The sequence below is a fragment of the Delphinapterus leucas genome, chromosome 12, assembly GCF_059928025.1.
Source record: "Delphinapterus leucas isolate spDelLeu-1000000601 "Yukka" chromosome 12, BTC_Dleu_Yukka2, whole genome shotgun sequence".
NCBI classification, from domain to species: Eukaryota; Metazoa; Chordata; class Mammalia; order Artiodactyla; family Monodontidae; genus Delphinapterus; species Delphinapterus leucas.
The window spans coordinates 54,026,923-54,171,101 of NC_143140.1; the positions used below are offsets into that span (position 1 = coordinate 54,026,923).

Sequence of the window (144,179 nt, forward strand, 5' to 3'; positions counted from 1 at the left end):
CGCCAGGCGATGTAGCCTCTCTTTTATGAACTAAGCAATGAACAGCCCGTAAGGATACCGACTTAGAGAGGAATGACGAATGACGTGGGCAGAAAGCATTGTGTTTCAGGAATATTACTAAATATCCTCATTGCCACTCTTGGAAGAATTAGCCTCGGCTAGAAGATTTCACCGAAGTACAGACCTCTCTACGGGGCACACTTCCGCCTCTGAAGGCACTTCCTTCTGGCGACCCTTGGTTGACCTCCAGCATCAACACATGCTGAGGGCTACTCTCTACCCCTAGGTTCCTTCTGGCATTTGTAATTTCCAATCCACTTGGGCCATTTTTGCTCTTTGGAAGCCGTTTCTGGGGGGGCTGTGAGAAGAGACAGACCGTTTAAGATGCCCAGGATCCGAGGGACGCGGGTTCCCCGGAATCGCCCATTCTAACCAAGAAGACGCGCGCCTGACTGACGTCCTGCTCCGGGTGTTGCCGGCGTCTGCTCCTCGCCCTCCACGCGACCAGGGGGCGCGCTCGGTCTCCGGCCCAACTAGTTCGCAGCCGCACGCCGTCCCTCCCCGCGCCGGGCTAGGCCACATCCTCGGACCCAGAGGCCGCGTCAGAGTTCCACGTCGACCAATTAGAACTGTCCATGTACTAGCGGGGACGGGGCTGCCGAGGCAAGAGGAAGATGGCGGCGGGGGCGCGGTGAGGTGTTGGCAGTAGAAAGGGGATCGGGTGCGGGGGGCGGGAGAACGCGGAGAGATGGCCCGCGCCGGCTGCAGGGCCGGATGAGAAGCGGTCGCGCCGCGGGTGTAGGAGAGAGGAGGGCGCCCGGGCGCCACGAGAGTATGACGGGGCTGTACGAGCTGGTGTGGCGGGTGCTGCACGCTCTGCTCTGCCTGCACCGCACGCTCACCTCCTGGCTCCGTGTTCGGTTCGGCACCTGGAACTGGATCTGGCGGCGCTGCTGTCGGGCCGCCTCCGCCGCGGTCCTAGCGCCGCTCGGTTTCACGCTCCCCAAGCTCCTGGCTGTCGGCAGGAATGGCAGGAACCGCCGTCACCACCGGCATCCGCGCGGGGGGCCGACCCCGGTCGCCGCCCACCCGCGGCTACGCTGGCGCGCAGACGGCCGTTCTCTGGAGAAGCTGCCTGTGCACATGGGCCTGGTGATCACCGAGGAGGAGCAGGAGCCCAGCTTCTCGGACATCGCAAGCCTCGTGGTGTGGTGTATGGCCGTGGGCATTTCTTACATTAGCGTCTACGACCACCAAGGTGAGACCGGGAGAGGGTAGGGGGCCCGGGGCGTCTCCGACCGCGGCTACCGCGCATCGGGCAGGTGGACCCGGGGCGCGTCGCTCGGTACAGCCATCCCGGCTCCGCGAGTTACCTCGTCCGGAGGTCCTTAAGTGCAAATTATGGTGCTGGCGCTTTCGAGAAAGGGAGATAGGCTTAATTGGACACTTACTAAGTTCCTGAATTCGGTTCAGTCGCCTTCTACATATTTAAAAATATTTCTTATTCATTATAATGTCCCACTAAGGTGGATGATGTTTCTGTACCCTTGTTTCACAAATGAGGGAGCTGAGATAACAACATTCATTGATTTGTCCGAAGTTAGAGAGGTAGTAATAGGAGGATTGAAATTTTAGCCAGTCTGTGCTTTTCCACAGATTTACCTTTTTGTTACACCGCAGTGGTTCTTCAGAGAGGCTCAAGGCACTGTTCTTAAGTCACAGCAGGCTGTGGAGGATTTATGCATAAGCTAAGTGGTTGGGGACAGGTGGCATTTGAAGTGGGTTTATGAAGAGTACGTGAGAGACTGGATAGACAGAAAGGAAAGTGGTCACCGTCTGTCTTCGGAGGTCTGGGATGTTGTGCGATCCTTGATCCTCAGGGGCCAACACAGTACTTGTCCTCCCATAAGTTTTGATTGAGGAAATTTTCACTGTAGGAAATTTTTGTAGGTACAAGACTTCAACATTGTTCACGTAGCTACAAACCTAAAGCACAGTGCTAGGCATATTCCTTGGATTTTTACATTGAATTTCATTGATTCTAAGGCTTGTGGGGTGGAGGGTAGACACACTCATATGAGTGGCATGGGTAGCAACAAATGTTGGGAGTTAATAACTGCTGTGAGAAGGGGGAAGAGAAATTCTCATTGGAGAAACTTGAGAAGTTCCTCCAAAGGAAATGGCGTTTAAGCCGGATGTTGAAGAATGAATAGGAGATCACGTTGGGGAAGGCTCTAAATGTCATGTTTGGGTTTCAGTCAAATCCTGAAAGCAATGGTATTTCCTTAAAGGTAAGAATGATTTAGGAGTATTGGTATGAAGGAAAGAAAACTAGTGTTTTAGGCTCTGTTCAGTACCTTAAATTACTGGTACGCTCACAGAAGCTACAACTTGATTTTTAATCTTTAAGTCTTTGTTAGGCAGGTTTAAGTGTGACATTTTGTCAGAAAGGTTAGGTTGAGGTCAGACAGCAACCCTCTTGCAAGCTATTAGAGTAATCTTTGGTTGACTGATTGCCTTCCTTGCAGCCAGCAAGGAGTATGGTGACTTATAGCCTGTCATCATCAAATGAAAATTTACCCTGAAAGGTAAAGTTTAATATACTCAGGGGCTGACATGTTACGGAGCTTGCCAGAACAATAGAAGTCACAAGACTGTTATAAGGCGATGCACTCTTTGCTTAAGCAATGCAACAGAAACGTTGGGGGAAAAAAGTAAGTGAAGCAGAAATGGAAATTAATTAAAGCTGTTGAGCAATGTGGTGAATTCACTTTAAGTAAGTCACTTATATCCAGGGGATTCTTTTAAAGCAAGTACCTTTACCTTCTAGTAGAGAAAGAAAATGAATAGCTGAATAGTTTAAATTGGTGGCTGCGTACGAACGCAGATTATAATATTGCCACACTTCCTTGTTCTGGCAATTCCTGTTCTTAAGTTGCTGATGTGATTCAGAAATAGCCTGTGTCATATTCGCTAAAAGAAAAATGATTGGTAGTGAAAAGGAAGAAATCAAGCTAAGCAAAAAGAGTTTTACGGAGCATTTTCAGTGCATGGACTCGAGCATTTTATGTCTACTGTAAAAGCAATTTCAATAAGGGATAAAGGTTAATTTCATTGTTTGAAGTAAGAGGCTTTCAATTTACTCATCCTTGGTTTTGACTGATTGATTCATTCATTTAACAGGTGACAGATTGGGTGTGTGTTAAGTACCAGATACTGTTCTAGGCATGAGAGTGCCCCAGTGAAAAAAACAGACAAAAATTCCTACTCTCATAGAACTTACATTTTAGTGGAAGTCTGACAAATATTATAAATGAGTAAAATGTATTAGATCATAAAAGCAAAGAGGAAAAATAAAGCAGGGGACATGGAGAGGAATGTTGAAAGTCAGTGGTGGAGTAGGGGGTGCAGTTTTAAATAGAGTGGCCAAAGAAAGCCCCCGTGACTTTTGAGTAGACCTGAAAGAGGTGAGCGATCAAGCCATGTGGATATGTGAGAAAAATTATTCCTTTTTCAGGGGAACTGTAAATACTTAAGCTATATTCAGTTTTCCCAAACTTTCACTTAAACTTATTTCTATGTAAATATTTAACTGATTTTAAAAATCCTATTGACATACTCTTAAACGTCTATTTATTGAGTACCTACTGGGATACAAAGAAGTACAAGAAATTGTCTCAAAGAGTTTATACTCAAGTTAGGAATAGTTACTAAAAATTAATGCAAGCTAATATATAAATGCTAGTGAATGGAAGAGACTTTAAGGAGAAAAAAAGAGAAAAATCCCTGAGGAGCAAGGTAACCTCCATATGTCCATAGGAGGTGACATCTGAGATGGGCCTTGCAAAAATAGGTAGAATTTAGATTAGCATAATCAGTACAGTGTTCTTTGTATGTGCCTGTGTGTGACAGAGAGAAAGAGAGAGAGAATGGGGAATTCCCCATTGGCAGCATTCCCATTAGAGTAGATTGAACAACAGCATCGAGCAGTGTGTTGGGATCAGTAAATATAATAGGTAAGTTTATGTAATGAAAGGTTGAGAAATGAGGTAGGATGAAGGCTTGGCCACCTGTTCTGGTTATCTGTAGCTTTGTAGTCTACTCCAAAGCATAGTGTTTTAAAACAATTTATGAGTTGACTCAGTTCATTCAGGTGGACAGTTCTTCCTTGGGGTTAGTTCTACTCATAAGGCTACAGTCAGGTAGTAGCTGGGACATAAAGGTTTCTTATCATACATTTAGTGCCTGGTTTGTGATGGCTGGAATAGATGAGGACAGGTTGGTCATCTGTCTTCACATGGCTAGCTTAAGTTTCCTCATTTAATAGTGGCCTTGGGGTAGTCATACTTCTTTTATAGACGTTCCCAAAGAATTAGCCAAAGGCCAAAGCTGCAAGACTTATTATGACCTAGCTTAGGAGATCATACAGTGTTACTTCTGGTGTATTCTCTTGGTCTGAGAAGTCACAGGTCTGTCCCAAATCACGAAAATCGAGAGGTAGACTTTACCTCTCGATGAGAAGATGGCTTGTGCAGCAGGAGTCGGGGCTGGGGCTGGTGGCAGCCATCTTGGAGACGAGCCACTGTACCACGTTCCATTTTCCCCTGTCTTGTACCCCTTAACATCCCAAATTTGTATTTAAATCAGTGTTCATTCTAATTATAGTTGGATTTAGATTATATTTAATTCTTAGACTAAAAAAAATCCACTGATATTTACCTTGGTTTGACTCTGCCAACAGACTGATCTTTTCATTTTCATCTACCTGCACTCTTTCCTGATTATCATCAAGAATTTCTGCAAGTAATAATTTCATCTGTCAGAAATTGGAGTTGTTTTCTCAGGTATTTCTTGAGCTCAGAATTCTAGAAGGGAGATTTGGCTATTTTGTCTACATTATTATAATTTAAGACCATAATGGGGCTGGTACAAAAATTGGAGTTTGGGGCTTTTGGTACTGTAGCCTTAGGGGTGTTATGCTTGCTTGGGTTCACTTGAAGTACGCCTAGATCCAAGTTACCTACAGATACATTATTATCTTCAGTGATGGAACCTGTTCATGTTGCTCAGCTGTATTGGTGCCATGCTGAGAACCTTGCTGTAGGGCAGTAGTTTTCAAAACGTAGTCTGTGGACCATCCGTGAATGAGTCATTGGGGGTGTTTATAAAAAATACAGATTCAGCACAGTTATTGATCAGACCAAATTAGGGGAGTGGGACCTGAGCATCTCTATTTTTATTAAGCTACTTATATGATACATTTGCACATTGAAGTTTGACCCTAACACAAATGAAAGGATGCCCTACTACTTGTATTACATCAAATTATTCATTCATCCTTCATGTTCCTTTTCATAAGTGAAGATAATCTTGGGTGGGTCTCAATATTAATTATTACTTAATATTACTTTTTTATTTTTATTTTATTTTTTAGTTAATTTTTATTGGAGTATAGTTGATTTATAATGTGTTAGTTTCTTCTCTACAGCAAAGGGAATCTGTTATACATATATCCACTCTTTTTCAGATTCTTTTCTCATATAAGTCATTACAGAGTACTGAGTAGAGTTCCCTGTGCTATACAATATGTCCTTATTATTTATTTTATATGTAGTAGTGTGTATATGTCAATCCCAATCTCCTAATTTATCCCTCCCCCACCCTTCCCCCCACCGGTAACCATAAGTTTGTTTTCTACATCTGTGACTTTATTTCTGTTTTGTAAATAAGTTCATTTGTACCATTTTTGTAGATTCCACATATAAGCAATCATATGATATTTGTTTTTCTCTGACTGACTTCACTCAGTTTGACAATCTCTAGGTCCATCCATGTTGCTGCAAATGGCATTATTTCATTCTTTTTAAATAGCTGAGCAATATTCCATTGTATATATGTACTATATCTTCTTTATCCATTCCTCTGTCCATGGACATTTAGGTTGCTTCCATGTCTTGGCTGTTGTAAATAGTGCTCAGTTAATTATTACTTAATATTACTGTAAATTGGAGTGATCCAGAATAAGGCGTTGCCTTCTATGTGAGAATTCAGCAACAAAACAAATCTTTTGTGTTGCTCTTTTTAGTGTTATTTCCATAGTTGTAAATCTATACTAGGTATCGTAGGAAATGGTTTTTGGATTCAGATTTCTTACACAAGAATTAAAAAGATCTGCCCTGTGTACTCCCAGCCTTCTCAACATATTTCTCACTATTTTATATGCCTTTTGCTGCATCCATAATTAGGTTACTTGATGTTCCCTCCTTCTGGAGTGTCCTCTTCTCCTTTTCTTGGCAAATGGCTATCTAGCTGTCAAAAGGCTATCATTGATCCTTTTAAGTCTATCCAAACTATCACCTCTTAGGTAGTCTCTCTTGGCTATTCCATTCCTAATCTTGCTCTGTCCTTGAATCTCCTTAAATATCGTACATCTTTAAAGGTACTTCCATTCTCCGTTTTGTGAAGTAGTAGTCGTATGTATATGTGCCCGAACTTTCTTACTAGATTGTAAGCTTTGCAGATGCTAGCTGTGCTTCTCATTGTTGCTTCACCTACAGATTGTAGCTTGGTGTTTGCATGTAATGAGTAGGTCAGTATATATTCCTTCAATTGGAAGAAGGGGCTGCATTTCTTGTAGATAAGAATGATGAACTGAGTTGTAATTTGTTTCCCAACACCAGTACCCAGAAGCCTTAATTAAAGTAGTGGGGGGAAATGAACATAGTTTGCCCTAGTTTACTTATTTGGCACACTGACACAGATGCTGTTGGGAAATATAATTTTATCAAGTATTGTTCTCCTTACGCTGAAATACAGAGTTGCCAGAAGTGTTGAAAGTCTAAATATAAATGTGATTAGATTTGATATACAGACAATACAAACTAGAGTACTTGTCTTCCTTCATGTGGAAACTCATGTAAGGGAACATTCTATTTCTAATCTTCACCTTTGTATAGTACATTTCAAAAAATATACAGAATTTCACATTTATCTTAACATCCTGGGATGTCCTCTTCCCTTTTTCTACCAAAGGGCTAGCTACCTGTCAAAATCTATCAATAGATCCTTGTACATCATTCTCACTATTACCTGCTAAGTAGCCTCTCTTGACTGTTCCATCCCCAGTTTTGCTTTGTCTTTGAAAAGCTCTGTCCTGCTTTTGAACTGACCTCATTCTCTGAGTACCTTTCTATTTAACCATACTGGATTTATGTATGAAAATAAACCTTTCCTTAATAGTAATAATTACTTTTTGTTGCACTTTTACTATGCACTAGATGCTATGCAAAGAAGTGAATTAAATCCTTAGCACTTTTAGCAGTCAAGACACTGAGACTTAGAAAACCAAGAACCCATATATAGGAAGGGGCAGATCTAGAATTTGAATCAGATTTTATTCCAAAGCTTTGGTACTTAAGCATTATGCTGTACTGACTTCCACTGAGAAGAGAATGTAATCACAGTACAGTCATGTTAGTACTCTCCTGATTATGTTGTGTCATCTTAAAGTCTTGGTAAAGTGGGTGCTTATCTAGAGGTAGTAGAAATTGTTAAAGATATTTAAAGGTAAATAGAATTTTCTTCATACTACTAATATAAACATTCATCCTTTGAGTCGTAGGACACACTTGACTAATAAACTAAATTTAATTTTATGGAGCTCCTGCTCTGTATTGAACTGTTTCCTTGTCAGGTGAGCAGAGTCTGGGAAAACATTCTCATTTTAAAAATGTGCAGTCAGAGGCTGAGAAAGACCACTTGGCTAGTTTATTTTAAACACCTCTCCTGCTAAAGAACTGGGACTTAAAATTTAGCCAGTGCTTGTTCCCGTATGCTGTGCCACCATCACACATATCTTTCTTGGTACAACATGCTCATTCCAGTATAATTGTTGTTCTATGAGGTATCCTGGGGCTCTTTCTCTCTCTCTCTCTTTTTAAATTTATGTATTTTTTAAATTTATTTTTGGCTGCATTGGGTCTTCGTTGTTGTACGCGGTCTTTCTCTAGTTGCGGTGAGCGGGGGCGGGGCTACTCTTCCGTTGCGGTGCGCGGGCTTCTCATTGCGGTGGCTTCTCTTGTTACGGAGCACAGGCTCTAGGAAGGCGGGCTTCAGTAGCTGTGGCTCATGGGCTCTAGAGCGCAGGCTTAGTAGTTGTGGTGCATGGGCTTAGTTGCTCCGTGGCATGTGGGATCTTCCCGGACCAGGGCTCAAACCCATGTCCCTTCCATTGGCAGGTGGATTTTTAATCACTGCATCACCAGGGAAACCCTCCTGGGGCTCTCTCTTGAAATAAAATTGTTTAATGTCTTGTAAGATTTATTTTGTTATGACTACTTCAGTCATGTAAAATTTTATTGGTAGATTTTTTAAAAAATTATTGTTCCATAAGTATATGTTTTTTTCTCTGAAGGTTGACTCTAATAGTGTTATAATTGGATTAAATGAGAATTAAATGAGGGTAACTACCAGATAACTTACTTAGGTGTCTTGTTTAAAAGAAGAAAGGTAGACTATTTCGAAGGATGGGCGTTTATTTGCAAAAAAGTATTACTTTAGTTCCTTAGCTGGTGAGATGCTTTGTAACCAGAGAGATTGCTTCAATGTTTATCTCGCTTTTCTTCCCTTCCTTTCCCTTGTTCTTATAAACACTTGCTAGATATTTCTTTAAAAATCTGTTTCTATAGAAGGGAAGAAATAATCACATAAAAGTTCAAATTTCAGATCTAAAAGAAATACTAAACGTGTATTTTGAAAGTCTCATTTTCTATAATTGATTATTCAGTTCATGTAAATTTTAGAAGAAGCAGTATTTAAGGGATACAGGTAAGATTTGCTGATTGAATACTTGTTTAATTAAACTCTTACTTGGTTCCCTTAATTTGAAAAAACTATTACATCATGGCGTTATTACCCAGTTAATGTGTACATAGTTGATTGTTAGGGTAGACTGAATGTTGAAACTTATAAGTAATTCTAAAATGTAATTTTAACTATTAAAGACCCCAATAAGGTCTTTATATCCTGAACAGTATATAACCTGATTGGTGGATAGGACATACTTAATTCCACTCTCTTTGAAATATTTCCTCTCCTGGCTTCCATGACATCATGTGTGGTTGGATTTCTTCCTATCTTGCTGACTGTTCCTTCTGAGCCTTATGTCTGGCTTGTTTTCTCCACTTCTAAAAGTTGAGATGTCCTAGAATTTTGTGCTGTATGTGTGCCCTTGTCTTTCTGATGTTGACCCTATCTCCTAGATCAGGGGTCAGAAAACTTTTTCTTAAAGGGCCAGCTAGTAAATATTTTAGACTTAGTGGGCTGTATGGTCCCTGTCACAAATACTCAACTTTGCCAGTATAGTCAGAAAGTGGCCATAAACGAATGGTGTGACTCTGTTCCAATGCTCACACTCAGGTTTGAATCTCCAGTCCTTATCTCCTATAATTCCAGGCTCCTTTATCTCACCCTACCTAACATCTCCACTTTGATTTCTTTAGGCATCTCAAATGCTTAACATGTCCAAAACAGTACTCTTGAATTTCCCCCCTAAACCTGCCTTGCTCAGCTTTTTTCCAGTCTCAGAAAATACTACTACCTTCCAACCAACTGCTCAAGCTAAAAATTTAGATGTGAGTCTTCTACATCATATTCTACCTCTAATCTTGATCTTCTAGAATATACCCCAAATTTGCCACTTGTTTTGGTTCTTCATTGTAGTCGTCCAAGTTTGAGTTTTCATTATTTTTCACCTGGATTAATGCTGTAGTAGCCTCTTAATTTATCTTCAGTTCTGTTCTGACCCCTGTATAATCCATTCTTCACCCACCAGCAAAGTGATCTTTTTTGGTAATACTATTCAAACTCTGAATAAAACCTTCCAACGGCCTCCCATTGTACTTGGAATGTTTTCTGAATTCAGACCTTTATTGTTAAATAATGCAATTGTTAAAACAATCATGAGACTACCACCAAAGAAGGATACATGTTATACAAGTGAAAAAAACAGGATACAAAATTGCATGGTCATATATGCCAAGATTACACATGCATGTGGACAAAGGCTAGGAAATGTTAAAAACCAGAAATAATTGTATTATGATGGTAAGATTAAGGGACATTCAGTTTATTAGGAAGGATGGTTAGGGGACATATCCTTATTGTCTAAACTTTGAACATCATACTAGAATTAGAAAAGGATATTTCTTAGGATATAAAAAGAAATCTACATTTGGTATAGTTAGTGTTTATCAGAAACACCAAAAACATTGTTGTCTTTCTTAGGTCCACCTTTCCTAACATAATATTTTATGCTTTCATGGATATTGTAGGTTTTTCTGGGTGTGTGCATGTGTGTGTTTTAAAAAATTTCGGCTCTTTCATGTAGCTTTTCTATATATGTTTCCAGTTAGCTTACATGTGGGAAATTGAGAGTGCATGAGATATAGTTGTAGAGCAACAAGCATAATGTAAAATTCTTTAAGTCATTATTGCAAAAACTTATTTTATATTCCCAAGTCATTCTTAAAGAATTCAAATATCTGTTACCTTGTGACTTCTTAAAAGCCTTTTTAAAAAGAGCTCTAGTCTTAGTTTTTTTCAAAACATTCTGCTCATTTGTAAAGGGGTCAGCTTTATTTATTTTATGAAGTTTAACTTTTGGGGGAGGGAAATTCAAAATTTAATAGTAAGATGGATTTAGCATTGGTTATCAGCATTAGAAATAGTTACTGAACTGAATAATTAGAAGCCAGGAGACCTGGATTTCAGTCCAAAGTCTTAGACTCTTGACCAAGGACAATTGCTTGACCTTTCTGGGTCTATTTCCTCATCTGTAAAAGGATGGGATAAAATAATTCTTGCAGTTCATTATTATATAACTCTGTAAAATACAGGTTTCTGAAAAATTTGAGTATTTGCTAATGTTTTTCCCTTAGATTAGTTATTTCTAAATGAATACAGTCTCAACTTCCTTTTGCGTAAAATGACTTTTGTTATAGTTTCTTTACTTTTATTGATATTACATCATTTTGGCTTTAGTTTAGATTCTGTGAAGGCAAACAAGATGAATTATGATATGAGAAAAAGACTCTTCCACATATCAATTTATTATGATATCGCCAGAGGAGTTGCCTGTCTCAGTCAAAGGCATTCTTATAACTTGTTGCATTTCTTGTGATGTGAAGTGTGTATGTGTAGACTTTGAATCCTGAAGAAAATTATAAGCTGAGAATATTGCTTATGGGAAATAAGATAAGTACCATAGAGTATAATCAGATTTCTGGATGGGGGTCAAGCTGTGAGGTATCAGGAATTATTTTGCTGGCAATCTATGTTACTTATGCATTTAGCACTTCTCAGAAGCTATACTTTTTAATTTCATGTCTTCATCCAAAGCAGCCAAGACAAAGGTTCAGTTTAAAATAACTTCATGGAGGTCTTCTTTATAGAAGGTACTTTGTGCCTCTAATATTTTTTCTTTTTAACAGAATTTCTGCCTGTATGCAATAAGGAAGTGTCTCCTTTTATTGTGAGAGTTTCCTGGAAATTTCTTAAAAATTCCATTCAGTGACATGTCCTTTTAGGTTTTGTTGTTGTTAGGTGGCACTCTGTGCACTGATAATTCAGTTTATTAAGTAAACGTTGAACTCCTGCTATGTGGAAGGTGCCTTAGGGGGAAAGAAATGGGTAAGACCCAAGTGCACAAGTAAGACTACAGTACAGTGGGGTGGGGGAGAGTTAAGCTGTAACTAATAAAAAGTAGAATATTGGTTTGTTAAGGAGTTTGAGCAAAATGTGGGTATTTGGAGGGAGTGAGGTAAGTCAGAAGAGAAATTGAGCCTGGCTCAATTGGCTGGGGGACTCAAAGTTTTCTTGAGGGTAAATGACATTTCAGCTGGCCTGTGAAGAATTAGAATTTTATAGGTGTGGGGCTGGGGAGGTAACAAAGGATGAAGGTTGGAGTCACTCCAGGTGTTTGGGGGGGGCAGTATAAGGCAATCTAATTGCCTTATACTGGGGATAGAGTACTGTAGAGAAATTGGAAGCTTCAATTATTTTATAAACATACATTATTTCTACCTACCGAGTATGGAAGCGTAGGATGGAATGTTAATGCTGATCTGAGCAGTTTGTTCTTGATACATTAAGCATTTTGGGAGCCATTGAAGATAATAAAGTTGGAATGTGCGAGGATTACAGATGTAGCCTAGGAAGATCAATCTGGTACTTAGTCTAGTGATCCATGCTAGAAGGGGCAGGAAGGCCCATTAGAAGGTGGTTCAAATATTACAAAGAAGACTATTGCTTGAAACAGTGGGGACAATGGACAAAAGGAAATGGGTACAGGGAAACATTGCTGTAGAAGAGTAAAGGGCTTAGCATCTTAATAGGGCATTGGGGGTGGTGGTGATAATGCTAGAGAGTAAGGAGGATGCCTGGTTGACTGAGCAGGTAGTGATGTCTTTATTATAAATAGAACAACAAGAATAAGGGCTAAGTTTTTTGTTTTGTTTTGTTTTGTTTTGTTTTTTTGCGGTACGCGGGCCTCTCACTGTTGTGGCCTCTCCCGTTGCGGAGCACAGGCTCCGGACGCACAGGCTCAGCGGCCATGGCTCACGGGCCCAGCCGCTTTGCGGCATATGGGATCTTTCCAGACCTGGGCACGAACCCGTGTCCCCTGCATCGGCAGGCGGACTCTCAACCACTGCGCCACCAGGGAAGCCCAAGTTTTTTGTTTTTAAACAAAAATATAAACAGCTTTACAGCAGTTATGATTTTAAATCACCTATTATCCCATCAACCTTACATATTTACTGTTCTCATATTGCCTGTTCTCTTTTAGGCCTTATCCCTAAGTGCATATAAGTTTCACACTTACAGTACTGTTTCTTTTTTCTTTTTTTTTTTAACCTGATGTAATATAAGTGTTTGAGAGCTAGCTTTAAAAGATAAGCTGCCAAGATTTGTTCATTTTCAGATGCTTACAGAACTTCAAGGTAAGATTAGATGTTTGAATGAACTGAAAATGTTAGGAACAAAATGCTGATCCTATTTTTACTTAAAATTTTAATATTTTGTTCATCATGGATGTTTTGCATTAATTTTAATTTTTAAAGACAGTTATGTAAATAACTTTACACCAAGTTATTATTAATCTTAATTACTGGGTTTTTTTGTAAACTACCCTCCACCCCGTCCCCCCAGTTTTGTCTTATTCTTATTACCCTGGTCCTGACACTGAGTGGTATTAAAGTCCCGTGAGTGACTAGAACCAGAGAGGGAGGAGCACATGGACACGAAGAGGGCTGAAGTAGGAACTCTGAGGAGTAATCTCCATTTAGAGGGAAAGAGGAAAAGGATTCAGGGCAGAGTGAGAAGCGGCCATTCAAGGAGCAGATTGGGAGTTGATCCAAGGGAAGATACTCACACGAGCTGGGATGAGGATAGGATTTTGAGAAGGAAACAGGTCTCTGACCTGTCATGGTCTTGCTACCAACATTTATTTGTTGAGTGTCTGTTCTGTGCTTGGCCCTGTGCTAGCCTCAGGGCCCTGTGTTTGTAAGCAAAACAGTAAGAGCCCTACCCACGTGGTGCTTATATGACCTCTTTTGAACACCCTTTCCTCATGTCTCTTAATCACTTTTACAATAACCCCACTTAAATATTCTGTCATCACCTGTCTAAAACTAAACTTGTCTTTTCCTTCAAACCAGTTCTCTTTGTAGAATTTCCCTTCTTTTTAAAAATGTTATCATTTTCTGTTATCCAGGATTAAAGTCACAGAATTTTCTCTGTGCACCTCTAATCAAGTCATATTCTTTATTCTCTCAACTCATCTTTTGTAGTGAATCCTTTTCCACAGCTTTATCAAATTATGTGTGGAATATTGCAGTAGTCTGCTGCCAGGCTTTCTCTATCACCAAAAACCAAACTGTCACCAGGTTGGTTTTCCTAAAGATAAAGATTTCCACACATTTCCACAGGAAATGAGTGGTTACCCATTGGGTAGGCAAAATGAATAAAAATTAGGCCTATTCCCTTGCCCCTTTTCTCAAATCATTTGTACCAGCAGCATTTGTCTGCCTTTTGAGCATTCAGTGCTTTTTTTCTTAAGCATCTTCCCCATCTAACTATCCTCTCCATTTTCTTCACTTTAACTTTCTGAGGTCAGCTCAGCTTAAGTCTTGCTTGTTTGTTTACAAAGTGTTTCCCTACCGAAGGAGACTGCTTTCATCCTTGAACTGCTATTACACATATTCAACCAAGTTGCCACTATACAGCGTATTCAGCAGATTCTGTGCTATTTTATATATATACTTATTATGTTCTCTCTCACAGTTAATCTTTGAACTGTTTTAAAGACAGGACTGAGAATACAGAGAAGGAACACTTTTAAAGATCAAAAAGGCAATGGCCACTAGAAAGCTGGCCTCTCTGAAAATAGCCAAATTGTTTTTAATTAGAGCTCTCTGTATTAGTTTTATACTAAATATATGTCACATAGTTCCTTCATCTTTCTCAATGATATGATAGTAATTATAGTTTTAATTTTTCTGTGCATGGTTGGAGGATCAGAAACAATTTTATGTAATATATTTTCATGCTTTGTTTGAATTTACTAAATTTTGCTTTCTGTACTTTTGTCTATTCTCTACTTTTTACATAATTCATATTATTTCTTCTTACCATAAAAACAAATGAATCAAATTGAGGTGATAGTATTGTGTGCACAGATCTGTAGGGGAATTACATTAGGCTGGGAGAGAGGAAGATAGAAGCTTTGGATCACTGCTGCAGTTGATAAGTTCTCTGACAAGTCTCTTAATGGTCTTACTGAGACCTGGGCATCAGTTTCTTAATCTGTAAATAAAGGTGTCAAGTAAATGGTCTCTTAAAATTTCTTTCTAGGTCTAAATTTCTCTCATATTCATATTGACACAGAGTTGTTACCCCTGTCCTTTTTTTGACTTTTGCCCAAAGCCAGACTCTTGTAATAACAGAGTTTTGTTGTCATGTTTTCCTTTTAGATTCTAGTTTAGGATTAGTCATCAGTGATTCACTTGGAAATTGTTCAGTTCTGGATCCAGTGTTGTTTTCACAACAAGCATCCGTTAATCACTGAAGAGGATAAATTAACCTAGTTGGGATTCCCTTTTTTTTCTTTTTAAGGTATTTTCAAAAGAAATAATTCCAGATTGATGGATGAAATTTTAAAACAACAGCAGGAACTCCTGGGCTTAGATTGTTCCAAATACTCACCAGAGTTTGCAAATAGTAATGACAAAGATGATCAAGGTAAGTGTGAGTGTAAAATTGAATATCTAACATATGCAGATATGTTTTGTGTTTCAAGGCAGATTCTGTTACTCATTCATTTACTTATTAATTTTGCCCTGTTAGTCTTTATTATCACCATCTTTAATCATCAGAGTTAGATTTTTCATTCTTCATCTTGTGAAAAGATAATATTCAGAAAAAGATAAAATCATGACTCATGGATATTAAAAAATAAACACATGTTAAAGATTTTATTTAACTCAAACAACCAGGAACCAGGTAGAGTTTACAGCCAATTCAAAGAGAATCCAAAGAATGGCGATATTTATAGATCAGAAATATTGAAATAAATATGTGAATAGAGGCAAAACTTGTTTTTCAATGGGATTAGAATGAACATAATTGAACCTCTACCAGGCAAAGAATTGCATAAACAAGAATTGGGCATTGGGACTTCACTGGTGGTGCAGTGGTTAAGAATCTGCCTGCCAACGCAGGGGGACACGGGTTCGAGCCCTGGTCCGGGAAGATCGCATGTGCTGCGGAGCAGCTAAGCCCATGCGCTACAGCTACTGAGGCCCCTGTGGCTAGAGCCCGTGCTCCACAACAAGAGAAGCCACCACGATGAGAAGCCCACCTAGTGCAATGAAGAGTAGCCCCCGCTCGCCGCAACTGGAGAAAGCCCACGCACAGCAACGAAGACCCAACACAGCCAAAAATAAATAAATAAATTAATTAATTAAAAAAAGAAAAAAAGAATTGGGCATTGCTGTCAGTTACCTAGAATCCTATCAATTGTAAAACAGCTCCACAGAATCAGAATTTGATAAGGTGGATGTGTGTGCTACAGACAATTCATATTCTATTGAAGCACATTTTTTTCCTATAGTCTTCATTTTTGTCTTCTGTGTTATTGCTGACTGTACTAGAATTGTAGATGGCATTTTGAGTAGGAAATTGTAAGTTACCCTATAATTAAAATTTCTGTTTTCTAGAGGGTTTATTCACAGATACAAGGGTATTCTGAGCACTTTGAAAAGAAGGCTGTATGTAAATATATACACAAATGTTATATATTGGTTCTTTCAGAGGAGAGTAGCCAGGTATGTTTTAATATTGAAATTGAAGGGCTTAAAAGATTCTTGTTTACTATAAGAACTGTACTTTTATTTTAGTCTGAACTTAATATTTCTTAATATCATAGGTTGTAGACCCATGATAAACGAAAATGTACATAGTCCTTAAGTTATTTTGAAATATATCTGGAAGAGAGTATTTTTTAAAATATCTTGTTTTTTTCCTCCAGTTTTAAATTGCCAATCGGCAGTGAAGGTGCTGTCCCCAGAAGATGGAAAAGCAGATATTGTGAGAGCTGCTCAAGACTTCTGCCAGTTAGTAGCTCAGCAGCAAAAGAAATGCACAGATTTGGATGTAGATATGTTAGACAGTTTACTTAGTAAGTCATATATGTTTGTTCTTAGTTTTGTCCCACAAGGATACAGTATGAAGGAGACTATCTAAGTTCCATTTTATTGTTGTTGTCATTATACTTGTTATGTTTCTGAAGTTTAGAGACACACATGTGAAAATAGTTTTGAGATAATGAAATTGTATTCCCCTGACTTGCATGAGGAATTATTGGTAAAGGAGAGGATCGATCTAAAAGGATTTGGGGGGAAGTGATGAATATTCTTAAAAATAGGTCTTCTGCTTCTGCCTCCCTCTTTTAAAATTTATTTTGATTTATTTTTTTCCAATTTTATTGAGATATAATTGACATACAGTGTTCCTCATTCTTTTTAGTTTGAACTCTCTTGAATATTAAGTTTGAACTTAATAGCTATTTAGGAAACGATCCCAAGAATATTATAGTGCTATCATCTGTGACTCCTTTTATAGTATTCCTTCTCTTATGTTATACCAACTTTACCACTATATTTGTCACGTTATACCAAGTGTAACATATTTTATCTGTTTTTCTTCAATTGTTTATAAAAGCCTTTAGTTTGCTTATTCTCTCTAAAGTTCCCTAGGAACTTTTTGCCTTAACTTTATGGTCTTTTTTGCTTATTAGCATTATCCTTGATCCTTTTGAAGAAAGGCAATATTTCTAACAAATTCATGTCTGTTGATAGCTTCTATAGCCATACAATTTCAGACATATTTTTTATTCATTCACATAGATTCTCCATTTACCTTACTTATTAATCATCCATTTTCTAATTCTCAGTCATTTATTTAACCCTCAGTTCTTTGTTTCTTCTGCTTTGACATGTCCATTACAGAGCACAGTCCCTCTCTGGCCTCTTGGTCTCACTAACTCCCTACTTTCATTGACTATTCACTTCTTACCCTGCTTTCCTATTCTCTGCTCTGTCATTGCCTAACTATTGAGCCTGAATGAATAGGCTTCAAGTAAACCATTGTAGGAGTTCTCGAGGCAGAGGTTACTGGGGTGTTGACTGTTTCCTGGATCCTATAAGTCCCCAACCAGAGAATAGTTTTGAGGATGTCCTAAAAGTGATGCAGGGACCAAAGGTAATCCTTCAGATAGCCTTTGGAGACCATGTATTGACTGCAGGGGTTTTAGACCCATGATAAACGAAAATGTACATAATCCTTAAGTTAACTCATTAATCTGACAGAAGCAAACCCTCTGAATATTGTCGCCCCCAAGAGTTCCCTTGTGACTGCAGTTAATCTCCACTCTTATTGCCAATATGAAGCAACTGCTTTGTTTTCTTCTAGAATTTTTATAGCTTTAGCTATTATATTTAAGTCTAATCCATTTTAACTTAATTTTTGTGAATGATGTGAGGTAAGGGATACCAGTTATTTATCCACCACCACTTGTTGAAAAGACTGTGTTTTCCCCCTTTAATTACTGTGGCTCCTTCATTGAAAATCAGTTTTTCATGAATCTGTGAGTTTTTTCCTGGACTTTCTATTCTATTCCATTGGTCTATATGTCTGTCCTTAAAATGCTGCAGTGTCTTGATTACTATAGCCTACCGTAATAAACTTTGAAATTCAAGTAGTGTAAATCTTTCAACTTTGATTTTCTTTTTCAAAGTTTTAGGTATTCAGGATCCTTTACATCTTCATATACGTTTTAAGATGAGTTTGTCAATTTAAAAAAACAAACTCTGTTTTAATAGGGATTGAGTTGAAACTGTAGCTCAATTTGGGGAGAATTGCCATCTTCACAGTCTTCACTATGTTCATCTTCCGATCCATGAACATAGTATATCTCTCCATTTATTTGGGTCCTAATTTTCCTCATAACAATGTTTTATAATTTCAGGGTATAGAGTTCTACTTTTTTCAGTTTATTCCTAAGACTTTTATTCTTTTCGATGCTACTGTTAATGAGATTTTTTCTTAACTTTATTTTCAGATTGTTTGTTGATAATATATGGAAATACAGGTTGGTTTTTTTTAATACTGATTTTGTATCCTGCTTTGCTGAAATTTCACTTAGTAGTTCTAGTAGTTGTTTTTGTAGAGTCTTAGAATTTTCTAAATACAGGATCATATTGTCTATAAATACAGATGACTACTGCTGTCTCTGCTCAGTTTTTCTATTTTTAATTTTATTCTTTAGTCTGGCATTCTGTGTCTGCATAGTTTAATGTGTCAGACAGTGGTTTGCACACTGGTTGTGCTCAAACACCTTAAATTTGTAAGGCTTCCAAGATCTTTGTGTGATGTTGGAGGGTGCATTCAAGTCAGTTCTCAGGTCTCCTTGGCTGTTACCTTTCACTGGACTTTCTTGCCACCCTGTCCTGCTTGCCCTCCTTCTTCCCTTGCATGTGGTATTTTCCTAGTCAGCCTGGATATATGGAGAGCTTAAATAAACCAGTGTTTCCAGCATCTCCCTGTTAAATTTCTGCCCATTATTCTGCTTGCCCTAATGGGGGCTGCAACCTCGGGGTAACAAAGCTGTGGGTTTTCCTTTTGAGTCCATAGGTTTTCACCATTGCTCCCTCCCTCCTGCCCACAACCTCCAAATTGAGTCCATATATTTTGGCTACAAGCAGCAAATCTGCTAGCTTTTGCTGTCAGTCCCCTGCTGGTAAAACTACTGTTTCCTTCAGTTGATGGAGATAGAGACATGGGGGTTGGGGGCGTTCCCAGGCAGGAAGACCAAAAGACCTACAGTTCTTACCTGAAGCTCTAGCTGGTGTTTTGTTTTTTTAAAGAATAGTCATCTGCTCTGGTTAATATCCAGTGCTCTTAAGTGACTGGTTTTGTCCAGTTTAATACATGTTATTTTTGGAGAGGATTCGTCACCCTCTTCACACCACTATTAGCCAGAAGTACCTTCTTGCCTTTTCTTTTTGTGTGTGTGTACTAAAGAGGATTTGCTTTTTTAGCAGGAAGAAGAATATGTGTTCTACTTAGTCTATTCACTCTGCCAACATAGACTTTTAAGAGACTTTGTTATGGAAATAATTCTTTATTACTGCTGAAGGGACCTGTCTAATCCAGTCTCCTTATTTAACAAATGAGGAACTAAGCCCTGGAGAGACTGTGTGACCAGAAAGTTAGTGGCTGAACTGAGGTTATTAGAAGCTGTTAAAACCTGGGTCTCTTGGATTAAAGCATCTTTTCTGTTATACCAGTGATTCTTTATTTTAAGATTTATTTTACTTTATTTTTAAGCAGTTGAAATATTTCTATCCCATTTTTCTCTCAAGCCAGATCTCATATGGAAACCAGTCTGTGAAGCAAAAAATGGCCAGAACTTGGTTGATGCAGGTGTACAGTCTCCTTTTCCCCTCCCAGGGAGCTTGGGCTCTGGGGAATACTGAGAACATTTGTACTATATAGCTAGAAGTTGGTCTTTCTGGAGTTGGTCTTGCTCTGTAAAATCAGAGCATGGGGAAGGAAGGAGAGTAGATAACTTTTTAAGTTGCTTTTCATCTCTGAAGTTATTTAGTTCTGTGGCCAGAGTAAGTATTAAGTCCTTAAAGCAGTGAGGGTCCCAGGATGCGAAGAGAACACTTAAGTTGAGTCTTGAAAGATAGATGGGATTTGGGGGCTACTTGTAGGGTTTAGGATGGGAGTTGTGTTACCTCTCCTTATCAGGTAATCAATCCAGTTAAATGGCCCTTAGAGAAAACTTCCACATTTGGAAATAACATAGATATAAAAGTAGATGTTGGGCCATGGAATGGGGTATGGAAACATACAAATAAAGCTTCTGAAGAGAACAGATACGTAAAGCATAAGAAACCAATTTGATGAACAGATTTTGCCATTGGTCGTTTTTTGGTAAGCAATGTGTATTAAGTTCATGTGTCTTTTTATCTTTCCAAGGTTCAAATGGTTTCCCTGATCCTGATTTAGTATTGAAGTTTGGTCCTGTGGACAGCACACTAGGTTTTCTTCCCTGGCACATCAGGTTGACTGAGATTGTGTAAGTAATTAAAAGTGTACTGACTTTGGTTCAATCCAGCAAGAGTTTCTTGAACCCAGCCCCGTGCTAGATGTGGTGGGAATTCCCAAAGAATTATAATACTGGATCCTTTCCCTCAGGTATTTGACAGTATCAGTGGTGAGATAAAAACCTGTATCAATGACTCAGACACAAGAGAGCATGTGGTTGTGCAAATGTTTGGTATTGAAACTAATCATCGTAGGAGATCAGGAGTGAGAGAGAAAGCTGTGGGCCGGAGTTGTTGATTCCACAGAAAAGATGTGACTTGATCCAGGGTATATAAAATGGGTAGAATTTTTGTAATTAAAGAAAAGGTGGGACGTGTAGTGGGTGAGCAAGGAAAAAAAAAAAGAAAAGCTGCGGGGGAGGGGCAGGGCGTGAACATCGCCTTTGAAAGAAATAGGGAACTGGCCACACCAGCACAGAGAGTTAGTGTTAGATAGCAGTATAAGGTGAAATCAAATTGTTTGGGGGTGTTGACATTGGGAATGCTTTAAATATCAGCATAAGGAATGTGTATAATTGTTTAGAGAGGCAGTAGGAAATTGATGAGCCTGTGGGTAATGTGGGAATGGTGATTCTGGAAGATTTGTTGGGCAACTATGTACTAGAGTAGATTGGGTTTGGGCAAGGGTGAGGTAAAAAGACAAGTGATGAGGCCATGCCTATAATTTATGGGAGAATACACTGATGAGAATGTAACTGCTTATTTGGCAAACTTTTTGTATGAAGGGCCAGAGGGTAAATATTTTAGGCCTTGTGGGCTATATAGTCTCTTGGAACTGCTCTTCTCTGTTGCCACTAAACACTTGCTAGTATAGCTAAACAAGCATGGACAGTATGTCAACAAATGTGTGTGACTGTGTTCTAATAAAACCTTGTTTACAAAAAACAGGTGGCAGGCTCCTGGGCTGTAATTGCAGACCCCTGATTTAAAATAAAGGAGAGACTTAGGAGCCTTAGAATATATTTAAATTCTGGGTCTTAGGAGGAATATACTACAAATTTTCTTTCTCGTGAGAACTAATTACCAAGTATACTTGCAGGCCTAGCACTTTACTATCAATAATTGCAGTAAAAACTGGAGTAGAAATGAAATGATTCCTAAGTTCTCAAGCCTAAGTGACTGGGTGAATTATGGTGTTATTGAGACAAATGGGAAAGTCAAGGGACCATTGATTTTGAAGGGAAGATGGTGAATTCAGGAATAAGAAAATTTTGAGGCCAGAGTCTGTTTAGATGGAAATACTTAAGAGAGCAGATGAAGATGTCGAATTGATGCTTGGATGAGAAGTCAAGGCTAAGGATGGATCTTTGGGAGTTGTCAGTACCTAGGAAGTAGAAGTAGTTGAACCTGTGAGAACAGAGGACTTCGCTAATGTGTTCATAGAAGAGAACAGTACCAAGGGGTCCTGTATGGAATGCTTCAAGCTGGGGGCAGGAGGGAGATGAAAAGAACACGTAGCATGTTAGGGTCAGAAAGGGCTGTAGGTCATCCGGTACTGCCTCCTCATTTCATAGGCCAGGAAAATGGGGAAGAGACATTACTCAAGCTTGTAATAAAGTGGAATTAGAACCCAAATCTCCAAACTCTGGGTTTCTTTATGGTGATATGTGTTTCTCTTATCTCTTCCTCCCCCCACCCCAGGGGGTTTTCCAGGTCATTTCAGGTGCCTTTCAGGTGGGCTTTAAGAAAGGTAGCAGTGATATTTTGTGAGGTTGGGAGTGGTTTGGTAGGAAGAGTATGTCTTAGAACATAGATCTTGGTTTGAATCTTGGCTATGCAGCTTGGTAACATGACTTTGGAAAGCTATTGAAACTTCTCTATATTTGTAAAGTGGGCATTTTAATCCAGAGTTGAGGATTTAAATCTGATCATGGGCATCAGATCCTGGCACCTAACAGGCTTTCCCACAGATCTTTGTACGTATGTCTCTTATAGCTGTATAATGTTACTTTGAGGTTTGCTCTATATTTGTCTACCGTCCACCAGACTGTAAGCACCGTGATGACAGGAAAAGTGTCTTGATCACAATGTAGAGAAAAAGACTGGAGCCCTGATGGGACAGACCAGGAAATAACAAGACTGCTTCTGAGTCACTGAGGAGTAGTGACACTAAGTGCTTCTTGAGGAGTGATAGGAGATGAGGCTGTTGATAAAGGGCGTAAAATGAAGACAACCTAGGAAAGTGGGTAGTTTGAAGACATTGGAAGCAAGCTTTTAGCAAAAAGAAAGTCGTTACATTTGTCCTTGAGAATATCATTTCAGTAGAGTGAATAAGGTAAAAGATTGATAGCAGAGATTAAGAGATAAGGAAATGGAGGGAAACAGGAGGCTTATTTCAGAATTCTTAGCAGTAAGAGGAAGGATAAAGATTATGTCAGTTATATCTCAATAAACCTGGCAAGGGAAGAAAAGGAAGGATAATGAAAACATAGCTGAAGAGAACCACAGGGTCAGGCAGGAGTTCAGTCCTTTGTTTGTTTAGTACTTTTCTTATGTTCATGTGACTGTAGAATTCTTAATGTGAGTCTTGTAATCTGACTAGATTTTGGCTCTGATACTGTTTGAAATGTCCAAAACATCAAAGTAAAGCTGTATAAATTCGAGGTTTTTTTTAATGTTAATTATTGAAAATTATTTTAAGTCTTTTTTTTATGTTAATTATTGAAAATTATTTTAAGTCTTTAAAACACTTAATATTCACTGTATATTCACTTTGTCTTAAAAGTGCTTGTCTTCACATTGTAGTTGCCCCCTTGAGCAATCGAAAATTGTGGAGATAAATATTGTTCATTTATTGGTTGCTCACCACATGGCTTCAGTAATCATCATGTGGGGATGCTGTGTTGCTCTGCCAGCATTCAGCCTGACTTTTGTAAACTGTTCAAGTAACACTGGCTTTACTCTGACAAAGCCAAGTTCTTGAAGTAAATTTGAGTGAGATCTTTTATAAATAGCTCTCCAGTTTTGCATTAATCTGGACTTATGCTTTAATAGGTTCTGAATCTCTCTAGCACTACACTGTGCCTTCATCTTGGAGGATAAAAGAATATTCCAAAGTATAAAAGTGTCAGAATTGAAAATGGGCTAACATTCCAATGAATTCATTGTAAGTTATGTCTCTTAGTAATTTTCACTTTATCCTTAGAATTAGAAATATAATGTAAACCAACAAGGACCTACTGTATATATAGCACAGGGGACTCTACCTGATATTCTGTGATAACCTATATGAGAAAAGTATCTAAAAAAGAATGACTGGGCTTCCCTGGTGGCGCAGTGGTTGAGAGTCCGCCTGCCGATGCAGGGGACACGGGTTCGTGCCTGGTCCGGGAAGATCCCACATGCTGCGGAGCGGCTGGGCCCGTGAGCCATGGCCGCTGAGCCTGCGCGTCCGGAGCCTGTGCTCCGCAACGGGAGAGGCCACAACAGTGAGAGGCCCGCATAACACACACACACACACACACAAAAAAGATTATATGTATATGTTTAACTGAATCACTTGCTATATACCTGAAACTAACACAACACTGTAAATGAACTATACTCCAATAAAATTAAAATACTTTTTTAAAATCCCTTTAAAATCTCAAAAAAAAATAAAAGAAACATAATGTATAAATTTTTTGTTCAAATGGTCCATAGATCTGTGTGAGCAAAGGGTAAGTCTTATCATCCTAAGTAGATTGCCTTCAGAAAGGCTGAAGTCCAGTGCAGCTTTTATGGTACTTTGCCACTTTCGTTCTTGCTTTAATCTTTTGTAGACTCACCTACCAGTTTTAATAAATTTAAATAAATTTTATCAGCAGAATCTTGCCTTGTGTTCTTTAAAAGTAGTATAGAAATTCATGGTTTAGACACAAGGTTTTTCAAAGGAGGGAGATGAGATCTATCAGATGACATTTATGTCTTAGATGCCTGGTGGTGCAAGATTGTTAGGGAGCCTCAAAAATAAAAATTAGAAACTTGGAAATAAAAAAACGTTCTGAATCTCCATCTCTCTACAATTTGCTTTTCTCTTCTTGTGGAAGGAGGGATTATATTTTATTTGAACTGTTTCACAGTGAGTTTAACAATCATTTAGTAGAAATAGTTTGACGTACTCTAGGCTTATAATTTACTTTCTTCTGTCCTTAATCTTTTTGGTCATTACCCGTCTGGTTCCCCCTCCAAATTACAGCATATCATCTAATTGCTTTTTTTCTCCTTTTATTTTTTTTTCAGCTCTTTGCCTTCCCACCTGAACATCAGTTATGAGGACTTTTTCTCTGCCCTTTGTCAATATGCAGCCTGTGAACAGCGTCTGGGAAAATAGTGATCCCTGGTTGTGTAATTTGATTTCAGGCTTTTGGAGAAAAGGACTCAAGTGACTCTGATGTTTACAAAGCACCTATGAAACCCTGTACACACCTAGTTCATAATCCTCATAATTTATCAACAAACACAAAAAAGTGTCTTACTTGAGAGTAAGAGTACATGTGAGTGAGTGAGTGTGTGTGTGAGTGTGTGTGTGTGTGCGTGTGTGGAAATAAACATAAATGGGGGAAGTATTGGAGGAGGAAATATGTGGACTTGCACCTTTGAGCAAATAGCAGCGATGTTTTAGGAGCTGAAATTTCAGATTTACAGGCTTCAGCCCCAACTACTTCCCTTTTTTGTGGGGAGAGAAAGGGGTGGTTAAAGCTGTTTTGTTGTTGTTTTGGGGGGGGAGGGGAATAACTTTTGTTCATTCTTTCCAAGTGACCAAACTTTAATTTTTAAGAATAGTATATTGACGTATTAAATGGAAGCATTCTGAGTTTGAGGGATCTCCAGAGGAATGGAGTTCTGTGTTGTTCACATGTTAAAAGTTTGCTCACCTTTGGAGCAGAGGGAATACCTATTTTCAGACATCCGTCCATTTTCATCTCTTCGTTATTGTCAGTGTGACTTGAAAATGTTGCTCTGTTGTCTGTGTTCTGGGTTGTGAAGATCACTTGAAAAAAAACTCTTACAACATTGAAATGCAGAATTAAAAAAATTTTAAATATTGTATGAGGCAGTCATAAAAGGTGAAAAGGTTGTAATCTTAAAAGTAAAGGTGAAACTTTCCTGAATAAGGAAAGAAAGTTTTGATCTCCTTTTCTGTTTGGTGGGCAGTGGGCTAGATAGTACCCAAAGCTGGTTTAAAAAATTTCCATTAACTGTGTTTATTTAAATAAGCATTTGAGGGAAATTACCGAGGCAGCTCTTTTCCTCAAAAGTAACCTGTTCCTCTTTGGAATAGCACATTTAGGACCATGTCAGTACCCAGGATTTTTACTTAATAAGTCCTGACGGTGACTGTGCGTAAAAATATGATCTTTAAGTAAGATTGAGGCCTGTGTAGGTAATAAAACATTACCAAAGTCTACAAAAGTAATTTAATTTTGCATGTTCTCTATCATGGCAGAGAACAGCACTGGTTCTGTTCCTTTTTAAATGAAGAAATGATTTTTTGATAGGTGTTTCGTTTTTCTTCCCTCACTGCTGATACTCGGACAGAAACCATTATTCTTTATATTTGATGGGCTGTTTTCAGAAGAATCTTATTAACAAGTGCACAATAGTTATCCAAAATTGTATGTTTAGAATGGAGTAATATAAAAACTAGGTCTCAGAGTCTGAAAAATAGCAAAGAAGACTGGATTTGGAAAGCAAGGTCTGGAATTGCTTGCCAAATTCTGAGGCTACGAAGAATAAATGTTTTGACTTTGGATTCCAAAACCCCATTTATGATTTTAAAAAACACTTGAAATAAAATGATTATAAACTAAATTTTGGTTCAGTGACATTACTTTGCACATTGTAGTTCTTTTGTACATTGTGAGACTTTTTTTTTTAAGTCTTAATTTATTGCTAAAAGCTTTGTGTGATGCTACAGCATATCTCTAAATTTTACCAGAGAATTTTTTATTTCTGTTCCCCTGTACTGTCATGCATGTTCTATTGAGGCTTTTTGGCCTTAGTTGAAGACTGAATTTATGCCTTTTATAAACATGTGTCTTTTTTAAACATTTTGGAATATATATGGTTTTAATGAATTAAATTTAACGGGCCCGGTTGAAGTGAAGGGATTTAATAATATTTGTTAAAATGAAGTTAGTCAAATAAATTATCCACTGCGATATAGCCAAAGCCACTAAAGGTTTAATAGTTGAGTCTTTGTATTTTTATTTCTCCTTACATTTCACAGCAGTGTAGTGTTACACATTACAGTAAATCTGTAACCTGTGACCTGAGTCTGTTATAGTCCTAAGTAGGAAGAGACCCTTAAAACAAGTTGCTGAGGATTCTGATTTCAGATATAGGCATTCCAGATCCTTCCCATGAGTTTAACTGTCAGTACAGTCGCCACACTTTGAATGACATCAGTCATTCTGTAATTCCTGCCCAAATCATCTACTAGTTATGCATTATCAGCGGTCCCTTTGCACTCCCAAGAAGAACTGATAAAAACTGTAAAGAAACGTGTTGTTTGTCTTGATGTGTTTTGAAGAATATTGTCTTTAAATTGTTTCTTCTTGACACTGCCCACAATGGAAAAATTATCAAATTAAACCTACCTTATGGATGGCAGCTTGGAGCTTAGCAGGAGGTTGGAGGGTTTGAATTCCATTCCCAAATTCTGGTTGTGTTTTGTTTCTTAACACTGATTACTGTTAGAAAGTTTGAAAGCTGGTTTTGATGTGAATAGCAAATTCTGGTATATTGTGACTAAGGCTTAATAATGCCTGTCTTAAGAGAAGAATGTGTTATAATGTTAATGAACAGTGCCAAATACACTGTACACATCTACAATTTAATCTTTGAATGTATGTTACTTGATTAGTTCCCTCTTTCTGTGTGATGGTACCATGCATAGAGTCAAATCCTTGTGATGTTTTGTATGGCTGTAGACTTTGGCAACATGTAAATAATGTGTAAAGCAAGTTTTTATGATTAAGGAATCAAACTTATTGAATTTTACTATTGAAAGTTGAAGCGACATGTATGAACAAAAACAATAAAAGAATATATACTTTTCATGGACTATAGTATTATGTGAATGCTACATTCTAAACATGTAGGGACTGCAAAAATGTAATGAGAAACTCATATGACAAGATAACAATACTGTTTTTTTGGATGGTAAGTTCTTGATTGAAGTATATTCTCATTTTTACCAGATTAAACATTCGGAATCGTAAAATGTTATTTGCTTTTTGCCAGGTAACAGTGAGGTAAAATTCAGCTTCGCCATTGGTAAAATTGTCAAAATTCCACAGTAATTAAAATCTGAACAGTTTTTTACTGAATATGGAATGCCAAGTTGAAAATGTATATGTGTACTCTTTTAAAAAGGAATTTGACGTTCTCGTTAAACCAGGAAATAGAAGGGTAAGAGCTGTGGTTTGTCTTACGTTGCATAGAGTATTCACTTTCTAACTCGATCTAATTATAAGATAGCTGGCTTTTTATGCATAATTTCTATCTGAAATTGTTTCTCAAAGGTCACCTTTTAACTTTAGTTAATAGGAAATGCCTTTAACAAAAGTTAGTGTAGGAAAAGTTCAAGACAGTTTGAAATAAAACCCAGGAAACAAGAATATGGGCAGAATCCTAGTCGATAGGACATAAACTGTGATAAAATTGTTGGAAAAGGGAAGTGCAAAAAATATGCTTGCGACTTGAATAAAAAATACACATTCATTCTAAAAAAAAAAATTAGAGAATTCAGAGAAGCAGATGTAAAGGAAAATAATTTCTAATACCATCGCTCATTGATTACATTTTTGGTGACAATCCTAGAACTTTTTTGTATTTATATTTTAAAACGTGGATCCTACTGTAACAGGTTTAATAAAGAGATTCTTTTTAAACTACAAACCATAAATTGAGTCTTGCATTCTATTTTGTATTTGGTTATTGTGTCTGGATATAAACAATTACATCACATGAAAATGTTTGGAAAAAATTATAGTCCACATTCAGTTGTCCTTAATGAGTATTTAACCTTGGCCCAAATTCTTCAAGTAATTTTATACTCGTCTCTCTTACCTCCATCTTCTAGAAATTCAGGTACTTTAAATTAATTTTAGCATCTGGATTCATATCCAGATGATTACAAAAAGAATAAAAACTATATGTCCTCCCAGATCAAACTATTTGGATTATCTGCTATTGACCATGTTTACACTTTCCTTCATTAGCATTAATAATTTAACTTGCTTTTATGAGGACAAGAAAAAAAAATCTGTCTCAGGGAAGGAAAGCCTGATCAAAATGATAAAGTCAGAATTAGGTGAGTGCTAACAGCATAGTTTTACTTGCACAAAGTATTTAATATTTCCTTTCTGATGATTGATTTCAACTGCTAAATCTTTTATGCATTTGGTTCTGTGAACTATTCCTTTATTTTGTTAAGTGTGTTTTGCCATGTTATTCCACAGTAGTAGATGTACATAACAACTAAGTTTCTTATTTGTACAAAATTTAGTGAAGTAGATGGGTAATGGTAATAGTAACCAACTGTTTTCCCCAGAGAGGAACCTATATTTTAATTAGGTTTCAGATAATTAGAAAATGGAACATAAAAATGTGGAAGTTACTTAACTGGAGATGTTTGGCTGCATTTATCCAATGTAGTTGTACTCAACTGGAGTGATTATGCCTGACTGTGAACATTTGCTAATGTCTGGAGACATTTTTATTTGTCACAAGTGGGGAAGGAGAGGCCAAGGATGCTGCTAAAAGTGCTGCAGTTCATCCGACAGCCTTCAAAACAATTATCCGGCCTCAACTGTCAGTCAGTGGTGCTGAGGCTCAGAATCTTTGGTCTAGTGTAGTTTATTTGAAGAGAGATGGTGAGGATGTTGCCTAAAATATGCTATATGGTAATTGTAAAAAAAAAAAAAAAAAAGTTTGTTTAGATTTAACTATAGATCATAGTTTAGAGGTGAAATGTTATATATGCATATTTTAATTATATGAAATGATATGTTAAGTTTTTTCCACTCATGAGTTCTGTTTATTATTTTTACATTTATCTTTGGCATTTTGAGATACCTACCAATTTTCCAAAGCTTGTCAGCTTGTTGCCTGAATTTATTTGAGAGAAAGTAATGTTTTTTGAAAGACAGTAATGTTTTACACAGGTATGATATTATAAGAAATCTCATGCTTCAAATTACTCATTGTATAAACAAACATCAAGTTAGCAATTTCTTTTATGCATCCTGTAGGTAGTTGATTTCCACATTATATAACCATTTATATTGTTCTTAAAAATTATCTTTAAAATGCTTGTTGTATATATGTCCCGTGCTTATTTTTGAGAACTATCTCCAAGAATAATAACTAAATCATTGTTATATTTCTTTACCTCTTCCTTTTTTAGCCCTCTGAAAGTGACATTGATAGAAGTGGCTTCAGTCTAATGTGATTTTCCCAAATATTACCTGCAATTCAAATAAGTAATTGAGAGCGCTTCTTGTAAAGAGATTTTGCCTGGCCTGGACCTCAAAGAGGACTTTTCTGAGGGATAATTATAGAGGTATAAACCTGCTTATGTTCAGGTGTACGTGGGATATATGTATATGTGAAAATAGTCCTGGTAAGTCTGTCATTAATTTTGGAGTGTGAGGTACAACAATATAGAGTCTTCAGGAGATTAATAGGAATGCATAAGAAGTATCCAGGCAAATGATTTCATTACATATTAATTTATGAATTACTTGGAAGCTGAAGTTCATCTGTATGTAAATATGCAGAATATCAAGTTTGCAAAATCAAACTTTATCAGTTATACTCTGAGATCCTCAACTTATCAGATGGAATATAAGACCAGCCACGATGCTCAGCATATCAGTTGATTATGCTTTTAATTATTTTAAAAGAAAGAAAAACATAGCTTCCCTACTGCTTACTCCTCTGCGCCCAGGGAAAGAAAAGCGAAGTTAACACAACCAGCATGTGTACACATTCTATTCGTGCAGTTAGAAGTAGGATTGTGATTGATTGCTGTGTCCAAGGGTAATCATTGCCAAATTCCCCTTTGTAGGTCCTATACCATATTCTATTATACTTCCACTTGCTGTGTATGAGATTGCCTATTTCTTTAGAGTCTGCCGCCATCAACTTTTGGATTTTTGCAATTTGATGGGTGAGAAATGTTTTTTGTAGTTTTAATTTGAATTTTATGGTAGATTATGTTTGCAAAGATGGTGTAACAGTAGTTCCCATTCCACATGTTTTTTTTTTTTTTCACATGCTTTTTTACTGTGTTACTTTGCCAGTTTTTCATAATGCAATAGAGTCTATTTCCCTGTTCCTTGAATCTGGGCTGGCCCTGTGACTGACTGATTAATAGTATGTGTCAGAAGTGACACTCAGCTTGCAAGGCTGCATCTTAAAGATCTTGCTTCTTCCTCCTTGTTCTTGGAGCACTGAGCCATCACATAATGAGGTATGTCTTGCTGGAGAGACCACATGGTGGGGGGAGGGGGGGAGGAGGAGGAGGAGGGAGAGAGACTTAAGAGGGGCTATAAATGGAAAGAGATTTAGAAGACATCAATCAGTTACCTTGCGTAGACCTTATTTTAATCCAAACTTCTGTTTGTTATTTGTTTCAGGTTAAATTTATATGATAACTTGGAGAGAACTGACATTTTTATGATGTTGAATTGACCAAGAACAAGGAATATCATGCCATTTGTTCAAGTTTACTCTTGAACTTTTCAGTCTTTCAAGAGGGTTTTAAAATTTTATTCATGTAAGTGTTGCAAATTTCTAAGTTTACACTCAAGTATTTAATCTTGGTTTCTTTTTCTTTTGTATTGATTTTTGTATGTTGATTTTATATTCCAGTACCTCATTGAATTCTCATATTGTTTATATTAGTTTTTTGTTTTTCTTAGGTTTTCTAGGTATTCTATCAGCAAATAGAGATAATTTTACCTCTTCCTTTCCAATTCTTATGTATTTAACTGTTTTTTCTTTTCTAATTATGTTTACTAATACCTCCAATGTAATAAGTGGTGGAGATAATGGGTAACCAAGCCTTAAACTTGACTTCAGTGAGAATGCCTGTACTGTTTCCCCTCTTATCAGATGCTGATTTGGAAGCTAAGCATATGTGTGTATTTATATTTATACATATAAATTGTGATAAGGAAGTATTCATCATTTCCTATTTAAATACTTGATTAAATATTAAATCAAGAATTGATGCTAAATTTTGTTGAAGACTTTTTAGAATATATGGAGATGATTGTATGATTTTACTTCTTAGATCTTCTAATATGGTAAATTATGCTAATGGTTTCCTAATACTAAATCTTCATTGTATTCCTGGAATAAACCACACGGAGATGTATTGTTCTTTTTTAAAAACTGAGCTTTTGGATTCTATTTGCTGAATTTTAATTATAATTTTGCATTGATGTTCATAAGTGAGATATGTCTGAAGTTTTCTTTCCTTTGCAGTGTAATTCAGGTTTTGGAATCAATGTTATATTTTACAAGAATACATTGGAAGTTTCTCTTCTTTTAGAACAGTTTAATAGGGTTGGGATTATTTGATCTTTGAAGATTTGATAGAATTCCCCTCTGAAACTACCTAGACCTGGTGCTTGTTTTGGGGTTAGTTCTTTGATAAGCTTTTAATTTCAGTTTATATTTTCTATCTCAGTAGAGGCCAAATTTGGTAAAATATATTTTCCTAGGGTACTATTCCAGTTTTCAAATTTATTTGTAAAGACATGTACTAAGTAATCTTTCAGTGTTTTCTTTTTTTTTAATATAGCCTTTGTTTCCAAGTTATTTTTCCCTTTTCATTTCTATGTTGTGTATTTTCTTTTTCTTTTTTTGATTAGTTATCTAGTGGCCTCATTTATTTTGTTGATTAATTTTTAAGAACCAGCTTTTTAATTTGTTAGCTCTATTATTTCATTTTGTTTCTAAACCATTATTTGTGCCTTATCTGTATTATTGCATTTCCTCTTTCAGTTTTCTCTGTTGCTATTTTTAAGCTTTTGAAGTGCATATTTAATGCAGTATATTTATTCTTTACTTTTCTTAGTATAAGTATATATATAAGCTCTAAATTTTCCACCAATCACTGATTTAGTTGTATCCTATACATCCTGTTTTTATTATAATTTTTAAAGAAATTTGGCAATTTTGGCTTGTCTTTTTTTTTTTTTTTTTTTCGGTACGTGGGCCTCTCACTGTTGTGGCCTCTTCCGTTGCGGAGCACAGGCTCCGGACACGCAGGCTTAGCGGCCATGGCTCACGGGCCCAGCCGCTCCGCGGCACGTGGGATTCCCCCCGGACCGGGACACGAACCCACGTCCCCTGCATCGGCAGGCGGACTCTCAACCACTGTGCCACCAGGGAAGCCGTTGGCTTGTCTTTTTATTCTTACCTAAGTTGTGTGTTTAATAAGTGGTTTTAAAATTTTTCCTGTTAAAATGACATTTTTGGCTTTAAAAACTTGTTTATTGGCTTCTAATTTTACCATATTGTGATCAAAGAAATATTGTTTGTATTTTCCTACTTTATACAACTTTTTGAGGTATTCTTTTTGACATAATAGTTTCCTCAACTGTTTCATGTTTCTTGAAAAGAAGATAGATTCTTTGATATCAGGGTACAGATTTTGATATATATGAGTATATATAAGTATCTACCTTACTGAGTATGTTATTTAGGACTTTTATATACTTACGTATATTTATTTTTCTTTTGTCTTGGACTAATAATGATGTATTATTAATATGTGTGTCAATTTGTCCCTGCATCTTCTCACGTTTCTGCTTTATGAAGGTGGCCACTATGTTATTTGGTATAGAGATATTCAAAACTGCTATATTTTCATTATGAATTGTGAACTTAGTGTTACAAAGTGTCCTTCTTTGTCTTTGTTCAGTGCTTTGGGGCCTGAATTCATCTTGTTAGATATTATGCTCACAGCCCTGCTTTACTTTTGTTTGCAATTGCCTAGTCTATTTTGCCTATTTCTCTATTTTTAGCCTTGTTTTAGAGGTGTCTCTTGAATACAGCATAAGCTTGGATTTTGCTTTATTAAACTATGTGGGGAAAGATAAATGGTTATGTTAAGCCTATTTATATTTATTGGTATAACTTACTTGGTGAGTCCATGCATTGCTGTGGAGACAGTCTGGCTAAGACTTCCAAATTCATGCTTCCTAAGTTTTCAGTAATGTGTATTATTTTTATAAATGAACACCTACATAGAGTAAACTTTTATATTAAAAAAGCCAGGGTTTTATATTTTATGTGTATGGTATATATTTTGTTTTACTTACATAGAATTTTTGTATAATGTTTTTTATTTCAGAATATTCTACGTGACTTTATTTTTCTTTGATTGACAGTGTTGACCTGAAATAAATAGACTCACAGATATTTCTCCAGGAAAGGTAGGTTTATTTGGGATCAGCAGAGAATTGCAATTCTGGGTCTGCACCCACAGCAAGTTTTGTTCAAGTTCCCGCCACAGCAAAGGAAGGAGGATGCTTTTACAGAGAGGAAAAGGAAGTTGGTAGGGCTGTAGTAAACAAAGAGTCCGTGGCTTTTCATTGGCTGAGTCCTTGTCAGGAAAGGAGTCTTCTTCCTGTTGGCTCTGCTGTCGTTTCAGAGCATGAGAGCTCCCCCTTCTGGTTGCCCAACTCTATTCAATCGAGGTTTCTGTGTATTAATTTTTTTTTTACAACAGTTTAAAAAATCAAATGCGCTTGGTATTTTCATTGACATTTTCTTTTGTTCTTTTTTGTTGTACCGTCTCTCCCACCCCATAATAGTAATCTGCTCATAGTGGGTACTTGGTGAATACTAGGTACACAAATGACTGTCCCTAGGCAACTTTAATCCGTATTTGAATGTGTCTACTGGAACCAAATCTGTGATCTAGAGACCATCAACACTGTGCGGCTCAACATGATCTAGCTATTCTGTTTTCAAGCAGAATTTAAAACACTACTGTTCATCATTTCCTTGAACCCAATTTCCCCTTAAGCCAAATGTGTCATTCTTATTTTACTGGGCACTTTTGTCTTTGGTATTCATATAAAATGTTGAGTAAATGGAAGTTTAAACAATACTATTTAGCGACAGATTATGATGGTGTTCTAAGTTGAATAATGACCACCCGAAGATAGCAAGTCCTAAACGCTAGAATTTATAAACGTTACCTTAAAATTTGGAAAGAGGGTTTTGCAGATGTAATCAAATTAAGAATTTTGGGAAGAGGGGATTGCCCTGGATTATCTGGGTGGGCCCTAAATGCCATCAAAGTAGCTTTAAAGGAGTGAGGCAAAGGGAGATAACACAGACACAGAGGAAAGGACATGCGGATCAAGGAAGCAGTGTGATCATGGAGGCAGAGATTGGAGTGATGCTCTCCCAAGCCACGGAATGCCTAGAACCACCAGAGCCTGGAAGAGGCAAGGCATGCATTCTCCCCTAGATTCTTCAGAGGGAATGTGGCCCTGTGGACACCTTGATTCAGACTTCAGTCCTCCAGAACTGTGAGAGAAAAAATTTCTGTTGTTTTAAGTCACCAATTCTATAATATGTCACAACAGCCACAGAAAACTAATATAGATGGAAAAGTTACTAAAGCCGTATGAAAATGGCTATTGTAGGAGATAGCCTGGCTGTTGCTATGTGTCTATATAATCTCTGAATTGACTCAAACTATTGTGCTAGGAAGACAGTTTTTAAGGCTAACTGCTTAAAAGGCAGAGTGCATTTAAGGCTGAAGGAATGTGAATTTGGCTAAGTAAGGTATGTTTTGCCCTCAAAGATAATTGAGCTGACAACCACCTGGTAAAACCAAAATTTTTGAACAACTGGTTATCAGTGACCAGTTTCATGTTGCTGTGTCTGACAGTTCAAAGGTGTAGTGGACTGTCAGCATGTCTACGGCTGTCCACCTTCCAAACTTTCCCTCCTTTCTGGGATAATCCACCATGAGTCTCAGTGGAACACAGGATGCTGCCTCCAATGATAGTTAATGGTTAATTTGTGCCTCTCCTCTTCTTCTTGGAGCCAGGACTTGGTCATATGACCAGGGCTTAGTTGATTAAACATTCCAACTCAGGACCCTGAATCTTCAGTGACTGCCGTATGCATAGGGACAGTTAGGCAGGATTCACAGCAGCAGGGGCAGCTGTTTCTGCTAAAAGTGCCCTGTTTCCTCACTTCAGCGCTGTGTTGGTGTTGACTCCTAGTCCAAGTTTAGCCCCGCCGCAGCATCCTACCAATAATGTGAATTCCCAATATCCTTCCAGTAATTTCCTTTTTTTTTTTTTTTTTTGTGGTACGCGGGCCTCTCACTGTTGTGGCCTCTCCCGTTGCGGAGCACAGGCTCCGGACGCGCAGACTCAGCGGCCATGGCTCACGGGCCCAGCCACTCGGCGGCATGTGGGATCCTTCCGGACCGGGGCACGAAGCCGTGTCCCCTGCATCGGCAGGTGGACTCTCAACCACTGCGTCACCAGGGAAGCCCTAATTTCCCTTTTTACTTGAGAGACTGGTGTCAGCTTCTGCTACTTTTACTTTGAAGATTTCTAACAGATGTATTGGCTCTTCTTAATGTCTTAGTATCTATGTTACTATCTTACTATTTTCTTAAGAATTCAGGCTTCATTAATCCAATAGGATTTCTGACTCAAGAGAGAGTGAAAGTGAGCCTTGGGCAGCCTTAAAATACTAGTGTTGATTATCTTTTCAAGACACACCAAATTGTATAAAGTAATCAAAACATCTAAGGAGGTCTTTGTGACAAGTTAGCTAGTGTTTTAGCATCCTTATTATCCCCAGGATAATTAGAATTCTGCTCGATACTTTAAGATAAAACTGGTAAGTTCTTTTGTTAATTAATTAATTATATGACACGTACAGAAAAATAAAATTTATTATTGATTGCTTCATGCCAATCATTGTTTTATGCGTTTTATACGTTATCTTATTTAATCCTCATTAAAATATTTTGAGTCAGGTACCATTAAAATTCCTAGATAAGGAAATGGAGACATTGGCAAAAGAAAAAAGAGGGGGCAGCTGATAGTTTTGTTACCCTCTAAACAGCTTCAACCGTCACTAGTAAGTCAAGTACAGTGAAGTCCAGACAATCCAGTCACTGCAAGACTTAATGCATCCTTTATTTGTGACTTAAGTGTGGCTCTCAAAACAGCACCACAGCAGCTGGCGTAGCAGATGTAGATTGAAGCCAGCTGCAGAATTGCACAAATGAATCTATAGTTTAATTTGATATATATGTATATATAAAATTGTATAATTGTATAACATATAAATATAATTTTTTTAAGGAACACCTTCCTCATCTAGAAAATCATTTGCGATTACTTAAGGCAATCTCAACTTCATAACTTAGCTGAAAACCATATGGAGAATCTTGATATAGAGGTAGAGACTAAAAATAACTTTTAAAGAAGTTAGTATGGCTTACATTTCATGATCAAGCTGGCAGAAATAGCTAACTTTTTAGGCTGTTCTCTTCTTGTTCCATACTTTGTCCCAGTGATATTTTACCTCTTTATCGTGGCACATCTCATGCCTCCAAGTGGAAGTCTCCAATGGTGAGGGCCTGAATGACTCTGCTGGGGTTATATGTTTATTGCCTGTTTTTCCTGTTGGCTAGGTTCCTCACCTCTTCTCCGTGTAATCTCATGACCTCTCCCTCTCCATGTGGTGTCTTCAAATTGCCTCTATATATGGTGTTTCCAGTAGAGTAGCCAGACTTCTGACATGGCAGCTCAGGGCTCCCAAGAGTGCAAAAGCAAAAGCTGCCAGGGCTTCTGCCTTATTGTATTGGTTAAAGCAGGTCACTGGGCCAGCTCAGATTCAGGGGGAGGAGATTACAGAAGGACTACTTTGGGAGTCACCAAAGAAAGGGTGGAGCACATGGTGTAAAGGCAGCATTCCAGCCATGTTTGTGTCTAGCCATTATGTGCATGCACGTGCTGGACGTTTGATGAAAGATTTTTCTCCCTTCTCCTTGCATCACGTCAGATCCTTATTTCAACTACCTGTGCACAGATGCAAAAATAAGTACCTCACATCCCATATTTATCATGCTATTAGTATTTCTTTGTGTTAGGTCAGATTTGTAATAATTTTCGTCAGAGGTTAATGCAGAATTTAGAAAGCAATGAATTGTGCCTTATTGTCAAAATAAAGATCAGATCAGAACAGAGTGAGAATAATTTTCTGAGAAAAAGAATAGGTACATCCTATTGGCTGATTTTTTTTTTAAACCAGCATTCTTAAGGTGTTTTTTTGTTTTTTTTTTTTTTTTTTGCGGTACGCAGGCCTCTCACTGTTGTGGCCTCTCCCGTTGCGGAGCACAGGCTCCGGACACGCAGGCTCAGCGGCCATGGTTCACAGGCCCAGCCGCTCCACGGCATGTGGGATCTTCCCGGACCGGGGCACGAACCCGTGTCCCCTGCATCGGCAGGCGGACTCTCAACCACTGCGCCACCAGGGAAGCCCTTAAGGTATAATTTATTTAATACAATTTAAGGTATAATTAACATAAATAAAATGCATAGATCTTAAGTGTTGTTTTACTGAGTTTTGACAATTTTATACACCTACCCAAAACGACATAAATCATTTCTGTCACCAGAGAAAGTGTTCTTATGCCCCTTTCCAGTCAGTTCTCTCTCACCTCCAGGAGCAGCTATTGTTATGATGTCTATTACCATAGATTCATTTTGCTGGTTCTTAAATTTCTTGTAATTTGTATAGATTATACAACCTGTTGTATCTAGATTTATTTACTTACCATGATGTTTTTGAAGTGCTTCCGTTTAGTTGAGTATATCAGTAGTTCCCTTTATTAAATAATCAGTAGTGTTCCATTGTGTGGATGTACCACATTTTGTTTATCCATGTTCCTGTTGATTGATTGACACTTTGATTACTTCCAGTTTTTGGCTACTATAAATAAGGTTGCTATAAACACTCTTGTATCTCTCTCTCTCTCCCCCTCTCTTTCCCTCCCCCCATACATACTTGCTGAATCAAAGAGTAAATATATATTTAAGTTGTAATAAATTGCCAAACGGTTCTCTAAAGTGGCAGTAGGGACTTCCCTGGTGGCGCAGTGGTTAAGAATCCGCCTGCCAATGCAAGGGACACGGGTTCAAGCCCTGGTCTGGGAAGATCCCACATGCCGCCGAGCAACTAAGCCCGTGTGCCACAACTACTGACCCTGTGCCGTAGAGCCCGCGAGCCATAACTACTGAAGCCCGTGCGCCTAGAGCTCGTGCTCTGCAACAAGAGAAGCCACCGCAATGAGAAGCCCGTGCGCTGCAGCAAAGAGTAGCCCCCACTCACTGCACCTAGAGAAAGCCCATGCAGCAATGAAGACCCAATGTGGCCATAAATAAATAAATAAAAAGTGGTAGTAATGAAGAGAGTTTTAGTCACTTCCTATCATCACTAATGTTTGGTGTTGCCAGTCTTTTTAGCATTCTAATGGATGTGAAATGGTGTCCCGTAGTTTTATTTTGCATTTCTCTTATGACTAAAGATGTTGGACACATTTTCATGCACTCATTGGCCATTCGTATACCTTCTCCTGTCAAGTGGCTTTAAGACGTTTTCCCACTTGTATAATTCTTTATATATTCTGATACCAGTACTTTGTCAGATCAATGTGTTAAGATTATTTTTATCCTCAGTCTATGGCTTGTGTATTCATTTTCCTAATGATATCTTTTGATGAGCAAAACTGTTTACTTGTGATTAAATTCAAGTTATCAATTTTGAAAATTTTACGGTTAGTCCTTTTTGTCTTGTCTAAAAATATTTTAATGGTCCAAGGTCACAACAGGTATTTTCCTATGTTTTTTAGTAGATACTCTACGGTTTTAGCTTTTATATTTAGGTCAACTTCCATTTGAAGTGTAGTCAGAAAAGATACTTTTTATGATTTCAATCTTAAATTTTTAAGACTTGTCTTGTAGCCTAACATATGATCTCTCCTGGAGAATGTTTCATGCAGACTTGAAAAAAATTTGTTTTCTGTTGCCGTTGGATAGAATGTTCTGTGTGTGTATGTTAGACCTACTTGGTTTATATTATTGTTCAAGTCCACTGTTTCCTTACTGATTTTCTGACTAGATCATCTATCTTTTATTGAAAGTAGGGGTACAATTATTGTATTGCTGTCTATTTATTCCTTCAGTCCTATTAATATTTACTTTATATATTTTTGTTCTCCTATATTGGGGTGCACATATATTTACAATTGTTATATCCCCTTGATGAATTTACCCCGTTGTTGTTATATAGTGCCGTTATTTGTCTTTTTTGAGAGTTTATGACTTAAAGTCTATTTCGTCCGACATAAGTATAGTCATTTCTCTCTCTTTTGGTTATCATTTACATGGAATATCTTTTTCCATCCCTTCACTTTCAGCCTATGTGTGTCATTAAAGCTAACATGACTCTTGTAGGCGCCAAATTGTTGGTCACTAGGGCAGGCCAGGTACTGGGGTCCACCATGACATTCACTTCATTCTGTCACTCTGCCATGCTGCCTGGGCTTCGGGTGCGGTGAAGGGTGTAATGTGAAACTGTCCTTCCTACTCTCTTCATTGCATCTTTTCTTATTTCCATGCTCCATCCAGGTGCTGTAATCTCTCACCTGGAATCCTTCGCTCTTGTGAAGGTATTTTTGTGAGTGGTTAGTTCAAATTGATGTTTCTGTGAGGGGACCAGTGGTGGAAACTCCTATCTCACCATCTTGCTGACTTCACTTCAAACTATTTTAAAACTAGATGAAATAAGGGCCACTTTTTGATGCAGTAATCTTGTTGCTATCCATGGCTTGTTGTTATAAGTCCCATTTCTCAAAAAGAGTTACAGCATCAGCAGATTTCAACGAAGTGGTTGTTAAGCACATTTGGCTCATGAAGGCTGATTCTCTTCCTAGTGATCTTTATCAAATTGAGAATAGCAGTCTTTGAATATGCTAGTCTTTGTGCAGTGAATATTCATGTTTTCTTTATTTCTCCCAGTGATATTGTGTCAAAACGGCGCTTGACAAATCAGTCAACCGAAACAAAATTCTGGGGTCACCTGAATGCCTATTTATTTCATTAGGGGTGGAGTCACATCCATTTTGTTCACTTTTTTTGTTTTCATAGCTAGATACATGATTTAAGGGCAATTTACGTGGAGAAATCACATTTCTCTTACATAGGTTACGTGAAATAGGAAAAACCTAATTCTTGCATCAGAATATAGGAATCTATTAGACACATACACCCCTACTTCATAGGAGTGAAAAGCTTCCTTTTGTGTCTCCTGAAAATATTCAGGTACAGGGCTTCTGGAATGAAGAATTTGTTGTACTTCTGAGTTACTAGTTGACATTTCTCCTATCGGCTCTGTACATCTTCATGCAACACATCCTGTTTCTCCCTTTCTGTTGTTTACTAGGGTGCTCAGAACCAAATGGGTATTCTACTGAATATGAGTATCAATTCTGCTTTCACGTTATAATTTTTAGACTTATTTTTCACTAAGTCCAATTTCCTCATTTACTTAGTTTTTAAAAAGCTTAACTGGCCATTTTTAGGTTGTCCTAAAAAAGTGGATCTCACCTTTGCCTATATTAAATCACAAAGTTTTGAGGATGGGGTGAGGGTGTTACCCAGGCTCCATCAGGAAGGATAACCCAGGTCTTGCTGGCTCTTGCCCTTGCACTTCTTCTGTCCTCTGGGCTCTGACCTCTGTCCACCTGGTGACAGATACATGCTCTCTCTCCTTCCCCATGCACCTGGGCACAAGCTTCTCTGGCAGATGTTCTCCACCCCACCCCCTCCCCTATTCAGATCATCTCATGCAAATAAAAATCACAGGCTTGCAAATGCACTACTTCATAAAAATTCCTGAAATCCTTTTAGCTCAACCCAGATCCACACTACAGATTTATTCAACCTAGGAAGCCAGGAAATGTACAGAGCACAGGGGAGTGACCAGACTTTCTCTATTATTTCCACCTCTGTTTTGTTTCTCTGCAGCCCCAGGGCTGCGTTCCCATTCCAGGTACTCCAAACATTTTTACTGCTCTCTTTTCTACAGTCAGTCAGGTCACAGCCAGGGTGCACCCGTGCTTGTGATACCCTCTCATGAAGGCTTCCTATCCATGATTTTCTTGCCTCTGATGCACATGCTATTCATGGGATGTAGATGGAAATTGCTCCATTAATTTCCTGACACTTGGTTGAATATGTGCTTCTTGAGAAAAACAGTGTGCACAAATAATTGGGAAACGTACAGGGGTCCTATGCCCTTTACGGCTTCAAAGAAAAGAACATTAATTAAGGAAATTATTCTCCTTTTTTTAAATTTTTTAATACCACAGGTTCTTATTAGTCATCCATTTTATACACATCAGTGTATACATGTCAATCCCAATCGCCAAATTCATCGCACCCCCACCTCCACCCCTGCTGCTTTCCTCCCTTGGTGTCCATTCGTTTCTTCTCTACATCTGTGTCTCAATTTCTGCCCCGCAAACCGGTTCATCTGTACCATTTTTCTAGGTTCCATATATATGCATTAATATACGATATTTGTTTTTCTCTTTCTGACTTACTTCACTCTGTATGACAGTCTCTAGATCCATCCACGTCTCTACAAATGACCCAATTTCGTTCCTTTTAATGGCTGAGTAATATTCCATTGTATATATGTATAACATCTTCTTTATCCATTCGTCTGTCGATGGGCACTTAGGTTGCTTCCATGACCTGGCTACTGTAAATAGTGCTGCAGTGAACATTGGGGTGCATGTGTCTTTTTGAATTATGGTTTTCTCTGGGTATATGCCCAGTAGTGGGATTTCTGGATCATATGGTAATTCTATTTTTAGTTTTTTAAGGAAACTGCATACTGTTCTCCATAGTGGCTGTATCAATTTACATTCCCACCAACAGTGCAAGAGGGTTCCCTTTTCTCCACACCCTCTCCAGCATTTGTTGTTTGTAGATTTTCTGTTGATGCCCATTCTAACTGGTATGAGGTGATACCTTACTGTAGTTTTGATTTGCATTTCTCTAATAATTAATGATGTTGAGCAGCCTTTCATGTGCTTCTTGGCCATCTGTATGTCTTCTTTGGAGAAATGTCTATTCAGGTCTTCTGCCCATTTTTGGATTGGGTTGTTTGTTTTTTTAATATTGAGCTGCATGAGCTGTTTATATATTTTGGAGATTAATCCTTTGCCCGTTGATTCGTTTGCAAATATTTTCTCCCATTCTGAGGGTTGTCTTTTGGTCTTGTTTATGGTTTCCTTTGCTGTGCAAAAGCTTTGAAGTTTCATTAGGTCCCATTTGTTTATTTTTGTTTTTATTTCCATTTCTCTAGGAGGTGGATCAAAAAAGATCTTGCTGGGCTTCCCTGGTGGCTCAGTGGTTGAGAGTCCGCCTGCCAATGCAGGGGACACGGGTTCGTGCCCCGGTCCGGGAAGATCCCATGTGCCATGCCGCGGAGTGGCTGGGCCTGTGAGCCATGGCCGCTGAGCCTGGACGTCCAGAGCCTGTGCTCCGCAAACGGGAGAGGCCACAACAGTGAGAGGCCCACATACCACAAAAAAAAAAAAAAAAAAGATCTTGCTGTGATTTATGTCAAAGAGTGTTCTTCCTATGTTCTCCTCTAAGAGTTTTACAGTGTCCAGTCTTACATTTAGGTCTCGAATCCTTTTTGAGTATGGTGTTAGGGAGTGTTCTCATTTCATTCTTTTACATGTAGCTGTCCAGTTTTCCCAGCAGCACTTATTGAAGAGACTGTCTTTTCTCCATTGTATATCCTCGCCTCCTTTGTCATAGATTAGTTGACCCTAGGTGCGTGGGTTTATCTCTGGGCTTTCTATCTTGTTCCATTGATCTATATTTCTGTTTTTGTGCCAGTACCATACTGTCTTGATTACTGTAGCTTTGTAGTATAGTCGGAAGTCAGGGAGTTTGATTCCTCCAGCTCTGCTTTTTTCCCTCAAGACTGCTTTGGCTATTCAGGGTCTTTTGTGTCTCCATACAAATTTTAAGATTTTTTGTTCTAGTTCTGTAAAAAAAATGCCATTGGTAATTTGATAGGAATTGCATTGAATCTGTGGATTGCTTTGGGTAGTATAGTCATTTTCACAATGTTGATTCTTCCAATCCAAGAACATGGTAGATCTCTCCACGGGTCTTTTGTCTCCCTAGGTAGGTTTATTCTTAGGTATTTTATTCTTTTTGTTGCAGTGGTAAATGGGAGTGTTTCCTTAATTTCTCTTTCAGATTTTTCATCATTAGTATATAAGAATGCAGGAGATTTCTGTGCGTTAATTTTATATCCTGCAACTTTACCAAATTCATTGATTAGCTCTAGTAGTTTTCTGGTGGCATCTTTAGAATTCTCCATGTATAGTATCATGTCATCTGCAAACAGTGACAGTTTTATTTATTCTTTTCCAATTTATATTTCTTTTTCTTCCCTGATTGCCATGGCTAGGACTTCCAAAACTATATTGAATAATAGTGGTGAGAGTGGACATCCTTGTCTTGTTGCTGATCTCATAGGAAATGCTTTCAGTTTTTCACCATTGAGAATGATGTTTGCTGTGGGTTTGTCATATATGGCCTTTATTATGTTGAGGTAGGTTCCCTCTATGCCCACTTTCTGGAGAGTTTTTATCATAATGGGTGTTGATTTTTGTCAAAAGCTTTTTCTGCATCTATTGAGATGATCATATGATTTTTCTTCTTCAATTTGTTAATATGGTGTATCACGTTGATTGACTTGCGTATATTGAAGAATCCTTGCATCCCTGGGATAAATCCCACTTGATCATGGTGTATGATCCTTTCAATGTGTTATTGGATTCTGTTTGCTAGTATTTTGTTGAGGATTTTTGCATCTATATTCATCAGTGATATTGGTCTGTAATTTTCTTTTTTTGTAGTATCTTTGTCTGGTTTTGGTATCAGGGTGATGGTGGCCTCATAGAATGAGTTTGGGAGTGTTCCTTCCCTTGCGGTTTTTTGGAAGAGTTGGAGAAGGATGGGTGTTAGCTCTTCTCTAACTGTTTGATAGAATTCACCTGTGAAGCCATCTGGTCCTGGACTTTTGTTTGTTGGAAGATTTTTAATCACAGTTTCAATTTCATTACTTGTGATTGGTCTGTTCATATTTTCTATTTCTTCCTGGTTCAGTCTTGGGAGGTTATACCTTTCTAAGAATTTGTCCATTTCTTCCAGGTTGTCCATTTTATTGGCATAGAGTTGCTTGTAGTAGTCTCTTAGGATGCTTTGTATTTCTGCGGTGTCTGTTGTAACTTCTCCTCTTTCATTTCTAATTTTATTGATTTGAGTCCTCTCCTTTTCTTAATGAGCCTGACTAATAGTTTATCAATTTTGTTTTCTCAAAGAATCAGCTTTTAGTTTTATTGATCTTTGCTATTGTTTTCTTTGTTTCTAATTCATGTACTTCTGCTCTGATCTTTATGATTTCTTTCCTTCTGCTAACTTTGGGTCTTTTTTGTTCTTCTTTCTCTAACTCCTTTAGGTGTAAGGTTAGATTGTTTATTTGAGATTTTTCTTGTTTCTTGAGGTAGGCTTGTATAGCTGTAAACTTCCGTCTTAGAACTGCTTTTGCTGCATCCCAAAGGTTTTGGATCATTGTCATTTATCTCTAGGTATTTTTTTATTTCCTCTTTGATTTCTTCAGTGATCTCTTGGTTATTTAGTAACGTATTGTTTAGCCTCCACGTATTTGTGTTTTTTACCCTTTTTTTCCCTGTAATTCATTTCTAATCTCATAGCCTTGTGGTCAGAAAAGATGCTTGATGTGATTTCAATTTTCTTAAATATACTGAGGCTTGATTTGTGACCCAAGATGTGGTCTCTCCTGGAGAATGTTCCATGTGCACTTGAGAAGAAAGCGTAATCTGCTGTTTTTGGATGGAATATCCTATAAATATCAATTAAATCTATCTGGTCTATTGTGTCATTTAAAACTTCTGTTTCCTTATTAATTTTCTGTTTGGATGATCTGTCCATTGGTGTAAGTGAGGTGTTACAGTCCCCCACTATTATTGAGTTACTGTCAATTTCCTCTTTGATAGCTGTTAGCATTTGCATTTGCCTTATGTATTGAGGTGCTCCTATGTTGGGAGCATATATATTTATAATTGTTATATCATCTTCTTGGATTGATCCCTTGATCATTATGTAATTTCCTTCCTTGTCTCTTGTAACATTCTTTATTTTAAAGTCTATTTTATCTGATATGAGTATTGCTACTCCAGCTTTCTTTTGATTTCCATTTGCATGGAATATCTTTTTCCATCCCCTCACTTACAGTCTGTATGTGTCCCTAGGTCTGAAGTGGGTCTCTTGTAGACAGCATATATATGGGTCATGTTTTTGTATCCATTCAGCAAGCCTGTATCTTTTGGTTGGAGCGTTTAATCCATTCACGTTTAAGGTAATTATCGATATGTATGCTCCTATGACCATTTTCTTAATTGTTTTGGGTTTGCTTTTGTAGGTCCTTTTCTTCTCTTGTGTTTCCGACTTTGAGAAGTTCCTTTAGCATTTGTTGTAAAGCTGGTTTGGTGGTGCTGAATTCTCTTAGCTTTTGCTTGTCTGTAAAGCTTTTGATTTCTCCATTGAGTCTGAATGAGATCCTTGCCGGGTAGAGTAATCTTGGTGGTAGGTTCTTCCCTTTCATCCCTTTAAGTATATCATGCCTCTCCCTTATGGCTTATAGAGTTTCTGCTGAGAAATCAGCTGTTAACCTTATGGGAGTTCCCTTGTATGTTATTTGTCGTTTTTCCCTTGCTGCTTTCAATAATTTTTCTTTGTCTTTGATTTTTGCCAATTTGATTACTATGTGTCTTGGCGTGTTTCTCCTTGGGTTTATCCTGTACGGGACTCTCTGCGCTTCCTGGACTTGGGTGGCTCTTTCCTTTCCCATGTTAGGGAAGATTTGGACTATAATCTCTTCCAATATTTTCTCAGGTCCTTTCTCTCTCTCTTCTCCTTCTGGGACCCCTATAATGCGAATGTTGTTGCGTGTAATGTTGTCCCAGAGGTCTCTTAAGCTGTCTTCATTTCTTTTCTCTTTACTCTGTTCTGCAGCAGTGAATTCCACCATTCTGTCTTCCGGGTCACTTATCCGTTCTTCTGCCTCAGTTATTCTTCCATTCATCCCTTCTGGTGTAGTTTTCATTTCAGTTATTGTTCATCTCTCTTGATTTGTTCTTTAATTCTTCTAGGTCTTTGTTAAACATTTCTTGCATCTTCTCCATCTTTGCCTGTATTGTTTTCCCGAGGTCCTGGATCATCTTCACTGTCATTATTCTGAATTGTTTTTCTGGAAGGTTGCCCATTTCCACTTCATTTAGTTGTTTTTCTGGGGCTTTATCTTGTTCCTTCATTTGGTAAATAACCCTCTGCCTTTTCATCTTGTCTATCTTTCTGTGAATGTGGTTTTTGTTCCACAGGCTGCAGGATTGTAGTTCTTCTTGCTTCTGCTGTCTGCCCTCTGGTGGATGAGGCTATCTTAAGAGGCTTGTACAGTTTTCCTGATGGGAGGGACTGGTTGTGGGTAGAGCTGGCTGTTGCTCTGGTGGGCAGAGCTCAGTTAAACTTTAATCTGCTTGTCTGCTGATGGGTGGGGCTAGGTTCCCTCCCTATTGGTTGTTTGGCCTGAGGTGACCCAACACTGGAGCCTACCTGGGCTCTTTCGTGGGGCTAATGGCACACTCTGGGAGGGCTCACACCAAGGAGCACTTCCCAGAACTTCTGTTGCCAGTGTCCTTGTCCTCACAGTGAGACACAGCCACCCCCCGCCTCTGCAGGAGACCCTTCAACACTAGCAGGTAGGTCTGGTTCAGTCTCCCCTGGAGTCACTGCTCCTTCCCCTGGGTCCTGATGTGCACACTACTTTGTGTGTGACCTCCAAGAGTGGGGTCTCTGTTTCCCCCAGTCCTGTTGAAGTCCTGCAATCAAATCCCGCTAGCCTTCAAAGTCTGATTCTCTAGGAATTCCTCCTCCTCTTGCCGGACCTGCGGGTTGGGAAGCCTGACATGGGGCTCAGAACCTTCACTCCAGTGGGTGGACTTCTGTGGTATCTATTCTCCTTTTTTTTCATTTAAATCCTTCCAAGTTATGTAATCAAAATATGGTTTTATAATTTTCCCCATTCATTCATTATCCCCTTTAGCTATTTGATTCAGGTTAGGTCAATTAAATATTGAACTATATGTAAGGCAGATTTATAAACTATAAAATAAATAAGAGATTTCTCCTACTCATAAGAAGTTTCAGAGTAATATGTTTTTCCTCACCTCTGGCTGCAGGCAAGAATCCCTTGGGCAGGACTTAAAAACACTGATGTCAGCACTCTAGTCCCAGGAACTCTGATTTAAGTGGTTTGGGGTGGGGTCTATGCCATTTTTTAAAAATTGAAGTAGATGTACAATATTATCTTAGGACATTGCTTTAATGTGATACTAATGTGCAGCAAGGGCTGAGGACCACTAAGGTAGGCACATGGGTTATGCATGAAACAGCTGTACTGCAAAGCAGAATATAATTTAACTGTTAGAAGAAAGATACCATCACTAAGATAAGGTCTCCATTCCCCACAGCTTCCTTCTAACCGCCTGCCACTGTCCCCACTGTGTTCTTGGTACGTTGCCTCACCTCTCTTCTCTCATAACTCCCTACAGTTACTCCAGACACAGCATTTATCAGTAACTTTTTTTTTTTTTCCATTTATCCATAACCAGTGATTTTGCTTCTGGACTAGATTCCCTGAGTCCAGGGACCAAGGTCTGCGGTCAGATTAATGTAATTTCACATCTGGGCAGCTCATGATACAGACAAGTTTCTTAACCTCTATGACTCCCAGTTATTTTTCTATAAGGTGTCAAAAATAAGAGTGCCTAACTCATAGGGCTGGCATGAGGATGAATGAAGTAATGCCTGTACAGCACTTAGTTCAGTGCCTGGAACATAGTGAGTGGACCATGAATGTTAGTTATTGTCATTACTAGTTTCTCTTGCCCCATACTGATTTGTACTTGTTAAGTACTTAATAAGTAAAAATACCACTTTACTTGACTTCACAGGCCAGATTTATTGAACTCCTACGAGTGTTAAAGCACATCTTTAACAAGAGGCAGGCTGCTGGTAGTCCAAACAATGCCTCTGTGCATCTTAGAAAAAGGATCCTGTGCTGGTTTTGCTGTTCTCCACATTTCCCTGCCTGGTCCCTGCCAAGTCCCTGCCTTGGGCGGCTGACCTCTCTTCATTGCCTCACTTGGGCTCCCTTGCCAACAGACTGGAGTTCTGCCCATGGGAGACCCCAGAAGGAGAGTAGAAGGGCAGAAGGAGAGATAGGACATTTATCTCTGCTCCTTCCCTGCTTGGGGCTGCATTTCTGGTAGGGGCTGCATCTGTCCACACCTGCACCTCCTGTCAGGAGTGGGGCCCATCCACCATCACTCCAACTTCCACTGGCTTCTGAGAGCACCATTTCCTTCCCTTGCTGCTGCAGGTCCAGGAGTGGTGATGGCTTCCTGCTCTTGCTAGTTTCCAAGTGCAATATCCCTTCTTGGTTTCCTTAGCCCTGTCCACACATGGGGAGGGAGGGGAGGTATTCCTTCATTAAAGTCTTTTGAGCTATCTGAATTGAACTATTTACGATTAGGTGCCTGGCTGATACCTGCTCCTTCCTCAAGGACGTTTTACTGCCCTCTGCTGGAAAATTGTGGTGAGCAATTTACATTTACATTTATTAGGTCTCCAGTGAGAAATGGTGCCGCTTAGATGTGGGTTGAAGTAAACAACTCAAAGCACAGCAAAGTCAGAGGTCAAACATTTATAACTTAATATAACTCACCACCTCGTGCCTCATAAAGGAACACCAAAGCCTCCCCACTTAGTTATTCAGAATGTCCTCTATGGATACTTCCTCATCCTGTTTCTCTCTCCTGTCCTGTCACTCAGCAGCCCTCCTCCAGGTCTCCTCGTTGACTAGTCTGCCCTCCTTCCCCACCAAGGAAATAATAATAATTTGGGGGAACATATTTATATTAAAAATTATTTGTGTTTATCTGAAGTTTAAAATTTAATGGGGCATTCTGTATTTTTATTTGCTTAATTTGACAACTACTCCCTGGGCCATTAGCTGTCATTGGCAGCTCAGACCTTGTTCTAGGTTCAAACCCATAAGAGGAATGTGGTTGATTCCAGAGTCACATTTCTACAGGGCAGGTCTGATTTGGCCTAAAAAATATATTCCCTTCCCATTGCTTGTCTGTCACTTAGAGAAACTTCTCTTTATCAGCACTGGTGTGTTTCTTCCAAGTGCAGCCATGCCCTTTCCAGGATGTCAAAAGAACTAATAGTACCATTTACAGTTGAAATGTTAATTATATTTGTTTCCATAGGACCCAGATAATGAACTCTGTGAAGTAAAGGAAAATTTTTATGATTTGTGTAATTTTTAGTCTCAACTTTAATATCTTAATATTATTTATTGATAAATTGATAATAAATGGTCATTTAATTACTCCATTTTTAATATGGCATTTTGCTTATATGCTGGTATACATTGCCACATATCATCATTTATCCCAAAGGCATTATTAAAACACTGCCAGTTATTCAATTTTCTACCAGTTCAAAAAATTACAAAAACACCAAAAATAAAAAAACAAAACAATTAAGGATCTTTCTGTGTGATGTGTCTGTCTCTTTGTTTTGTTTGTATTTACCTGATCGTTCGTCAATAAATATTTTAGATACATATAGTGAACAGGACATTTGATAGGTACAGTGTGCAAGCAGTGTAAGAACCTCTCACTGGCTCTCCGAACTTCATACTTTGACAAGGGCACCACAGATGCTTGGCAATTTGTATTAGTTATTGATATATAACAAATTAATCCACCAAGTCTTCATGGATTAAAACAACAGCATTTATGTCTCATGGTTTCTGCAAGTCAAGATGTGGGTGCAGCTTATCTGGGTCCTTTGCTCCAGAGTCTCTCACAGATTGTGTGAGGTTTGCCAGGGCTCTGGTCTCGTCTGCAGGCGTGAGTGGGGAAGTTGCTGCTCCAAGCGTCCATTTGGTTGTAAGCAGGATTCACTTCCTTCGCGGTTGTTGGGCTGAGGGCCTTAGTTCCTCGCAGGCTGTTGGCTGGAGGCTGATCTCAGTTTCTTTCTACACAGGACTCTCTCTACAGTAGCTCAGAACACGGCAGCTAGTTCCTATCAGAGCAAACCAGCAAGAGGGCCAAAGAGTGCCGGCAAGGAGGAAGTCACATTCTTTTGTAACTGAATCAAGACAGAAGTCACAGCCTTTTGTAACTTAACATCCTAATACTTTTATGACATTCTCTTTGTTAAAAGGAAGTCTCTAAGTCTAGCCCTTAGGAGAAATTAATGTTGGGATGAAAACTGAGTCACCTTTATTAACTTTACTCTCTAGCTTTTGTTTTCCCAAAACTGACCTTATTGAACTGTTTACTTTGAGGGACAGAGAAGAGAAGGGAGTGCTTTATAAGTGATGAAGAGGGGGCAGGAGAGATTTCCTCAGGAATAGAGAAAAATTGGAAGTCAAGGAACCTATTGAGAGCTACAGGCCTAGGTTTGAGTGGAGTGGGGGATCAGAGTTGATTTTAAGTGGATTTAAAGATAATAAATGGATATTTCTTATATACACATGTAAATATATGGACTGAGAGGCATAGTCACTTGTGATATTTGTTTTTTCATTTTAAGAGTAGGTGTGGGATTGAGAGGGGAATAACACGAATGTTTTAAACTAACTGCATTTATGGATTTAAATCTTGGTGTGTCTAATTTAAATTGGTTGTTTGTAGAATTCTGTAAAGCCTATTAAATCATGTTAGGTAGAATTAGTTCCAGAAAATTATCGATGCTTCCACCAGACTTTGTATTCCTTTTCATAATTATTTTCCAATACATGAAATGCCGTGAAAAGACCAGAACAAATGAGTGTTTGCTCCTTTAACTTGTTTTTGAGTTATAGAATACGGTGTTTATTGGATTTAGGAGATAAAAATATTACAAACATTTTCATGTTTGAGATAAAATCTCAGTAAAATGAACAAAACCGATGCGCCCCATGCCTCATTCTTAATTCTGTTGCTCCTTTCATTTGAAAAAAACTTCAGACATTTAGTATGAGCTCTCATTTCCTCTGCCTTGGGCCCCCTAACCAGCCTGCATTCCGATGCTGCCATCCTGGTCTCCGCTGGACTCCTGCCAGAGCCTCCCAGCAGCTCCCCGCCACTGCCACTGCTGGCCCTCAGACAGCTCCTCTACACTGCAGGAGAGCGATTTTAAAACAAACAAACACATACACAAATGATGTCAGACCACCCCACTCCCTCCTCAAGACCCACCCAAAACATCTCATCCAACTTTGAGTAAAGCAGAGACTCCTTAGCTCTCCTGAGCCAGCCTTTCCAGTGTCAGCTCCGCTCGCCCCTCACTCTGTCCACCCTTTGTTCTGGTCCTTCCTCAGGCTTACTAAACTCTAGAGCCTAGTTCAGATGAGTCAAGCACACTGGAAAATGAACCAATGAGTTCTAAAAAAAAAAAGAAATCTCCCCGAGGTGGTCTAAGTATACATACTGATTATTTTTAATAGATACATTTCCCATTAGCTTTTGCCTGCATCCATTCAGGTTCTGTCTCATGTATTAGCTTCTAGTTCATTCTGTCAAATGACTGAATATAATCGAGACCCTCGTGTGGGAAGCAGATGAATGCAGCCTTCTCTGCTATTACTCTCCGAGGTGAGTGAAGATGACCTGTTTGGCTGTTCAGCTAATTTTTGCTGAGAGTTAAAGGATGGATAATGTATCTGTGTGATGAAATTTAGCAGTAATACCTGTGGGCTAGATATGTCATGGTATTTGGGCTCTGGGTAGTGGATTGTGAGTCCAAGGCAAATTTATTTGCTATTAAATCCTCTCTCCTTCAATTCACCAGTCCTCATGAGTAGACATCTTCTAGTTTTCAAAAATATCCTATCTGTCAGCAACTTTGGAAGCTCCCCCTGCCCCCCCCACCACCAGTGGCCATGCCCTTAGAAAGGAGATACATTTTCTTGATTAAGAAATGTACTATCAAGGTGGGCAGGCTTGAATGGGATGGAGAAAATGGAGGTATTAATCATTCCCAGTGCTCTTGGAAAAAGGAATTTCTATTTTAGCAAAGCAAACCATTTCTCTTTGGTTAAATAACAGAAGTGGACTCTAAACTCTCCTTACCTTTGGGTCCTGTCTGAGAGCCTAAATCTGTGCAGATTCCATAGGGCCCAGTTCCTTCTCTATGGTATTCTTTCTCCCAGCTGTCTCTGTGTGGTGGACAGAATTGAGGCCAAGTTTAGGTCACTTTTCCTGGAGATTTTATATTGACTCATATAGTTCTCCCAGAGCACATCCTGCCTAAAAGGCTTCACGTTCTCAAGCGAAAAATATGACTATTTATAAGCCATAGAAATACATATTAAGAGATGATAAAAACACAAAATGGTACCTTAAAAGCTTTCATCACTTTCTCTAGAGAGTCAGTGATATGCCTGTCAGGCACCTACAGTGTGCTTAGTACTTCTCTAGGATGAATAAGCCATTTATTGGGGCATGCTGTAATGACAAATGTACAACAATGAGTAATACACAGCATGATAGAAGACAAAACCGGGGACTGCAGGAACCAAAAGGATGGAGATCAAGAGGACTGAGGTAATCAGCAAAGCCTTCAAAAGTCTTCACTGGTGAGAATGATTTGCCTTGGAGTCAAAGACTTTTCCTTATGGAACCTGCACAGTAGCTTCCCTAGTTTTTTGTGTTTGTGTTTGTTTTTTATTTTTATTTTTCAAGCTCTTGTTCCGTTCCCTCAGAAATGTGATCATTTAGGCTACAGCTGGCCGCTTCTAAAGAGACCTAAGTCCTCCTCTATCCTCCTACTTACTGGGGACTCCAGATGTTTGCAATGTACAGTTCGGCTTATAGAACCATCCAATCCCATTTCCGCCTTCAAATCTGGACTCAGGTTTCTTTGGAGGCAGCACAATAACTTCTTACCAACACTAGAACCTGATCACCACAGATGATTTATCCTCTGTCCAAGAGCCTCAGGATGGGGGCCGAAGGGCACTCTCCTGACCCCCAGCACCACTAGTAAAGCATTACTCCTGCATGCTCACATGCAAGGCTTTCTCTTTGAAGGTTCAGGCCTTCCACCTTTCTGCTCTTCACGGCTGTCTTAGCTGGTCAGTCTTCCACACTCACTAATGACTGTGGGCTGTGACTTATATCTTCCTTTTCATCCCAAGCTCCACTGTCATTCTTGAAAGAAGCACAAGCGTTGGAATCAGAGAACTGGCTTTGAAACACAGCTCTGCCCTCTACCAATTGTGTGACCATAGGTACATTGCATAATATCTCTGACCCTTAGTTTCTCATGTAAAACACGATAATGGTGCTTACTTTAAAAAAAAAAGGCTCAGGGACAAGCAAATTGCTCACCACAATGGCCAACTCATAGAAAGTGATACATAAATTTTTGCTTGTGAGGATTGCTATGATGTGGACAGCTCATCTAACGCCCTCTGTTCATGGTTCTCAGATCTCAACAGCTCCGCCAACCTTCACACCGCCCTGCCACTTTCAGCTTTGGGCTACACCCAAGCAATCTGAATCATTCCTTCTGCAAAATCCTAAAAATCTACATTTTTTACACCACCTTCTTCTATTGTTCTAGCCCTCTTATTTCTCTGTTCTTCAATGTTTCTTGATCTTCAGTTCCTCCTTGTTCTCCCCCATCTCTTTTCTTGTGTCTCAAAGAAGTATAGACCACATGATGTGATGTTATTAATAACATTCTTTGACAGTTCTCTTGCTTCCTCGTCTTTCCTCTGCATCTTTCTGGCAAAACCCTACCGCTAAATCAATGCCCAGTCTCCAGAGAGCTATTAGAAAAATGAAGTTACACTTCAGTGAGGATCTGTAAGTTCACAGTCTCCCAGCCTAGCTCTGGTGAGCTGCCTCCATCATGCCTTACATTTCAACCCATAACGTTCTCCTTGAGATTCCTACATGTCACCTCCCTGAAAGCTCCCAGCTGAGGCTCTTGCCATCTACATCATAAGAGTCACTCCCTTAGCTTTCTGCTACATCCCCTCTCTCAGTCCTTTCCCAACTCCTTCTCCACTTACACAGATCCACTTGCTCTTATAGTAGAAGATTCTGTACCCCATCTTTTCCTATTTCCTTAGGGTTATCATTCCACTGTTCATCTCTGCTCTCTCCCGTTGCTTTACGCTTCTTCCACCTACTGGCTTTCTCTTTCAAAATATAAATGTGGGGCTTCCCTGGTGGTGTAGTTGTTGAGAGTCCGCCTGCCGATGCGGGGGACGCGGGTTCGTGCCCCGGTCCGGGAAGATCCCACATGCCACGGAGCGGCTGGGCCTGTGAGCCATGGCCGCTGAGCCTGCACCATCCGGAGCCTGTGCTCCGCAACGGGAGAGGCCACAACAGTGAGAGGCCCGCGTACCGCAATATAAATGAATGAATGAATGAATGTGTTCAGGATCTTCTCTCCTTCATGGGATCCCCTTCCCCAGACACTATTGGCTGTGCTCTCCGTTTGAAACAGTCCCCTGGTATTTCCTGCTGTAAATCTCTTACCTCTCTTCCTCATCCTCCTCTTTCTTCTTCTTCTCCTTCTTTCCTCCAATAAACACATGAACATTTTTCAGGCGTCTGTCCTCCACCCTTTCCTATTGTTATCCTGGGTCATCTCATACAGAGGTGAGAGTCACAATGTTTAACAGCTGGCACAATTGGGCACTGACAAATCAGACCAGGTACTGGCCATGAGCATGAGATTTAGTTGTGCCAGAGCATGCCAGCTGAGCATTAGTCCTGACTCCATGGCGTCCACAGTCACCTTTGTCCCTGGTCTGTGCCTCTTATCCCAAACCTCTTTCATAAATCAGAGTGGACACACTCACTTGGACAAATGTCAGGCACCATAAGTTCAAGATTTCCAAAACTGAGCTCTTCTTTTCCTCTTCTCTCCAAATGTTTCTTCTCCTGTACTCCCTGTGCTTCTGTTGATAGGGAATGGCACCCTACTCTACCCCAAGCAAATTGGTCTTACCACTGTGATCTTGGCTCCCTTTTCTACCTTTGTTGCAGTGAGAAGAATACAAGTCTTAAGCTGAGAACTTCCCTGCTAAAATCCTACAATGGCCTCCTGCTACTTTTAGGATAAAATTCAAACCCCAGGGCATACAAGGCTCTTTAGATTCTGGCCTCTGCCCACCTCTTTAACCTGACCTCAGCGCTTTCCTCACCACCCTTAGCCCTTTGTTCTCTCCATTCCATGCTAGATGAACCCCAAATACCAGCCCCAAAGAGTCATGTTCATTTTTGTCTTGTACCTTTCCTCGTCATCTCTCAGCTACCTGGTCCATCGTCATCACCACCAACTCACCATGACCTCTTTGATAGAATAGCTCCTACGTATCTTTAAAAACTTAGATAAGCCATTTCTTTTAGGAAGACTATCTTGAGCTCCCCACCATCCAGTTTGGGTTAAGTGTACTCCCCCCCGCTCTCATCACTCCTCATGATTGCCTCTTCCTTCTCACTTAGCAGAAGTTCCTGTATCTCTCTATTTACCTCTCGGACTCTTCCCTGCAGCGTGAAGTCCTTGAAGGAAGTGCTTTGCGCTCAGTAGAAGCTCAACAAGAGTTTATGGACTGAAGGGCTGATGACACCGAGCAGGAAGATTATAAATGATGAACACCAACACATTGGGTCTGTTCATTGTTACTCTGTGGATGGTGTTTATCATTTGAAAAGACTTGAAATTAGCAATGCAGAGAACACTGCCTGGTCTTTGTTCAGTGTTTGGAGAAAGTATCAAGACACACAGAGTGTCCCTCAGGAATTTCTGAGAATCTAAAATCGATTAGAGGGCTCTGTGAACACCTGCTGCCTTCTCCTGGGTACCCGTGGGTGCGTAATTAATCTTGACTGACTGACTTCATCTTTCTCTGTGTTTTGCCAAAACATGCCCATATGCTTTAAGTTACTTTTATTTGCCACTGTCCTCCTGTCTGCATTTTTCTTTCACGGAGTAGGAATTGCAGCAAAATGTTTGTAAGTTATATTCTCTAATCATCTTGTTTGATGTTTTTAGTGCTTTCTCAAATCCTACTTCTCTTTTAATCATTTCAGTAAAATGAAATAATTAATTTTTATATGCTTCTCTGTTGCCCTGTAATTTTGTTACATCAAAAATATGTTCTAGACACAAATTATAATTTAGCTTGTTTTTCTGGATCCTGTATTGCCTGTAACCATTTGATTTACACTATTAGAGAGGGATGCTACACTTTCTAGAGGCCCAAGCCTCTGTGTCTCTGGTGACATGGGAGTGGTGGGAAACAGGTGGGGAAAATACAATCTGTGAGTTACAAAGGGAGAGGTCAGCAGAGGAGGCAAAGTCATTTGGAGCAGCTTTAACCGCCACAGTAGTAAAGGACTCTTTCTTCAGGGACACCATGCAAATTATTGTCCAAATTGTGGTTAAAGCATTTCCCCCCTGGCCCTTATATTTTTATTTAATCTCTTCTCACCATTGCCGCCCTGCCCAAGGGAGATTCACAAATGGAAAAAATGAATTTCTCAAATTCTTAAGATAGAAGTTCAAGCTTATTGTATTAGAGCATTTTATTTTTGTTTTACAAATACTGTTGGTGGTAATTTAAATGTTGCTTATGATTGAAATGCAAAGTAACTGTTTTTCCATCTTGAGATCCTTGCTGGGGTTTCCTGAACTTGTTATCTGTCTCAGACCATTCTCATGTTCTCTCTTTCCAGAGCTGGTCACCAATAGACCTTGTGTTGTATTGTAAATGGCAAGGCTGGTGTTTATTCATTTCATATTATCATTAAGGAATGTAAGGAAATCAGCACTTACTGGTCACACAGAGTGCTAAAGCAGAGCTACGTGCTTTATATATGCTATATCTCATTTTAGTTCCCACCATAATCTAGTGATGAAGAGATTATTTTCATCCTGTTAGATTAGTACACAGGGGTTCAGAAAGCTTAAGTAATTTGATTGGACCAACAGACCACAGAATGGGGTGGGGGGGGAGCCTGGATTTGAACCCAATCAAGGTTGCTTTGGGAAGCCCATTATTATTCTACTCTACAAGGCTACATCCTATTGTGACTAAGGAGTATCACAAAATTTAGTATTTAATTTCTTTTTTATTCTTGTTGATTTTTTTCTCTTAAAAATTTCACCGTGGTTCCTAATGGATTCTCTGTGTCTCTTGTAAACTGCTTTGGAGGGTACTGTATGTACACATAAACGTACATGGTTATGCATGAGAAATGAGAGATAGTTTTGTTGATACGTTAGAATATTTAACCAATAGCATTTTCTACTGAGGATTTTTCTCTTTTCTGTGTTCCCAATTTGAGAGTTTTATAAAATAGTCTCTATCTTACAAAATCAAAATGTACCAACAAATGGCTTCTCTTCACAAATGTTGGAGTAGTTGACATGGTCCCAATTCTTCTGTCCTCTATCGGTCCTCATCTCCTTCCCACCTTATTTTCCTTTACTTGCCATTGTGTTCCCCTCCAACTTGGTGTCAACTGAAACCAGTTCCTAGAAGCTGATTCCACCCCTCCTGCATCCTTCTCTTTTGGGAGTCAGCTTCTCTTCTTTCAGTGAAACCTTTCTCTACCTGCTGTAATCTCTGATCTCTTTTTAGTCGGGACTACACAGTTGAAACAGATAAAAGTTAAGGGATTGTTAGCAGTATTTCTACAACTAAATTACAAGAGCAAAGACTTTGATTACGAGGTTTTATCTTTTTCAAACTCATCTGCGGTGGCTGGACAATGCTGGTATATGGTGAGCCCTCAAAAAACACTTCCAGATTGTTGGTCAGGGCTGCCTATGTGGCTGTACAGATACAAGGACTATACAAAATGGTGTGTTTACCAGTTGTGGGTTTCCACGTCATGCACTTTGAAAATGTCCAACCCAGTGAGTGGAGTGAGAGGCCTGCTGTCTGCCGGGCACATGTAGATTAGGAGTCTTCAGTGAAGCAAGTCTCCTTAATACCAGGAATACTTTGGCATTATTAGTGCCAAGTTAGTTAGATGATGTGATGTAAATCGTAAGCAGGGTCTCAAGTTACTCAAAGATCTTTTTAGCCTTATTGTTCTTCTGTCCTAAACAAAGCCAATGCTTTGGCCTCCTAACACCTGCTTTGTGCCACCCAACCCAATCACAGCCTTTTCTCCATTTTCACTTGCTGAAATTCTTTAAGGCCTCTGTGTGTTCCCAGAGCATCCCATAGTTCTGCTAGCAAAGCACTTAAAACAATTTAAATTATGCACATGGCTGGATAATATATCATAGCCTCCCTGGGAGGCTATTATGTACTCATTTCTTCAGAGGAGCCATGTGGAGAGCAGAAAGCAAAAGGCTTCTTCAACATTTTGGAGGTAGAAGCGTTTCCCCCGTAGCAAAATTTGCTGTTGTGCTCACCAAAACCTGTTTCTTTTTTCTCTTGGGCATAACAGCTAAATGATATTTTTCAGACTCACCTGTAGTCAGATGAGACCATAACTAAGTCTGACTTATGGAATATTGATGAAAGTGATCTGTGCCTCTTCCATACCTGGCCCGTAGAAACCTCCCAAGCAATTTTCCACTCTCCATCTCTCTTCCTCTGCTGGCTACAAGGAGAGCCACTAAGGACCTAGAGGACAGTGGAGCCACGGAAGGGAAGGAGGAAGGGAAGGAGAATAGGTCCGTGAATCACCATATGGGAGGTTTCCTGCTGCCTGATTCCAGTGAACTATTTAATGAGGGGATGGAGGATGGAGGTGGGGGACAGAAAACCCTGATACAGACAGGGTTGTGGAACCTTAAAACAAATGTGGAGACCAGGTTGGTAGGAGAACTCTACAAAAGGAACATGTATGTTCCCCAAACACCATGCAGCCCGGGTCAGGCACACGACAGACAACTGTCTGTGGGCCAGGGGCCACTTCTCAGTGGTGACTGCAGAGGCCGATACCAAGTGTCAGAGGGAATGCTGGATGTTTCAGCAGATGCAGATGGGCAGGTAACTGCAGGTGGCCTCAAGGGACAGTGTTCCCCTTCCCAACCCCTCCCTAGCAACTCTTCAACACTTTGTAAGACCCACCTCCAAAACTATATGCAGCCTGTGGAAAGAGGAGGCCTCAAATGGGCTGAGATGACGTTTCTGCTACGCTGGGGGATTGGGAGCTGGAAACAGAAAGTAGGTTAAGTTATAAATTAAGAAATGTGTATATTTTTCACCACTGAGTATAAGGACGAAGATTCATCCTGACTCCCTCGTTTGCTTGCCTGTCTTTCCTGCTGTGCTGTGAGCTCCGTGAGGCCAAGCCTGTCCGGTTCACCAGGGGTCCCCAGTGCCCAGCGCATGGTAGGTGCTCAGTGACTACGTATGAATATGTGAACAAATGAGCAGTCTGTGGGTGAGAGGATGGTCCCATTTCTGTCTGTCAGTGGTGGCTGTGGGAAATAACTTCACATCATCAAGAGCAGAGGACCAGGTTGAGAGAGCCTTCTATTGGGGATTTCGTCCTTTCCTTTTAAATGTCAAAAAGCTAAATGTCACTGAATCTATTTCCTGGGAGACTATGTTAGCTCCTGGGTCTTAAAATAAAAATTACCAACGACAGAACACTGTCATCTTTGTGAAGGCTTCCTTTCATTCACATTTAACTGTTAGGGTCCTAAGTTCAGCAGACAATAAGCAGATTCAGTGGCAGGCTTCCACTGTGATATTTGTTTTTATAAAAAACGAGCTTATGCATTTCATATACTGTCTCTCCTTCACTCTGATTTCAATCATAATGATCACAAGCAAGTACCAACAGTGTTTTTATATGAGCTGGAAATACTACATTTGTTAATGATTTGAGAGGTTATTTTTGATGTATGATGATTTAAGATAATTTCAATAATGGGTTTTCATTTTACATGATAATTATAATCATGACAATAATTATTAATGTTGTCATGGTGAGGACCGTGTATTGAGTGCTTACTTGGAATATCAGTTGTTTTTTAGGTACTTTTGAGCCTATGGTTTAACTGGTTTTGAACCTATCCTCAGAGGAGGAGGTCCCTTCCCCATCCCTCTTGGGATCAATCTTGAGAGGCGTGCAGGGGCAGCAGAAACTCCCAGAATGATCTAGAGGAATCAGAGTATTGGAGGCTGGTGCCTCATCCTTGTTCCCACCATAGGCTGGGAAGTCCCAAGACTAAGACAATCTGTGAGATCAAGGTGGTAGAGTTGAATGGTGGCTCCCAAAGGATATGTCCTCCCAGAACCTCAGAATGTGACTTTATTTAGAATTTAGACTTAATGTAAGAATCTTTAGATCAGGTCATCCAGATTAGGTTGGGCCCTAAATCCAATGAGTGTCTCTATAAAAGACAGAAAAGGAGAGATACAGAGAGAAGAAGGCCATGGGAAGATGGAGGCAGAAATTGGAGTTTAAGCCTTAAGCTAAGGAACGCCGAGGGTTGTCTGTAGCCACCAGAAGCTTGGAGAGAATCATGGAGCAGATTATCCCTCAGAGCTTCCAGAAGGAACTACCCCTTGAAACAACACCTTGATTTCAGATTTCTGGCCTCTAGGACTTTGAGAGGATACATTTCTGTTGTTTTAAGCCACCCAATTTGTGATAATTTGTTACAGCAGTCCTAGGAAACGAATACAAGAACGGAGCCACTATGATAGGAGGTTCCTGGAGCTGACAGCTGCAGCAGCTGTGCTCTGATTCCCTGAAGTGTTGGCCATTTGCCTGTTTGCTCCCAGTCTACCTCAGCCTTTTGTGCTCTCTGTTGTCGGGGGCATGGAGATGGCAAAAACTACTCTTGGAGATTCCCTCTCCACCTGGTGCCTAATTAGCTTCAGCCAATGGATGGTGTTAAAAAAACAAAATTCAACTGAGGAAATTTTAAAGATCTTAGTGGTTGTAGTCAACTATTCATGAATCAGGCAGCATCCCATCTAGCAGAAAGAAAAGAACTCTGGGGAGCTGTACAAAATCAAAGACTTGCATAGGTAGAATGGAGTGAGAACAAGGCAGTTACACTAGTAAAAAGTGGATTGGCTGTGACAAGGTCCCTTTCTTTTAGGGGGAGGCAGGGTCTATCAGGGAGATGACCTCACTAGTGCTGATCAGGTGATTCCTGATTGACTGGGTTTATGATTCCATTGCTGGAAGAGCCAAAACTGTAACTAAGTCTTAAGTCTCAGTTTGGTGCCGTGGGGCTTAGCATATGCTAAGTGACTTCATTTGGGGCCTGTTGTCTTGTTTTTAACACTGACAGTGTCAGACGACTGGCAAGGCAGGGATCGGGAATAAGTGAGCTCCATCTGTCTTCCAGCGTCTGGAGGCGAAACGGTGGTGTCGGCAGTGGCTGAGGCTGCTCTAGCGGCAGCAGTGGGCGGAAGGCGGGCTCTGGCTCCTGTACAGGTGCCTCGGCTCCAGCAGGGACCTCAACGGCACAGGGATCCTGGGCTCTGGGTCATGCTGTCTCCCCTTCTGCTCCTCCAGCTATGGGCAGCCATGGTTTCCTGCACTTATGGATCTTTGGGGGAACTTATTATCTTCTTTCGTCTTTCCAGCCATTCTAACGCCCTTGCAACCAATGCCTGTGTTAAATTTTCTCTGTTTGAAATGTCAAGAGAAGTTTTGTTTGTTTGTTTGTTTTCTTTTCCTCCCTGATTGAGCCTGACTGGTACACCTTACTTCCAGCTGTGGCAGAGAATGCTGCCCCCTGGCAGGCAGCTCAGCAGAGCTGTTCTGGGAAACATTTATGAAGCCTCCATCTAAAGACTCTCCTTCAGCCCTTCTTCTCAATTTTTCAGGAAATACCAAATTTCCGACACTAAAACCCCTTCTGCTTAGATTAGCCACAGTGATTCCCATTCTCTGCAACTAAACCAACCCTGACTGAAACAACAAGATTCTAGGATCCAAAGGCTTGGTCATCTTTCTAATACTATGTCTCTAAAGCATCTGTACACCCATCTTTCTGGCCCAGCATGGCGCTGTGGCTAGCAAGTCACACATACCTTCTGGTGACCAGAGATCCAAAATCTAAGAGTGGCTGCTGACTGCTGGTGAGGACACAGGGCAGACAGGTCAAGAGGGTTTATGGGCTTCACTTTGTTGGGTATTTGTGATCACAATGATCAGTTTCAGGGGGGTCATTTGGAGGTGGTTTCTTTATTTTGCACACATTGGCAGTAAAAGAATGTGTGGCAGATAGGCACACAAGTTTTAGTCAGACAGATCTGAGTGAATCCAGCTCCTCCATGTGTGGCCAGGAGTTCTCAGTTTTCTTATTGGAATAGGAGTAAAATGTCAGCAACAACTTTGGAAGATTCTTGTACAGGATTAAGTGAGATAACCTATGTATACATATAGAGCATTTGGCTTGGTGACTGGCATATAGGAAGTATTCAATTTTTTAAAAATAGCTATTTTGTTCCTAACTTTGCAACATGGTTTTGCTTGTAGGTGTACTTTTAAGAACATGGAGGTGTAAATTAGTAATTTAACCAAGTCCACCAAACTTTGATGAGACTGCCTGGGCCGGGGCCAGTCTGTGCCACCTCCTGAGATACAAACCCAGAAGTCTGCTTTCAGGACTAGACGAGAAAACGCCCACTTAACTCCTGCCAGCCACAGTGATGATTGGTTGTTCAGGAAAGAGCATGAAGGAGCACATTAGAAGGAGCCTAAGTGTACTCTGGGCTAGTTTCATCCATAGCTTTTTCCCAAAAGGCAAATGTGATTACAGAAGACTGTGAAAGCTTGCTGATGTGTATGTTCCTCTTTTTGAACAGAGTGCAAGTTTTGACTTTGGGGACCATTTTCTAGGAAAGTCTCCCTGAAACTAGTTGCTGTTTCTGGGGATATGACTCCCAGGAATCATTCTTAGGAGGGATTCTGTAGAGAATAATTTGAACACCAGGGTGGTCAAAGGGCTGCCTGGCCCGTTATGTGGGAACCTTGTTTTCTCTGTAACGCGCTGCTGATGGCCTACTCAATGGTTGTTCCCCCTCCTCCTTTCTAACAGAATTCGGTTTTATTTGGACTGCAGCTTGTGATGAGTCATGAATGAGCTAAGTCAATTACAGCAATCCTGTTCCCCTTTGCCAGTGATTGGTTTAGGGGGTCTAGCCAGTGATATAAGTCAGGTGGGGATTTCTAGGGGGCTTCTGCTGCAGGAGAGTCACCCCATCCTTCCTGCTTTGGAACTTTTCATGTACAGTTGTGATGCTTGGAGATGTTGCAGCCATGTTGCAACCATAAGGTCATGAGAATCCCAGACATGAACATGTAGAGCTCTTACATCACTGATCCACTGACCCCACCCCGAAAGTGCCTACCTTCAGACTTTTTGCTAAGTGAGATTATAATGAAGGGGCTAATTTGTTAGGCTGCTTTGATCCTGATTCAGTCTGGTGCAGTTTGATGTCTTAGTTAGAATTTGAGAATATGATTTAGTACAAGATCTAGTTGGTAATTTCTGGTTAAGTGTTGATCTCAAATTTTCCCAATTTTACTCTCTGTACTGGACTGTGCTTTATAAAATATGGCAAAGGAGTTTGACTCCATATCTTCTGTCTCTTAATCAGCTAGTACAGAAGAAGACTGAGCAGAGTGTGGCTGCTTTTGAGCCTGGTGTGTCTCCGGTTAACAGGTTTATTCACACAATTGTATTGGGACAACAGAGATTTCCATACTGAGAGTCTTCAGTTATGTTATCCGTACCGTAGTTCCTTGTAGACAGCGTCATGCTTGCTGCCATAACCTCAATAATTGGTTCTACCAAAACAACAACGAAAAAACCCCCAAACCAAAAAACCTCACAAAAAAATCCAAATGATATCTTCCTGATGATTATTATTTTTTTCTTTATATTGGCTCTTTACAGTGTTTCTTTGCCATCCTGTTTTTTTTGGGGTTTTTTGTTTTTTTTTTATTCTTGAAATCTGCTACATGCTTGACACAAAAACTGTGTTTCGCTTGTCCTAATAGCTCATTACTTGACGTGGGAAAAAAATCTCAAATGCAGACTGATTAACAGCATAAGCTTACAAGTTACCACGCACACATGGAGCCACACGTCTTCAGTGAAAATATTTCATGGAATTACATAAATTCACAAAGAAGCTTAAACCATATATTTGGGGAGAAGAGGAAGCAGGCTTCCTGTAGGAAGACCCTAGATACCTCTTTTTAACCATTCTAAAGACCTTTTTATATGTTTATAGCCTTGGCATATTTTAGAGTCAATAATGGGCTGTGAAGCTGCTGGAATTTTTGCTCAAATAACCTGACTGGATGTACATTTTTAATAAGTTTTATAAAAAGTTATTATAAACCAACAATATTCCGTAAAATATAATATTTACACAAAAATACCATTTCAGTAACATCCTGTAAACTGGTAAAGGAGTCTTCCCCCTTTTTAAGAGCTATCTTGGTTTTGTTTTGAGTATAAAAGTAACATATGCTCCATGACAAAAATTCAAACTACACATTCAAATGTTCAAACGTACAGTGTGGAAGTTCCCTGTAAGCTCATCCTCCCACAGACAACTACAGCTACTATTTAGTGCACAGACTTCCCGCTTCTTATGCATACATAATATATCTGTATAAATGGGATCACACTCAACATACTGTTTATAAACTGCTTTTGTCACTTAAAATATATATCTTGAACATCTTTCCAAGTCAAAAGTTATATACTTCATTTTTTAAAACAGATGCATAACAGTCCAATGGGTGGATATACCATATTTTATTTAACCAAATAAGTAAAAATTTTAAAACTTTTTTTAAACTGTTTTAAACAAATCTATAGGGGACATTCTATGTACCTACATCCTTGTGTACTTGTCTGATTATGTTTCTGAGGATATATTCTAAGAAATGGAATGACTGTATTAAATGATAGTGCTTTAAAATTTTAATACACATTAGCAGATTTCTCTAGAAAATTTATATCAATTTGCACGCTTGTACACAATGAATGAGAGGACCCCCCCCTTCCCAATATCCTTGCAATTGCCAAGTAACAATCATTTGAATACTTGTCAATTTGAAAGATGACATCACTGATGTTTTGTTCTGTATTTAACTAATGACTAGTGAGGCTGAACATCTTTTCATTGGTTTGTTGGCCACTTGTGTTTCATACTTTGTTAACTGCTTGAGCATATCCTTTGCCTATTGTCAATAGAAAGATTAATCTTTTACCTGTAAGAGCTTTTATATAGTAAGGGCATCAATGGTTTGTATTTATAGAAGTTACTTGCTTATTGAAGGATTCTTTATCCAATTTACTGAGGGTTAGTTACTCACGTAGCTCCAGTCTTCTTGGAGAAAACACGTTGATTACGGGGTGCCTTCTCTTTGTTTCTGTGGCACTTTGGATGTGTATCCACTAGAACACTTCTTCACTCAGTAGTGAGTGTTTCAGGAACTGATTCCTTCATTAAACCTGTAGCTCATGGAAGGCAGGGAGAATTCTTGTTCATCTTTGTACCTTGGAACCAAACATGACGCTCCTTGAAAGTAGTCATTAAAATGGTAGCAAAGGCAAAGCCATTTGGCTTTCTTTTTCCTCTCTCTTCTAAAATGCAGCCCAGGCTGGATCTGCATAATAGTAGGACATTCAGTTTTGCTCTCTTCAGCCCAGTTTTGAATGCTAATGGTATGCCAGCATTATTCCAGAGGCAGCTACCCAGAAAGGAAGCACTAGACATCCCTGGTCATATGTCTATTTTTCAGTTCGAGGGAAAGAGGTCTGTCCCCCAAATTTGGAAAATGAGGACCAAAATGCTAAAGCCACTCTCTGCATATATGGTGCTGTATATGAAAGGAGAAAATTAAAACAAATGACTGATGCTGGGAAGATTTAGCCTGACAATACCTCAAAAATGATAGATATGGAGAGGACCATGCCATATTTGAAACACAGTTAGATACTTACTCATTTATTTCTAGCTGCAAATGTGTCTAGCTTTTGTAGGTTAATTTTGCAGCTTATTCTCTTTTTAGTGATCATACTGATAACTGAAACTTCTGAAGAGCTGTTGCTAAGCAATGTAACTTGAAGCATGTAATGAAGCTTCCCCATGACTACTTAAATGTAAAAAAGTACTATCTTAAGTTTACTACTTCATAATCAATCTACTTTTAATGTTTGTGTGATTGCATCTTTCCCTCTTACCTAATTAAAATTTTTGTACAGTCGTCTAAAACTGATCTAACAATCTAACAGAAGACCAAGGGGGAAATCTCCTTCAGAGAACAATGTTTATAGAGTGACAAAGAGACATGATTTGGGTATTAAACATTGGGTTAGCTGGCATTATCTAACTGGTAACTTTGAGGATGTCCCTCCCTCTTTGTGAGCACAAGACTTTATTGGAAGTCCCAGCCAATGTCATAAGACATAAAAGACATGGAGTATAAGCATGAGAAAAAGACAATATTTTCTATATAGATTATACTCTATTATAAATTTGAAAATCCAAATGACTTTACAGACAAATTATTAGATGTCATAAAATAGTTCGGCAAATTTGCTATATAAAAGATTAACATACAAAATAATCTGTATTGCCATATCAGCAATAAGCAAATAAGAACAGAAACAGGAAAAGAGATGTCATTCCAAGAGCAACAAAAAAACAAAGGTAACCTAGAAAGGAATATGTGCAAGTTATCCATGGAGAATATTACAATACATGACTGAAGGACCTAAGGAAAAAAACTGAATAGATAGAAGTATATACTGTGTTTATAGATGGAAAGACTGGATATCGTAGTTTATGTTATTTTTTTCCCTGAAAAAAACTTACAAACTCAATAATTTATTCCAATAAAATCCCAATAGAGTTTTTCATGGAACTTGACAAATTGATCCTGAAATTCATATGAAAAAGGCCAAGAGGCCTTTTGTATAAAGCGCCAAGAGAAGCTAAAATAATATTGAAGAAGGGAAAGAGGAGAGGCTTACCCTTCGGATATGAAGACAATTTATAAAGCTAGGGTAACACAAGGTGGTGCTTTTTTCCTGAGATAAACAAAAAGATTAATGGAACAGATTGGTACAAAGTAGAGCTCAGCAAAAGCCCGCACTCATAGGAGCACTTGATACATGACAGGGATACCACCATAAATCAGTAGAGAAAGGATGGGCCTTATCAAATAATGTCAGTACAGTGTAATAGCATTAGATAAATTCAAAGATAAATTCCAGGAAGATTAGACAATTAAATATGAAGGACAGAATTTTAAAACTGTTAGAATATAGATGAATATAATCTCTGTATAGGGAAGATTTCTTAAATAAAGACATGGAAAGCACAAACAAAAAGGTTGATAAATTTAATTATATTAGCATTGAGAAGCTTTTTCATTACAAAAGGTATTTAGAGGGCTTATTTACAACCTACAGACTGGGAAAGATCTTTGAAAGAAATATAATTGGCAAAGAATTCGTTCTAGGATATGTAGAAAACACCTATGAATCAACAGGCAAAAGGCATACAGCCCAGTATAAAAATGGGCAAAAGAAATTTATGAATAGCCCATCACAGCAAAAGAGAACACCTGAATGGCCAGTGAACATATGAAAAAACATTCAATTTCTAGTGTGGGAATTGAAAATGAAAACAATCCTGAAATAACACCTTAAACACGTTAAGAGTGGCAAAAAATGGAAATGCTTGATAATAGCAAATTCTGCAAGTCTTTGGAGAAATAAGCACTCTCTTCCATGACCTTTGCAGCCCAGCAGGAGACGAGCTTAGTGTTTAAGAGGGTGGACTCTGGAGGCAGCCCTCCTCCGTTGCTGGCTGTGTGACATGGTCAGCATACTTGAAATACCCGTGCCTCAGCTGCTTCATCTGTGAGCCACACGTGACCGGAACAGCCAAATGTAGAGAGAGCTTACTTATTTCAAACCAGGCCCTGTTCTAAGGGACCTCACTGGGTTTGTGTGAGGATTAAATGAAAAACTTTAAATAGTTCCTTCTCACAGGGTTAATACTATACAGGTATTAGGCATTTTCATTTGTTAATATATAGTAAAACTAAAGCTGTCCATACACTTCAATCCGATGATTGCATTTTGAAGTGCAAATTCTTGAGAAACTCTCGTACATGTGCTCAGGAGGCCTATATGTTAATTTTATTGCAGTATTGCTTATTACAGCAAAAAGTAAGACTACCCGAACGAGTAGGAGGAAAATAGATAAGTAAATTGGATGTGTTCATTCGATCTTGAGAGAATTAGAGGTAACAGCATGGATAAATGTCAACCATATAATATGAACTGAAAAGCAACAACAGACTGATACACACAATAAGATACCATTTGTTTAAAGTTCAAATACATGCAAAACAATATGATGTGTTTATGACAAATATAAGTGTGGCAAAAGTATAAAAACAGGTATGGGAGACCTTACCAACATCAAGATAATGGTTACATGAAGGTGAGAGAGGGGCATCCAGAATCAGGGGAATAAAGGACCCAGGCTGATGGGAACTCAGTCATACTGTGGTTGCATCATCTGGAACATACAGCTCCTCTGTTGCTGCAGAAGCAGACAAACGAGACGGCAGAAGCCCTGATGGGCTTTCTACCACCTCAGCCCAGAAATGACAGGTGGTTTCTGTTCACATTTCATTGGCTAGAACTAGTCATGTGGCCCCACCCATCTTCAGAGGAACTGGGAGAGGCTTGCTTGAGGTGAACGCTAGTGATGTCCTCCACACTTGGCCTGTGGACTAAATGTAGACAGAGCACACTTAGCTTCCGAATAAATAACCTCATATTGTCCTTTGTTTCCCCTCTTGATCTGTAAATCCTCAATAATTCAGTTTACCTGGATCCCTGAATCACTAGATCTTCAAGAATTAGATCAAATGCCTTGAATACCTTTATAAAGAACAGCTGTTCATTTCACAGAATCACCAGATGGGAGCAGAGGTTACTAGGATTTTCTTCCAACAGTTTACTAGGATTTGACTCAATGAGAAAGTCTGGAGTGGTTCTACATTTTTTTAAGGTTTTGTACAAGTGTCTAGAATATTTTGGGTCTTAAAAAGTAGATGTTAAATAGTAATTGTTGTTATTCTTTTTAAATAATTTAGGATTTATCCCTTAGTGACTTAATAAGGCTCTTTGATTAGGAAGTCTTTGAATGAGGTACATGCTGACTGGTAGATCGTCTGTGAGCTTGGGAGGCTTTGAAAGGCTCATTCATCAAAGCCAGCAGCTTTGGCGAACTGAGCTACAGCTTTTTTTTTTTTTGCGGTGCACGGGCCTCTCACTGTTGTGGCCTCTCCCGTTGCAGAGCACAGGCTCTGGACGCGCAAGCTCAGCGGCCATGGCTCACGGGCGCAGCCGCTCTGCGGCATGTGGGATCTTCCCGGACCGGGGCACGAACCCGTGTCCCCTGCATCGGCAGGTGGACTCTCAACCACTGCGCCACCAGGGAAGCCCTAAGCTACAGCTTTAATTAGCATTATGTTGCTTTCTTCAGTTTGGATTTTGCATAAGTTGAAGCAGCCATGGAAATATTTTACTAAAATCCACCTGCTCACTCAGCATCAGCTACCCCTTCGGTTTTCCATAAATAGCTCAGAATGAAGAGTTGACACTTTACTTGTTTCCATACTCACAGCTTGGGTTCTCAGCTGAACATATGGAAAAGTAGAGCTTACGACTCTTCTTGAGCCAGGGAAGTGGGTACCTGAGGCTGTTTTCTTAGTACCCTCCTCGATCCCCATCTGGCTCTCAGGTTTGGAGCTGGACTTGTATTAAGTCAGAGCTCTAGCTGGCTTTGATGTTGCCCTGGCATGATCTTTTTTCTTTTCTCTGGATATGCTTTAAAAAACAGCTCTCTCATAAGTCACTCTCAGAGCTGCCTAGATCTTTTACTTAGGCACCTGTGTCAATCTGTCTTCAGTTAAGTATAGGTGATAAATAATTTGGGTCTATCATTAAGCCAATTTCTATAAACACAGTATTGAAATAGGATAAAAACTATTCTGATAACACAGTGTATTCTGTATTTTGCAATTGGTCTCCCCTATTGGTGATATTTTCTTCACCCACTTCCATTCAAATAGTATATGAGATTTGAGAGTTTCTCTGTAGTACTGGAGGGAAGAGGAAGAGGCATATGGATGGAGGTGTGCCACTTGTGATGCTGCTAGCAATTCACTATGATAGGAAATAGCTTAATGCTTCATGGCAGTTTGGGTGGATTCTCTTTGTCCTCCATGGTTTCTGGAAATGGATACCCGACTGTACAGAAACCCCTATATGTTGCAAAGTTTATTGATCCTCTTAGAACCAATTGAGCACATTCAGTGCCTTTCAGGATAAAAAGGAAAATAGACTCCTGCATTCCACATTCCACTCCAGTATAACTGGAGCAGACAGAACAGGAGTGTGTTCACCTTAATTAAGCAAGGGTGTGCTGAACACGGAGAAGCACCTCCCAGTTAACCTGCAGTGGAGGACTCATTGCCCAGCTGTCTGCTGAGAGCCTCCAGCTGCTCCTTCAGGGTTTGCCTCCACTCCGGGAGTGGCCTCTCTCAAGGGCTCCACTGGTCAAATGGTGGTATAAAGGCCTGGAGAGTTTGGCCTGATGTGGTTCAACTCTAATGGGCAATATTTACTCCCTGATGTGGTTCAACTCTGATGGGCAATATTTGCTCGTGAGGTCCCCATCGAGTTGGCTGAGGCTTCATCATGCCTGCATCACAGCCAGTTCCCTCCAGTGGACAGGGCTTCTTCCCTCTCCCTTCCACAGATGTTGCTCCTTAATAATTCCCTGTATGCCAGACTCTGTCTCAGCATCTGCTTTTGGACAATGCAACCTGCAACACAAAGCAAAGCTCCTTCCTTGCTAGTCAACTGCGTGTGCTAAGCACAGCTCTTCAAGAGTGGAAGCCCAGGTGGGGAAAGGGGTAGAGCACCTGGAAGGGCCATAAAATTGTGGATTCCTGTGACACTGAAAACTGAACATGTGGGTCCTTTGAGTTCATCGAGTCCAGATTTTCTAAAATTGTCTTCTAAGGAAGATATTAGCACTCCTTGTGACAGAGGTCCCATGGTGCAAACATTTGGGAACTACAGCATACTAAATTTCTCCTTGGAAATTTGTAATGCACGTTAATGAGAACTCCTATTGTAAAGAACATAATTTAACTTTAGCTTAATGACAATTATCCAAATTTATTTGATTTTAGAATGCTTTTATCCCCATGAAACAACCATTAGCAGTCCACAGCACTAGTGTTCTTTTGATAGCCCTTTGGGAAGCTTTGATGGAGACATATGTAGAAATTGAGTCCCAAATAGACAAAGTAACTCCCAAAGGCTACAGAATTATTCTTGGCAGAATCAGGACTGGAACTTAGGCCCCCTGAGCTTTTCCCAGTAGTTTACCTGTGAGGTCCAGCTGCCTCTCTCATGTAAGCTTAAAATGATAATTTTTTTTTTTTTTTGGTCTCATTTTAAACTGAGGCTCAAAGGCTATAAGAGTAAACTACTCCTGCTTTCTAAAATACGGTGTCAGACCTCTGAGCAAGACACAAATGGTGAGGCTGACCACAGGTAACCAGCTCTCAGTAAGACGCTGAAGTTGGAAATTGGACCGTTGTCTTGAGAGACTGATACAATGAGGGGGGTTACCCCTCCCTTCAAGTAAAGTGACAGTGGCTTCCAGAGACCACCCCAAGGGCCGGGTCGCATCTCCTGCCAAAGGGAGGCTGGAAATCAGCCTGGGGCCGCAGAGCAGAAGGCTGTGGTTTAGGAAATAACAACAATCCCACCAGTGATGGGACAAAGGGGGACATTTTCCATGGTGGGCTTGAGAGACAGCCGACCTGGAGTCCTCAAACAGGACTTGGCACAAGAGGGCTGCCTGGAGGGGAGATCAAAACAGAAGAATTGTGCAGGTGGATTACTGAGAGTCAGAGCCAAAGGGGAGTTTTAAGAAGCTAGTCAGAAGGCACATCCCACACAGGGGACTGCGGGTGCCACCTGGGTGATGGGGGCTCCCCCAGAGCTCATAGAGGTCTGTTCCTGAGACCAAGTTGGTTTTAAACATCAGCATGGCCTGGGGAGCTAATGCGCGCTCATTGTAGGAGGGAAGGGTCCCCTCCCCCTTACCTACCTTCCTTTCTCTTCCAAATAACCAGAGCTAGCTAGAAGGGAGCTTCTAGCTCCCTTCTAGGAAGGTAGGTAAGGGAGCTAGCCCCTCCCCCTTACCTACCTTCCTTTCTCTTCCAAATAACCAGAGCAGCCCCCCAAGGCCCCTCTCCTACCCAGCGCGATGCCTGAGACAGCCACTAGCTGGAAGGTGCTAGATGCTAGGAGAGGCTTGTTGGGAGCATTAAAAGCTAATATTACATTGTAGCTCATCTATTATTTGCTTAATGGCGACTGTTCTTATGCCTTTTCTTCTCTAGGAGAAAGGCCGTGACACCTGTCCAGGATTTCACTTCAAGGAGGGGGTGGGGCACGGGTTATGCATAGAAGGGAGCTGACAACAGATTTGCAGAAGCAGGACTGAGAAAGGAAAAATCGCTGTATGAATCCACAGGGTAGTGGTTAAAAGTAGAGACTGTGGAGCCAGACCACCTGAGTTTGCATCCTACACTTAAATCCTCTCTGCCTCCATTTCCTTACCTATAAAATGGGAATAATAGTAGAAACTACCCCATAAAGTTATTATGAGAATTAAATTTGTTGAGACATAACAAACGCATAGAACAGTACCAGACACCTTGATAAGTGCTTTATACATATTGGCTATTGTGGGTCTAGCGCTCAGGTTACCTGTTATATAAACGTGTATGAGGGTCCCAAGGATGACCATTCCAGTAAGCCAAAAAGTAAGTGAACTTCCTTCCCTGTTGGACTAGGAAAGGTTGGTCTGTACCCTGTTGTCCATAACAGGCAAGCTTATTATCATTCTACTGATAGTTCTGAAGACTTCCTTTCTCTCTAGGAAAACATGCGACGTATCTATGCACGGCTAGGGGTGTAGACACCGGCGTAACTCCTTTAAGTTTTATGCTCCCCTTGCACCAGGGCTAAATTTTTACTTCATCTGCGCATCAGCAGGAGGTGCTGCCCCTGAGGAAATCTAGTGGAGCTGGCATGTGCCATTCAGCATTCGGGACACTGTGCTCCGAAATGAATGTTTAGCATCACTTGAATAAGATTTCTGGTCTGTTTTGTTGATTCTTATAGTCTGTGAATTCCAGTGTCAGCTAATAGGAAATCTTTTTCGCTTCCTTGCCCGTGACTTCAATCTATATGTTTTCAAATGAGGAGGGAGTGGAAACTTAGATTTTTTTTTCTCGTCTCTTGGAAATGAGATGTCTGAGGTTTGGAATCTGTCTAGTGGTTTCCAAGTACTCAAAGCAGAATTTAAAACAGGAAATTTAAAGAGATTTGACATTTAATTTCTATGAGTCGTCACTTGTTCTTAACTATGACCTACACACTTAGCATTTAAAATCAACATCCATCTGCACCGCATGCAGTTGAGTTAAATAATAGCCACATATGAGCAAGAAGGTCAAGGATGTGTTTTTTTTTCATTCTGTGTTCCCAGCTTGCTTGTCTCTGTTTTGTATTTACTTCTTCTCTCATCATATAAACAATCTGAAACATGATTTTTCAGTACTAGGAAAATGACTGAGATTTCACTATGATGACGTATGATTAAATTATTATAAATACAGGGCTTCCCTGGTGGCGCAGTGGTTGAGAGTCCGCCTGCCGATGCAGGGGACACGGGTTCGTGTCCCGGTCCGGGAAGATCCCACATGCCGCGGAGCGGCTGGGCCCGTGAGCCATGGCCGCTGAGCCTGTGCGTCTGGAGCCTGTGGTCCGCAACGGGAGAGGCCACAACAGCGAGAGGACCGCGTACCACAAAAAAAAAAAAAAAAAAAAATTATTATAAATACAGAGCAGATATTACCTTGCCAACGTGGGACACGCAGATACACACATAAATTAACTGGAGGTGTGCAGTTTGGGCTTCTTATGTATCTTTATCTCTGTGACAAATTTGAGTTAAGAACAAATCTGACTTGTTCATTTGGTTCCTCATATTGACCTTTGAAACAAAGACCCAGATTGAGTGACTTTAGTTAGTTCTGTTTTCCCAAGATTGCTGTTACTTCACTGGGAATCTCTGAAGGAGGTTTTTGCCTGGATAGGTTTATGTCTGAAAGAGTGCTTCAGCCAACTTTCATCTGGAATGACTGGGCCACCCTACAAGGTTAATTTTCTGGCAGTTTCTTTCACATTCCCATGCACCAGTTCTGGATGTGGCAGGAGAGTGCTTGCAATATAGTGGAGACTGAGCCTCTATAGTATCAATTTCATAAACTGCAGTGGACTCCTACACACAAAGGGAAAACATGAGAATATGTGTTTCCTTTAATGTGAATTCAAGGAAAAATGTTTTCTAAAACTCCAAATCTCTTATACACATTGAATATTAAAATCCATGTGCAAAGCTCTTACCCATCATCCATAGTCTAGATAGGAAAGAGACCCCAAGCAAGCTACTGATTTCATAAGAAACCACCATTGGTCTCATGCAATTTAACATATCATAACTGTAGCTGAACTAAGTAGCAGACCTACCTGGCATAAAATATGGCACATTTAGCCTGTTTTTGGTAATAGGTCTCTATAAACTTTCTGGACACGTCTCGACCAGGAATGGAGCTAATTGGTGAGTCAGTTGCTGAGGGCTCTAATGCACCTCTTAAGGGGGAGTTAAGTCACATAGGGCTGTTGCTAGCCCCAAGAGTTGAACCCTCAGCCAGGAGGTGACTGGAGAAAATTTGCTCTGAAAGGCTGGGTAGGATTTAAGTCAGTCCAATTAAACTTCTGAATTAGATTGTACATCTACAAGAGGCCAGAGATAGTAGAAGAAACCCAAGGCCCTGTGGAGTAGGAATACACTACTTTTCCATTATTGTCTGGTAAACGCTTCACAAAGCCTAGGGAGACCAAACCAAGAGCTTCATAATGACCCATTAAGGGCAAGAGGGTAGAAGCAGGTTTAGAGAACAAGGAAGATTCTCTTTACTTTGGAGGATAACTGAAAATTCACTTGTGTTATTTCTTTGTTTCATCTTCTCTTTCCCCCTTCTTCACATTCATTTCCTGTCTCCTATGGATAGGTACAGTGCAATGAACATTTGTGGTAATAGACCCCATGGTACTACGGTTGCCATACCATTTGATGTCTGATATTATTTTAAGTAGAGTCCCAGGTCGTTGCTGAGGATTTACTTAGCATTTTTAGAGGATTCTCTAGCATTTTAGTTTAATTACTAACAGACAACAAAACAGCAAAAATTCTGAGTGATGGCATATGTGTAGAGGTAATTATAAAAGTGAGAAAGATTTATTCCTTAACACTTTACTGTGGTTTACTTTCATCTTAGTTATAGCAGCTCCTAAAGAGTTTTCTTCACTTGAAAGTAGTTATTGGCAACGCATTAACAACCCACTTAAGATATTAAAAAGGGTCAGTGATCAAAATATGTCCACCTCATTCCAGTTGTGAATTAAGTGAAAAATACTCATCCAGTTTTGGTGAATTTTTCATTATTACCTGATTTCTTCAGATTGACCCCGAGTGCAGTGGTGGTAACATTTATCCAGTTAACAAGTGGTAAAAAGAGCTGTATACATGGTAAAAAGAGGACTACATTTATGTACATCAGAAGTGCCATCCTGGGTCAGACTACATGTGTGGCTAGGCAGGTGCCTGACAGTTGAGTCTAGAGCAATGCTGTGAGTGGCCTCACGTGAGAGATAGGACAATGTGATTGAAAGCATAGTGACCTTGATCTAGGCAGACCCCTTGGGGAAAACGTCCAAGCCATTGGGATTTTATGAATTAGGGTCTGAGTTTGAGTTGGAGAGGTGGTACAGGTCGTGCTGTTTTGCACAGGCCTAATTTTCTTCATATGAAGGTCTTCTATTTCAGATTTTGATGTCATTTCCAAATCAGGCTGTCCAACTGTCACAGCGATACTGTTGCTGCATTGGGAGGAGAAGCCGTTTATTACCAACTTCCACTTGTGTCCTGTTCCTAGACTATATTGGCTATAGTAGGCTATGAATTAATGTTCTATTGTGTATCTTCTATTGTATTTTATATCAAAGGACTTATTTATTAAATGAAAACATTGAAAATATACAGAAAATTATAATTTCATATTTTCAGTATAATGGTAGCCTTGTAAAAAGATGAAAGTAACTTGGCCTCTGTTTTATATATATATATATATATATATATATATATACAGTATTTAAAAATGTATTTTAAAAATGTATTTTAAAAATATATATAGCATTTAAAAATGCTAATTAGGAGTCCATACCCCAGAGGTAGCTAGTTAAATATTGTTATCTAAATCTGCACCAGTGTGTTTTGTTATTTAGCCAAAGGGATGTTATAAATAATTATTCACTGAAGAAATGAGTAATGTTTAAGATGTATGGTTGGCTAGAAAGATTGTACAGGCATCTTTATCCTTTTATGAAAAAACAAACAAAGAAATCAAGGACCCAGCAAACATCCTGCAAACGCAGCTGCATAAAATGTTTGTGTGATGCTTTAGCTCTAGAACTCCGTTTGGTCATTTGTGACTCCTGTAATGGAGGACTAAGTTGTGTTAGCTGGGGCTGTTATAACAAAACACCACAGACTGGGTGATTCAAACAGCAGACATTTATTTCTCAGTTCTGGAAGCCAGGAAGTCTGAGGTCAGGGTGGCCGCATGGTTGGGTTCTGGTGAGAACCGTGTTCTCGACTTGATGGCTGCCTTCTTGCTGTATCCTCATAGGATGTAAAGAGAGAGAAGGAAAGCTCTGGTGTCTTTCTCTTCTTATGCGGGTACTAATCCTGTCATGGGGATCCACCTGTGGATCATTTAAACCTAATTACCTCCCAAACCCCACCTCCAAATACCATCCTATTGAGGGTAAGGGCTTCAACTATGAATCTGGGGGGGACACAAACATTCAGTCCATAACGGGGTTACTCTGAGAGAAGAGTTTACTAAGCTTAAAAGAACAGGTCGTATGACTGTTTCCGTACCGGCTTGTAAAACGATGTTAGTATGTGTGGCACAATTTAGTCTGACTTTTTTCATTTAACATACAGTCTGGCAGCCACATGGTGGGGAGGAAATGTATAGTTCTCAGTTCTCCAGTTGTTGCTGTCAACCTTGGAGGGCCCTGCTCTGATGTAACAACTCCGTTCTGTATCTTTCATTAACCTTTCAAACTGGAGAAGCAGTCCTTCTCAACTGGATTATATTTTTTTCCATCAACAAACTCAAACCATGTAAATATGTGAAATCAAATTAATGAACTGTGTACGTAAAGAGCCTCAAACATGGTGTTGAGATACTTCTTCATGCAAAGCAATCATTCTTTTTTTAAAAATTATTGAAGTATAGTTGATTTACAATGTTGTGCTAGTTTCTGGTGTACAGCAAAGTGATTCATATATATATATATACACACATATATATGTACATATATATTCTTTTTTGTATTCTTTTCCATTATGCTTTGTTACAGGATATTGAATATAGTTCTCTGTGCTATACAATAGAACCTTGTGTTTATCCATTTTATATATAATTGTTTGCATCTGCTAGTCCCAAACTCCCAATCCGACCCTCCCCCCGCACAATCATTCTTTATTACTGTGAGTCCTGAACCACAGGGATGGTTCAAGATAACCACAACAGAGAGTTGTCAGGCATTAAAAACTGTCCTCAGTGATGTGCAGAAGGAATGGGGACAATCAATTGATTATTTAATTATCAGTGACTCAGATTCTTCCAGGGATGAACCGTAGAAGTCTATTGAATTTTCACATTCCTAGTCTGGAAGTCAGAAGGACATTCTTTAGTGTAAGTACTGCTGTGCCCATAGAAAACAAATTATTTGAAATTTATCTTTATCTTATTTTTATTTATTGAGACACTCCGTAGGTCTTATTCCCAGGCTTGTGATTTTAAAAGTGTGACCATTTTGCGGGCTTCCCTGGTGGCGCAGTGGTTGAGAGTCTGCCTGCCAATGCAGGGGACACGGGTTTGTGCCCTGGCCCTGGAAGATCCCACATGCCGCGGAGCGGCTGGGCCCGTGAGCCATGGCTACTGAGCCTGCGTGTCCGGAGCCTGTGCTCCGCAACGGGAAAGGCCACAACAGTGAGAGGACCGCGTACCGCAAAAAAAAAAAAAAAAAAAAAAGAAAAAGTGTGACCATTTTGAATCTGTTTGCAGGGGTGACAATGTGTTTTTTTAGAACAATTTCAGATACCTTGTTGATACTATTGACTCAGGGATGAGGTACTTGGAATGTGGAGTTTGAAGTAGAAATTCAAAACGTGAAGGAAGGAACAAATAAATAGGAGTTTCAAGGCACAGATTGGTGATGAATTACTCTGATATGCCTTAGGGCCTTGATTAGTGCTAGATTAAGAGCCTTGCCTTTTAAAATCACTGTATATGTGGAACTGAGTTTAGTAACGTGCGCAGTTAAGAACTTTGTACATTCTTAAACAACAAGGTCCTACTGTACAGCACAGGGAGCTATATTGAAAATCCTGTGATAAACCATAATGGAAAAGAATATATATATATATATATGTATGACTGAATCACTTTGCTCTACAGCAGAAATTAACACAACATTGTAAATCAACTATACGTCAATAAATTAAAAAAAAAAGAACTTTGTACATTTTTATTTGATCAGTGTTTGAAAAGAATACCTTAAACTGCCCTGAGGCATTTGATCAGCCAGGCAGGATTTTGCCTAACGAAAAAACAGGTTCCATTTTCCACACTGGATGTTTACTCATATGTCCAGAGACCCTATTCATCAGTATGGAAATGAGGCCCACCGACTTTAGAACCCAAAGTGTCCTCTGGAGTCTTTCATGTGGATGAATTTTTTTTTTTTTGCAATACGCTGGCCTCTCACTGTCGTGGCCTCTCCCGTTGCGGAGCACAGGCTCCGGATGCGCAGGCTCAGCGGCCATGGCTCACGGGCCCAGCTGCTCCGCGGCATGTGGGATCTTCCCGGACCGGGGCACGAACCCGTGTCCCCTGCATCGGCAGGCGGACTCTCAACCACTGCGCCACCAGGGAAACCCTTTGTGGATGAATTTTGAGGGCAATTCATCAGACCCCAACCATGAACGAGGTCTTATGGAATATAAGTTTCATTGCCAAGGATTCTATATTTAAACTCTCGAGTTTCTTCAAAAGCTTAGCACAGGTTATTTTTTATCTTTACTTTGTTTCCTAATGTCTCCTGATTAGGCGTAGAATATTGGTGTTTGTTATTGTTATTTGATGTAATATCTTTGATCTGTCTCCTTCAAAAGGCAATTGAAAGTAGAAATCTTCCTAACTTTTTCCAAAGTGAAGACCAAAAAGCCTATCAAATGGGCACATATTTTAAAATCAAGTGCTCCTCATGTTCAAGGCACTGTGCTAAACAACAATCTACTCTAAACAACCAAAGACATATTGCTTTTTGCTTTTAAATCTCCTGATTGCATCCTTTGCTCTCTGATTAGGAAATATTCTCTCAGAATTTTTTTCTTTGAAATTTTACACATGCATTTTCATTCTTTGCAAGGTTGTCCTTGAATTCCTTCTTTTGGTTTCTGCATAATTTCTGGTTTGTGCCTTAATTTCTAGTTTGAATTTGCTTCTTCTCTCTTTACCCATCTTTCCATTTTAAAAAGATACTTTCTTCTCTATGATGCTCCTCCACCCCGACCCCACCCCAACTCCCAGGTCTGGTTATTTTGTTCCTTGGTCCATATTTATTCTAGGACTTTGGGAAGTTGTATTAGGTTATCTCCAGGCTTCTTGCCTACTAACTTTGCCTTTCAGTCTCTTAAAAATTCTCTGTTATTATTACCTGACCTATTATTACTTCTTCAATGTCACGTAGCTTTTTCAGATCAGTTATATTTTCCAGTTCAAGGTTAATTTTGTCATGTACAGAACCACCCACAGAGTCTGTAGTTCCTTAGTTGTCCAGCAAGTTATTTCTGCAACATTTCTGTTTTTTTCTTGCATACAATCCATTATTAGTACCCCCCGCCCTTTTTTTTTTAATGTATCTGTGTCCTTCCTTTAGAATTCTTGACTCTACCAAATTCCATTGGCTGTCTTCATTTCTTAAAGGCTCCAAGACGCTGTCTTTGTCAGCTTGGGCTGCTATAACAGAACACCATAGACAAGGCGGCTTAAACAACAGACATTTATTTCTCACAGTTCTGGAGGCTGGGAAATCTAAGATCAAGGTGCTGACAGATTCAGTGTCTGGTGAGGACCTCTTCCTGGTTTGCAGATGGCTGCCTTCTTGCTGTACCCTCACATGGCACAAAGAAGGCTCTGGTCTCTTCTTATGAGGGCACTACTCCCAGCCTGGGGACTCCACCTTTATGACCTCATCTAAACCTAATTATCTCCTAAACGTTCCACCTCCAAATACCATCACATTGAGGATGCAATGTGAGGATTTAGGGCTTCAACATATGAATTTTAGGTGGATAGAAACATTCAGTCCATCACAGATGCCCATTATTTCAAAGCCCTTGTTTCTTTCCACAGAAAGCTTTAGGAATACACACACACACACACACACACACATTTTTTAAAAAGAAAAATATATAAAGAAAAACAATCTAATTATGATCATTAATATTGGGAAAGATCATATGCCATATAAATTTTTAAGATAGAAAATGATTTAAAACTGATATCTTTTGCTCATCATTGCTAATTATTAGAGAAATGCAAACCAGAACAACAATGAGATGTCACCTCCCACCTGTCAGAATGGCTACTATCAAAAAGTCTTTAAATAACAAATGTAGAAGAGGATGTGGAGAAAAGGGAACCTTTGTACACTGTTGGTGGGAATGTAAATAGTTGCAGCCACTATGGAAAACATTATGGAGTTTCCTCAAAAAAACTGAAAATAGAACTACCATATGATCCAGCAATTCCACTCCTGGGTATATATACGGAAAAAACAAAAACACTAATTTGAAAAGATCCATGCACCCCAAGTTTGTAGCAGCATTTTTTACAATAGCCAAGACATGGAAGCAACCCAGGTGCTCAACAACAGACAAATGGATAAAGAAGATGCGGTACACATATATATCTCAGCCATAAAAAAGAATGAAATTCTGCCATTTTCAACAGTATGGATGGACCTAGATAATACTGTGCTTAGTGAAATAAGTCAGAGAAGGACAAATACTGTATATCACTTATATGTGAAATCTAAAAAATAACACAAATGTGTAAGCAAAACAGAAACAGACTCACAGATATAGAAAACAAACTTGTGGTTAATAAAGGGAAGGGTGAAGGGTGGAGGGACAAATTAGGGGTATGGGATTAAGAGACACAAACTACTACGTATAAAATAGATAAGCAACAAGGATATATTATACAGCACAGGGATTTATAGCTGTTATCTTGTAATAACTTACAATGGAGTATAATCTGCAAAAATGCTGAATCACTATGCTGTACACCTGAAAATAATATAATATTCTAAATCAACTATACTTCAATGTTAAAAATTAAATAAAATAAAAATAAGACATATTTGATCAGTAGATCTTTGGAAGTAAAGAGATAATTGCAGTGTATGTCTGTGTGCTAATTCTATTAGGATCACTCTGTAACATAGATGTAATCAAAATTGTTCTGTCTGTGTGATGAAATAAATTATTTATTCTCTGATGGACACAGTTATAAAGACTCACAGAGTTTTAGCTGTAATATTTGAAACACAAACCAGAGTAAAGGGGAGATCAGAGGCTGTTGGTGAATTTACATATTGTTGCTGTGTTTATTTCCTAAGGGAACACTAATAACTTGGCGGGGAAACAGAAAGAAGAAACCCTTTTATTCTCCTCCATGCATAGTCAAATGGAACGTTTTTGTTTTCTTCAAAAACCTCATGTATTCATACTCGAAGATATGAAGTTATGAAGAAGACTGATCCTTCCATTGTTTAAAAATATTAGAAATGATGGTGCAAAACTTAATGTTTTCTGGTGTTGATTTCACAAACTTTTAGAAAAATAATAAATAAGAGGGAAATATATTCTCTTTGGTGATATTTCTAACAGCATATGTTTTAGTTTGAAATAATGTATTTCAGCTTCGTAAGGAATAAGAATATAAATAGCCAACATATATATTAGAAAGTAAATCCTCGAGTATTTCTCCTGAACCAAATTACTTTCTGAGAAAATTCTATTTTCTAAAATAGAGACTGACTCCTTCAATGAGCGGTTCTGTCCCTGTTTCCTGTCACTAGGAATAGGCAGTCCTGTAAGGTGATGGTGGTATTCTAATACTGACATTTAATGAGTGAAAGATAAACACTTTTAATGAGCTTTGCAAACTCTTAATTTCAGTGATTTTTGTCTGCATAATGTTCTGCCAACAAATCAATTCAATCAACAATATCAATAAAATCAGCAAAGATAGGTGAATCTCATTGAGTTCACATTCATTCACTCAGTAAATTTTTATTGAATTTCTACTATGTGCTAGATACTGTTCTAATCACAATAAACCAGAAAAGCCTCCTTGACCTCAAGAAGCTTAGATTCTGGTAGGGAGACAGACAAAAATAAATAAATACGTAACTAGATACATATCTAAGTACCTAGAAGAATGACTAACATATAATAGGCATTCAGCAGCTTTTACAAAAATGGTTTTTATTGATGTATAATAAAATTTATATAAAGTGTGGTAGGCAGCATGATTTCCCCCTACAAATGCCCATGCTCTAATCCCTGGAACCTATGAATGTTACTTGACAAGGGGAAGTAAGGTTGTAGATGGGTTTAAGATTGCTAATAAACTGACTTTAGGGTAAGGAAATTATCCTGGATCATCTGAATGCACCCAAAGTAATCACAATGGTCCTTCAGATGCAGAAGAGGGAGGCAGTGTCAAGAGCAAGTCTGTGTGAGAAAGGCTTGAATGGCTATAGCTGTCTTTGAAGATGAAAGGGAAGAACAAACCAAGGAATGTGGGCAGCTTCTAGCAGCTGGAGGGGGCAAGAAAATGGATTCTCCCTTAGAGCCTCCAGAAGGAACCAGCCCTGCTGACACCTTGATTTTAACACAGTGATACCTGTTTTGGACTTCTGATGTCCAGAATTAGAAAATAATCAATTTGTCTTGTTTTAAGCCACTAAACTTGTAGTAATGTGTTGCAGCAGTGAAAGGAAACTAATACAAACAGTGAAATGTACATGTCTTAAGCATATAGATTGACAAGTCCTAACGAATATCTTCATTCATTCAACCAACCAAGTTATGGATATTTCCATCGCCAAGAAATTTCCCTCATTGGCTTGTTCTAGTCAAACCATTCTTCCCCAAACAGAGGGAATCACTGTTCTAATTTCTATCACATTAAATTACTTTAGCCTGTTCTTGAGCTTCATATAAATAGAATCATAAAGTGTGCATTCTTTTGTGTCTGGCTTCTTTCAACTCACTGGTTTTGGGTTTCATCTGAGTTGAGTCTACCAGTAGTTCAATCCCTTTTATTGCATAGTAGTGTCGCATTGTAAGCACACAGCCAGGTCAGATCAGGGCCATGCCCAGAACTGACAGGAATATCACTTGGGTCATAATTCATTGGTCAAAGCCTTAACAGAACCTATCCAGATTCAAAGGGATGGAGAAACAACTCTGCGTCCATTTTTTTTTTAATTTTTAAAATTGATATTACTTATAATACAGAAAATGAACACAGCATTTTGCAAATGTATCGCTCAAAGGGTTATCTCTATTCGAGGAAATCAGCATGTTACACTTTGAGAGATGAAATGTTACAGCTTGTGCCCCCAAATCAAAAAATGAAATGAAATTAAAAAATGAAATGGTTACCAAGGTAATGCAGGTTAGGGGATCAAAGGTGAAGGGTCACACGTTATTAAAAAGAAATCCAAAAGCCCAGCTGCATCATGATCTCTCATTAGTGTTCCAAAGGTGCCTCTCTTTGGGTAAACTTGAACATTTCGGCAGACATTCAAGCAGCTTTTTCCGTAAAAAGATTTTTACATGACTACCATCGCTGTTCCCATGATCATCTTCTGTAGGTGGCAAGGTGTTGAGAACACAGTAGGTGCTATTTCTGCAGAATACACTTTGGGAAACGCTCCTCTGGCTTGTTTTCGGCAGCCGTTTCTTCCCCTCTCCCGCCGCAGCCTTCTACTCTTCAGGACTGGACCCGAGCACGCGCTTTGTACTGCCGCTGCCAACCATGACTCTTGACCTGAGTGGCAAAGGCCCTGTTATGGACCAAACTGGGTCCCTTCAAATTCATATGTTAAAGTCCAAACCCCCAATACCTCAGAGTGTGACTCTATATGGAGATAGGACCTTTAAAGAGGTGATTAAGGTAAAATGCGATCTTGCGGGTGCATCCTAAGGCTATATAAGCAGTACCCTTATAAGAAGAGGTTAGGACAGGGACACACACAGAGGAAAAAGACCACGTGAAGACACTGGGAGAAGACAGCCTCTACAAGCCAAGGAAAGAGGCCTCAGAAGGAAACCCTGCTGGCATGGTGATCTTGGACTTCTAGCCACCAGAACCACGAGGAAGTAAGTTTCCATTGTTTAAGCCAACTGGTCTGTGGTATTCGCTATAGTAGGCTTGGAAAATGAATACAGACCCATGCAGAAGATGGGAAATATTACTCTGGCAATATATGGGAAGTACAGTCTGCTACAGTTAGGTTTAAGCCCTCTGTCTTCTGTTAGTTTTCCATTTGTCTCATCTGTTTTTAATGTTCTATTCCTCCCCACTCCTCCCAAACTTTCTTGCCTTCTTATGGCTTAATTTTTTTTTACAGTTCCACTTTTCCTCCTTTTTAAGCTCTGAATCTTTGTATTCTTGTTGTGGTTGCTCCAGGGATTATGTTTTGCATCCTTATTTTATCACAACCCACTTAGAATCAACATTGTACCACTTTAACACTTAAGAGGCTTGTAACAGTATAATTCTTTTGTGCTCTTGTCATATATTTTTCTTCTGTATAAATTATAAACATTATCCTTTAAAGAAACTAGGAAAAAAAGAAAATAGACTCATAATTACCTATGGACTTAACATTTCTGGAGTTCTTAATTTCTTCTTGTGGATTTGACTTTTTATGTAGCTTTTCCCTTCAATCTAAAGAACTTCCTTTAGCGTTTCTTAAAATAAGTGTCTGGTCGCAAAAAAGTTCCCTGAGTTTTGTTTTATCTGAAAAAGTACCTTTATTTCATTCTCATTTTTGAAGCATATTTTCACCGGATATAGAATTATAGTTTGACAGGTTTTTAAAATTTTCTTTTGCTATGTGTTGATTTGTGTGCCTCTCCATCCCCCCCTTCCCCCAAATGCCTTTGTTGAAGTTCTAATCCTCAGTACCTCAGAATGTGACCTTATTTGGAGATAGGGTCTTTGCAGAGGTAATCAAGTTAAATTCAGTCATTAGGGAAGCCTAATCCAATATGATTGGCGTCCTCAGAAAAAGAGGAAGTGTGGATACAGAGACATGCATAGAGGGAAGATAATGTGAAGAGGCGTAGGGGAAAGACAGTCATCTGCAAGCCAAAAATAGAGACCTGGAATAGACCTCCCCTCACAGTCATCAGAAGGAACCAATCCTGTCAAGGAATCAACCAACTCCTGATTTTGAACTTCTATCTTCTAGAACTGTGAGACAATAAATTTCTGTAGTTTAAGTTATCCAGTCTATGATACTTTGTTATGGCAGCCATAGCAAACTAATACACGTCTCATTACTTTAAGGATTTTGTTCCCTTCTGGTTTCCAAATCTTTTCTAATGAGCAGTTAGTTGTTATTCTTATAATTATTTCCCTGTAATGTTTCTTTTTTTTTCCTCTAGATGCTTTTAAGATTTTATTTTAATCTTTGATTTTCAGTAGTTTGAACTTATGGGGCTCAGTGTAGTTGCTTTTGTATTTATCCTGTTTGGGGATTATCTGAACTTCTTGGATCTATGAATTAAGTTTTTCATCAAATTTGGATACATTTCTTCCATTACTTCTTAAAATATTTTTTTCTGCCTCATTCTTTCTCTCCTTTCCCTGGACTCCAGTCATCCAAGGAAATGATATTGTTCCACAGGTTACTGAAGCTCTGTTCATTTTTTTTCAATATTTTTTCTTTCTGCTCTTAAATTTGGATAACTTCCATTCATCTGTTTTCAGCTTCACCGACTTTTCTGCCAAGTAAAATCTGACTTTAATCCTGCAAATTTTAAATTTCAGATATTGTCTTTTTTAGGTTTAGGATTTCCATTTAGTTATTTTTTATATTTTCAGTTTCTCTGCTGAGATTCTCCATCCATTTATTCATTCACTGTCCATCGTTTCTTGAACAAATTTACAATAGCTTTTAAGACTCTTTATCTGCTAAATCCAACATCTGGATCATTTTGAGGTCTGTAGCTATTGCCGGCTTTTTTTGTGAATGTGGGTCACCTTTTCCTGCCCCCTTTCTTTTTACATGTCTAGTGATTTGTATTATGTGCTGGATATTTTGGGTAATAAATTGTGAGGAGTCAGAATCATATTAAGTTTTATTCTGGCAAGCAGGTCAACTTACTGGTGAATCCTCTTGACCCTGTCTGGATTGGTTTTAGGCTTTATTGAGCCAGATATATTTTGCTTTTGTCCTTTGTCCTAGGTTATGACTGTTATTCTCGGGAGTGTTACTTACTCCTAAGGCATGGCCTTTCTGGGTCCGTGCTTGAATGTCCAGTGCTCAGCAAGTTCTCTCAACTGTGGCGTGGCTGGACTCCAACCCCTCCCAGAACAGCTTGGTAGTGTCTCCATTCAACCCTCTGCCACCCAGTACTTGCTCTCTGCTACACCCTTGGAGTCTTATGTTGCTTATGGTCTGACCAGCACTCAGGCAAGTACCCCGGGGTACTCACCACAAAGATAACTGGGAACCCCTCTGTACTGATTCCTCTTAGCTCTACCATGGTATGTGCATTCCAGCCACCTTAACAGCCTCAAAGTACTCTGTCTCCTCAGATCACTGAGATCATTATTCTCCTCCCCGGTTCCACATTTCTGGGTGGTCAGGAAAGTGCCCCAAGGAAGAAAACTGCAGTGAACGTGTAGCTCACTTTGTGTTTCCTGGCTTTCAAGCATCAAACGAGTGCTATTGTCCAATACCTGAAAAAATTTTTTCCACTTATTCTTTGCCCAGGTTTATAGTTGTTTTTGGTGAGAGAATAATTCCAATACCACTTATTCCATCATGGCCCAAAGTGGAAGTCCAATACTCAAAACGTTTTTATGCATAAATGAATGAATTTGACTATGCCTTCCTAGTGTTCAGGATAAAGCCTGGCACAACTGGAGCTTAATATACGTTTGTTGGATACATTTCTAAGATTTCAAAGAAAATCTACCCTCAAACTCCATTATTGGTCCACTATAAATGTGGAAGGCAGGAGTAGAAGAAGGTACTAAATGTTAATATGGAACTTTATTTTTCTAATTTTAGTTAGCTTGTACTTCATGCAAATGGAAATGTTTCTGTATCCAGAACTGTTTTATTGGTAAACTCTCTAGAGGAGATTGAGGAACATTGACACAATGCAGATTACTTTCTTGGTGGAAAGAAAATTGACATCTATAGTAGACTTGGCTGGGAAGAAACAACCATGTTGTTGAGATCAGAAGAAATACACACAGCTTTCTGGGGGAATAAAGGGTGTCTTGTCAAGAGACTCATATCTTCTTTGATTGGGGATGTCATCATCAGCTTTCCAAGAAGCTATAGAAAGAGGGCAACCTCCCCTCCTTTCTAGCAATTCTCACCTTGCTTTCTGAGGGATTTTTTGTGTGTGTGGTTTCACACCAGGCCCAGCTGGGTCTAAACAAAATCAGCTGGAGGAATCCTTCTGCACCTGGGTCCTGCAGGTCCATTCTGTGTCACCCACTAGGGTGGGAGCGGCCAGCATCAAGCTTATTCCTCAGTGGAAGTTCTGCCACTTTGAATAGCATGGTGACACCTCAGCTTTATGCTAACGGAATAAAATATTCATTGCTTCAAGTTTCCACAATGGCAAAGCATTCACTTCTCTTGTTTTCAAACTGGGAATCCTTCTAGAATATCTATTAGGGGAGTCCACTGTGAGTCACTGTCACAGCTTAGATGCCCACTCTTTTCTTTTAACCCTTCTGCTCCAATTCTCTGCACATCACATGTAGATACAAATCTTTGTTCTTGTTTCCTAGTGGAACAAAGAGGCAGCAATGTTAAAAATTGCTAATAAATCATGTGACCATCTGTAGTACAAATTTTATTGAAAAATGAACTAGAATTATGCGGCTCTCCCTAGCTCCCTGAGTCTTGACACTTCCTCCTTCAGAGAATTAGTTTGATTCTAGACTCTGGAAAGCAAGAAGATGAATTAGATATTAATAAGACTGATTTATGCAAAGGAAGCCACAACAATGAATATATTGTGCATTATGCAAAACAGAGGCAGTGCGCTTCAGAATGAGAGTCACTTGAAATCTTAATTACAGGTTATATATTGAAGTACATGGCAATGACAATGTCCTGCATTAAACATTTAACCTCAGAGATATCAAATAAAAATGTAGTTTTAAAAGAATTTTTTTAAAGCAATTAAAAAAATCACAGCACCTAAATTGTTATGAATTTATATGTATTTCTTGACTTAAACGTGACAAGATGACACGTGATAGAGGACAGTTGAGCACGTTTGACATGTGCCTTTCTGCTCCACAACACACCTTATATGCCTAATGAGGACGTAACTTTCTCTATTATAATACGGCTCACATCCTACTGGGGAATGAGGCAGCCATTAATGCACAGCTGTTGGCTTCTGTGTAATAGATAGATATGGAACAAAACAGCCTCTATTTAGCTGTTGCCTTTTTGTGAAACAGCAGTGAAATATCCTACAATAATAATAATGATAATAATCTCTTACAGTTACTCAGTGATTTACAGTACACAAAGCGTTTGAACATTTAGAATAACAATGGCTACCATTTATTCACTGTGTTTTAGGCACTTTCTTAAATGCATCACATCTACTTGGTTGGTTGAACTCTTACAGCAACTCTGTGAGGTAGCCATTGTTTTTCCCATTTTCCAGATGAGAAACTGAATGCTGAGAGATGAAGGAACTTAACTGAGATCATGTAACTTGTAAAAGGTCAGAGTTGAGATCTGTGTGACTGCAAAGTCAATTGTCAAAAACTGTGTTGTCTTGCCTTGTTTGATGTCACAAATACATTCTAATGTTAAATACTTATAGCTGCTCCCTGCCATGCTCCCAAAGTGTTACAATTTGAAAAATAATGTATTTACATAAAAGGGAAACAAATGGAAAAAGCTGTTGCCTGGCTAATTTTTTTCTCTTCATTTGCTTAATTTTCCTCCGTATCTTCTACACCCCCGTATACTATCACCTCAGACAGAGCCCGCCATTCTTCAGCTTGTCCCCTGCTGTCCCTTAGCCTGGAAACCTTCCTGGCTGCCCAGTCATGAGACAGCTATGTTCAATAGTGGACTCTGTTCTTCCATCATAAATATTCCACTGTGTGCATGTTTGCATACGTGTGTGTGTGTGTGTGTGTGTGTGTGTGTGTGTGAGGGGACGTAAGGGAGAGCAATTAGATCCACCCAGAACCAACTTTAACAAGCTCACATACAAAGGCAGCAATCTGTTTTTCTGTTGCAGTAGTGGTGGCTCCCCTGCACTACCTTTGAGACTTTGCTGAGTCATGCCTGGATATTATTCATATTCACTCACTCATTCATTCAATCACTGAAAAATACTTGAGCATCTACTCTATGCCAGGCTCTGTATTAGACGCTGAGAATACAGTTAAAAATACGGATGCATTATTCCTTGCCCTCATGAAACTTATAGTCCAGCTGGGAAAATAGATAATACCCATTACAACAGAGGGTGGAGAAGGAGGTTTTCAAAATGGGAAGCGTATGTCAGAGACCAGCAAATAACAAAGCAGCTTTGGGGAGTGGGGGGAACGCTGCCTCCCAACTCCTGATGTTTCCATCTTTGTTGGGGGACGTGAATTTGTGTAACTCCAGCATCTTTCAGTTTGTATTCCAGTCTCTGGTTGTCACTCTTGTTTATCATCATTCCTGCTCTCTACCCTTCCCCATTCAATCTTACCTGACTAGTGAGTTTGGGAGCAGGACCCAGACACATATAGCCCCACTCCTGCCACTTCCTTTCTCTTTGGGAGCTCCTGCCCACTAGAAGTATATGCTCTTGTCTGCTCCTCCATGCTGCCCTCTGGGAAGTCCTGTGAATTTCAGCCCTGCTTGAGACCAGGTGGGTGGGTCTATCTCATTCTGTGGTACAGTATTAGAAACACATTGTTGCTGCACATTTAAGCCACATTCTTTCATATCAACCTAAAGACTAATAAAGGTGATATTTTAACCCTAATGCACCTTACTCTTTTTTTTTTAACATCTTTATTGGAGTATAATTGCTTTACATTGTTGTGTTAATTTCTGCTGTATAACAAAGGGAATCAGCTATACGTATACTTATATCCCCATATCCCCTCCCTCTTGCGTCTCCCTCCCCCGCTCCACTCCACCCCTCTAGGTAGTCACAAAGCACAGAGCTGATCTCCCTGTGCTATGTGGCTGCTTCCCACTAGCTATCTGTTTTACATTTGCACCTTACTGTTTTGTATTATTTCTCAAATGGCTCAGAAAGCCATTTGGGTGGGAGAGACTGGTGTAAGTTATAGAGTTCATGTACTGATTATGACAAGTGTCTTTTAAAATATCTCTGCTTTAGAGGAGGTCTAAGAAACATAGAATTATTCTCATAACCCAACTGTCAATATGATTACGGACTGTTATTTTATTTCCTAGTAATGCCATTTGAATAAAAGTAGTGTTGAAATGAAAAGTCAAGAAATTGTTGAGAGTTCAATTATTGATATTGAATTCCTCTTTGACCTTTACTATATATATAATATAGTTATTAATGGTAAATTTAACTTGTGGCTTTTTTATAAATGAATTTTCCTTGTTCCATAATATTAAGCCATGGAGATATATTGCACTTTAAAAAAATTATTATATAATATTTATACAGAAAAGTTTACGAAATGTTAATGTCCACTAACATGAACTGCATTATTTAATTCTTTGGGTTATCACTGGACATTCACTGTTCAAAATGTAAATTCTGATGAGGAAAAGAATACGATGGTTTTGCTTTTATATTTGTTGATTTCTTCATTTGTCAGTGAAATTGAGGAAGCTCTGCCATCCACTCACATTTTGGTTCTTTATTCTCTTCTTAGCAGTGCAGTTCTCAGAATGCAGTCATGGTCAGGACCACATCTCCCAACGTGTAAATTGCCTCTTATTGGGCTGCGGAGGTTGCTGTTTCCTCTTACCTCAGCCACATCTGCCCTTGCGCACGTGTAAGTGTAGAAGGTTCATAGAGAGAAGCTGTCAGTCTGATGATACTCTTACATTTCTTTAGGTACTTAGGAAGATTGGAGGGAAAAAAGGGAAATTTTAATCACCTTTTCTTTTTTCTTTTTCATTTTAAATGATTTGAGTTGTATTTTCATAGATGAATCCTCCAGTTCACTTCACTGAGAGCTGCAGCTTTGCTTGATTAATCTAAATACAATCAACCCTTCCTCTAAACCATACACATGCACATTTTCACCATATAAATCTGCACTTACTAAGTGTTGCTTTAATCATGTACTGAATGTTTAGTAAGGCCTTTCCTCGGTCCTAGGAATGCAAAAATGAATAGGAAACAGAATTATTACAGAGTGACAAGCTCAAGCGTAAATTTAGGAAGTAGACTTGGGAGCACAGAAGAGAAAGTGCTTAAGAGTCAATAGGGAAGATTTCATGGTAAAGGGAGTGCAGCAAACACTCTGGAAAGAAAAGAGTTTATTTACAGAGGATTTGGGAGTTCAAGGGGCACAAAGGAACAGGTAAAGTGACATTCAGGGGTGAGGAGACAGGAACAGGGACAGCCAGGTAGGTGGAAATGAGGGTAGGGTAAAGGATGGATGATCCCAATGGCATGCATTCTGGATGACCAGGCAGAGTGGCGTGAAGAGAATTAACTGGCCTCAAGTTTCCAAAATGAACTATAGGGAAAAGCTATTTTTTGACACATCTGGACTTCAGCAATTTTTTTCTACTTATGGGAATGCTATTAGGGTCAATTCTGCTTGCTATCAATCAGAAGGGGGAGATGTTGGAGGAAGAGAATGACAAGAAAGAGTTTGTACTTCAGAAAATGCATTTCTATAATACCTGGGTTGTGATCATTAGAGCTACCCTTTTCTAATACGTGAATGTGATTTTAAATTCTTTTCAAATAGTTGCCTCTGTGCTCTTTTTTTTTTTTTTAATTTATAAATTTATTTATTTATTTTTGGCTGAGTTGGGTCTTCATTGCTGCGCGCAGGCTTTCTCTAGTTGCAGCGACCGGGGGCAACTCTTCGTTGTGGTGCGTGGGCTTATTGCGGTGGCTTCTCGTGTTGTGGAGCATGGGCTGTAGGCGCGCAGGCTCAGTAGTTGTGGCACATGGGCTTAGTTGCTCCACGGCATGTGGGAACTTCCCGGACCAGGGCTCAAACCTGTGTCCCCTGCATTGACAGGCAGATTCTTAATCACTGCGCCAGCAGGGAAGCCCCTGTGCTCTTTTTTTCTAAGTAATATGGAAACTGACGTTTTAGGAATCATACTTTCTAATTCCTTTATTTACTTCCCCATCCACCACTATATGGTACTGAATTTTACATATTTTGTTATAGCTATTGGGCACATGACTTAATCTCTTTGGTTAGAAACTTTTTTAAAGCCAGAATTTTAATCATCCTTAGTTATAACCTTATATTTAGCTACTTAATACATGTTTGTTGAGCTACAAAGACAGAAGTAAATTGGACAGTGAAGGTTCAGGTGTCGCTATGGTCCATGAACCCATGGAAGGCCAGAGAACACACATTGCTTCCTGGCACCAAACAAGTCTGCGTGAACATTCACTCGTGTTGCCCTGGGCCGCAGATATCCAACACAAATGCTTACTTCTACCTTCCACCCCAAGGAGTGCATTCTGTGTGAAATAACAATATGCCAAGAACTGTCAAAACCAACAGCCATATATGTTAATGACTTTTCTTGTTTTTTTTTTCCCCTGTAAGCCTAGCTTAAATAGCCTTTAGGATAGCAGTGGAGAGAAGGTTTTCCCTTCTACGTGACACTATCAGCCTTATTGTGTGTCTTGTTGATGTGGAAAAGGAAAATCAAAAATAACAGACCAAGTATTTTCTGTTATTTGAACATTTGCCTCTAAGATGTCTTATTTTGTGTGAAAACCGTGTTGATACTTTATGATCTCCAGATCTCAGAAGGGATATATTTAATGAACAGAGAAGCAAGCATTATGGTGCTGAGTGACAATTACGTAGCAATGATTTTCAGCTTTTTTATAATTTTTAAACAAACTTTTAAAATAGTTGTAGATTTAAAGAAAATTACACAGGTAGTGCAGAGTTCCCATATAATTCTCACCCAGTTCCCCCTGCCGTTAACATCTCACATTAGTGTAGTACGTTTGTCACTATTAATGAACCAATGTTTATATATTATTATCAGCTAAAGTAAATACATACTTTATTCAGAATTCCTTAATTTTCCCTGATGTCCTTATTTTATTCCAGAATCTAATTCAGGATACTACATTACATGTCATCATCCTGTCTGCTTAGGCGACGATTGGACGTTTGTTTCAGGTAATAGGAACTAAGATGAATGAGCCCTCAGTGGGTGGATTTATATTAATTGGGCTAGAAGTTGGGCTGTGTTCATGTTTGCTGTTGCTACAGGTGTCAGAGCCTTAACATTTCTTTAGTGCCTTTGTTTTTGTCTTCCTTCCTGACTCGAGGCTTCCCTAAGTCCTCACCTTCAGAGACAGTCTGTGTCTTGCAGTTCTTTCAGCTGCAATCAGTCCACTGATATTAAACTGGAGCCCTGTTGGTGTTGTGATAAAGCGTGGAAGTGAAATAGCATTCTATAATCCTGTGACTAAATCTCAGTCTTTTACTGGGCTGTGACCTTCCCAAATATTTCTCAGTGATATAATCCCCCCATCCCACCCCCCGCTTCCTACGCCCTTTTCTCGCTGCAGTATTGCCAATCCATTTCCCTGAAACTCTGATCTCTATTGACTGTGCTTTTCCCCCTTTGGTGAGTCCATTCAACAAATACTTGTTTAGCTTCTACTGTGTTCCAGCCACTACTCTGTCACTGGGGGAGTGATCTAGTGTTGAGGAAAAAAATTGATTTTGCAGGAGAAATTAAGGATAATATCTGGAATGATGTCCTTGATTAGGAGATAAGAGGATGTGACCGAGTTCACAAGTGGAGTGGCTGGCTTAGACGGTAGCTTGTACACATAGGAGCTTGTAACAGGAAAGAAGACAATAACTTGGCCCAGATGCAAGTAGGTTGGTTGATTTGGCTTCATAAGGGACTGAAGCCAGGAAAGTCATCAGAAACAGACAGCTAATTCCTCTCTCTCTCTCTGATTCTTGGGCTTCATGATTTCTCGTAACTCTTCCTGTTTGCTTCATTCTCCATTCTCTTTGAAGTCTGATATCCAGTACTTAAGTAGGGACATGATAGGAAATGGCTCTGCCATAGTTCTCTCAGGTCATCAACTTAAGAGCTTAGAGTTGCTGAGTCTCAATTACAAACTTCTGGAAGAGAGAACTACACAATTTTCCCATCTGAGGTTAGGGGTCTACCACTGTTTCAGTTATTTACAGCCAGTAAGTTGCCCCACTGCTCACTTTGCAGGGATTGTGAAGACCAGCTCTCCGAGAAGCAGATGTGAGCAGCTTCTGTAAGGGGGTGTGGATTTGGGGAGGAAATGATTTCAATTTCTAGCAGTGTGTGTGTGTGTGTGTGTGTGTGTGTGTGTATAAAACATCCAAAGTTAATCTGTACATTTCATTTAACATCCTTAAAAATACCATATAGCTCTGCTCAAGTGCATTTGGAATTTGATTTTGGAATTAAGAATCCAAGAAGGAGGAAATTGTATTTTAAATTATTGTTTGAATTATTAATTCATAGTTTAAATTATCATAGTTTAAGTTACTGGTATACATTCATTCTCTTACTAAATTTGAATCCCTTACTCAAAAATATAGTTGAATACATATTGTCAGGCAAATTCTACAGTACAGGCCTGAACCTTGGCCCTGAATGTGTTGAAGTGATTCCTTTTCTGCTTCTAGACCTTTCATCATTACCTGCCCACCCCCAGTTTTTTAAAAGCTAGCCTTTCACTCCAGATGGAATCTGTTGTTATGCTTGATGACCACTTAAGACAAAAGTGAATGCTTCTTTGTCCTAACACTTGATAACACTGGCTGAATTATTTAGACAGTTGGACACTGTTGGAATTATTAACCCAAAAAAGTCCTGTCCCTTTGGGAAAAAGCTAAATTGCATAAGAAGTAAAATGCCATAGGAAAAATCCTATTTTGGATTTATGAATTAATATTTCTTTAATTATAAAGCATTGCAATTTCACTATCTATCCAGAAAGAAATGTTTGGTAAGTTTAGAAAACTGCTTTCATTTGATAAGAGCCTTAAATGTGAACAAAAGTGGAGAAATAGATAACTTCTTTCCTGTCAGTGCATTTTATTGGCACATGCGGTGTCCAGTTGTTCCCCAGTATCATCCTCCCTTTCTTCCTTAGTGACAGAGTCCCCAGTTTTTATCTAGGCCCAGGCAATAGGAATAAAGACTGCAGTTTCCGGTTCTCACCCCTTGTAGCTGGATAGGACAATAAATAAGTTCCTGTATAAAAACTTCCAAGAAGTTTCCTTAAAAGGAGCATTTGTCCCCTTCTCTACCTCTTCTTTTTTCCCCACTGGCCAGAATTTGGACGCGATGGCCAAGCAGCAATATTGGATCATGAAATAGAAGCCACAAATTGAAGAGGCAGAGCAGCAAATTAAAGGCGTGTGGGTCTCTAACACTTCTGAGCTTTCACACTTGCCCAGACCGCTTTGTTCCTGTATCACCTCTCCATCGCTACAGTAATACTGAGTAAGAAATGTTCACAAAACTTCAACGGCGTGCGGCAATACCTATTTCTTACACGTATGTGGGATTCAGCTGATCTGACGCTGGACTCCCTTCTGGGGGTCAGTGGAGGGTTGGCTGATCTAGATTGGTTTCAAGCGGGGCAATTTATGACTCAGCTTTGCTCCATCTGCCTTTCATCCTCCAGCAGAGCACATGGAGCACATCCTTGTAGTGTAATGATAGAGGCACAAGAGAGCCAGTGGAAACATGCAAGGTCCTTGAAGGTTTAAACTTGGAACTAGAACACCAGCACTTCTGCCTCATTCTGTCAGCCAAAGCAAGTCAAAAGACCAGCCCAGATTCAAGGAAGTGGATTCCACCTCTTTAGTGAGAGGAACTGCAAGTTACACAGCAAAGGGGATGATAGAGGAAAGAGTGGAGAATAGGGGCTACTTCTACAATCTTTCACCTTTCAGACTTTCTTTTTTGTGCAAGAGACAAACTTCTGTCTTGTTGAAGCTTCTGTAATTTAGTTTCCTTTCATTTCGTTTTTGTTGTAGGTAGCTGACCCTAATCCTAATTGATTTATTGAGTTTCCACTGGAATGTGAACTTCATGAGGTCAGAGATTCTCTTTTCAAAATCACTGCTTTTGCCCACAGAATAGAATAATAGTTCCATAGTAGGCATTCAATACTTTTTGATAGAATAGATAAATGATATGCAGTTAAGCTTAATATTTTAGAAAAGAACACATTTGTAGAAAGAACATAAACATGAAGGGTGGTGACAAACAAAAAACCAGGATTATGAATAGCTTTAGAACCCAATTAGACTGCTATACATTAACTATATTTTGAAATGCTGATGTATCTTAAAATAATTTGGTGACTGTGGCAGATACTATAATTTGGCTCACTGGGCTCCCATTGCAATCCCTTTAACGTGACTATAAAGACTGTAAAGCTAAAAGCTACATTTTCACACTCCTTAGCAGCCAGGGTCCTGCAAGCAACCTAGCTTTCACCACGGTAGCCCGCCTACACTTGATTTGGAGGGAGCAGTGAGCACGGGGTGATGGCTGTGTACACTGCATCTCCCGGCAAGGCGGATGGCAGAGGTGCCCAGCTTTCCTGGGTCAGCTGTTGTGAAGTTTCTGACTTGGGGGTCACGGGATTAGACTGGTGGGGCACAGCAGCTACGTTTCACTGTGTAGATCCAGTGCTGTCTTTCAGCTTTTCTCTGTTTGCTCTGTTCCTGGCTGTGTGTTATTTAAACCTAACACTTGCACACTGCAAGATATTCTGTAGACTACATAATATTTTCTAGAGTAACTTTTTGTTCACAAACCAGCTGGGGGAGATTCTGTTGCCTGTGATTATTTTCAGAAATGACCAGAGATTTGATCAATTATATTAGCACCTCACTTGCTAGAGTGCCATTTTTATGGATCTTTAGTTAAAATGTGGAAACTTATTTTTGATTAAGGATAGAGACAGGGAAACTTCATAAATAGGTACATTTTATAAACATATCTTTGATTTTTGTCTACCTTAAAAAATAGTTCTTACTAGGAAAAAAATGACATTACGAAAGGACTATGATTAAAGCATCAAGAAGTGAGTGATTCATGTTTCAAATGTATTTTATGGTAGTTCTTTTTTATATCCATAAAGCATAAAGGTCAAACTTTGTTTTAATTATTGTTTCTTTTTTCTATATGCCCTTTCCTATATTCTTGAATAAAGTTTTATCCCACACAGAACACTGATAAGCATGAAAATATTGGAAATAATGCATTTACTTTCAGTGATCTTTTTGATATGGTTAAATGTTTCTATACAAGCAAATGTTGATTTTTCAAACATTTCTGTTTATTTTGGGAGAAATAGATATAAATGGGAATATGTAATTGTAACAAAAATAAACAGAATTTACACATGTGAGCTTACACCTGGCTATCTCAACCTCAGCATCGATGGCATTTTGGGTTTGGTAACTCTTTGTTGTGGGGCGTTGTCCTGTGCGTTGTATGATGTTAGCAGCATCCCTGGCCTCTACACACTAGATGCCAAGAGTATAAGCCTTCCCAAGCTGTGATGATCAAAAATGTCTCCAAATGTTGCCAAATGTGCCCTGGGGGCCAAAGTCATCCCCCACCTACCCCAATAAGAGCCACTGTGTTACACAAACACACAAAACATGGAAGCAACTTCTAATGAAGTGTTTAACAATCTTTTTTCAAGATCTTGAAAAACATCTTAATGCATGAAATATGCACCATAGACAACACTTATGGTGCATGAAATATGCACCACAGACAACCGTATCAAGCACTTGTAAGGAAATAGATGCATCTTCCCCCTTTTTCACTCTATTGAACTCATTATGTAAATTTGGTTTTCACATCAGATCCAAATGAGCAAGTTGTCAACTGAATAAAGACAAAAAAGCCAGGCATGTATATATACAAAAAACAAAAAAACAACTAGAAGCACCTAGCAATTACCTGTGATTCATTTTTGAACCTATGGTGTTTTTATTTTAATCCCTGAGGATAGTCTTAAACAGTTGGAATCTAGTCCTGGGGGGTGGAACGAAAAATTATTTTCTTCTTTTCTCAGCAGCTGAAAAGAAAAATGACTGTTTACCTGAGTTTCATTCTCAAACCACGTGGGGTAGCCCTTGGGCTGTATTGTCACCATTGTTTGTTTATACGTTCTATGATCTTTGTCTGGGAGTGCTTCAGGGTTGCTGGAGAACTTTTCAGACCCCAGAAATAATATTTAATCTTGAAATACCTTGTCAAAATAAAAACTTTTTCTGGCCCAACAAACATTTTTTTGAAGCACAACTTCCTGTTGGAATGAAAGTTTCTATATTTAGGACCCACAGAGAGAGGTTTTTAAAATATTATTCCAGAGTGACAAACTAAAGATGTGATTACAAACATAGACATTTGGCTTATTTAGGTAAATTAAAGAAACTACCTTACTTTTAAAAATACCTGTTATTTAATAGAAATTCAAGAGATCCAAATTTTCATTCTACTTCTGAAACAAACTAAGCCTGTGATTTTGAGAAGAGGGAGAGAAAAGAACTTTGTAAAAAATGAGTCCCTGAAAAAAAAAAAAAAAAAAAAGAGTCCCTGGGCTCCAATATTTTTCCAAATACCTATTATGCTATTTCTAGTCACTTAAAATTCCTCTCTCTCTGAGTCCTTCACCTTCTAATTAGGTTGTTGGATCTGGCCAAGGAATCTTAACTGAGATCCATGCATGAGATTCAGGGCGGGTCTGAGAATTCCCTAACACCGCACATACTCATATACTATATTTGAGTATACATGTATGTGCAGTATTCTGTGGGAGATGGACAAGAGCGTCCATCAGGTTCTCAAAGGGATTCAGATCCTGAAAAATAAAAAATCAGTTCACTTAGGACAAACGGGGGTATGTGTGTCCCTGGGAGTAGACAAATCCAGGGGGTACGTGGGGCATGGAAAGCTCTAAGGACATATATTTGTGTTCCTCGATTTCCTTGTATATTATGTGCTAAAATGTAACTGCCTGAGAAAATACAAGTCAGAAAGCCGCTGTGATGGAGGCTGAGTCTCCACCATCTCCTCCTTCATAACCTCCATTCCTCATTTCACAAAAGAAATGTTTACTTCCAGTTCTCTCATACACCCTCCACAGGGCCAAACACAGGGATATTTCATAATATTAGCATTGGGGTTAAGAAAGTAAATGACTTTAATAACTGGATAACAATTCCTTTGTTCTTTTCATGGTTTGCTTTCAATCAAATTGAAAGAAGACTTACATTGTTAGCTGATAAATCCTTACATTTTTAATGATTGGTCCCAATAATTTTCTCTATTGTGTATTTCTTTCTCTGTTTAATTAATTTCCGCTCTTCTCTCTATTATTTCTCTTCTCTTTTCGTTGGGTTTAATATGCTGTTGTTTTTCTAACTTCTTGGGATAAGTATTTTAATATTTTAACCACCATAAAATTGGGTGACGTTGCTCTAGTAAAATGGTTTTCATTCTCATATACTTATTTATACAAACAAGTTAATCAGTGCTAACATCCATAGAAATGAAAAATGACAGCAAATTTCATTCTAAATGTCTCATTCTAGAAAAAAAATATTTCTATATCTTGATCATTTAGAGCAAGGGTCAGCAGATTATAGCACATGGGCCAAATCTGGCCCATCACCTGTTTTTATAAATAAAGTTTTACTGGAACACAGCCATCTCTGTGGTTTACATATTATCTCTGGCTGCTTTCAAGCTCCAAACACACAGTTGAGTAGTTATGACAAAGACCAAATGGCCCTCAAGCCTAAAATTTCCTATCTGGTCCCTTTACAGAAAATGTTTGCTAACCCCTTACTTAGAGCCTAATGGTTATATAAAAATGAAACAAATATAGATGCATATATATGTGTGTGTGTAGTGTTGAGAAGTAAGGTAGGATGATGAATAAAATACTATGAAGCATGAAATATTTTATTTTAGTATAAAATTTTGTGGAGAATGTGGGATTAAAATACAAGTTCAAAGAGGAAAAGAGATTATGCACAATTTTCAACTGTCAAAGAGCTAGTTCATGTATATGTCAATTTCGTCATAAATTGCAATTCTCGTTTAAACACAAACTTGTTTGTTATATGTTAACCTGTGCATATTTTAACATTAATTTCTGTTTCTATTGCTATTACTTCCTTTTTTGTATTCTCTTTGGGTTTAATTTGCTGTTGTTTTTCTACCTTCTTGGGAAAACATTTTAATCATTGATTTTTTTAACTTTAACTTTGTATCTAATAAATGCATTGAAGCTATAAATTTTCTTTGAAGCTCTAGTTGGTATCCACAAATTTTGATATGTAATATTTCGTGATCTTTTGATTACAAACATTTTATTTCCAATATGATTTTTTGAACATGGATTTTTCAGAAGTGCGTTGCTTCCAAGCATTTGGGAGATTTTTTTTTTGTTATTGATTTCTAGTTTAATTACAGTGTCCAGGAAACATATTATGATTGATTTCCATTATTTGACATATTTTATGCCCCAACATGTAGTCAATCTTGGTAAATGTGTCACCTGCATGTGAGAAGCACATGGAATGTACGGTTTGACCTGACAGCTCTCTTGTCCTTCCCCAGCTCCCTCGCTATGTCCCCTCACAGGCCTTGACCTAATGCATCTCTTGCATGGCTACTCCAGTCTGGGCATCTGCTTTTAGAGGACCCGGACTAACACAAACCCACTTACCCCCTACTGCTTTTTGTGATATCGTTGCAATGTATTTACTTGCACATATGTTTTTTTTTTAATTGAAGTATAGTTGATTTACAATATTGTTCGCACATATGTTTAAAATCCCATAAGACATTATTGTTTTTGTTTTTGTTTTTTTGCGGTACGCGGGCCTCTCACCGTTGTGGCCTCTCCCGTTGGCGGAGCACAGGCTCCGGACGCGCAGGCTCAGCGGCCATGGCTCACGGGCCCAGCCGCTCCGCGGCATGTGGGATCTTCCCGGACCGGGGCACGAACCCGTGTGCCCTGCATCGGCAGGCGGACTCTCAACCACTGCGCCACCAGGGAAGCCCGACATTATTGTTTTTTATAGTCAATATTCGTTTGCATTAATTTACCCAAAAACTTATTTTTAAAAAAATTGGTCTTTGTTTCTTCTGGCATTTTCATGGCCCCAGAATCATAGGACTGGAATCATATTTTCTTATGCCTCAAGAATCCCTTTGGTTTTTCCTTTAGTTTTTCCTCTTTGCTGATAATTTTTTTCCTTTTTTGTTCCTATGAAAATTTGTTTATTTTGTCTTCATTTAAAAAAAATCTTTGCCAGTGTAAAACGTTAGGTCTTCTGCCAGCATCCGTGAAACTGTGGCAGGCTAACTTGCTAGCTTGCAAGTAGGGTACAACCTCAGACCATTCACAGTTCTTGATCATTACTACCTGAAATTGTATTTTTATTTGCCTACTTGTATATATTATCTGTCTCCTTCTCTAGCATTTAAGTTCTTGGTCTCTTTTCACCCTGTATCTTCAGCACGTAAGACAGTCCTCGATACCTAGCAGACACTCAGAAAATTTGCTGACTGAATAAATAAATAAATGAAAAACTTTTCTTACACCCTTTCCTAGCATAATGTTTCAAAAATCTCTAGAGCCATTTTCCTCATCATATCCTGAAGGCAAACCAAATCTTATTTTCTCAATGCTGCCTAGATCATTTTTCTTCCTGATTAGAATGTTACTTAAAGTCTTATCTCAGCATAGTAATGGTATTCACCATTTCTTCCAAAGCACATTGCTGACACTTGTTCCCATTGTAGGAGTTTAGCATTGTGGGTAATACATAAGAGTACGAAGGGTGATACTAGGACACCGGAGTAAATTGCTTCTCAGTCTAGTGCTGGCTTTACTCTTTACGAACAGTGTATCCTTGAGCAACTTACTTAACCTTTCCACACCTCAGTTCCTTAATCTTTATAATAGGGATAATGATAATGCCTAATTCATAATATTGTTGCAATTATAAGCAGACACAACATATATAAAGTACTTAGCAGAGTACTGGGCCTATAATACACTTTGAATAAATGTGAGCTGAGTTTTCTGTGGAATTTGAATATGGTTATTCCTCCCTGTGATGCCAACAGTGCCTTAGCATTAGAACTTTTTGCCAACTTTATTCGCATGCTCTTTGTTCCACGTTGAAGGAAATTACAAAGCCAGTGAACAATAATAGGCTTACAACTGTTAAGCTCTGGGATGGGCCACTAAACTTTCACCCAGCTTTTTGTTTGCTGCAGGTGACCTGAGAACCCTTCTCCAAGGTAAAAGAGGAACGGAAGAGTTGAGCAAATCTTTTGGAAATTCCAGGAAGTTAAAAGAAATGCATTTTGGGTTTTGAGCTGCATTTCTATGTTTATGGTAGTGGAAATTTTAATGGGTTTCCTTGGTCAGAATTTCCCCCTGAATGATGGTCTCAGTGCTCAGCTTTATTAAAATTAGAGAATAACAATATAGTTGAAGTTTCATTTTACAAGATAGGAAGCTGAGACATTGTGGTGAAATGATAAAAATGTCATAATGAAAATGCAAATCCTGGATAATGAAAATGCAAGTCCTGGCTGAATATGTGTTCATGAATCTGTAGCCCAAGTTTAAACATAAAGACCTGTGCTGAATATGCGAAATTATTATGTTAAGATGTTTAAAAAAGCATTATGCTGCTAGATAGGAATGTAACCACATTATTCTGATATAACATTTTATTTATTTTAACTGCAAAGACTACCTGAGAAAAGTTTCTTGCCAAACAGAAATATTGAAGATGGAGAATGTTTCTTTTGTGAGGTAGCACAGGGACTGAGCAAAGACTCAGATGCTTAGTTCCCAAATGCTGGCAGATAGCAGTCATGCTCATACAAAGTCACAGCTCATCATGAATTCCACATCAACATCAGTGCAAAAGATGGCTAAAAAATAGACTGAGAAGCTGGTGGTTATAGATAGATTTCTAGAAATAGATGAATTTCAGAAAACAGAAACAGAAAAGGCTTGACATTCTCAGATGGTGTTATATTTACAAGTTGCTCTAGCAAATGAAATTGAAAGCTGGTGACAAAGCATTCACCAGAAAATAAATAAGTAAGAGAAACAGTCCCTTGGGTCTGTGATTGAGTATGGCATTTTGCTACATCAGGCAGAAAACTTTCCTTAACTAAGGCTAAACTTAAGGAGTGTGAGACGGGTTGAATAGAAACAGCAGCTTCACAGACACGGCAATTGGTAACAAATGCCCAATGCAGAAATGCATGGGACACATTTTCCTCTAAGCACATTATTATCATCATATCATTACTATCAGCAACCCCGTGTGCATGCCAGTTGGACCACACACCACGCATTCTGGGGTGTTTGGACAGTACTGGTTTGCACAAACACGCATTGTTCTCATGACCCTGCCTGTTAGAGTTCACGTTCACTCTCACACATGTCCTGGTGTGGATGATAAACTATATGGTCGCTCTGTGTATGGTACATTATTAAGCATTTGGAGGCTAATCCAAGAAAAGCTGTGGCCCCTGGACTTAACAGTACTTATTTTTTCTCCCTTAGGGGCACTAAGTGCCCCTGCTGTGTTCTAGAAGAGCAGATGCGGGGGGGTGGGGGGTGGGGTGGGGGGGTGGGGGGGTGGGGGTGGGGGGTTGGAGGGGAGGGGCACAGGAGTATCCAATGTCTCGGCACTTGAAAGGCTTAACAGGTGGGTAAGTTGGTTGAGTTAAATCCTTAACCACCCCCAGAGCCTCTTGGATTTAGGTAAATGCTACACCTCTGCTGAAGATTCTTTAAATTCTGCTGAGTGTGAAGAATATCGTAGCTCAGAGATAGGTTGTGTTCAGTCTCACCGTATTGGAAAGCAACCATGACACAGTGTTTGGCTGGAAGGCTGGCTTCTATGGCACCAAAAATATGACCGGCCCTTTTCTTCATGCTGAGAGGTATAGAGTGAGTTCATCTTTGTTATTATCCTGATGAAAAAGTACAGGTGCTTCCCAAAGTTAAACTTGTAAAGCTACTACTTAAACCTGTTTATGGACTGAGTATCCCTTTGCCACTTATCAGGGAAAGTAACCAGTCAGCTGGGTCTTGAATAGAGTTTATTGTTTGGGGATGTTTTAAGTTCCCAAACTATCACACTGAAAATAAAGTTGGGCTTATCCTTTTAAATGAGTAATCTATTCCTTGTACACATTCGAGATAAAAGATTGAAGATTTAAAATCTAAGCAGGATGGTAGATTCTTAAGTAGTGCCTGATTCCAAAGACAGTCAAAGTATAAAATATAGATTTGTTTCTCAAAATTAATTCTCACACCTCTATGAAGAAAGGAACAGATACTAACATACCTGATCTCTGTAAAATAAGAAAGAGGTATTACTAACTCTGTTTAGTTGAGAGCTAACAAAAAGTGTGGTTTCAAATATGTACATGTCCATGGTGAAATGATGATGTTTTGTTGAGCATTACATTAAGGAAAATGGATAAAAACAATTAAAACTTTACCTATGGTGATGATGAGAATGGTATACATTGATATCAGGAGCTCAGAGCCAAAGCTAAGAAGGAGGATTAAAGAATTTTCTGGCACATTTATTCTAAACCTCATTCTTGAAATATCTTGGGTATTGGTCAACTGAAAATAGTTAGCCAGAGTCATTTATCAATAGGAATCATTTATTTTTCATCTAAAATACACATCAGTTTTATGATTTGTGACTTTAGTGCTTTTCTAAGAAATCCTTCTCTAAGGTCATAAAGATATTTTCCCTTTATTTTTTCTAAAATGTTTTAAGTTTTATTCTCATTTAGATTTTTTTTTTTTTTTTTTAATTTCATTTATTTATTTATTTATGGCTGTGCTGGGTCTTCTTTTCAGTGCGTGGGCTTTCTCTAGTTGTGGCGAGCGGGGGCCACTCTTCATCGCGGTGCGCGGGCCTCTCACTGTCGCGGCCTCTCTTGTTGCGGAGCACAAGCTCCAGACGCGCAGGCTCAGTAGTTGTGGCTCACGGGCCCAGCCGCTCCACAGCATGTGGGATCTTCCCGGACCGGGGCACGAACCCGTGTCCCCTGCATTGGCAGGCAGACTCTCAACCACTGCGCCACCAGGGAAGCCCTCTCATTTAGATTTTTAATTCATCTGAATTTTATTTTTCTAAGTGGTATGAGGAGGGGATCTAAAGTACTTTTTTGGATAGGCTTCATCCAAACATCTCTTGCTTTGGATATAAGCCTGTCTCTTCCTTGAGAACTCGTGAATGTCTATCAGATAATAAGATCTCACATATGCATGGGTATGTTTCTGGTTCTCGATTCTGTTCCACTGAACTGTTTGAGCCTACCTGTGCTGATACTATGCAGTACTTCATATTAAATCTCGATTATCCAGCAAAGCAATTAGTCTTTTCTTGTACTTCTTCAAAATTATTTTGGCTATTCTTGGAAAATGTTTACAGAGTTCTGACAAACTTTTTGAACTTTGACTGTAATTGAATTTAATATAAAGTAAAATCTGGCATACTAGAATCTTTTAACTACTGATTTTTCCCTCCACAAACATGCTATATATTTCCATTTATTCAGATCTTATTTTATGTCTTTCAATAAAATTTTACAACTTTCCCATAATGACCTTGTATATTGTTTGTTAAATTCATTTCTTGATACTTTATCCTTTTTCTTCTCTTACCATCCTGTCTGGGACCCTTACTATAATATTGAATTTCACTGTTGACAGTGGGATTTCTTGTTTTGTTTTTGGATTTGAAATGAATCCTTTTAAAGATTCACTATTGAGTGTAAGATTTACTCTGTGGTAGAGATCTTTTACTGGATTAATAATCGTTCTGTTCTTAATTTTTATTTAAATCATAAACATGTTGAGTTTTATCAAGTGCTTTTTTGCATCAATTAGTATCACCAAACATTTTCTTCCTTAATTTGTTATTGTGGCAAATAATTCTAATTTCTAGGTCAAAAAGTTGTAGGTGAGGCTTGTCTTTTGTAAATTGTGTATAACAAGATTTTAAAAGATTTCTGTATGACTACTTCCTTACTTTCTGGTACTTCAAGATGCTTCAAGCCCATCTTATATTTTCCCTGCTCCAGCCCTAGAAGCAGCCATTTCTTCAAGGGTCCCTGGTTCTCTTTAATGGAGAATGGTATTTAGAAAGCAAGACTGGGTGCTACGTGTGCTCACTGCTATTGAGGTATTCTAGGTCCTCTCAGTAAACGGAGGTAGAAAGCATATATATATATATATATATATATATATATATCATGTCTTTAATTTCTAAATTTGTGGTTCTAACTTCATGCGGGTGATGAGAAACCGTACCCAATATCCAGGCACAGATTTTGGTTTTAGTTTCTTGAGGACAAATCTACTCTTCATTACTCAGTGCTGCCAGCCTGCTTTCCATGATAAAAGCCAGTGAGCTGGACTTCCCTGGTGGCGCAGTGGTTGAGCGTCCGCCTGCGGATGCAGGGGACACGGGTTCGTTCCCCGGTCCGGGAAGATCCCACATGCCGCGGAGCGGCTGGGTCCGTGAGCCATGGCCGCTGAGCCTGTGCGTCCGGAGCCTGTGCTCCACAACGGGAGAGGCCACAACAGTAAAAAAAAAAAAAAGGCCAGTGAGCAGAGTTTTTCTTTCACTGTTCCATGGATGGACTGAGCTCTTCTTTCTGGCTTTTATCTTTAGGCAGGGAGCTCAGTCCCCACTAAACACAAGGTTTGCAGCCTCAGCCATACACCTCTCTCAGGCACCAGATCCTACCCCCTTACCTCATGTCTCCTGACACTCTTCAGGATTATTTAGCTTTTGTCACCCCTTCAATTTTAAATTTCTTCATAGTTTCTGGTATCTGTGGGCATCTTTTGCTTACTTTGGAACTCTAGTAACTATAAGAAAAATATTTGATTTATTTTATCTAGCATTTTTATGTATTTGTGTTTATGTGTGTGTATCTACACATTAGCTTCATCCACTGTATTGAATAGAAATTCTGTCTATTCACAGCTAAGGAAACAAACACCAAAAAGTTTACGTGACCCAAGGTTACAGAGCGAGTTGGTAAGAAAACTGTGTGCATGCCCTTTTCTGGTATTTCCACTTTACTTTCCTGCTCTTGTGGTAACTGCAATTGTTTCAGAAAGTTTAAGCCTTTTCATATACGACTTTTCCTTTTCAAAAACGAATTCAGCTCTAAAAACTTCCAGAGTTCTACACTGTGATCAACTGCCCTTGAAATGTTGCCATAGAACTGATAGAGGCGAACAGAAGATCACAATAGACTTAGAATGGATTCCCCTTCATTTCCAGCAATCTGAAGTATATTTAACTTACCAGCCTAATTCTGGAAGAGAATAGTACTTGGCATCCACAAATACCTCTAAACTTGCAGAATATTAATTCAAATATTAGCCATATACACACTCATCAGTTTGTTGGAATTTACAAAGACAATATTTATAGCTCAGCCTCTCATGTAAAAAATATTTAAAATGATTAGATTAAAATATCTAGATTTAAAGATGTAGGTCAAATTCTGGACTTTCTCTTGCTAAGGAAGAGAGGTTGGACATATCAAAATGGGAGTAGATGTTTGTTTTATGGCTCAGAGTTTGGAAGAAGAAAATTATCAAAATGCTCTCATTCCATTATGCCTTGTCTATTCTTCATTCTTGCATAGTCTTTGTAACAGTTGGTTGCCTATTTGTGGTTGTTTCATTACCCTTAAAAAGTAATAATACTAAAAAAAAAAAGTAATAATCCTGAGAAATTGTTTACCTAACAGAATATTCTCAAAATTAAAGCTCTTTACTGACAAAATGAATCATATAAAATAAGTTAACATTGTAAGTTTAATTCTAATTTTTTCTGAGAAACTAGTAAAGACAAAACAAACACAAACACAACAGCCCCCTTCTACATTGTAACCACACTTTTCCATTGAAGCCAGATGAATTTTAGATATAAAATGTGGCTGATACTACATTGCTCATATTATTTTTAAGCAAAAGAAATGACTCTATCAAAAATGCATCCTAAATAATTCACCACTGAGATGTGAGAATCACTTAACTAGATTCTTTCCTTAACTCTGATATCTACATTAATGATGTCTAATGTTGATTAAAATTTAAGGATCAGTTATAGCTGGGTAAACCACAAAAGTTACTTTTTAAGCCCAAATTCTCCAGATTTTTGTAGTAAATATTACATGTAATGGAGCTTTGGTATCTACTTGTGGACTGCTCAAAAGTAAATATCTTAAATTAGAAACATACCTGTGTAGTTTGTGGGAAATTATTAAACCCTTTACAAATATGTATTATAATACAGTCACTGGAACTATATTTCAATTGATTTATTCTAAGAATCAAAGTGCGGTGTACAGCCAGGAGATTTTTTATTCATGGTCATTTGTTATGTCTAAACATCACAGTCTGATTAATGTTAGCTGGAGATAAAAGAATTCATTGTGTGTCAATATTTGTAGAATCTAAACTTTTTTTTTTTTTTTTTTTTTTTTGCGGTACACGGGCCTCTCACTGTTGCGGCCTCTCCCGTTGCGGAGCACAGGCTCCGGATGCACAGGCTCAGCGGCCATGGCTCAGCAGCCATGGCGCTCTGCGGCATGTGGGATCTTCCCGGACCGGGGCACGAACCCGTGTCCCCTGCATCGGCAGGCGGACTCTCAACCACTGCGCCACCAGGGAAGCCCGAATCTAAACATTTTAACTCATCTACATAGTCTGGCAAATATTAATGAAAATTCCTATTGGACCTGATATAGTTGTTCTCTTTCTAGGAAAAACTCACGTTAATTATGGAAGAGAGAGACCTCAAGTGCAAGATTCTTGGCTGTCATTGACTATAAGTTTTTTTTGTCTTTTCTATGAAAAGAGAAAGAGATATAAGTTAAATGAAGTATTAATTTACGTTAGTTGTTCCAAAGATGCTTATCCAATAATCTCTGAGAAATAATTTGGAGGCCCAAGAACAGTATTTGATAAATTAATATACTAAATTATCTCTCTGGAGCGTCATGGAATTCCAGTGGTTCAGATTATTTCCTTTACTTTGAGACTGAGGCGGCTTAGGTCCATGGGTCTACTATTGAGAAGAGAGAGCCTTCTTTTCTGCTTTCATGCCTGCAGCAATTTATCGGTTCTTTACGTTCACATCTTTTCTGGAAAGAGCAAACCCACATGCTGTACAATCGCTCTCTGTTCTAACAGTACACTCTTTTCCATTTTGATTCCCTCTTACCTGCTTTCAGAAATGTTTACAGCAATTTATTAGAAAATAGCATCCATGGCCACAGCAGCCACCATTGTGAACAGGTCACTTTCCCTGGGCGTTTTCCGCTCTAGTGGGTCCACATGTGGTACCTGAGGTGATGCTGAACCGACAGCATCTTGGCGCACAGGGCAGACCGTACACACTACCCAGAGCCTCGCACAGGGACCTGCTTTAGTGTTATTTTGCAGACACAAAATGTAATGTCCTTCAAAATAAAGGGGCAAAGTATTTCCATTGTTCTGTTTCACTCTTTGCCTTCTTTTGGTTCTCCCACATACGTGTATTTTCTCTAAGAAAAGAGGTAGCCATTTGATGCTTTGATTAATCCCGTAAGTCCCAACTGGGCTTCACTGAACAAAAAGCCTTTTCAAGAGGACAGTGGGAACATTTTTCATTACTATTTCTGAAGAAAAAGAAAACTAACATAACAACATAATAGAGTGGTGTTTCTATAGCATTAAAGGTCTATGCATCTCTTTTACCCATTTCTTTCTGGAAGTTCTGAAAGCAGAATTTCTACTCCTGGTAGGGAGAAAACGATGTGGGGTGTGTGTGTGTGTGTGTGTGTGTGTGTGTGTGTGTGTGTGTGTGTGAAATAAAATGAAACAGTTAAATAATTGGAGAAAAATTAAGCCTCTTTTCATCCTCCCCACTCCCCTTTCCCTAAACATGTCCAGGCCAACCAACTGTGCTGAACACTCCAAGTGCATTTCCATAACCATCTCATTAGGCAGCAGTGCCAACATCTGGTTAAGCTCTTTTGTCAACCGGCAGGCATTTAGTACTTGAAAAAAATCCGTTTGAAAAGATTTGACTTTTCCCTCTTAAAAAATACCCCAATTATTTTTAAAATGATGGCACATTAGCAATTACAATTGCCCTCCCCCAATGGAATCCCTCCTGTCTTCTCTGCAGGAACAGCGCTTTGTCTGCACTTGATTGGACTGCTCTAATGAGGTGGTCCTCCCACTGTCGCTTAGTTAGGAAACTGATCTCTGGCTTATCTATGTTTTCTAGGCTTTCTTGGCAAGTAAACAATGGTGACCTAGGAAGGAGCTTGACACTTTGACAAGATGATCACACTCTTTGATACTGGTGAAGCCCCACAGGGGAGAAAGCATATTTTATCTTTTGTGAAGTAAGCGGTGGCTGGGAGTGAGATCTTTAGATAGATTGATGCTCAGTTATGGTATTTAGTGGACAGTAGCAGGGTTGCTAAACACCCTGCAGAATGTGGGACAGTCTTACAAAAGGAAGAGCTGTCCCATCTAGATGTTACAAGTGTCCCTGGAGAAGAACCCTGGGTCTAGTGTATCCTGAGAAAGGAAGAAGGTCCTAAGTCGTTCCCGAGTTCCCCATCTGACAGTTGCTCCCTGTGTCATATGAAGCCCCTGTTAGTCCCAGTTGCACCATGGGCCACTAGTTACCTTGCTTCTGGTCACTTTCTGACATTCCTGGACACAGTCCCTGTCAAAGAATGTTACTCCCTCTCCCTGGAACCAGTGTGAGGACCGACTCCACAGTGCCTCTCTGCTCCGCAATTCCACCATGTTTTTATCTGATTCTACTGGGATTTTGGCATAACCAAAGGAAAAGACATTGTGAATAGGAAAATGTTTAAAACTTTATACTAAATATGGCTTTCCCCATAGTATAAGGGGAAAAAAAGGGATGGAGTTAGTGATCTTGCTAACCCATTCTTAAGTCTGAGATGCTCCATTGGAACCCTCTTAATCTCTGCCATGTGAATCCATTTTTCAGAAACTTTGTGCTCTACCCATGGAATTATCTTGCTTCAGGATCCGTCACCTTCCCCAGCAGCACGTTTTCTGAAGTCTGGGTAAGCCTATCTAGAATTTTACATACATACACAAACACACACACACACATATACATACTTACATATATACACATATATATGCCTATAGTGTAGAACAGTGACAGTGTTGTGTAGTATATGTTGTATATCTTATATAGTATATACAATGTATACAGCATATACTATACTACATATACTATTCTAAGTACATATATATGTGTCTGTGTGTATGACATATACTAGAGGTTTAATCAAGGTTCATTGAATGAATGAATAAATGAATGAATGAAACAGATCCCCTCCTGTCTATTCTTGAAGTAAATCCTCTATTTTTGCTTAAGATAGTTAGATTTGGTTTCTGTTACTTGAAGTTAATAATCCTGACTGAGAATTGGATGGTTATTTTTAAGAAACCTTATCTTTTGAGAAGAAGAATTCAACCCAAATCCATTATTTGCCAACCACAGAGTTTGTCAGTTTTCTCTGGCTCAACTCTGCTCTGGAGCTCTAGTTAAACGCCCTTCTTACACAGCTGGGTAATACTTCATTCCAACCTCATTTCAGACGTTTAGCAGGCTTTCTTCCATTGCAGCTCTGTTGAACTGACATGAGGTCTTCTCCTAACCCTGCTTTCCGACTTTCTAACCTTTGAGTAAATTGCATACGTAAGAACTTCAATCCTCATGCGTGCTGTCATCAGCAATTCCTGACAGCCCTACCTTAAAATTTTATGAGGACTGGTCCTCCACATCTATCCCCTTTGATTTTTATATCCCTTCCCTCTTTGTGCCTGGTTGTTTTCTGGGAGTAACCATCTCTGTGTGACACTAGAAAGCGATTCTGAGGGAGAGGAGGGAGGAGAAGGGACTCTGACTTTCCCGGAAGCATCCCTCCCAGGGCAGATGGCAAGATGCCCAGTCTTCTGACTGATGTTTTTCTGACTCAGTGATTAAACAGTGGGGACTAATAAAGTTGTCTCGCTCCCTATTATCATGTGGGTATCATACAGCTTCTCTGTGTAGTTAGTTTTATCTGTTGTACTCTTAGAGGAAATGCCTCTCAAATTCTGAGCATCAGCTGAGTATCAATTTTCGGTTGCAACCTCAGAAATGTATACATCCCTGTATGGTTCTTTACAAATATTTTAGTGGAAATTTGGGGAGATCAAGTTAGAGCTGAAACTAAAAGGTCCAAGGATTATTCATATACAAATTATATTTCAAGTGTTTTTCTAAGGACCTTTGTCCAAATATGACATATACTCTCATGTATGAGTCAAACTAGTACTTGCATTCATACATTTCGGATTTTAATACTGTGATTCTCTAATTTGGAGACATAGTCTCGAGATCTGAGTGTTGACTGTTGTCAGTGTTGGAACTCTGGTACCCTTAGCTCCGTTACAAATCCTTCTAGTCCTCAAGAAGGTGTTAAAAGTTTCAGTGGTAAGTTGTCAAAATACACCTGCTGCCTTGAGGCTCTCTGTTCACTGGTGGGCCATTATTTCCAATGATGCTGCTGGCCTTGGCATGACTTTCAGAGTTTGTCTGGAGCCTTACTGATGGCAGCCACAACTTTCACTTTCCTCGCTGACGACTTCTCTTTTAGTGTTTCTACTGGGTTGGCCAAAAAGTTCGCTCGGGTTTCGTCATAAGCTGTTATGAAAAACCCAATATATCCATTTAGATTTAAGCTCTTTGAATGTGGCAGGCATGCCTTATATTTTTGTAAGAAACTTACAGACCACATACACACTCTGGTGTCCTGTGCAGAGGAGACACTTGATGGCTGTTGGTTCATTGATTACCATGACGGTGGAGGTTGTCATGTGTCAAGTGGGAGGCTCCCAGATTGGGAAACTGAATCTCAGCTCTACAGGTCATTAGAAAACCATGCTATGAATGGGGAAGGACTTTCCATATGTATTACATGTATTTATTGGCATTTTCTATGTTTGTAGCCAGTATTTCCCATGTGCTCTCTCATTTAATTTACACTTTACTGCAGACATAATTATTACATTTTTCACTGACAGAAAAATTCAGGCTCAGAAGTGATTACATGGTCATAGTACAGAGAACAACAATAACACTTAGGAAATTCCAAGGGTTTTAGGAGCTGTGAGCCAGGAACCATGGCCAAAGACCAAATATATGAGAAATGTATTTCTTATAAATCACAGTATCTCAGCCATTCACTGAATTTGTGAAGAGGTTATTTCAGGAGAAGCATACTGAGTTCGGTTTAGTGTTTTGGGTTCTAGATGTTTGTGGGATAAAAAAGTGAAGATGTGCAGTAGGCAGTAATCTATACTAGTCAGAAGCTCTGGAGAACCACTTTGTCCTGACAAATCATTTCAAAATGATTTGAAAGTCATTTGCATTTAGATGATAATTTAAGCCATAGAAATATACGAGATTGCCTAAGGAGAGGTTGTGGAGCAAAAGAGAGGAATTTAGGGCAGAGCCTCAAAGAACACATTTAAAGGACATACAGAGAAAAAGACTCCTGCAAGAGAAACAGAGAAGAGTCAGTCAGAGAAAGAAAACCAAGAGTACAGAAACCAAAGGAAGAAAGTTTCAGGAGGGTCACCTGTGTTACATGGTTTATAAGTTATACAAGAGTCAACAAAATAGAGACTGAGAAGTGTCTACAGGATTTAGCAACTAGGAGGTCCTCAGTAACTTTGGAAAAATCAGTTTCTGTGGAGTGGTGAATGGGAGCAGTTGGGTAGAAACCCGGCTGCATAAGAGTGATGAGTGAGCGTGAGGTTAGAAAAAGGAGAGAGCAAATGTAGACAACATGGTCAAGAAGTTTCCCAGTAAAGGAGACAAAATGCCTTTAACTGGAAGGCATTCCTCTGACAAACTCAGAGGTAATGTTATTGTTGTTGCTGTTGTTTTGGAAGGGAGAGATTTGAACAGCTCCAAATGCTTACTGTAAGGAGACAGTGGATGGGAGAGTTTAAAATTGCAGGAGAGGCAGGTGTACTTGCTTGATCAAGTTCCTTGAGAAAGTGAGAGAACGTAGGCTCCAGAGCACAGGTGATGCGAGTAGCCTTAGGAAAGGTGAGGGATACCTCTTCCATCGTGAAAGCTGAGAGGGAACAAAAGAGGTAAATTTGTAGGCTTGATCGTGGGAAGCTGAGGGAGTTCTCAACAGCCTCTATTTTCTCTGTGAGGTAGGAGGCCAGTAACTGATGAGGGCGAAAGAAGAGGTGGTGGAGATGGTGGAGGTGATGGTCGGAGAATAGGATATTTTGATATGCGTATTTCAGAAAGCACTCAGTTTTTTGTGATGATAAGGACCACGGGAGCGAAGGAAGAGCTGATGAAAAGATCATTGGAACTAAGGAACAGAGGAATCAAGGCATTTAGTAGGTCATTTATTTGAATGTTGCAACAAAAGTCGTCATAGGAACAGGTAGAATGAGAAAGTGAGTCAGGGACTAAGATGATCAGTTAATGAGTGGTATTGGCAGCAGGTCAATAGGTGACAGCAATAAGGAGGGGTAGTAAGTTGTCAAGTGTGATGTCGTGAATTTCAAAGGAGATGTAGATTTTAAAGAAGTGTAAGGAGAAATGTTGTGAAAGAAGAAACAAGAAGCAAGAGGCTTCCTATCCTAGTTCTGGGACCAAAGCTAAGTAGAGTGTAAGACAAAAAGCAGCACCCACCTGAAAGGGCTTCAAAGGGAGTGGAGTCATAAGGGACATTCAGGTTTCAATTAAGGCAAAGAAAGGTGAAGATGCTGAAGATGAAAAGAGTAGTTTTCTGATAACATATCATGAGTCCTAGAAGGCATAGAAAAGTTAAGGGTGTGGGAAAGGAGGGAGATCAAGTCAGTTTAAGGATATATGGCTATCATCCTGTGGGTGTTGGTTGATAACTTAGAAAGCTTGGGATTTTGAAAGTAACAATCAGAGATATGAGGCATGAGCGGATCAGTCTCATAGGTGAAGTTGTAGTAGTCAACAAAAATAAGGAGCCACTGGGGACCTGTCCTTGCTTGCAGCTGACGGTTGCTTTGTTGCTAAGGAATAAGAAAGGCCCTCTCTTTTAGGCAGCCATTGGCATATAGATGATAATTAAAATCATGGGTATGGTGAGCTTGTCTAGGGGGTGTAGAGTGACAAGGAAGGGGTCTAGAGACTGAGACTTGAGGAATTATGACATTTGATGGCTGGGTGTAGGAGAATGAGCTTATAGAGAAGACTAAGAAGGAGCCATCAGGTTAGAATAAGACTAGAAATATGTGGGTCATGATGGGATACACTGGGAAAATTTGTTTTATACAGAAAGGATTAGTTAATATTGTCAAAGGCTAAGGTGAGGACTAAAAACCCCGTCGAGTTTTATAACATGGAAATCACTGATAATCTCAGCACGAGTTTTATGTGAAGTTACTGGACAGAAGCCAGACTGATTGAGGAGTGAAGGAAAAGTGAGAAAACTGGGATAATGAATCGGCAAGTTCAACAGTTGGGCTTTGAGAGGATGATGAGAAATGGGAGAGTGATGTGGGATCTAGAGAAGGTATCTTTTTTTGAAGATTGGAGAGACTTGAGTATGTTTGAATATCTACAGGACAAGGGAGACGTTTTATATATAGGAGGGAGAAGAGACAATTGATAATATGAGTAAAATTTCCAAGAAACTGAGAAGGAATGATAGAATTGCATTTCTTCTTAGACTCTAACACACCAAAAAGGGTTGGTTTGGAGGTCAAAGAGTAAAATTACAGAAGAAAGAGTCTCAGAGGTAAAGTTAGTGGCTTTTGTGTTTGATTCCTAAACCACCTTTAACCCCAGATGTTTAGTCTTAGCCAATCATGGTATTGTCATCCTCTTTGCCTCCATAGTGTAGGACGGGTATGTGGCCCAGTCATGGCCAATGACATGTAAGAGAGGTCTGTCCATGGGTTTCTGGAAGACATGGCTCCTTTCTTTTCTGGATGTTGGTGTATTTGGATCGGACACATAGAATTGCAATCTTCTGGCAACCCTGAAGTAACCAAGCTGATGGCAGAACCAACTCATTGAGGTTGGTAGAGAAAGATGGAAAGACTCTAGGTCTTTGGTAATATTCCTGAGACACTGTATTAACTAATTCTGGATCCTGCTCAACCTCTGGATTTCTCATTCTACGATACAATATATTTCCTATTATGTGAGCCGATTTGAGCCAGGGGTTTCAGCTACTAGCAGTTGGATATGTCCTAACTAATGCAGTAGGATTAGTTGCTCTCAAGACCGAACTGACACAAGAATACTAGCTGGCTTCTAAGGCTGGATAATACTCATTATTTTGAGATCTGTGGCCTTTACGCTGGTTCCACATAGAACATTGTGGCTGTTTGTTGGTTTTGAATTGTATACACCTCAGTGCTGGGTGACAGAGACATTATTTTAGGACTGAATCAATACACAAGTAACTAGTGCTCACAGGGTCTAATGATCTTGCAAAGTCAGCTCTAACTAAATTAGCCCTGAGAAAAATTGGCCTTCAGTAAGGTTTTTGGCCTCTTTAAAATTTATTACCAAATAGAGAATATGGCATGTTCAAGTCTGAGTCACAAAATAAGAAACTGGAGTTAGGTACAAAATTAGGAGTTCACTTGGGTTTCTGAGTAAACAAAAATATCACAAATATATTTTCATGTATTTTTGGGGAAGATTAAGTAGAAATGCTTTAAAAATAAAAAGAATTTATAAATAAAAGAGAAATTGTTATTGGGTTAGAGGTAGACTATTTGCCTTCTCACTATTTGACCAAGTAACGTTGAAAGATACCCAGTATGAGAGAACTTATTCCCATTGACTTTAATAACTCACCGATGTTTACAAACCTAAGGGGAAAATAAAAATCTACTACATCCAACTGAATGAATAAACTCAGCCATGTTTAATTTTTGATTTGTAGAGTGAAAAAAATTGTTTACCATCTTCCTACCTTCCCCACTTTGCTGCCAGAAGATGTTAACTAGAAAGTGATGTCTCACCATTTATTATATTCTATGATTTTATGTCAACCCAAAAGACAAGAAATTGCTTGTTGAATTGTAGCTGAATCTCTCTGTTGGGAAACTGAAGGTTTATCAATGAGGAAAGGACAGACATCTCCAGAGAATGGAAGCACAATTTGCAAATTAATGAATCTGTCTGTAGATTTATTGTGACAATTATTTGTTAGCTTAACTAAGAAATTGTTGCAGCTCTTGATGGCGACCCCTTCTTTTCCCCCTTAGCTGCAATCTGCTTAGGAAGGTGCCTTGACAACACCAAGAATTCAATGGAGAAAAAAAAAATGTCAGAGTTATACTTCTGTATTTTCCCTTTCTTTAGAAAAAATGTTTATTTTTGTCAAATTTATATCTGTACATGGTTTAAAGAGTCGATCCTACAGCTTTGTTAAGCAAAACAGTGGTGCCTCTCCCCACTTCTCCACCATTTTCCCCTTCACCACAAGCAATAACTTTCCACTGTCTTAGCTGATTCTCTTATTGATCAAGATGCAGTGTCTGCATTGTTATGGCTCAGCAAACACAATTTGGAGTTTGGACAATTAGTGAACTGTGATTACTTTTCACCTCAGGCCTGAACAGCTCTCAGTTATCACTGGAGTTCATAAGTACCATTTTTTGAAATTTTCTTTTTCACTTGTTGTTAAGACCTACCCATTCTACTACTTTTCCCTTTCCCCTCTCCACAAATTTCCCACCAGCTTTGTTTTCTTCTCTCCTGCATGAATTCAATTAAGTGAATGAAACTCTGAAGCTCTATCATTCTAGATGCCATGCGTTTAGTAGTGTCTGTTGTGTAGATTCAACCAGACTTAGGAGAGAAAGAAAAAGAGTGAGAGAATGGCACGGGGAAAGTATATGGGCACTGGGTATTTGCAGTAGTACAAGCAATTCCGGACAACTGTTGAGCAATTTGGGGAGAATCGTCCATCACTTCTGAAGCATAACTTTGAAGCTTTAATCTGATAAACACACAGGTGTGGTCTATGCTAAACAGATTGGTCATAATGCCTGGTGACTGAGGTCTGAATCACAGACCAAAGTCTACTCTTCCTTACACGAGTGGAAGTGTCTTCAAAATCAGCAACATTAGAGAAGATGTTGCTGAGATTCAACTTCTGCTTCCTAAAGGAATTCAACAGTGCTAGTGTGTGTCTTAAGTGAGGTTCGGATGATGTAAGGGGAAGAGTGGAATGGAAATTTTGCAGTAGTGATGTGTCCATAACCACAACTGGTCAGAGAGGTAAACTGAGCAGTCAAGTATGACCCTGGCATCCACATGCCACTATTAAAAACTCCAGCCGACAGCCTTCATCCCTTGAGGCCAAAGAGGCAGCTGGGGGGAAAAAGGGAAATAGGCCTTCCCCTCATCTTTTCTGTTTAATTCCATGCGGACACACCACTTGACCTTTGCGCTTTTAATACCTGTTTCTCTGTCTCTCAAATGCAATTCAGCTCCTTTTTAGGAGATGCTCATGAAACACAGAATTGGAGGATAAGAAGGGAGCTGATGTTGTATCCCCTTTACCATAATGAATAATAAAAACATGGTGCTTGAGACTGCTTTTGGGTCTTTTTTTAACAGCGAGATTGAAATTCTACATCTCTCATCCTGTTCTCTCCCATCTTGGTTTTCTCCCTTCCTGATTCAGCGGAGATTTAGATCATTTGCATTCAGTGGTCCCTCTAGAGGAATGACCAGGTGCAAATGCTGACATTGAAGTGCAGACACAGCACTTGTGACGTGCCAAAAACATTCAAATGGAAGCAAGCCAAATGTGAAGGAAGAGGGCACTGAAGCAAACATTCAAGGCAGACACCTGAAATTACCATAAATGTTGTTTTAATAGAGAGACTCCAACCATGATTTGTTGTCAGGTTCAGCTGAAGTGCATTTCATTCATCTCCTACATTTGGTGGGTCCTCCAAGGGCAAACTCATTATGAACTATTAGAATCTTAATGCCCATGAGGTTACAAACCTTGATCCTATTCGTAACAATTCTTCAGAGCATCCTGTACAAATCTGAGGTGGAAAAATATGAGAATGATTTCTGAGAAAGAATGGGACAGTGTGTTAATTATAAAAGGGAAAATGTTCTAATTTGAATTAATTTTGGTAGAAAAAGACTTCAGGGACATTTCAGGTGGTAACTGGGTTTTACATAAATTGAAACATAGATTGGAGAGTGTTTTTGGATAGCTGTTTCCTCAAATGTTCAATGATTAAAAAAAAAAAGTGCTCCCAATCTTGATAAAGGAATGGTAATTTACTTCTTAACCAAAAAAATGAATCTCATCTTCTTTTTATCCTCCTGTCTCCCTTTTCCTCTCTGTTAATCAGACAGCCCATCCCTTTTTTCAGTGTTGCTTTCTCCTCAACCCCCTTCTCTGTGGCACATCCTATCACCAGTATTGTTTTTTTTTTTTTTTTTTTTGCGGTACACGGGCCTCTCACTGTTGTGGCCTCTGCCGTTGCAGAGCACAGGCTCCGGACGCGCAGGCTCAGCGGCCATGGCTCACGGGCCCAGCTGCTCCGCGGCATGTGGGATCTTCCCGGACCGAGGCACGAACCCGGATCCCCTGCATCGGCAGGCGGACTCTCAACCACTGCGCCACCAGGGAAGCCCTCGCCAGTATTTTTTATTTGCTGGTTTCCAGTGCATTTGCATTCAGTGGTGGTATCAGCTTGCTTCTCTGTAGATATACTTACCTATTAAACATATTCAGGGCAAATAATTCCACATACTGCACTGAAATGGCAAAAAATGTTAAATGTGTATCATTTTTCACTGTAGGATCTCTATCCAGGCAGTCTAGGTAAAGAAAAATGTGAAAAATCTCTCTCTCTTAGGAGTCAACTATTAACTGGGATCTAGATCAATAGGTCTGAGAGATGCCTGGGACAGAGAATCAGTTTCCTTTGGTGGCAATATGGTGTTCAGGTCTAAGATTTCTGAGCCAGATACACAGGGGTTTTCCCTTTTGAGAGTGGAGATCTGTGGTAGTAGCGCCACTGAAGAAGCTGTCAGGGCCCCCTGCTGGGTGGTTTCCCTCATTTAACTCTTACAGCACCGCGGGGAGAGAGACAGGAGTAGTCCCGCTGCACAAAGGAGACTGTGTCTCAGAATTCAAGTAAATTGTTTAGGGAGTCTCTGCTAATAAGTTTTAGAGGCACGATTGGAACTCAAATCTGCCTACATTCCCTTCACAGTGTTATGAAACCGAGACGTTGAGTTGGTCTGATATGCTTTTTCCAGTCCCCAGAATGAATTATTTGTGAGTTGTTTCTCCTCCAGTTTCTTCCAGTCCCGTTATAGTGACTGTAGGTGTAATATTTAGGATACTCGAATTTGGCTTTGTAATCCAGGGCCGGCACCCATTCTCAGCATCCTGTCGTTGTCCCGGGAAAGTGGTGCTAGCTTCCGCAGCATCTCGGCAGGAGAGGGGAGTTCCCTCTAACTAAAGAGGGAGGATCTATTTTCAACCTCACGAGCGGGGGGGGGGAACCCACAAACAGACAAACAACAACAACCCCCAAAGAAAACAATCACAGCAATCCAGACCGTGGGCCTCTGGTGGACTGGGGACGGGAGGGTCGCGGCATCGAGGCACCTCGGGAGCGCCCTCTGGCGAGAACAGAGCGCGCGTCCCCCACCCGGCCCCCCTTCGCCGCCGGCGCTGCGCCCCCGCCAGGCTCTTTGGGTTCACTCTCGGTCTCTCACTCCGTGAGACACAGACGGCAGCTTTCCGAGCGAGCGGGGGAACGGCTGAGGCGGCGCCAGCGCCACTGCCGCCGCTCGCCCCGAGAAGACCTGGGCACCGGGAGCGAAGCCGAGGCCCGGAGCCCCATCCCCTCTCTCCTCTGGGGTCTCCTAAGCCGACCGGCCGCTCGGCGCCCCCGCGCGACACCCTTCACGGCCACTTCGCGGGGCGTGCCGGGACTTGGGGACGCGGCTCGGGAAGAGCTGGGGCAGGAGGCGGCGGCGGCGGCGGAGCGAGGGTGCGCACACTGGGACTGGAGAGGTGTGAGTGGCGGGCTGGGCGGCGGCGGCGGCGGCCGTAGCCGCGGGTGCCTCCCCGCCTCGCCGCTTGGCAGGCAGCACCGCCTCCCCGGGCCGCGGCCGCCCGGCAGAGTCCTCCGCGCGTTCCCGGGCCCGGAGCCGGCGCACGATGCGCCCAGCAGCGTTCTGATCTCCGCCGCGCCGCCGCCTCCGCCGCGATGATTCCCCCCGAGCCGCAGCAGCAGCAGCTGCAGCCGCCACCGCCGGCCCCGCCGAACCATGTGGTGACCACCATCGAGAACCTGCCGGCCGAGGGCAGCGGCGGCGGCGGAAGCCTGTCCGCCTCCTCCCGGGCCGGCGTGCGCCAGAGGATCCGCAAAGTGCTGAACAGGTGAGCGGCGGCGGGGGCACGGGGCTGCGGCTGCGGGCGCCCGGCCCGGGGACCCCTCCATCCCCCGGGCGGCCCGGAGGCCCTTTGGGACGGACGGAGTCGCGTCCGGGGAGACTGAGGAGAGCGGGCGACGACGCGCCCCGCGCTGGCGGAGAGGCCGCGGCAGCTTTGTCCCGGAGCGGGGAGCGCCGGAGCGCCCGGGCGCCGGCTGGTCCGAGGCGGGAGTTCGGGGAGAGGCGGGGTTCTGCCAGCCTGGCTGCTGTGTGTCCGCGCTCACACCCTCGCACACGCGTGTCGCCTCGCGTCCCTCTCCCACTCGGGCCCCAGCTTTGCGCTCGGGGGCCAGAGCGGACCTGGGGGTGGCCGGGGAGGAGGCGGGAAGGCGCAGGGCTGCGGGGATGGCGTGGAAGTCGCCGGCCTCGCGCTCCGCCCGGAGGTATCCCAGCCCCTCGCCGGGAGATGGGGTAGTGGAGACAGACCCGGCGGGCGGCGCGGGGACCCACTTCTCCCGCCCTGCGCTCCAGTTGCGGCTCCGACTCTTCCTGGCTGGGAGCGGGGATGGGAAGGCTACAGGCCTGGGTCAGACGCAGGCAAAGTGCAGAAATGTTGCGGGAAGCGTATGAGGAGGAGGCTCCTGGCTGTGTCGAAGCCAGAGGAGGCGAACGCTGGTGGCCGGCGCCTCCAGTGCTGGAATCTGCGCAGTGGATGGATCAAGGACGAGGCGTTTAGGATGAGAACCCAGGTTGATGTGAGATGGGGCCCCCCCTGGCGTCCCTGAGTCGGCCGTGATGCGAAAGGGACTTGTTCTACTAAAGTAACTTGAAATGGTTGAAGAGCTGACACTTAAAAATCAAATAGAGAACTGGTTGTGTGTGTTTTTATTTGGGTGCGTGTGTGCCTTTCGGTGCATCTTTTGGGGGTAACTCTTAAGGTTGCTCTGTGCGTACAGGTTTCTGTGTGGCACTCTTTTGGGGTAGCCGAGATTCCCCCCAGGGATTCACCTCAAGCTCTTTGGGGCTGAAAGCTCTAGTGGGAGCACAAAATACGTACAGAAATAGAAGCTTGAAAAGCTCCTTATTTTCGGAGTATGGTTTAATTTAGTCATATGAAATCCCAAACCATTCAGGAGTCTTCACCTGTGAAGACTTAACGTATATTAGCTTACTTGTGGGTACTTCCATGTGTTTCCATTTATTATCAAACGAGAAGAAATTCACTCTGAAGTGAGACAAGAGTTGGTAATAGAAACTCAAGCCTTTACTTCCCTTTGATTTGTAGCTTAGAATAGCACCTTCCAAAATATTACATATTACATCTAAAAAAGATAATGAGCAGAATTAATCAAGAAGATGCTGGCTCAGTACATATTATGTGGGCTTCCTATCCTTTCTGAATACCTGTGATGTTTTTGAATTGTAAATGACTTGGCATTGGCTGTTTAAATTTTTATGCAGAATATGTTAATTATTAATTTCCCTCATCAAGCTGAGAAAAAACTGGTGCCATTGTTCATTTATCTTTGCTTGATTGTAAGTTATTATTGACTCTGTGCAGGTTATTTCTTGATGTTTCGTGGATCTTAGAGTCCAGAGTAACAAGAGCACTGAGGTGGGAGCTGAGGGGCTTGGTCTGTCATCATTCCTCTGCCGCTGACTTGCCACGTGGCTTGGGGCAGAGCTGTTCATCTCCATGGCTCTTGGTTTCTTCATTTGTAAAATGTGTTTTGTACTTGTCTTACCTCTCTTATCATGGTTTCGAGAAATAGATAGACTTGGGAAAGTATAAAGCTTTACACGAACTCATTATTCAACCGAATTCTGTTGTCTAAGGGAGGGCAGTGGGAATATCGTACACAAGTTAATTGAAGTCATGGTACATCATGGGGAGAATGTTGTATTTTACTAGCCTTCAGTGATCTGTGACATGAGTTTTATAGAGGAGGAACTTAAACTGAAAGGTTGGGTCCATGACATTTCCTGGCAGATACATCTGTGAATGGAACCCTAGGGTTATAGCCTTTAGATTTCAACGGAAACATTTGGTTGTCTTTCAAAGTTCTTCAGAATTTTCAGTGTACTATTTTGTATTAAGTAAATGATCTTTCTTTAGCCTTAAAGGATAAGAAGAAAATATTTCTTTGGAGCAGGAGTGCCTTTGGTAAGGAGACTGAAAAAAATCAGAATAAGTGTAAAAATCCTAGTGGAGTAATTTCGTTAGCATGCTGATGGGCTTGGCTTTTGCTCCATGATTATGTCAACAGGAGACAGCACTAGTTGTGGCTGTTGAATGGTTGGGCTCTGTGTAAATGCAAGAGGTGGGGGGAGGGAGTGGAATTTTCGAGTTCCTGTGCCAGCACTTAGGTGTGGCTCCCCTCTGGTCTGAACCCTCCAGGTATCTTGGACTAGGCAGTAATGGCTTTAAGGCTGGCCCATTGGGTGCCATATCATAAGCATCTTTGTTCATTTTCTAAAAGCTAAAGATCCCTTTTTGCTTCTTTGTCTTCTTTTCCTCTTCCTATTTCCTTAATACTTCTATTTCCTTCACCTACGTTGCCCTAACTAATTGTCTTCTGGACAATTTTCCTTTCATCTACCTCTGGCATGCAGCAACTTAGCTGCTAGCAGAAAGTGAGGTTGGAAATCTGGAAGTTTGGAGCCAATATGAAAAATATCCCTCTAACTTTTGGCATGCAGATATACTGTTGGCAGCGTTCTAGTGCTGTGAGCTGGCCAGTAGAGTCTCTTCAGTGACTGAGTGGGGCATTGCACCACTGTTAGTTACTCTGAGCATCCCACTGGGCCAGAGGGGCGGTGCTGAGAGACTGAGGATGGTGCACTGGGACAAGGAGTGTCAGACTGTGAGCACCGCAAGCCTGGTGAACTGCCTGCCACTGGTCACAGCCTGTAACAGTAGCTACCTGCCAACCCAGAGGAAGAAATGCCAGCACATATGCTGTCTGTATCCTGCCTACCGAGGGATAGGTAAAGGGAGAAGTACTGATTAATAATTAAACGTACTGCCTTTCAAGAAGCTTAGAATGAAAATGCAATCTGCCTTACATTGTCCTGCATCATTTTATTTCCTCAGTATATCTCCATATCCTTTCCCCTTTCTTTAAAGGCTTATTGAGTTGGATGGTTGCATTTTTTGTATGACAAATAGGACATCTCACTGATTGACTACTCCCTGTAAAACAATTAGAGTAGAATATAATAGTATCCATGATTTTGGTGAAAGAGGAGGTGCTAGATAATTATTTTTACCAGTTAATGGGATGTGTCACATTCTTCTCCCCATCCTGTTCAAAATTGTTTTGGCAGTGTGATGCAAGAAATACAATATGATTTAGATGCTGGGATAATTGTTACTTCTTTAATTCCCAAAGATTGAGAATAATGTCTTGGTTCAAAGAAGGAAAAAATTATGGCAAACTCCTCTTCACTTATTTCTTGAGTGTGAGATAGTGTTTATTACCCTGCCACAGGCAAACAAGATATGACAAAAAAGAAAATACTTCAAGGGCAACAGTTGATGACCCTCTCACAGAAACTGCTGATACTAGTAGATTTCTTAGAAACATATAGGAGTAGATACTAATCTATGTAGTACCTGAAGATTTTCTCCTCTAAAATGATTTCATTATGAAATGTTTGTGAAAAACGAGTGATAGCTTGTTTTATGTTTTGCATGTGTGCAATTTTATTTATCTTTTCCCACTTGAATATTAGTTTCAGATCTTAATAAAAATAACCATGAATTTCAAGTTTTGACCCACTTTCTTCCCAATAAGAGATGCCTTGGGTTGTTTCAAGTTATAAAGGCATTTCTGCCTTTTTCTGTCTTGTGGTGGGGATGTTTAATCATTGGAATGGAACCACGAGTGTGACTCTGGGTCATCCATTCATTTGATTTGAAACTAGCTGATTTCTAACTTACATTTTGATTTATTTCATTAATTTTCAAATTTATGAAACTTTTTTGAATTGAAAACTAAAAAGCATTAAGGAGGATACATAGGAGAGTTGGTAGCAAGCCTACATAAAATCGATATCCATGTGGGAAGTTACCATATGTGATGGGACAGTATGTATATATAGCTTTTCTGAGTTATTAAGTAAGGTAGAGAGAACATGGTGAACCAACAGAATGGCTGCCAGGAACAGAGTTATGCTTGTACTATTAGGTACAGTTGATGAAGACATCTGTTATCATTTAGGTGATCCTTTTTTAGCAAATGGGACGACTTTTGTTAAAAAATTGATAGTGAGGCTCTTCCTCAAGCTACTCCTTCTAACAGATGTCAGAATGAAGGGGGAAAACCAACCAGTAATGAGGATAATTGATACAGAATATTCCAAATGGAACAGCACGGTGTGATTAAAAACAGACATTTCTAAGATTAGTAGTAAACAAAAGATGTCTGAAGGACACATTTATTTTTAACTAAAGGACAAAATTATAAAACTGGAAGATCATCCAATATATTTTTTTGCATGGAGCTTGGAAAACTGAATGTTCATATTAAAGGAATATTTGGTTTACCTTGGATAAAGTGGTGCATTTCCAAGGAAGTAACGTGTAAGAAAATGGACCTATATTCACATAATTTTTCTTTGGCCTTTTACTCTCTCAAGGTCCTTCAGTGCCTCAGGACCATAATAAAAGATGTCTGTTTTTACTGTACACTGCTATAGATGTAGACAATATGGCAAATTGAGTTGGCTGCCCATATAGTTCTAAAGTTACTTAGTGCAAGAGCTGATTTATTATTTAATTGCCATTTCTCATAAAAGTAGAATACAGCATGTGAAAGTACCACCACCAGGTTTTAGTTTAGCTTTCTCATTCATTTGAGGTCAGGCCAATGAGCATTCACTGAACCTTGTTCAAACACATTAATTCTTGATTATGTTTCTAGAAAAGTATACTTAGAGGAAGTCAAATGCCAATAGATACATGGAAAAATACCCCATACTATTTGGCATATTTCTTGACTGTGACATGAACATCTACAGGCATACATTCATTTATTCTTTTTTTTTACTTTAAACTTTTGAATTTTATTTATTTTTTTATGCAGCAGGTTCTTATTAGTTATCCATTTTATACATATTAGTGTATATATGTAAGGTCTGAAACCACATAACATAAAATTTACCATCTTAATCATTTTAAGTGTACAGTGTAGTAGTGCTAACTGTACACGCATCGTTATGCAGCAGACCTCTAGAATTTTTTTAATCTTGCAAAACTGAAACTCTGTGTCCATTGAACAATAACTCCTCTTTTCCCCTCCCCACTGACCCTGGCAACCACCATTCTATCTTCTGTTTCTAAGAGTTTGATTATTGTAGATACCTCATATAAATGGAATCATGCAGTGTTTGTCTTTTTGTAATTGGCTTATGTTATTTAGCATAATGTCCTCAAGGTTCATTCACATTGTCACAAGTGGCAGAATTTCCTAAGGCTAAATAATATTCCATTATGTGTGTGTGTGGTGTGTGTGTGTATGTGTGTGTGTGTGTAATACCACATTTTCTTTATCCATTCACTTATTGATGGACATTTAGGTTACTTCCATCTCTTGGGTCTTGTGAATAAAGCTGCAATGAAAATGAATGTGCAAATGTCTCCTCAAGATCCTGTTTTCAGTTTTTTTAGGCTATATAACCAGAATTGGGATTGCTGAATCATATGTTCTATTTTTAATTTTTTGAGGAACCTCCATACCATTTTTCATAGCAGTGGTACCATTTTGCGTTTTCACCAACAGTGCACAAGGGTTCCAGTATCTCTACATCCTGCTAACACTGTGTTTGTTTGTTTTTGATAGCAGCCATCCTAATGGGTGTGAAGTGATATCTCATTGTGGTTTTGATTTGCATTTCCCTAATAATCACTGATTTTGAGCATCTTTTCATATACTTGTTGGCCATCTGTATATCTTCTTTGAAGAAATGTCTATTCAAATCCTTTGCTCATTTTAAAATTGGATTGTTTGGTTTTGTTGTTGTTGTTGAGTTGTAGGACTTCTTTATAAATTCTGGATATTAACCCCTTATCAGATATATGATTTGCAAGTATTTTCTTCCATTCCAGTGGTTGTTTTTTCACTCTGTTGATTGTTTCTATATTCATTTGTTCCTAATCACTTTCTGTGTGCTGAGTCCTCTTCTGGAGGACACATACATAGCAAAACATTATTCTTGGCTTGAAGGACCTCAAAATCTAACTGGGTAGCTTGGCATACGTACTACTATTGAGAGTGAATGATTATAATCTGTAATCTGAATTTTTATGCATAATGCTTAATTGTATGCTTCTAAATATCTAGATGCTAGAATCATATAAATAAGTTGTCCTGTATGTGATCCATATTGCACTTATTCTGTCTTATACAGACACTAGTTGAATGTACAAGAGTTGAGAAGAAGTTTCTCAGGAAATGGCAAGGAAAACAATAAAAATAAATATGTCTTAGAAAATATTTTCTTAGAAAAATGACATGCCTCAATCGGTGGCAACATGAATGTAATTTGTTTAAGTATATTATTATTAAACTTTTTAAAATATTGTTTTCTGCTAGATTTAAATTTTAAACTCTCAAGAAAATTTACCTATGTGACTGTGATGTTAAAAAATACCTTACAAAAAAAAAATACCTTACATACCATTTTACAAGTTCTGATATTATGAACCATCAATTCCTGCCCTTTTAACAAATTAATTAGGGAAAGCTAGTACAACTGAATACACATTTAAAGGAGGCTAAACATAAAAAGAAACGAAATCGAGTTATTTGTAGTGGGGTGGATGGACCTAGAGACTGTCATACAGAGTGAAGTAAGTCAGAAAGAGAAAAACAAATACCATATGCTAACACATATATATGGAATCTAAAAAAAAATGGTTCTGATGAACCTAGGGGCAGGACGAGAATAAAGACGCAGGCGCAGAGAATGGACTTGAGGACATGGGGGTGGGGGGGGAGGGTAAGCTGGGATGTAGTGAGAGTGTGGCATTGACATATCTGCACAACCAAATGTAAAATAGATAACTAGTGGGAAGCAGCTGCATGGCACAGGGAGATCAGCTCGGTGCTTTGTGACCACCTAGAGGGGTGGCATAGGGAGGGTGGGAGGGAGATGCAAGAGGGAGGGGGTATGAGGATATATGTATACATATAGCTGATTCACTTTGTTATAAAGCAGAAACTAACACACCATTGTAAAGCAATTATACTCCAATACAGATGTAAAAAAAAAATAAATAAAGGAGGCTAAAAACGAAAACATGCTAATTATATCCAGATTTAGAGTGACAGGGCTACAATTCCTAATCATTCCTGGCTTGGAGATAGTACAAGGTACTGATCCATTGTGTAAGACAAATACTTCACTGGTTTCTCTTTTCCTCGTCCACTCATTCATTCAATCAGTCAGTCATTTATTCAATGAGTATTTATTAAGTGTTTACTATATGTTGGACACTGCTGGATCATAGTGGTGAACCAGACAGTCATGGGGCTGACGTGGACCCTTGAGTGCCATTGGCAGAGTTTCTAACTGTTATTACCCTTTCAATATAATCTATCAAGGGGACAATTTAAGTAAAGTAGAAATAAAGATAACATACATCAAAATGATTAGATTTTCAAGCTGATCTAACAGAGATGCAGAAAACCCCATAATTTAGCTGTTTCACCTGTAAGAAAACTACTCAAGAGGAAGACTGAACCCATAATAAAATTACTTGGAGTTTACACATAGTTTACAATGCCTATACACATAGGCAGATCTTTCTTGAGGAATACAATACAATTTGTTTCACTTAGGACTTTAAACAAAGGAGGAATAGCCATTAATGTTCATCTACTTTCAGAGTGTTAGAAGAAAAAGGAGAACAGACTTTGATCTCATCCTGCCATTTCAGGGCGAGCCTATCAAGGTCATTGCCATATAACCCAAGAGAATAGAGTTTCCTGAAAATATCAACATTCTGACAGTGCATACACAACTTTGAGGGAGCTTGGGGACATGTTTGTGCATTGCAGGTAAGAGAGATTGAGGGTGATTTGGAAGGACTTGATTGCTTTACTATGTAATTTGATACAACCTATGAGTGTTTGAATTAAAATGAGCATTTAGACAGTAGCTCAAAATCTTAAATTTTATATTATAAAGCATACATTTTATATTATAAAATTTTACATCCTATGTTATTCTCATAATAATCTTTTTATAGATATGGAAACCAATTTTTTTTTTTTTTTTAGTGTTTCTTTATTTGGCTTTGCCAGGTCTTTGTTGCAGCATGTGGGATCTTTTTATGTGTGACATGCGGGATCTAGTTCCTTGACCAGGGATCGAACCCCAGCTCCCTGCATTGGGAGTGTGGAGTCTTAACCACTGGACCACCAGGGAAGTCCCATGGAAACCAATTTTTATGGTAACACAGCTAAGTGCTTTTATAAGACTACAGAGGAAGGAGAGACTAGGCTGGAGACAGGGCAGGAGGGTTTAGGGATGGCATTTGTCCTTGGCATTGGAAGATGGGGTCTTAGGTTGGGCTGCTATAACAAAATATCACAGACTGGGCAGCTTAAACAACAGACATTTATTTCTTACAGTTCTGCAGGCTGGAAAGTCTGAGATCAGAGTGCTGGCAGATTGCGTGTCTGGTGAGGGCCTTCTTGACTTGCAGACAGCTGTCTTCTTGTATCCACACATGGTGGAGGGAGAGAGTGAGAGAGAGAGAGAGAGAGGGAGAGAGGGAGAGAGAGGGAGAGAGGGAGAGAGGGAGAGGGAGAGAGAGATCTCCTTTCCCATCTTGTAAGGATACTAATTTCATAATGAGGACTTCACCCTCATGACCTCATCTAAATCTAATACCTTCAAAGGTTCCACCTCCAAATACTATTATACTGGGGAGTTGGGCTTTAACACATGGATTTTGGCGGGGACATAAACATTTGATCTGTAGCAGATGGGTAGGATAGGAACACGTGCAAGAAGGGAGATGACAGAAAGGATGAACCAAATATAGAGTAAGAGACTGGAGGAGGATTAAATGACCAGTTTGACAATATTATATGTAGGTAAAAAGGCAGTAGAGTGAAGTACGGCTAGAATTGCAGGATGGAGTCAGATAATGGAAAGCCTTAGACACTCTAATATGAGTTAGACTGTGGATTATTATTTTTGCAGGTTATTGAGTAGAGAAAGGACTTGATCAGAGATCTGCCCGAACATTATATTTTGGACAAAGTCTGTAGGAGAGATGGACAGAGGATGGACTAGGGTTTAGGGGTCAGTTAGGTGGCTACTGTAGCCGTATAGGGGAGTGGAGACAGGAGTCTAAATGGGATGGAGGCGGCCAGGTTGGAGAGGGAAGTGCTGTAATTTGAACAGAGTGTGGACCAGGGTCAGAGAGAGGAAGATTAGATTATTTTTGAGAAGGTACTCAATAGTGTCTGCAACACAGTGGGTGGTTAATACTTGTTTGCTGAAAGGTTATAAACTTGCTACAAGGAAGGGATCTGCTCGCTAGGGCAGAAGAGACCTAGGGTGTTACCTGAACTAGACAGGCAGCTGGAGGACCTTAGCCAGCTACTCAGTGGTCTGTGGACCTGTGCTGATTCACAGGTTGTGTAACCAGCCTGTGAGAAGAACAGAAATCAAGAGTAAGCATTAGAAATAGCTATAGCAACTTGACAGAGTACTTTCATGTTTTTTTTCCCTAATATTAAAATATTGGGTCATGTATTTTAATTTTTGTTTTTTTGCCATTTTATTTTTCTAGTAGTTGATTTTTTGAATTGTATTTTACAAAAGAATTGTCTTCAGTGAGTTGAAGAAAAGGAACCAATATCTTATAACAGGTAGTTTGAGAAGCGCTGGTCCCAGCCCAGTATCCAAGAGGGAGCAACAGCGAGTCTGGATTCTGGAAGTGCATCTAATCATGGGGTAGGTAGGGGGTCCTCACAGTGGCAGCATTCGGCTGGTGCTAGTCATGGCCCGGGAAATCTGTACATCCCAGCTGGCAATGTGGAGGCAGCAGGTTAGACCTGACAATAGCTACATTAAGTATCAAGGACTCAACCCAACAGGCTAGGTTGGGGCTCCCACCTTAAAGGGATCCCCTGGAATGTTAGGCGGGGAAGCTTTTTAGCGATGAGAAGGGGTACAGCGCAGCCCACCTTAAAGGGATCCCCTGGAATGTTAGGCGGGGAAGCTCTTTAGCGATGAGAAGGGGTACAGCGCAACATCGCAGTTCTTTGGAATGGGGTATAAGTGGAGAGTGCTATGTTTCAAGGATCTTAAAGTTAAAGAGAGTAGATTCTAGGTCTGAGTGCAGAAAGGAGGGTCAGGGTTAGAGGGGGGCTCAGCATGAGCAGCAGGACCACTGGCATGGCTCTACTTCAAGCTCTGAGGAGCATAGAGTAGGAACTCTTCAGCCATTCAGCACCATAATTACTGAGCCAGGTAAGAGGCACCATCTAGATATTGGGGAAACTGCAGGGAACAAGACATAAAGGGCCTCCACTCTCCTGGAGACTATGTTCTAGTTGGGGGCAGGCAATAAATGCATACATAAGACAGATATCTCATTGTGCTAAATACTCTCCAGAGAATTAAAGTGGGGCGATGTGACAGAGAGGTAACGGGTGGTACTTTAACTTGAGTGGTCAGAAGAGGCCTCTCCCCGTCTGGTAACATTGAAGCTAAGATTGGAACGACTAAAAGAAACCGGCTACTTGAGGGTCAGGAGGCAGTGCATTCCGGGTGGGGATGCTGAGATGAAACAAGCAGCAGAGTGACTGAAAGTGAGGGAGTGCAAGAAGGAGGGGAGCATGGGAGGGGGGAGATCACGGGCTGGGGTGGGGTGAGGGGAGGCAGGCGTGAGGTCTTTTCGGGCCCCATAGGCCGGGAGAAGAACTTGTGTTTTATCCTCAGTGGGATGGGGGAGCAACTGGAAGGTTTTAAGCAGAGGAGTAATGTGGATAATGTTTTGAAAAGCCCACCCTGGCTGCTGTTGGAGAATGGACTGCGGGAGAGGTAAGTGGCTCCAGGAGGAAGGAGACGTTGCAGGCTTGGACTGGAGGGTAGCAATGCGGTGGAGAGAAATGATTGCGTTTTGGAGTGATTCATCTTGGGAGATGGAGTCCATGGGATTGGATGAGTGGTTTGGTGAAGCTGCTGAGGGAAATGAATCAAGAAAAACTCCAGTTTGGGGTACATGAGAAACTGGGTGAGTGATGGTGCCCTTGTCCAAGATGGGAAAGACAGGGAGAGGAACATGTTTGTGGATAAAAAGTCAAGAGTTTACTTCTGGCAAGTTAAGTTAGAGATGTTCAGTGGAAATGTCACATGATAGCTGGAGTATGGGATTTAGGGAAAAATCAGGGGCTGGGGATTTGGATTTGGGTGTCATTGGTGTGGTCCTGGATAAGATCATCTGGGGACAATCTGTCGACAGAGGAGAAAAGGGGTCCCAGGGTCACTCTGGGGAGCACATCAACTTCCGAGTCAAACAGAGGAGGAGGACCCAGCAAAGGAGTTGGAGAAGGAGAGGTCTGAAGCAGGAGGGAAAACTGGAGAGTACGGTGTTCCGAAGCCTAGAGAAGTGTTTTGAGAGGGAGGAAATAAGCAGTGCGGGTGCTGAGAGTAATCAGCTAAGGCAAGGGTGGAGAAATGATCAGTGTCTCGGCCACAGATAGGCACAGGCTCAGGTGGTGGGTGCCGATGGAAGCCTGGATGGAACGGTTTGGAGAGCGACTGTGAGCTGGGGGTTTCAAAACATAACTTTTGAAAAGTTTTCCTCTAACCAGGAGCAGAGTAAAGGGAGAGTCTGTTAAGAGAGGACATAATACAAAAGGTCTGTATGCTGATGGGAAAGATACAGTGGAGAGGGGAAAATTGCATATGCAGGAAGGAATGGGATAAAGGAAGGAGGAAGGCCTTGCAAAGGCTGAGATGGTAGGATCCCAGGTGCAGGGGGAGAGGTTGACCTTGCAGAGGAGCCAGGACACTCTCCATGGTCCAGGAGTGGCGGGGAGAAAGCGTGGGTGTAAATGAAGATAATTTGGTAGATTTGGTGGTGAGAATAAAAGGTGATTCCTGTCTGGTGGCTTTTCTTTTTCTGTGAACTATGAGGACATCCTATCAATTAAGAATGAAGGTGCTAGGTAGTGGGGGAGGGGTGTAGGACATTTGTACAGAGAGAAGTGGAAATAGTCATTTTGAAGAGTCAGAAAGGAGACAAACAAGAGAAGTATCGTAGGATTTAAGGGCAGAGCTATGCGCTTTTTTTTTTTTTTTTTGCGGTACGCGGGCCTCTCACTGCTGTGGCCTCTCCGGTTGTGGAGCACAGGCTCCGGACGCGCAGGCTCAGCGGCCATGGCTCACGGGACCAGCCGCTCCGCGGCATGTGGGATCCTCCCGGACCGGGGCACGAACCCGTGTCCCCTGCATCGGCAGGCGGACTCCCAACCACTGCGCCACCAGGGAAGCCCTATGCGCTTTTTTGACATTTGTGAGGAGGAGGAGGAGGTGAGGAGTGTGATGGGCAGAAAGAAGCTACTCCTGTTTAGAGTCTGTCTTGGAAAGGGTTAACTTAGAAACAGATCTGGGCCCTGGTGACAAGGCATGCAGGAACCATCAGTAGATTCAGCTGTGAAGAAGTCAGGATATTAGTGCAGGGCGTATTTAGGAGAGCTCAGGAGGATTTTGGTCCTGATAATACTTGGGAGTGGGGTGTGAGAGAGAGAAGAGGGAATTAAACGTCCCTTGGAGATTTTGTATCTGAGCCCCTGGGATGATGATGTCCCTTTCAGAATGTGAAATGTGAGATGTTCTGTCACAGGGAACTGACTTCCGTTTTTCGGGGACCTCAATATTCTCATTTGTAAACTGGTTAAAATAATCCTAGCCCTTCATTTCCCATTGCATTTTGGGGATTTTTAAATGACATAACATCTGGGAGAGGGCTTGGAAAGCTGCCAAGCACTCTGCATTTGTTATCCTGGTTACAAAATTGAAATGGGAGCCCAGTTTCTCGTGGCTTTGTGCCGTCCCAGGCCCGGGGTAAGCGCTAAAGAGCGCCCTCAGCGCGCCGAGGACTTGGATGCAGGCGCTGCTCTGCTCGGTGGTTTTCCTCCTGAGCCTTGCGGGTCAGAGTCTGAAGTGGAACCCACCCACCTACGAACAAGGCACAAGTCTGTTTTACTTCAATGTATTGCGTTTTTTGAAAGCTAGATATATTTAAACATTTTTGGCTTTGTTTTAAGAACGCCTCTTCTTGGGAAGACTAATTTGGCAGAAGGCATCTGCCCTGCAGTCTTATTGCGCCTCTCAAAGTGATGGTTGCTTCGGCGGTACCTGCGGTTTGTAAAGGACAGTTTGACAGGTTTCGGGAAAGGGTTAGCGCCTCTTGAACTGGGGAGGTTTCAAAATGAGCTTGGGCCTAAAAGGCTCCATAGAGCCCGGCAGTGGGACAGACAGAGCGGCTCAGAGGGAAGGCACAGAGCAGCTTTTATGTGCTAATGAGGGGAAGCCCAGATGCCAGGGGGATCAGAGGAGCTCTTTGTGACGCGGGGATGGCTGGAGCCTCTGTCCTTATCTGGATCGTGCGGCAGGCAGGAGAAACACTGCGCCCTCACAGAGGAGCCCTTGCCTCCACGGATAGCCCTACACACCGCTCCCAATGCTGCTGGGAGGTGAGGGGCTGCGGAAAGTCCCAGGGTGGGGCGACTGCTTGGAAGCAGGGAGGTTGGGAGGTGGGAGAGGTGTACGTGGGGAGGACGGAGGATGGGAAGGGGGAGAGCTCTTCGGTAGGGTGTGTGGAGTCAGAGAGCTAGGAAGGACTTCTACAGCTTCACAAAACTAACTGTTGTCCCTCCAGTGCTGCCAAGCTTGATGAGTGGCCTTCAGTCCAAAAGGAGGTGAGCTGTCCTTGAAAATAGCACAGGTCAGTTTTTAGCTAGTTACAGGGTAAGTCTGAAACATCACAAAAACCAACCAAACAAAAGCTACCATCACCCAGTGAGTGCTGGAATGAATTTCACATTCTGGTTACTCCATTAAGCGATTGCTCCAGAATTGCTAGCTGGGAGGGGTTAGGAGCACGCCTGTGGTTGGAAGCAGGGTCAGGGAACTTGTCTCGAAGCTGAATTTGCATAGGAGAACACAGTGTTTACAAAGGTTGTGTGTTTAACTTCTACTGATGGAGAGATTGGGTAACCAGCGCACCCCTAGGATTGTTACTGTCTCTGGAAATATGAGTTCCCAGATAAGACAGACCAATGAAGACATCAATCCATGGTACCTTGACCTTTTCTTTTTCTCCTACTTTTCATTTCTGTATCTTTTGGGGGCTATATAAATATTTAAATATAATATCTGTTATATACATTATTTCTCAAATAGTGTATATTAGGTATTATTTGTAATGAATCTTTGTCTATGGATCCATCTGTCTCTTTCAACCTTGTTCTGTTTCTCTCTGACACACACACACACTCACACACACAGGCACATTGATAGAGAATAGTTTTTCCATTTGGAATAGTTTGTTTTCCTTCTTTGAAGATAGCCCTCAACTTTCCTTACCATGCTTTTTTTGGCTCAGAGTTGGTTCAAGGAGAATGCTTTATGTTTAATGTGTTTAAGTTTTACTTAAGAACCACATTGAATTGGAATCACTTAAGAAAACAAAAATATTCAGTGTGAAATTACCTGTGAGCTAGCTATATCTGAATGTGTGAATACAACTGTAGAACAAGCCACCACATAAAGATTCCGCCTTCCCCCCACCCCCTCCCTTTCCTTGAGCCATATATGGTTTCATTACAACCCTTCAGTTCCAAGTGGTAACGAGTCCAGTGACTTGACTTAAAAATGTATCCTTTTTTATAGAGCTTCTTTTTGGATGATGAAAAATTTCTGGAAATATATGGAGGTAATGATTGCACGACACTGTGAATGTACTTAATGCCACAGAACTCTACACATAAAAATGGTTAAAATGGTAAATTTTGTTATATATATACAACATAAAATATATAGTATAAATATTGTACATATTGTATATATGCAATAAAAATATTTTAAAAATGTATCTTTTTTTACCTGTTCTAACAGTTTGTGTGATTTTAGTGCTTTTCAGGCAAAATACTTCTTTCTTTATTTTTTTTAGTTCTTTTTCTTAATGCTTCCTATTTATTTCCTGCTGCTAATGGGGTCCCTGCATTTTGGATTGACCTTCCCCAGTGTAAGCCTAAAGAAGTGTAAGCAATAAGGTGCTTGTTTGCACTGGTTTTAGAAAATTGATCATGTGCAACGCTAATGCTGATAAGTGGGCTCATCGCGTCCAATGTGATGCGACCATGATTATTACCTCCTTAGCCCCAAAGTTCATTGCAACCTGAGAGCATGCCTACGAAGATGATGGAAGGAAAGCACGGTCCAAAGCATTTATAGCAATGGATATCAGACTGCTCCTTTTGGATATTAGTTTGTTGAAGAAATGAAAAATATGTGGGTGGAAATGTGTGTGGATGGCCTGCAGGACCACGACTGCAGTTGGTTGGGCTGTAGGTTGGTGAATTGAGATACAATAACAAAAATGTCCTCTCCCTGTTTTCCCTTGTCACAGCTAGAAAGCAGTTCATTGGATTTAGGAACCTGACGAGTCTCTTCCTTTTTAGTGGTTCCTGGAGTAGGAGGTAAAGGAGCCAGAGTCTGTAGTGCACACTTTTTCTAAAAAAGAAATTTCTACAGTCTGATATCATTTACCCCATACTCTTGGTGTTGGGGGAGGTTAAGACATATACAAGAAGCAAAGGCATTTCAAAGTGAAAGGCAGAAGGAAATGGAATGCTTGGGTCGGGGTGGAGGAGCCCTGCAGAGAGCTAGCCTTGGATTTCTAATATTCTCTGCTATTTTAACCATTAAAGTAATTCGCTCCGTAAGGCTTAAAAGGTTGATTCCTGTTTGTTCTTAGGGAAACAAGTGAACAAACAAAGAAAAAAAAGTCCCAGACACCATGTGACGTGTGAATGAATCAAAGGCACCTTCATTCCATGTCAAAATTCCCACCTTGGAGAACTATTAATGCTCTCTGTGGAAATGTTTTGAACTTCAGAAATGAATAAAGTAAAGCAGTGAATGACACTATAAAGCCCTGACCCTCAATTTTCAGGTGCTGCTAGGCGGTGCTATGAGTGCTTCAGAGTACAATCTAAAGATATACTGATATAGAAGCTCAGTGTATGAGACATTATAACTCTTCAGCCAAAACACAGAGGCACCAATGTATCTGAAAACCTTGATGTCTGACCCTCAACCCCCAAAGTCTGGGTTAGATGCCCCATTCCACGTGCTGCCTATTGCCTATCATTTCACACTCTACATTATCTTCTTGTCTGAACTCTCCTAATGGGTTGTAAGTCCACAAGGGTGTTCTCTACCCAGCATTTTACATAGAACCCAGCATGAAGTAAGTGCTCAATACATATTTGCTGAGTGACGGGGCAAATGATCTGCTAGAGGCCCCTTCAAAAAAGAGATTATTTTCAGCAAATTGACGTTCTCTGATTTTATTTTCTCAAATAATGTGTGTCATAGAGCCTGGGACAGAGTTGGTACTCAATAAATTTTAGTTTCAGTTTTTTTTAAATCGATCTATGTAAAGGTAGGGGATGTAGAAAAAGTATAGAAGGATGATTTGAATGGTGCCAGAGGTGGGGAAACACTAGGTGTGATACATAAGTCCTACTCATACTTTAAAACTCAACACACGTTTCTACCAATTCTATTTCCCAAAAGTTTTAAATTCTCTCTACCAAGAAATTTCCTGTGGGATAATCAGTTGTAGAAATAAAAATAGAAGGCATTTTAAGCTCATTATAAGCAACAGTGGTTAAGAACAGGGCTAGACTGCCTACTTTAGCATCTGAGTGCTCTGATCTTGGGGACCTCAATTTCTTATCTTTTTCCACATTGTTGTGAGGACTAAAAGACTGTGTATATGTGTACATACACACACACACACACACACACACATATATATATATAATATGGCACTTAGCATCTGACATATAGAAAGTCCTACTCAAAATTTTATTATTATTATTAGCATTGTCATCATCATCACTGGCAGGTAAAAAGCCCAGGGAAACATAGGGAAGAAGAAAACTAATTGCCAAGAAGAGTATGTGAAAGTAGGGCCCATGTCTGGTTTGATTAGTGCTTTTTGCCCAGTGCCCAGCATAGCCCTTGGGCATTATAATGTTGATAATACTTGTGTAGTGAATTAATGGTGTGTACTTCTGGTGGTTTGGGGAAGGAAAGGTAAGAGAGTCATATGGTAAGGTCCTAGCTCAAAGTAAGTGAGGAGAAAGGAGAACATATCTTATTCCTGTTCATAAATATTTTCCTAAACAATTTATACCAGTTAGAAACTAGAGTTAAATTTCTTCTTTAAGTACATCACCTTGGGAAAATTAAACAAGATTAGATTTATATCCTTTGTATGTCTGCTTCAAGGAAAGCAGTCGTAGGTGTGGTTAAGAGATGCAAACTTACAAAGTTAGGTCTCTGCTTGCAAGTGTGTTTTAATCTAGTTGATCAGTTATTATTTCAGTCAGTCAATTAGATTGCTTTCCTCTTAGGAGGTGAAGTTAGTCACAAGGAAAGATGGAGCATTGCTTGAAGGTGGCTTTGGAACATGGGACACTGGGCATATTTTTATAGAGGGGGAAATTGTACCACTAGACAGCTATAAGCATATTGGGCTAGAGAAGAACGCACAAGTGAGGGAGACCACCAGAGATCAACTTGGTTGTCTTTGAAGTGTGTCCAGAACTCTCCACCAGTGGGGTCAGCCACCACTTCACCCAAAGACTTTCAGGGGTATACTGGTCAATAAATGTTTGAGAATATATCTATGTGACAGCTGTGAGAATTTTGACAAGTCATTTGAAATATACAGTCACTACATCCCTGTCCAGTTCTTATGGTATGTTCTTATGGTATACATGACAATAAAACCCAAAGACCTTCTGAGAAATCAAGTGATGTTTATTTTTAAAGCATATCTCTAGTCTTTCTTCTTCATGTGCTGGTCCCTCAGAATAAAAGTAAATAAAGCTCAGCCATTTCAGCACTGGTTCCATGTGCTTGTGTCCTGGAGGCGACTAGCCCATGCAGAGAGTTTAAAAGTTAAAGATCCTGTGTGCTGGATTAGAGTTCCAACCAGGGAATTATTAGGTACCTCAGTATATTTAGATAAACCCTGCAAAGATGGACCCAGGATAACTTGACAAGTTATCTGCACTGGAATAGAATGGACATTGGCATACCTATTCTTTTCTAAAAATGAGTTGGCTTTTAAACTCCTGTTCCAGAACACCCAAATGTGACCCTTTGGGAGCAGGACAGTACTAGAGGGTTGGTAACTGTGACGCCTTTCTTTTCCTCGCTTCAGCCTATGTTGCACCACTAAGGTGCGATGTTTCTTCCAATGTGGAGTGATGGAAACTTCTGCTTTGTGATATTACCAAAGATCTGCCTACATCAAAAAGAGTGATGAAGTCATCTGGCTTACATTCTTGATATCATTTGTATTGCCCCTGTGCAGGGTTGAGTGGGGCAGTTTCTACAGCTGCTGTAAGCAGTAATCCTCTAAATATTAAATGCTGACTCAACATAAGCATGCCTGCAGAAGAAGAGGATTAACTTCAAGAGAAGCTAACATCAGCAAGAAGAAATACAACCACACAATCAAAAGGAATAAGGAGTATTTCCATGTGACATCTTCAGGAGCCACTGCAAACAGAAAAATATAGTAATTGCGTTAGATGGGAAGGAGTATACTCCTTCTTTTCTGTCCTTGGCATTGGAGATTTTGTTCTCCAGAGTCTCTGCTGGTTTCCTCATTAGTCCATCCATCTTACCCCAGATGGTTTGTATAGGCCAATGAGTTCTTGGCATTTTTCCGCAGATGGTTGTCGGTCTTGGGGTGGGCACAGGTCCCAGGTTGGCCGAATCAGATAGAAGGGAAAGACTTACATTTGATAGTGAGGGAAGAGATTCCTCTTTTTCTGCTGGATTTGACCACAGAAACAGCCATCTTGCTATTGGATATTACTGTCAACTACCTTATGATCAGGAAGGAAACCAGCCTTAGGATGTCACTGATGGTGAGGACAGCAGAGTGGAAAGAGGGAGAGTACCTGAGTCCTTGAAGGTAATATTGAGCAACTGACTGCCGTGCTACGTGCTTGGAGCTTGCTCTGTCGCTGGACTTTCACCATGTGAGGTTATAGATATCCTAACTGTTTTGGCCGGGTTGAGTTGGGATTTGTTTGACCTGTAGCTGAGCACTTCCTTAACTGATAGACACATCTCTCTCTCTTTGCCTTGAAACTGATGATCTAATGTGAATGCCAGCCAGGGCCATTTCATCTTTTCCAGTGTGGGCACACCTGCCAAGAAAGAGAAGAGGCAGGTTTGCTCCAGTCTGTGGTGTAAAGGGTTGGTTTTCCCAGGATGTGGTTGCACAGGGGGTAGAAGGAGTGGGCTCTTGTGATGGATTATCCATACCAGTCTGTGGCACCTTTGATAATCCCGAGCTTGTCTGGATTAGACAAATATTGAGATTGAAGTGCTGGATGATAGGCTCCCCCCACCACATCATCCATTTATTCACTTGTTTGATAAGCATCTGTTCCTAGCCTGCTTTGTGCCAAGCTGGTGCCAGGCACTGTGTATGTGAAAGATCTCACAGAGAATATGGGAGAACCATGGGGTGCCTGATACAAGGGACTGGGGAAGGCATCTGAGCGTATGACAGTTAAGCTGACAACTGGAGAACGAGGAGGACTTAGCTAGGATAAAGAGAGGAGTGTGTGTGTGTGTGTGTGTGTGTGTGTGTGGCGAGGGTTTATAAACAATGATGTTTTAGGCAGAGGAAACAACATATCATGAAACTGTGAGTGGAACCATTGTGCACTGCGGGAAATGAAATCAGTTCCAAAGGCTGAAGCTGTGTGTGAAAGGTAGCGAGGTGTTAGAGGCTGGAGCGGCAGGTAGGCTCCAGATCAGGCAGAACTTTGGAAGTTTATTAAGTTATGTGTGCTTTGTCTTAAGAGCACTGAGCAGTATTGGAGACTCTTAGCAGAAGAATAACACGACCAGTGTACACTTACATAAGCTCTGGCTGCCTGCAGTATAAACAATACATTTGAGGATAGCAAGATTGGTTTCAAGGAGCCCAGCCAGGAGATGCTTGCAGAGGTGAAATGTGGAGTTATGATGTACCTTAACCTTTCCTTTCTAAAACCATGGGTTTTGATTGTAATTAGTACATAAGAGAGGGTGAATCGGGTTTGGTGGTAGGTGTGTTTGACTTTTTTTGTCAGGCAAGTTACCTAAACTCTGAGTTTTTGTTTCATTATCTGTGAAATTATGATAAGAACACCTACCTCATAGGGCCATTGAAGAGGATTAAATAAGATAATATATTGATAGCTCTGATAGCTCTGGGCACCATGCCTGAAACATTAGTCATTATAATAATGAATAAATGTGTAAGGAAGAGGCAGAAGAACAGTGGCAGTGGAAGAGCTTTCTATCTGAGTTCCTTTGTAGTCTGGGAGTTGAGAGTCACATGAAAATCACAAAGCAAGTATAACTATGGTGCTGTCATGTTTTCTTTGGGAGAAGGATTTATATTTATTGTGTAGGCAAAAAATTTCTAATAATCCTTG

At 40.0% G+C, this 144,179-nt stretch overlaps 1 protein-coding gene across 11 annotated transcripts; it reads left to right on the top strand.

Annotated features, from left to right (window-relative positions):
• Positions 1-641: 641 nt before the first annotated feature.
• On the top strand, positions 642-105,444 carry NUS1 (NUS1 dehydrodolichyl diphosphate synthase subunit). Of its 11 annotated transcripts, XR_016395180.1 has the most exons (9): positions 642-1,258; positions 15,172-15,297; positions 16,586-16,735; positions 18,677-18,706; positions 20,602-20,701; positions 27,957-31,191; positions 31,358-38,269; positions 94,882-94,953; positions 97,115-105,441. XR_016395180.1 is itself a non-coding variant. In XM_022555120.3 (6 exons), the coding sequence occupies exons 1-6, from the start codon at positions 775-777 to the stop codon at positions 25,039-25,041; spliced, it is 981 nt and encodes a 326-aa protein (XP_022410828.1). In that variant the 5' UTR covers positions 675-774; the 3' UTR covers positions 25,042-27,770. The 11 variants fall into 11 exon arrangements, 3 of the variants coding, with proteins under 3 accessions (XP_089778088.1, XP_022410837.1, XP_022410828.1); XR_016395179.1 differs by having other exon boundaries at positions 94,882-105,444; XR_016395178.1 differs by lacking the exons at positions 94,882-94,953; positions 97,115-105,441 and having other exon boundaries at positions 31,358-31,497; positions 34,087-41,613.
• Positions 105,445-144,179: the final 38,735 nt, after the last annotated feature.

What these genes read in the sequence shown, in the direction of transcription:
- NUS1 (XM_022555120.3), top strand. Translation starts at nt 775, where the DNA reads ATGAGAAGCGGTCGCGCCGCGGGTGTAGGAGAGAGGAGGGCGCCCGGG. An exon ending in GATAATATATGGAAATACAG is followed by an intron (nt 18,707 to 20,601) that starts GTTGGTTTTTTT and finishes TATCTTTCCAAG; the next exon opens with GTTCAAATGGTTTCCCTGAT. An exon ending in ATCAGGTTGACTGAGATTGT is followed by an intron (nt 20,702 to 24,950) that starts GTAAGTAATTAA and finishes TTTTTTTTTCAG; the next exon opens with CTCTTTGCCTTCCCACCTGA.